This window comes from Aristolochia californica, unplaced genomic scaffold (assembly GCF_029961685.1).
Source record: "Aristolochia californica isolate CCGP_79_NKW_82.1479 unplaced genomic scaffold, dmAriCali1.0.hap1 SCAF_4, whole genome shotgun sequence".
NCBI lineage: Eukaryota > Viridiplantae > Streptophyta > Magnoliopsida > Piperales > Aristolochiaceae > Aristolochia > Aristolochia californica.
In genome coordinates, this window is record NW_027182103.1 from 34,518,981 (window position 1) to 34,663,159 (window position 144,179).

The window sequence follows — 144,179 nt, forward strand, 5'->3', positions numbered from 1 at the left end:
TGAATTTCTTCATTTGAATGTTGAAGATTAAAATATAATTTTAGTTATTAAGATTTATGTTTCAATTGCATAATTCTAAACTTTTTTCAAGCTATCCTTTTACTTTTCTCCATAGCACAACAAGCTGCTTCTATAGATGACAAAATTCAAAATATTGGCGCTAGTACTACATCATGACTTAAAAACTATCAACTGTGAAATCTCCAGTCAGCAAAATATCATGGAAGGAAAGTAGAACTCCATGTTTAGCAAGTATTACGTAAAAGGAAACTCTAGCGAAACCAGGATTCCAAATCATACTAGAACAGGTAGCCTCTTCGATTTATATATAAGTGAGGTAGGACTTGCTCTCTTCTGTCTTGTTGCATTGCCGGATCATACCATCTTCCTTCAGTCTACGTCTTCAATTCTTGTTGTGGGATCTTGCTCTGTTCTTGCATCTTGGGGATCGACCTACTACTCTAATATTGTTTTAATGGAGGTTAGCTTGTCTGAAGACATCTCACTAGAAATTCTTTCACGTCTACCCAAGAAATCATGGCTCAAGTCTGTATTTTAAGGAAATGTCAGAATCTTATCAAGAAAGTTAGCTTCTTTCACTGCCAAATCTATTGACTTCGGTTTTGTCTTTCTCAAATACTACGACTATGGCTTCATATGCGAATGTATGTTCTGCCGCTTGGACGACAAAGGAGCACTCACGCTCCAAGACTCCCTCGTCTTCCCTTCACATCACAACATCAAGAATATGGGTTCATGCAATGGCGTCATCTTCTAGTTCAAGAAAATCCACACCAATCTCAAGCTCAGTGATTATCTCTATAATCCCATTACCAAGCATCTCATGACTCTTCCTCCACTCCCTCCTTTCAGAATGGCCCATGACCCCTTAGATAGTTTTTTTCCTTTTTTGGGTTTAACCCATTATTAGGTAGTTTCGCTTAGATGTAAGGATAGTGAGCAATTACAACTTCCTCCTGTTTTGATGCGAATGAAGGGTTTAAGGATTGTACATTAAATGGGATTTGGTCAAGAAATAAGCCTGAGTTTTCTCCATCAACGAGACTTTGGATAAACTCGACGTTTCTCTGCAAATTCCTGGAATTTTATCTATCATGACTGGTGGTATGCATCTTGCGCTTCCACTTTTCTTTTTATGAATTTTATATTACTTTAAAATTCTTGTTGAATCAGACCAGAACCTTTCGTCTTGATTACAATTCCATTATTTTTTTGTAAAATATTATCTTTGTTTTTATTTTGCCGTAAAAAAATTAAAATTTACATGTAATTTTTTAGGTTAGATGGACGTAGACTTACGATGAGGCATTGTGAACCCCGCGCATCTTCGATCGCCATTGGTGGCACGTGCGACAGTCAATACGTTGTGTGCCTGATGAATCTCAAAAACGCCGGCGCTCCCCGGCTAGACTGCAATGTTTCCGAACACTATCCCTGGCCAGACAGGATGACTGCATTGGTGCGCCAGATTTGGTTGCGCTCAATGCGCTGGAGGTGCCGGGAGGTTTGTGGGAACTAATGCGTTCATTGGAAGAAAATGCCCACAGCCAGCCGTCAGTCGTCATTCGGCTTTGTAGAGGGGAGTTGAACGACGGGACTCACTGTGTGCGCTGATGTTAAACCATTGACGTCTTGTGAGCATTTTGTTCCCAACTCCCTGTTGGTCCCCATTCTCACTTCCAGTCGCCTGGAGACCGGTGATGTGCACAACTGATTCTCGGTAGAGAGACGTTGCTTCGGTGGGTGGCAATTAGTGCCAAACAGTGCATCGTGTAGGAATACTTTAAATAGAATTTCGAAACCATATATGAAATGGTCCCATTCTCACTTCCAGTCGCCTGGAGACCGGTGATGTGCACAACTGATTCTCGGTAGAGAGACGTTGCTTCGGTGGGTGGCAATTAGCGCCAAACAGTGCATCGTGTAGGAATACTTTAAATAGAATTTCGAAACCATATATGAAATTCATAAACCAAAATCATACCTCCTAACATGGTGTCAACTTCCGCCGAACAGAGCTTCTCCCGCGAGTAGAATGTCTTGTCTATCATAGAGGCTCATTGATGGAAACGTTCAAGCATACCTCTGCTAGATCAAACCCCCTTTTATAGGCTCCTCTCCAACAAAGGAGACCACCAAACGATGGGAAACCAAAGGTCATAACCGGTGACCACCATCAGTGAAAAACCGTCCGACAGATGGGTCACATAAGTGACGGATCGTGAACCATCTTACAGTCTCCCACTTGACCCATATGTCTACTTAATATGTATCATTGATACATTTTCATGAATATTTTCCATAGATATAATATCCTTATACTCAAACAAAGAAGATTAAATTACATGAATCATGGCGGTGAGTCCTTTAGAGCTACCTTCCACGTATTACAATGCAACTGTCTCCTTTGAATGAGAACCTTATGTGACATATTTCTTTATGAATGAACTTGCATAAAGCTCATTCGGGATCATCTTATATTGTCGTTCTCTAAACTTAATGTATAAAACCAAATAAGAGAAGACACAAATGAACTTAATGGAGTTTTTCAATGACAAAATTGAGATACAAACAGAAAGGGAATCTCAATTACATAAATTACTTAATAGAATTGAGTCCCATATGTTCAACATGTCCCATATAAACAGCACGCGGTAGACCTTTTGTGAACGGATCAGCGATCATTAATCCGGTACTGATTTGTTCTACAACTATCTTGTTTGCTTTGATATGTCCTCGAATAACGAAAAACTTTATGTCAGTATGTTTAGTACGACTTTGGCTCTTATTGTTCTTGGCCAAAAACACTGCTGCGGAATTGTCGTAATAAATCCTTAATGGCTTAGAAATGGTGTCAACAATTTTAAGCCTTGAAATAAAACTCCTCAACCATATAGCCTAAGATGACGCTTCAAAAAATGCTACAAACTCTACTTCAGTGGTAGAAGTAGAAATCAAAGATTGTTTTGCACTTTTCCAAGAAATGGCCCCTCTAAGTAATAAGAAGACGTATCTCGATGTCGACTTTCTCGAATCAAGGCAGCCAACAAAATCAGAGTCTGAATATCCAATCACTTCCAAATGATTAGATCATTTGTACATAAGCTTGTAGTCTTTTAGTCCCTGAAGGTATCGCATGACTTTCTTTGCTGCTTTCCAATAGTCCAAATCGGGATTACTTTGATATCTGCCCTACATTCCCATTGCATATGCTATGTTAGGTCTTGTGCAAACCTGAGCATACATTAAAGTCCAACCTGCCGAAGCATAGGGAATATTTTTATTTGTTCCTTCTCTAAATTATTTCATGGACCTTGTTCCAAACTTAATTTGGCACCTTTCACAATAGGTGCAACTCCAGATGAGAAATTATTCATACGATATCTCTCTAGAATTTTGTTGATATAGGCTTCTTGAGACTTTCCTAATGGCCCTTGGGATTTGTCTCTATCAATCTTTATGCCTATGACATAAACAGCTTCGCCAATATCCTTCATTTTTTTGTAGCGACTATTTTGTAGTAAATTGATAGCCATCCCCTACAGCTTGAATGCACGCATGCCAATCACGTGCATACAAGCCTTGCCCATGGGGCTCACCCACGCACCTCACCTACATCCACACCCATGCTTGGGGCAAGGGTTGAGTCGGGATTAATTAAATAACCCATTTAATGTAATACATAACTATTTTGATCATAGACAATACTAATTAATTAATGACATTATGTATTTACTAATCAATTAATTACTAATTAAGTAAGAAATAATTAAATACCCGATGATTTGTGCTAATTAATCGGCCAAGTGACCTATTTAATGTAATAACTAATCAATTATTTAATAGAACAAGTAGTAATAACTTACTTATCTTATTAATTAAACACATTTTAGTGAAATAATTAACTAATTAATTGATTCAATTAATTTATTTAGTAGGATTATTGGAGTCGATGCGAAGAACCAGAATGACATACTAATCGATGGTAGCTAATACTAGTTAATTAATTGGTAATTAATGCATTTACTAATTAAATAATTACTTGATTATTTGTGTTAATTAACAAACCAATTGACTTATTTAATGTAATAACTAATCAATTATTTAATCTAATAGGTAGTAATTACTTAATCATCTAATTAAGTGAACATATTCTTATTACATAACTAACTAATTAACTTGGTTTGTAGGATTAATGGAGTCTGTAAGAACCACAATGACATACTATTTGATGATTGCTAATACTAGTTAATTAAAATAATATATTTACTAATTAAATAATTATTGACTAGGTAAGAAAATAATTAAAAACCCATGATTTGTGGTAGTAAATTGGCCAATTGACCTATTTAATGTAATACTTAATCAATTATTTAATTGAATAGGTAGTAATTAATTAATTATTTAATTAATTGAACTCATTTTAAATATAAAATGGAACACATTCCAATGGAGTTGATATGAAGAGCCAGAATAATTTACTATTTGATTGCAATTAATACTAGTTGATTAATTTGTATTTAATACATTTACTGATTGAATAATTACTGATTTGGTAAGAAAATAATCAATTACATGGTGATTTGTGGTAGCCAATTAACATATTTAATTATATAACTAATCAACTATTTAATCAAACATGCAGAACTTACTTAATTAACTAATTAATATAACCTACTCTATTAATATAATTAAATAATTATTTGACTATTAATTGATTCAATTAATATTTTTAGTTTTATTACTTATTTTTTATTTTAATGATTAATTACTTTATCTCCCACTATTATTTTTTTCTACGTTCATTTTTTATTATTATTTAGTTTTCTACTTTTTTTTTATTTTCCCTTTTTTATTTTAAATTTTATTATTTTTGTAGTTTTCCTTTAATCTTTTCTTCTTTAGTTTTTTACATTTGCCCATGTCAACAAAGCTTGGCCAAATGGCGCAACATCAGCATGTCCATTAAGAAAAGAGGAAAGAGAATGGGGAAATGAGGAATTTTAGGTTTTAAAGGATGGGCTGACATGGTGCTATATGGACAAGCTTTACTACGTGGGAAGTTGATCGATCCTATGAGGATTCCAAAGGTCAAAATCAGATAATTTGGGAAATAAGTTTAAAAAGTCATTATTCAGATAAATCAAAATTTTAAATCCAATATTCAAGTATAATTCCTTGAAATATAAAAAATATAATAATAATTTTCCACAAAATCCTTCTTATTACACAAGTTGCTAATTGGGTGTAATTAGATTGGACAACAACAAAATCCTTCTATAATATTTGTGAGAAAATTTTACTTTTGTGCAATGGTACCCCACCTACAAAGTAATATTTAATTAATCTATCTAATAAATACAAAAAAATTTAAAGCTACAACAATTTAAAGTAATATTTAATGAATTTATTCATTTGAATGTTGAAGATTAAAATATAATTTTAGTTATTAAGATTTATGTTTCAATTGCATAATTCTAAACTTTTTTCAAGCGATCCTTTTACTTTTCTCCAAACCACAACAAGGTGTTTCTATAGATGACAAAATTCAAAATATTGGCGCTAGTACTACATCATGACTGAAAAACTATCAATTGTGAAATCTCAAGTCAGCGAAATATCAAGGAAGGAAAGTAGAGCTCCATGTTTAGCAAGTATTACGTAAAAGGAAACTCTAGGGAAACCAGGATTCCAAATCAGACTAGAACAGGTAGCCTCTTCGGTTTATATATTAGTAAGATAGGACTTGCTCTCTTCTGCCTTGTGGCATTGCCGGATCATACCATCTTCCTTCAGTCCACGTCTTCCATTCTTGTTGTGGGATCTTGCTCTGTTCTTGCATCTTGGGGATCGACCTACTACTCTAATATTGTTTTAATGGAGGTTAACTTGCCTGAAGACATCTCACTAGAAATTCTTTCACTTCTACCCAAGAAATCACGGCTCAAGTGTGTATTTTAAGGAAATATCAGAATCTGATCAAGAAAGTTGGCTTCTTTCACTGCCAAATCTATTGACTTCGGTTTTGTCTATCTCAAATAATATGACTATGGCTTCATACGCAAATGTATGTTCTGTCGCTTGGACGACAAAGGAGCACTCACGCTCCAAGACTCCCTTGTCTTCCCTTCACATCACAACATGAAGAATATGGGTTCATGCAATGGCGTCATCTTCTAGTTCAAGAAAATCCACACCAATCTCAAGCTCAGTGACTATCTCTACAATCCCATTACCAAGCATCTCATGACTCTTCCTCTACTCCCTCCTTTCAGAATGGCCCATTACCCCTTTTGTAGTTGTTTCCCTTTTTTGGGTTTAACCCATTATTGGGTAGTTTCGCTTAGATGTAAGGATAGTGAGAAATTACAACTTCTTCCTGTTTTGATGGGAAAGAAGGGATTAAGGATTGTACGTTAAATGGGATTTGGTCTAGAAATAAGCCTGAGTTTTCTCCATCAACGGGACTTTGGATAAATTCGACCTTTCTCTGCAAATTTCTGGAATTTTATCTACTATGATTGGAGATATGCATCTTGTGCTTCGGTTTTACTTTTTATGAATTTTATATAGCTTTAAAATTCTGGTTGAATCAGACCAGAATCTCTCGTCTTGATTACAATTCCATTATTTTTTTTTTAAAATATTATCTATGTTTTTATTTTGCAGTAAAAAAATTTTTTTGGGTCGTTTTTGAGGTTAGAAGGACGTAGACTTACTATGAGGCATTGTGAGCCCGCGCATCTTCGATCGCCATTGGTGGCATGTGCGACTGTCAATACGTTGTGTGCCTGGTGGATCTCAAAAATGTTGGCGCTCCCTAGCTAGATAGTGTCCAAGAGAGGCAGCGATGTTTCCGAACAATGTCCCCAGCCAGACAGGATGACTGCATTGGTGCACCAGAGTAGGTTGCGCTCAGTGCGCTGGAGGTGTCGAGACTTAGTGGGAACCGATGCGCCCATGGGAAGAAAATGCCCACAGCCAGTCGTCAGCCGTAGTTTGGGTTTGCAGAGGGGAGTCGAACGATGAGGCTTGCTGTGTGCGTTGACGTTAAACCATCGACGTGTTGTGAGCATTTTTTTCCCGAGTCCCTGGTTGTCCCATTCTCACTTCCAGTCGCCTTGAGAATGCGATGCGCACAACTGATTCTCGGTCGAGAGACGTTGCTTTGGTGGGTGGCATTGATCACCAGACAGTGCACGTGTAGGAATACTTTAAATAGAATTTTGAAACCATATAGGAAATTCATAAACCAAAATCGTACCTCCTGACATGGTGTCAACTTCCGACGAACAGAGCATCTCTGGCTAACAGAATGTCTCATCTATCATAGAGGCTCATCAATGGCAACATTCAGGCATACCTGCTAGACCAAAACCCCTTTTATAGGCACCTCTCCATCAAAGGAGACCACCAAATGATAGGAAACCGAAAGGTCGTAACCGGCGACCATCATCAGTGGGAAATCGTCTGGCGGATGGGTCACTTAAGTGACAGATCATGAACCGTCTTACAGTCTCCCACTTGACCCATACGTCTACTAAATATGTGTCATTGATACATCTTTATGAATATTTTCCATAGATATAATTTCTTTATACTCAAAAAAAGAAGATTAAATTACATGTATCGTGGTGGTAAGTCCTTTAGAGAAAGTATTACCTTCCACGAATTACAATGCAACTGTCTCCTTTGAATAAGAACCTTATGTGGTACATTTCTTTATGAATGAACTTGCATAATGCTCATTCGGGATCATCTTATATTGTCATTCTTTAAACTTTATTTATACAACCAAATAAGAGAAGACACAAATGAAGTTAATAGAGTTTTTCATTGACAAAATTGCGATACAAACAAAAAGGGAATCTCAATTACATAAATTACTTAATAGAGCTGAGTCCCATATGTTCAACATGTCCCTTATAAACAACAGGTGGTAGACCTTTTGTGAACGGATCATGGATCATTAATCCGGTACTGATATGTTCCACAACCACCTTGTTTGCTTTGACATGTTCTCGAATAGCTAAAAACTTTATGTCAATATGTTTACTACTACTTCCACTCTTATTGTTCTTGGCCAAAAACACTGCTACGGAATTGTAGCAATAAATCCGTAATGGCTTAGAAATGGTGTTAACAATTTTAAGCCCTGAAATAAAACTTCTCAACCATATAGCCTGTAATAACACTTCAAAACATGCTAGAAACTTTGCTTCAATGGTAGAAGTAGCAATCAAAGACTTTTTTGCACTTCTCCAAGAAATGGCCCCACCAGGTAATAAGAAGACGTATCTCGATGTTGACTTTCTCGAATCAAGGAAGCCAGCAAAATTAGAGTTAGAATATTCAATCACTTCTAGATTATCAGATCGTTTGTACATAAGCTTGTAATGTTTTAGTCCCCTGAAGGTATCGCGTGACTTTCTTTACTGCTTTCCAATAGTCCCAATTGGGATTACTTTGATATATACCCAACATTCCCATTGCATATGCTATGTCACTTCGTGTGCAAACCTGAGCATACATTAAACTCCCAACTGTAGAAGCATAGGGCATATTTTTCATTTGTTCCCTCTCTAAATTTTTTCGTGGACCTTGTTCCAAACTTAATTTGTCACCTTTCACAATAGCTGCAACACTAGATGAGCAATTATTCATACGATATCTCTCTAGAATTTTGTTGATATAGGCTTCTTGAGACAATCCTAATGTCCCTTGGGATCTGTCTCAATCAATCTTTATGCCTATGACATAAGCAGCTTCGCCCATAACCTTCATATAAAATTTCAATGAGAAATCGATTGACCTCATGAAGTAATCCTAAATCACTTGAAGCAAGTAAAATATCACCTACATATAGGACTAAGAAAATTATTTTGCTCCCACTGACCTTATTGTATGTACATTGATCCATAATATTCTTCGTAAATCCAAATGAAGAAATAACATCATGAAATTTTAAATACCACTGACGGGAGGCTTGTTTTAGTCCATATATAGATTTCTTAAGTCTACAAACCACGTGATCATTCCCCTCTAAAATGAAACCTTCAGGTTGTTTCATGTAAACCTCTTCTTCTAGGTCTCCATTTAGGAAAGCCGTTTTCACATCCATTTGATGTAACTCCATATCAAAATGAGCTACTAATGCCACAATTATCCGAAATGAATCCTTCTTTGAAACAGGAGAGAAGGTTTCGTGATAATCAATTCCTTCTTGTTGAGTAAATCCTTTGGCTACTAATCTTGCCTTATATATTTCAATATTGCCTAAAGACTTTTTTTTGGTTTTGAAAACCCATTTACGGGCAATGACCTTCCCCCTTTTAGGCAATTCAACAAGATCTCAAACTTGGTTATTAGCCATTGAATCCAACTCTTCCTTCATGGCATCATTCCATAATGTGGATTTCTTTCCACTCAATGGCCTGTGAAAACTTAATAGGATTTTTATGAACAACAACTAATCTATCCGAAGTTGTAGATGAAGGTGGAGTATTTGTATGCTCTTCAAAAACTAAGTTTCGAGGTTGGCTATTCCCACTAATCTCATCATTCTCAAGGAACCTTGCATTCTTAGATTCGACAATTCTTGTCGAACGAGATGGACAATAAAATATGTATTTCTTAGACTTTTTCACATAGCCAATGAAATATCCACTGACTATTCTAAAGTCTGACTTTGTCCCATGTGGATTGTAAAGTCGAACTTCAACTGGACAGTCCCAAACATATACTTGCCTTAAACTAGGCTTCCAACCTTTCCATAACTCGAATGGCGTTTTATGAACCGCCTTGGTTGGAACCCTATTGAGTACATGGACTATAGTTTTGAGAGCTTCACTCCAGAAAGACAATGGGAGACCAGAGTTACTAATCATATTCCTCACCATGTCCATTAATGTTCGATTTCTTCTTTCAGCCACACCATTTTGAGGCGGTGAGCCAAACATTGTGTATTGTGGCACAATACCTTGTTCCTCAAGAAACCTTGCAAAAGGACCAGGCAATTGTCCTCTTATAGTGTACTTTCCATAATATTCACCACCTCTCTCTGATCTCACATTTTTTATTTGTTTACTTAATTGTTTATCTACTTATGCTTTATAGACCTTAAAAGCATCTAGTGCTTCACTTCTATCATAAAGCAGATAGAGATACATATATTGTGTATAGTCATCAATAAAGGTAATGAAATACTGCTCACCATTGAAACATACATCATAAGGACCTAAAATATCAGTGTGTATGATTTCTAAGACATCAGAAGTCCTCCTGGCGCCTTTCATGTACTTGTTGGTTTGCTTTCCTTTAATGCAATCCACACATGTACTAAAATTAGTAAAATCAAAAGCCTCAATCATCAACTAATCTTTTAATTCTATCAATGGAGATATGACCTAATCTCCTATGCCACAACATGTAGGATTTCTCATTTATAACACTTCTCTTAATTACAACATTAAGTCTCCTCCTTCTAGTACCATACCCAATTGTCTTCTGAGTTCGAATGTCCTTAAAAACACAAAGGTTAGGCCAAAAAACCACAATACAATGCAGAGTACAAGTTATTTGAGCAACTGATAATTGATTATGATTGAGGGTTGGAACAACTAATAGTGAATCAAGACTCAAATTTTCAGTGGGAGTGATAGAACCTTCTCCAATAACATGAGATGGAGTACCATTTGCTGTAGATACGATATGTTGTGCAGATGGTTTCATACTTTTAACATGATGAGTGTCAAAGGTCATATGATCAGTAGCACCATAATCAATTTTCCATTCACTATTCTACTAGGAGCGGAAGTATTAAGAACCTTACCAGATGTAGTGATTAAGACTGATGCATCCTCAGTTGTGTGAGAGGTGGAAGGTTCTGGTACTACAACGGAAGCATGATTATTTGATTTGGAGTTCCGTTTGCAAGGCGCTTTGGTAGGATCCCATCATTTTGGATACCCGATAAGTTCATAACATCGTGAATTTGTATGCCCAGTCTCACCACAATGAGTACAAATGCGCTCTGGTTTGGTTGTTCCAACCTCATAGCTACGCTTCTAAAATCCTAATGTTCGATTTTGATCACTGTTAGGACCAGTTGGTCGAGCTACCATTGTAGATGTCTCAACACGATCTACTTCATTATTTAAAGTGGTTCTATGAACAGAATCACGACGTACATAAGCATAGGCTTCTTCAAGATCCAATATCGGGTCTTTTCTGAGAATTTCGCCACGGACTTATTCGAATTCTGCATTCAATCTGTTTAAGAAAATATGAACACGCAATCTTTCAATGAACTTTCTATAAGCGATAACATCATCAGGATCTTTCATTATAATCCTATCACGATGATCAAGTTCTTGAAAAATTTCCACAAGATCACCATAATACGTTGATAAAGGGCGACCAGTCTGTTTGGTGGAGAAAGCTCTCTGATTCAATAAAAATAATTGTGATTCATCTGACCCATCATAGAAAGCTTTTTCCAGAGCATTCCATATTTCGCGTGCGGTACGCAGCCGAATATAGCACTTCATAATATCTGGTGATATAGAGGTTAACAACTACCCCTTGACTTTTTTATTTTCAGTGTACCATTTCGCATAGGAGGCATCCGTTTCTTGTGGAAATGGTGTTTTTCCCCTAATATATTCGAGCTTTTCTCATCCCGCAATTTGCATATCCATGATCTGGGACCATACATCATAGTTGACTTCGGTAAGAGTGACGCTGGTTGTAAAACCAGAGGTTTTGGATTGCACATGAATAATCGGTGTTGATTACTTCAACATGATGAAATAGAAGATCGGTAGATTGGTGATGATCACCCAAAAATATTGGTCCGATCCATTTTCTGTTACCTGGTTTGACTCGGTTTGGGTCTCCAATTGTGGTCCGGTCCTCTTTCTGAATAATTTTTTTTTTTCCGGTCGGGTTTGGTCCGAAAAAAAATGGAGGTGGGTATCTGTTTTCGGTCTCGTCCAAAAAGTGGTCCGGGTCTCTATTTTTGGTCCAGTTCAAAAAAAAATCTTGCGACCGTCCAGAAAAAATGCGGGACCTAAGTTAACGGAAGATGAATTTTTTGCGTAACTTTGTCTTCTTCGTCGACGGTGCAGCTTCTTCGTTGTTGGCGACGTTCGGACTAGCGGTATGCTAGAAGGCCGAACGGTGGCTCGGATTCAGTCTTCGGCGTCGTCCCGACGGTCCACCAGAGTGGGGCGACGACGGAGATAAATCGAGCGGCTCTTCGTCTTTTGCGTCGGTGACGCTAGTACCGATCATTGGAAGGTGGTCTGGTAGCGGTTCGTCGACGGATTTCAGGAGTTCAGGTGGCAGCGGTTTTGTGTTACAGCGACGACCGAAGAGAACCTCAAATAGCGTCTTCTTCATTCACGGAGCATACCTGCTCTGTTTTTTCTTTCTCGGCGACAGAGTTGCAACTCTATTTTTCGGCTACGTGAGAGACGATGAGACATAGCTTTTGCTCTGTTCTTCGGCGACAAGAAGGAGAAGGAGAAGGATTCTCCTGCTCTGATACCAAGTAAAAAATTAATACTTCAATTACAATCTTAATTTCTCATTCACATCATCGGCTTAAATAGCCGTTTTATAGAATATACATGGAAGAATTTGAGTGATTAATGGGATTACCCCAATCACCGGATTTACAGAATATTTACATGATTTCTCCTTAAGGGAAGAAATCTTAGAGTGAATCTTAACACATTACTGTTCGGTTTCTTCTTTCAGCCACTCCATTTTGAGACGGTGAGCCAGACATTGTGTATTGTTGCACAATACCTTGCTCCTCAAGAAACCTTGCAAAAGGACCAGGCAATTGTCCTCTTATAGTGTACCTTCCATAATATTCACCACCTCTATCTGATCTCACGATTTTGATTTGTTTACTTAATTGTTTCTCTACTTCTGCTTTATAGACCTTAAAGCATCTAGTGCTTCACTTCTATCATAAAGCAGATCGAGATACATATATCGTGTATGGTCATCAATAAAGGTAATGAAATACTTCTCACCATTGAAACATGCATCATAAGGACCTGAAATATCAGTGTGTATGATTTCTAAGACATCAAAAGTCCTTCTGGCACCTTTCTTGTACTTGTTGGTTTGCTTTCCTTTAATGCAATCCACACATGTACTAAAATCAGTAAAATCACAAGCCCCAAGGATTCCATCATCAACTAATCTTTTAATTCTATCAATGGAGATATGACCTAATCTCATATGCGACAACATGGAGGATATCTCATTTATAACACTTCTCTTAATTTCAACATTAATATCATGCACAGTAGTAAGACTACAATTAAATGTAGGGTTTAAAAGAAGTTTGAACAATCCTTCTTCCAAAATGCCATTTCCAACAAGAAAATGGTCTTTATACAAATGAAGGGAATTTTCTAGGAAATTAAAACTGAATCTAAAGGGTAAAAGTTTGGAAACTGAGATAAGGTTTCTAGAAAAAGATGGAACATAAAATGCCCTTTCAAGGTCTCAGACAAAACCAGTATTTAGGACAAGTCTGAAAGTTCCAACTACCTCTACATGTGAACCCATCTTGTTTCCTGAATAGATGGAGCATTCACTTAGCGTCGGTTTTCGTTGGTTCAAAAAACCCTGCATGGTGTTGGCAACATGGATTGTAGTACCAGAATCAATCCACCAAGTGTCATAAGAAGCATGAGTCATATCAGATTCAAAACACACTAAGGAACACATTTGGGTTATCAGGATGCTTGCTAATGCCTTATCGGAATTCTCAAACTATTCCTGAATAGCTTGAAGATATTCCGTGGCTTTGGCACATTCAGGAATAGATTCACGAATACTCTTCCCAATATGAGACTTAATAAACATCAAACTTAATCGATTGGATCGCTCCCAAAATTCAAATAATGTTTTCATAATTTGGGTAATAGATTCCGTGGGTTTTGAAAGTTCATCCACTCTAAGTGCTAAGTCAAGATCCAGGCACCCTAATAACAATAGAATTTTCTCCTTCCACTCAATATAATTTTCCCCATTGAGGGGAACAATAGAAGAATCAAAGGTTGGGACATATAAAGTTTTAAGAGCTGCGAAAAGTAGCTCGGAAGCTTACTAAACATGTAATAAAGCCAAAATTTGAATATTTATCTATATAATTAATCCAAACAAATAAACCAGTGTGTCATTATAATCTTTCTTGTGGGCTTAGCTTATAACACATATGCGATTTATGTCTCTTTATAATGGGATCTAGAAATTTATTTGTAAATGAATATTCTAGGCCTAAGGGCAACTTGAAATTTTAATTTTTTTTTCTTTCTCATCCTGATTAATCACTTAAATATAACATATACCCTATGGGTTTAAATTATTATATCTCCATGATTCACATTTTTTATGTCATTATCTTTATGTGACTAAACTTAATGTCACTAGACATTTGCATAATTAAGAATATTGTGGTAATTACTCATTTATTCAAATATATACTTAAATATGACATAAAAAATAATTGACTAAAACGAATATCAATTAATAATCCTTATATTTAGGTCAACATAAAATATGCATAAAAAACTGAAGTATGCATAATACCTAAATAAATTATTTTGCACAATTATTAAAACTGCATAAAACCAGATTACTGCAATTTTAATCTATATTTTATGTGTATCCAACGATAACACATACAACCAGACAGCCTAAGGGTTAAAAGAGTTTTCCCTGTGTCCTATGCGCTGGTTCAAATCCCTACAGCCGCAGGATTTTTATTCTGTCTATCGAGTCGACTCGACCAGTTTGCAAGCGGGATGGCTCAGCGAGTTTGAACTGGTGAACCGAAACTATTCAACCCATCTGTGCCCCGACTCGCTCGTCTGATTCATCCCGAACGACTCGATAAAGTCCGAGTCGAGTCAACTCGTTCGATTCGTTGCATCTAGACCGATCATGCACAACTGGTACGAGTCGACTCAGCCGAGTCAAGTCGTTATTTAAATGAATTTTTTTTACCTATGTTTCAATTATTTTTTTATTTACGTGCGTTGGAGGTCGTCTTCGCGCGTAAAGATGACGCTCAATGTCCACAAAAGCCCTTTGTAGTACGTGGCCTCCCGTTAGACTTTGGCCGCCATTGTCCGATGGCGACACCGGCAGACATACAACATCGAGCAAGACGTTGGTTGGCACCACATCACCGGTGCTCGCAGCGTACGCAGAGAGCTCCTCTCCATGGAAATGACTCCATATCAGAGAGGGGATCTCTGATACCACATGTAGGAATGCTTTAAATAGAATTTCGAAACCATATATGAAATTCATAAACCAAAATCATACTACTTGACATGGTGTCAACTTCCCGCGAACAAAGCTTTTCCGCTATCTTCTCTGGCAAACAGAATGTCTCGTCTATCATTGAGGCTCATTGTTTGGTGGTCTCCATCAAAGGAGACCACCAAATGACGAAAAATTGAAAGGTCATAATCGGTGACCACAATCAGTGGAATTCTGTATGAAGGATGGGTCACTTAGGTGACAGATAATGAACCGTCTAGGTGACGGTTTTTGAACCGTCTTACACATCGAACCGCAGTCGAGAGGACCAGTCACGCAGCACCGAGAGAGAGAGACGCCATAATGGAAGCCTATATACACCGACGTGTTGCTCTCATCGGACGCACATCGGTGACGATGGCACTTGAGGAAGGAGACGGCAACGCGGGGATGGTGAGTAGAGTCCAAAACGGATCAGACGGTTGGACGAGACGCTTGGTTGTGAGCAGCCGAGAGTGGCGCGACCGAACCGAGAGGAGACCGGTGTTGTGTGCGCCGGTGTCCTGTGCTCTCGTTGGAGCGTAGCCAAAGCCAAGAGCATGACATCTTGCTCTCTGGCTGTCCCGCACCACTGTACGTGCAAGAGCAACAAACGCTCTCATGGCCCATCCAACCCAAGTGTTATCATTGGATATACTTATTTCATATATAAATAACAGGAAAAATAGAATATTTTTTTTTCATTTTTTTCATTTTAGTGCATATGGATTAAATAATTGGATATGCATATAAGAATGTTTAATATGCATTAATTTTTATATGTGAAAATTTTAGTCAATTATTTTGATGTCATATTTTGGTTTACATTTGAATAATTAAGTAATAACCACAACATTCTTAATTATGAAAAATGTCTAGTGACATTAAGTTTAGTCACATAAAGTCAATGACATAAAATTTTGTGATTAACCATGGAAAGCTAATAATTTAACCTCACGTGGTAATTTTTATATTTAAGTGATTAATTAGAATTGGATAGGAACATTTAAAACAAATATTTAGTCGCCCATAGGCCTTGAAAATTCCTATAGAGATAAATTTACGAAGCCATCATAAAGTGATATAAATCGTTTGTGTTATAATCTAAGCCTACTCACATGTTGATTAATTTGTTTGAATTTATTTACATGGGTAAATTTTCAAGTTTTGGTTTCATTGCATGTTTTAGTAAACATTGTTGTTTATTTTGCAATTCTTCAAACTTTATCTATTCTGAATTTTTATTCCTCCAATATTATTCCTCTCAATGGTAATAATTATGATGATTGGAAGGAGAAAATCGTCCTTGCATTGGAGTACGGAGTCAAGTGGTGGAGCCTAATTAATGCCTTACGCTAAGTTGGTTGCGGATCGACCTTCGTGGTAAGGTCGACATGGGGGTTGGAAGGGGGGCGGAGCCCCCATCCGATCCACGATATATTGACTATTGTTTCATTAAGGGCAGTTTAGGAATTTCATTCTTGTAATGCGGTTTCCTAGTTTTCTCTTTAAATTGGGGGTTCGCTACTATTAGGGCGATTTCTCTTTGTAAGTTATTTCATCTTCATAGTGGATTATTGCAATGGTAGAAGACAGGACATAGTCTCACCTTGAGGCGAACCTGTATAAACCTTGTTGTGTATTTTCGTGCTTGTTTTTATCCTCCTTCCACATTTCTTATTATTGTACTCATTAGTTTGGAATTAGGACATACAATTCCTAACATTCGGTACCTTGATTTTGCATTTCGGGTGGATGAACCTCCATGGCCCATGGAATCAAGTACCCAAGTTGGAAAAATATCATTTGATCTCTGGGATCGATTAGATCGCTTATCTTTTATTTTTATAAAGTCTCACATTGGGAAAACTATCCATGGATTCATCCTTGATTTTTCCAAAGCAAAAGAATATCTTCAAACTATTCATGATCAGTTTGAGACTTCTGACAAAACGTTAGTGTTGGAAGACAGGGCCCAAGCCTACACGACCAAGGAAGACTCACATATCCAAGTGTACTAAAAGATGGCCCCAAACCCATAAGATCATGAAAAACCCATGCATCTAAGATATATTGAAGACAAGTTCAAGGCCCATAGATCAAGGAGAAGGCCTATAGGTCCACATATATTGATGGCAAGATGGTAAATAAAGGGTCATCTCATAGAGATGACATTGATGTAATTAAGTTAAAGTTTCAGGGTTAAATCCTTAAACCGTAAACCCTAAATTCAGGGGTATTATTATAATATAGTAGTTTTATTAATATATAAATAGAGCTTCAGGGGGCGGGTTATAATCAATTCCATAACCCTTCTTCCTCTTATCTTCACCCAATGACTTTTTTTCCCTTTTTCTCCATGAGCTAAATTCATGGAGACCTGAAAATCAACATGGTATCAGAGCTTTGATATTTAATTTTCTCATATTGTTTTTGTAGTTAGTGAAATTCGTGGTTTATTTTAATGGTATTGTTTTTCTTTCTTTGGTTTATTTGTCTGCTAGAGTATGATGAGATGGAGTTCTATTTTTTTCTCTCATTAATCTGCCGCTGGTATTGTTTGCTTCCCACCTCGATAAACTGCCTTACCCGTGGTATATAATATGTTGTCTCCACTCTTTAGAAAATCCATGGCGTCTTCCCGAGTAGTGTTTCTGGTGCTACTGGCTGTCGTCTTCGCTTAACTTCACCGCCTGTCTCGCTTAACTTCTCCGACAGTGTCTCCGCCGCCCGCCATGGCTACTCTGTTGGAAGCATGCGCCACAATTATTTCCTTTCTGGAGGAAATAATTCCCTTGCGGAATTATTGCCGTTAAGCCGAGGTCTGTTTTACCGAAGGTCACGTCGCCATTACCGGAGATGATGACACCATGAACATTAGAAGAAGCACCAGTCCAGCTTACTGTCCTCTATCAAAGCCTTACCATCACCGCCGCTGCTACTGCTACTGCTACCAATTTTTTTTTGGAGGCCGAAGACGACGACAACTTGTGAAAAAAAACTTCTCTCCCCGAGCCGCTTACTCCATCCTGAATACTATTTCCGGCGAGTTGTCTTCGTCACCAAATGCATAAAAGCGTCGGCATCCGGGAAGAAGATGTATTGCTGCTGCATTTTTTTTCGTCGTTCTCCGTTTGGCCGCGGGGAAAGACGACCCACCGCTGCCGGAAAAGATGGAAGTCGGGTTGGAAACTTTCTTTTCAAGTTTCCGCTCTGCATCGGGGAAGAAGAGGGTTGGAAACTTTCCTTCAGATCTCCCTCCGAGCTCTGTTTTCGCCAAAGAAATCGAGGAAGACGAATATTTCACTGTTCAAATAATAAACACGAATTTATCAGTGATATGGCCCGTTGGCGCAACCTGGACTCGCTGGAGTCATTCCAGCGAGGCCGAGTCAACCCAGCGCCCGAGTTCCCAGCCGACCACTGTTTCAGCACCAGCCAGACCGAGTCAACCCATACCAACTCGAACCGAGTTGACACTTATTTTTTTCCTCGGTATACATGCCCAAGTTTTATAAATATTTTGGTGCAACTCGGTAAATTTTTCTCTGGTTGGAGTTTTATTGTGAAAAATTGTCTAATTATTCCTTGGTCAGCATATTATTTTGTACAAATATGTGTATTAAATTATTTCATGGGTCAATTTTACAAGGATTATTTTGAGACGTGTTGAATGGGCACGAGCCCATTTCAACTGATTCTATCGTGTCTCTTTTGGTTGGGAGTCCATGACAGAGAAACTTCTTCCCCTTCAAAAATATCAACTTTTTGTGGTTGGGAGTCCATGACGGAGGAACTTCATCCCCGTCAAAAATATCAAAATTATTTGTGGTTGGGAGTCCATGATGAAGGAACTTCATCCTAGTCAAAAATATCAAAAATTTTGTGGTTAGAAGTCCATGACTGAGGAACTTCATCCCCGTCAAAAATAATATTTTTTTCTCATTGAAAGTCCTTGATGGAGGAACTTATTATTATATTTATGGTACTTTTCCCTATTAATATCATATATTACTCTACCACTTAAGAGTCGTTATCCAGTGGAGGTGGACACTTCCGAGCAATGTCTTAGCGGCTAGGAGTAATTTACTTTCACAGATATTATACCAGTTGGGCCTCATGAACGAGAGCACCTACGTGAGGCGGAGTGTTGGAAGATGGAGGCATATTATATAAAAAAAAGATTTTATATATCATTTGCAGCAAGCTAGAAGTTCATGCTGTTGTCTCACCCCCAACTTGAGAGGGAGTGTTGGCAGACAAGGCCCAAGCCCACATGACCAAGGAAGACTCACATATCCAAGTGTATTAGAAGATGGGCCCAAGCCCAAAAGATCAAGGAAGACTCATGCATCTATGAGATATTGAAGATGGGCTCAAAGCCCACAAATCAAGGAGAAGGCCCATAGGCCCACAAATCAAGGAGAAGGCCCATAGGCCCACATACATTGATGGAAGGATGGTAAATAAAGGGTCATCTCATAGAGATGACATTGATGTAATTAAGTTAAAGTTCTTGGGTTAAAACCCTAAACCCTAAGTTCAGGGGTATTATTGTAATATAGTAATTTTATTAATCTATAAAAAGAGCTTCAAGGAGAGGGAAATAATCAATTCCATAACCCTTCTTCCTCCTATTTTCTCCCAATGGGTTTCTTTCCCTTTTTCTCCATGAGCTAAATTCATGGAGTCCTAAAAATCAACAATTAACAAGCACCATGATGACGAAAATGTGTTCCATGAAATTTATAGGCACCAAAGGTGTGTGTGAGCACATCATGCACATGTGGGACATTACCGCTAGACTGGAATTGTTGGAGATTGAGATGTCCGAGTCATTTCTAGTTTACTTCATCCTTTACTTGCTCTCGTCTAAATATGGACCGTTCAAGATCTCTTACCACACACATAGGGATTAAATGATCAATTAATGAACTTTTGACCATGTGTGTACAAAAGGACGGCAGGCTGAATCAAGAAGGATTGAACGTGCAAATTTGATGACTCGTGGCTAGAAATCATTTAAGAACGAGAGGAGAAAAGCCCCTCTTAATTAAGTTAATAAGGGAGATATCAAATGTTTCTTTTGTAAGAAGAAAGGACATAAAAGGAAGACTTGTCCCAAATTCAAGCATTGGCTTGAAAAGAATGGTAATCTCATCTCTTTGGTATGTTTTGAATCTAATATGGTTAATATTTCTTAAAACACTTGATGGATTGATTCTAGTACTACAATCCATGTTGCTAACACCATGCATGGCTTCTTAAACCAACGAAAACTAACGAAAAGTTAAAGTTCCAACTATTTAGGAAACAAGATGGGTTCATATGTGGGGGCAGTTGAGACTTATAGACTTGCCCTTAATTCTGGTTTTGTTTTAGACTTAGAAAAGACCTTTTATGTTCCATCCTTTTCAAGAAACCTTATTTGAGTTTCTAGACTTTTATCTTCAGGTTTCAGTTTCAATTTCCTTACTAATTTCCTTCATTTGTATAAAGACCATATTCTTGTTGGAAAAAGTATTTTGGATGATGGTTATTTAAACTTCTTTTAAATTCTACCCTTAATTTTAGTCTTGTAATTGTGCATGGTACAAATGTTGGCATTAAACATGGTGTTATAAATGAGAAAACATAGGAGATTAGGTAATATTTCTATTGTTAGAATTAAGAGATTAGTAAATGAAGGAGTCATTGAGGCTCTTGACTTTAGTGATTTTGGTACTTGTGTGGATTGTATTAAAAGAAAGCCCATCAAAATTCCGAAGTTAAGCATGCTTGGGCGAGAGTAGTACTAGGATGGGTGACCTCCTGGGAGGTCCTCGTGTTGCACCCTTTTTTTCCCGTTGTTCCTCTGCCACCAGCAAATTTCTCCCTAGTAATGTTGCGGATAGGGGCGACAAAACATATTTGCATATATAGTTTGTTTTCTTTTTTAACGGTTCAAAATATTCGGGAAGAAGAGAAGAGGGGGAAATAGTACGATTTTGGTTTATTTTCCTTTATTAATGCAGTTTAGTTCAGTTTCGACACGGACAGTAAATGTTTTATTCTTTAATCGAACGACATAGCACTCCTTTTTAATATTGTATATTTTGATTTTTGATTAAGATTTTAATTTTTAATTTTATTTTTTGGAGGGAATATGGAATAGACCAACAGAACATGGGTGGAGAGGGAATCCAGGGAAGGGATTGGTAGGATGGAGAGGGTAACACAAACGGGTGCGATCAATAAAATTGGGCACTTTGATAAATGTGGTAGAAAGAAAAAATTCTGAGTAAGATAGGCAAGCTAAAAGATTCTGCAATTTTAGTTAATGTAATATAAATCAGTTTACGTATTCTCTTTCTCGATTGAACAAACCCATCAGCTCAGAAAATAGCTTTCAAACAGGAAGAAAATTGAATTTTGAGCATAAATGATGCTAATATTGACAAATTTCAGATCACCTTTGTGCACACTATATTGAAATCTACTGATGAAGGGCAGGGTGGGTGTCATTTTGTTGTTGGAGATGAACTTCAGCCACATTATTCAGTTCATCTCCTGACGTAAGTCAATGGAATACCAGAGTTCAAGTCATCTAGATGACTAAGATGAATCCAAAATCATCTCTACGGTTTAAGTTATGGAATCTGGTTTCCGCCTGTTTTTTCCAATCATGATCAACCAAATGGCAGGGTTCGAACCCTCGTCTATTTTTCCCCCTCTCTCCCACACCCACTCTCTCGGTCTCTTCATTTTTTATTTTTTTCCCTCTCTCCAGCAGCCTCTCCCTTGTCTCCCTGTGGCCCCCGATCTCTCTACTCCCTCTCTCTTCTCATCCATCTCTCTCCAATTTCCGTCTCTTTGCGGCCTCACTATCCCTTATCCATTATAAGTGATGGGGCATCCTTTAGCGGTGAAGGTGTAAACCAAGTACTTTGGGATATTTGTTTCTATTTATTTTCTTGTTTCCAGTGAAAACAACCATAATCATCCTTGCTCTAGATCAATTCCTACATATATTTATTTCCTCTTTTCTATTTAGGCTATTGGGCTTGTCTTTCGTGGGCAGCGAATTTGGTTGGCTGCCATGAAACCTCTGATGTCAAAGGGGATGCGTTATGCTAAGGAGGTTTGGTCTTTCATCTAATGACTTTATCACTTCTTTTGTGTAAGGACTTTAACTCAAAATCTTGGGGTTTTTGGTGATTTTATCTGGTTGGTGCATTCTAGGCTTTTCTTTCTGGTTGTTCTGTTGGAGGTTTATCATCCATAATGCATTGTGATGAGTTTAGAGAACTCTTTCCAAGATCAATAAAAGTCAAGTGTCTTGCTGATGCCAAGATGTTCCTTGATGCTTATGGCTTGCTTTTTTCTGCTCTTTGTTTTTGTATTATTGTCATCATGAGTGGAATCAAGGGGTCATGGATCTTGCTTTGTTCTAAAGGTTTTTATCTCGAACGAATACTAGGCAAGCATGATATTATGCCAAGGCTATTGATTCTGTGCTTGCTTCTTGCTAACTGCAAATACTTCAGGATCATCATAAATGAGCACAATAAATGAGAATTGATATGCATAAACTCTTTCTTGTCATCCTTTTGTACATCGCATAAGGATCCAACTTCTGTAAATTCATCCTTCTTTTTTATTCTCTCTTTTACTCTCACATAAAAACATATAAACTGGAGATTGATGTATGTGGTTCCAACTTTGTTGCAGTGTTTCTTCCCTGAAAATTTTGTGGCTAATATTAAGACCCAACTTTTTCTTCTGAATGCTGCATATGATGTTTGGCAAGTAAACTTTTGTAGATTCTGAATGATCCTTTACTGAATATGTCTGTTTATGTGTTGAATTTTTTCTTATCCATTTTTTTTGTTTTTTTTTTTTTTTGGTACAAGCTAGTTTGTGTCCACTATCAGCTGATCTGCATGGTGAATGGCATACTTGCAAGTTAAATTATGAAAGGTGCACACCAAGAAATATCAGATTCTTCTAGAGTACTTCTCTTTCACTGTTATTCACCTTTTATACTTTAGTGTCATTTATGTCAATAATTGGCCTCGAAATGCCTTTGAAGCTTTGGTGTTATCTTCTTAAACAGATTTTAGGAATAAAATGCTTTCAGCTATTAAAGGGTTCTCAATGTCCATGCAAAATGGGTTGATCATAAATTCATGTTTCGCCCATTGCCAATCAGAGAGGCAGAACACATGGTTTGCCAACAATTCTCATGTCATCAGGGTATTAGGATTGTCTCTCCCCCCCTCTGTCAAACTTAGAGTTGATATGTCAAGTGGCAGCCATAGCCAGACAGTTCAGTTTATGGGTGTGGTTTCAATTTACTCTTTATCTATTTTAATTTTCATTCACCAAGTCTGGGGAAGAAAATAATGGAAGAGTGCTTTGGTTAGAAACTCTGTCACTATTTTGCTCATAGATTCTCATTGAAAAACAAATATCTGAAATTTGTTGACAGTAGAGAATCGTTGTAGCTGTCGGTGATTGGTACTTTGATCAAGCTGAAGTGAAGATGATAGACTATGCATACCCTTGTGACCAGAGTTGTCACAACCTCATCTTTCATTGAAGAAGTCAGCATTGGATCTCTTCACTATTATTGGCACTCGATTCAGGTGCATGTTCAAATCAAGAAGATTTGAAGCAAAAAGGTGTAGAATATGAGACCCAATTAGCATCTGGCTATTACTGCAGTGTCTAGCATGTCAATTCTTGTGCTCTCTATAGGAATCTGCTTCCCTCATGCAAGTAATATTAAAGAGGGAAGTTATTGTTTCTGGTTTTCCAGTGAAAAGGGTAAATAATAAGACATGTATTAATGACCTGATTAGTATGGGAAATAGACTAATAAGAATCTTCTTGAATATATGTATGCAAGCTCTTTTGTTCTTTTGTTGGATTTAGAGTGATTCATGGCCGAATATAAGAATATGGCTATTTGTCACGGCAGAAAAACATAAATGACAGAAAAATTGCTTTATTTTTATCAAATTTTTCTTTTTAATGGTAGATAAATTTCCTTTAAACAGTAATTAGTCCAGTCGCTTACTATTGAAGTATTAAGAAATTTATTTACATATCTGGCAATCAAATCAAATCATGAGAGATAACAAGAGCAAAAAGGGCGATGGAAGGCAGTTCCCTACAGTCATGCACCCACATATAAAAGATCAACATTATTTCATGGAAGCCAAAGTAGTCAACCAATACACTTTCATTAAAAACAAAAACATAGAGACCTATTATTTGATCTTGAAGACAAAGACCACATGTGCATTGTACACTGAAAAATCTGTTCATATTGTAGTTAAAAAAAACCTTTAGTACTGGGAGAAAGGAGTGATGTCCCAAGTCTAATCCTCATGCAACAAGAATTACAATGTCTAATTGATATTTTTTAATAAATGGGAAAACATCCAGAAAAATCAATATATATCAAAATAAAAGATCTACGAGATGTGGCATCCAATTGAATTTCACATATGAAAGAGTTAACAATACATTAGCCAACTGTACATCATGAACCAATTTTAAGTGACGGATCGTGAACTGTCTAGGTGATGGTTTATGAACCGTCATTCACATCGAACCGCAGTCGAGAGGAGCAGTCACATAGCACTAAGAGTGAGAAATGTTGTAATGTAAGCCTGTATACACCGATGTGTTGGGCTCGTCGGACGCACATCGGCGACGATGGCACCTATGGAAGGAGACGGTGGTGCAGGGATGGTGAGTAGAGTCCTGAACGGATGAGATGATTGGACAAGACGCCTGGTCGTGAGCAACAGAGAGCAGCGTGACCGAACAGAGTGGAGACCGGTGTAGTGTGCACTGGCGTTCCATGCTCTCGTTGGAGCGTAGCCAAAGCCAGGAGCATGACATCATGCTCTCTGGCTGTCCCGCAACACTGTACGCGCAAGAGCACCAAACGTGCTCATGGCCCATCTAACCCCAGTGTTATCATTGGATACACTTAATTCATATATAAATAACAGGAAAAATAGAATATTTTAGTTATCATTCTTTTTCATTTTAGTACATATGGATTAAATAATTGGATATGCATATATGAATGTTTAATATGTATTAATTTTTATATGTGAAAATTTTATTTAGGTTTTATGCATACTTAATCTTCTATGCATATTATGATTGACCTAAATATAAGATATTAATAATTGGCATAAATTTTAGTCAATTATTTTGATGTCATATTTTGGTTTACATTCGAATAATTAAGTAATAACCACAACATTCTTAACTATGAAAAATGTCTAGCGACATTAAGTTTAGTCACATAAAGTTAATGACATAAAATTTTGTGATTACCCGTAGAAATTTAATAATTTAACCTCACGTGGTAATTTTTATATTTAAGAGATTAATTAGAATTGGATAGGAAAATTTAAAACAAATTTTTGGTCGCCCACAGGCCTAGAAAATTCCTTTCGAGATAAATTTATGAAGCCATCATAAAGTGATATAAATCGTTTGTGTTATAATCTAAGCCAACTCACATGTTGATTAATTTGTTTGAATTTATTTACATCGGTAAATATTCAGTTTTTGGTTCCATTGCAATTTTAGTAAACATTGTTGTGTATTTTGCAGTTCTTCAAACTTTATCTGTTCCAAATTTTTATTCCTCCAATATTATTTCTCTGAAAGGTAATAATTATGATGAAAGGAAGGAGAAAATCGTCCTTGCATGGAGTGCGATGTCAAGTGGTGGAGACTAATTAATGCCTTACGCTAAGTTGGTTGCGGATCGACCTTCGCGGTAATGTCGACATGGGGGTTGGAAGGGGGGCGGAGACCCCATCTGATCCACGATATATTGACTGTTGTTTCATTAAGGGCATTTTAGGAATTTTATTCTTGTAATGCGGTTTCCCTAGTTTTCTCTTTAAATTGGGGGTTCGCTGCTAAAAGGGTGATTTCTCTTTGTAAGTTATTTCATCTTCATAGTAGATTATTGCAATGGTGGAAGACAGAACATAGTCTCACCTTGAGGCTAACTTGTATAAACCTTATTGTGTATTTCCGTGTTTGTTTTTGTCCTTCTTCCACATTTCTTATTATTGCTCTCGTTAGTTTGGAATTAGGGCGTACAATTCCTAACATGTAGTACCTTGATTTAGCATTTCGAGTGGATGAACCTCCATGGCCCTTGGAATCATGTAGCCAAGTTGAAAAAATATTAGTTGATTTCTGGGAGCAATTAGATCGCTTAAGTTTTATGTTTATCAATTCTCACATTGGGGAAAGTATCCATGGATCCATCCTTGATTTTGCCAAAGCAAAAGAATATCTTAAAACTATTCAAGATTAGTTTGAGACTTCTGACAAAACATTAGAGTTGGAAAACAGGGCCCAAGCCCACACACACAACCAAGGAAAATTCACATATCCAAGTGTACTAGAAGATGGGCCCAAACCCATACCCATAAGATCATGGAAAACCCATGCATCTAAGATATATTGAAGACGGGTTCAAGGCCCACAGATCAAGGAGAAGGCCCATAGGCCCACATACATTGATGACAAGATGGTAAATAAAGGGTCATCTCATAGAGATGGCATTGATGTAATTAAATTAAAGTTCCAGGGTTAAATCCCTAAACCCTAAACCCTAAGTTCAGGGGTATTATTATAATATAGTAGTTTTATTAATATATAAATAGAGCTTAGGGGGAGGGTTATAATCAATTCCATAACCCTTCTTCCTCCTATTTTCTCCCAATGGGTTTTTTTCCCTTTTTCTCCATGAGCTAAATTCATGGAGTCCTAAAAATCAACATGGTATCATAGCTTTGATTTTTAAAACTCGAGTATGGTTTTTTCTAGGTTCAGAAACAGAGTAGTTTTCTTTTGTCATAATGTTTTTTTTAGTTACTGAAATTCGTGGTTTATTTTAATGGTATTGTTTTTCTTTCTTCATTTTATTTGTTTGCAGAGTATGATGAGATGGAGTTCTATTTTTTTCTCTCATTAATCTGACGCTGGTATTGTTTGCTTCCCACCTCGATAAACTGCCTTACCCTTGGTATATAATCTGTTGTCTTCACTCTTGAGAAAATCCATGGCGTCTTCCCGAGTAGTGTTTCTGCTGCTACTGGCTATCGTCTTCGCTTAACTTCACCGTTCGTCTCGCTTAACTTCTCTGGCAGTGTCTGCGCCGCACGCCAAGGTCACTCAATTGGAAGCTTGCGCCAGAATTATTTCCATTCTGTAGGAAATAATTCAGTCGCGGAATTATTGTCGTTAAGCCGAGGTCTGTTTTGCCGAAGGTCACGTCGCCATTACCGGAGACGATGACACCATGAACGGGAGAACTGTTGAAGATACTGTTACAGATATATCGCCTTGATTCAAGGCTTCATTTCTGTATATTCCATTGAGGATAATTAGCCCTGATTATAGGCTAATTCTTTGTATAATTTTCGTTTTAGATTGATTGTAATATTCTGTATATGGCATTGTAAAGCTTATAAATTGATCATCAACTCCACCTTCGAAGTGTGGTGGTTTTTATCAAATCCTTTCATGGAATCAGAGCAAGCGTTCTACCCTGTCTCTGTCGTGTGATTCTAATTTTTTTTTCTCTCCGCTGAGCTTCTCTGCCCCTTTAATTTTTTCTGCGGCGTCCCTGTTCTTCGCCTCTGTCATCGTCGCCGTTGAAGAAAGATGACAACTTCACTTTCTTGGCGGAGCCGGTGGCGGTGCATCCCATCGCTGTTCATCTCCTCTGTTCGTCGTCTGCTCTCTGCTGTTCGACGTGAACCTCCAGCCGAACGCGAACCAATCTACTATCAATCGTTATCCGATCACCGTCTGCCGGTTTCTCCTCCACCGATTTATTTTTTGGCTTTAATGCTTCTCACTTTGGTATTTACCATCGCAATCTGCCGTCGATTACTGTCCGATCGCCGTTTGCCAATTTATGCTTCACCAATTTATTTTCGGTCTTGTTGCTTCTCGCTTTGGTATTTACAGAAGACGTCGCCGCGTCTCCTGGTGAGTCGCTTCGGATCCTTCTTCGCTTCGCTGCTTCACCCAAAATATTATTTTTCTTTTCTTTGTTTGCTGCTTCTTCGGGCTGACGCCCAACATTTATTTTTCCTAACCTATCTCTTTGATCAAAGTCAAAGTCAAAGTCCAAAAAAAAAATAGCTCGGCTTCTCCCATGGCTTTCGAATCTTCTTCTCATCTTCTCCCTTTTAACACTCTCATCCACATGATCACCATCAAGCTTTCTTCCTTTAATTATCTTCTCTGGAAAAGCCAATTTCTTCCTCTCCTTGAGAGTCAAGAATTGATAGCTTACGTTGATCGTACTCTTGTCCCACCACCTCGATTTGCACCAGCCACCTCTACCACACTCAACCCCACATTTCTTGCATGGGAATCAGCCGATCAACGACTTCTCTGTTTACTGCTATCCTCTCTCACAGAGGAAGCCATGGCTGTTGTTGTTGGCCTCTCCACTTCCCATGATGTCTGGGTTGCGTTGGAGAATACCTTCAGCGATCATTCAAAAGCCCGTGAACTAGACTCAAGGATGATTTGCAACTGATGAAACGCGGCACCAAACCGTTGCTGAGTATGCTCGTACTTTTAAAGCCCTCTGTGACCAGCTCCATGCCATTGGTAGACCTGTCGAGGACATTGACAAAGTGCACTGGTTCCTACGTGGCCTCGGCGCTGAGTTTTCCAGTTTTTCTACCACTCAGATGGCTCTCACCACTCTCCCCTGTTTTGAAGATTTAGTTTCTAAAGCAGAAAGTTTTGAGTTGTTCCAGCGGTCCCTTGAGCCTTCTGCCACCACTGCGGCGTTCACAGCCACTAATCGCAGTCGTACCAATACCCATGGAACTTCTTCTGCTTCCTGTGGTAACCACCGAGGTTGTACTCATTCCCACGGCCGCAACTCTTCCAACCGAGGACGCACCCACTTTGGTCAGGGTCATCGTCCACCCTGCTGCCAAATTTGTCGCATGGAGGGCCATTATGCTGATCGTTGCAATCAGCGGTATGCTTAGACTGACTCCTCGGCTCATCTTGCTGAAGCCTTCAACACATCTTGTTCTCTCTCTAGATCTGAGGCTGCTGACTGGTTTTTGAACACTGGGGCTTCCGCCCATATGACCACCGATCCATCTACTCTGGATCAGTCCAAAAATTACATGGGTAAGGACTCTGTGATTGTAGGAAACGGTGCATCTCTACCCATTACCCATATTGGTACCTTTTCTCCTGTTCCAAATATTCACTTATTAGATGTCTTGGTTGTTCCTCATCTCACGAAAAATCTTCTTTCAATTAGTAAATTAACTTCTGAATTTTCCCTCTCTGTTACATTTAATAATGCTTCTTTCACTATCCAGAATCATTAAATAGGAAGAGTGGTGGCATCTGGTAAAAGAGATGGAGGGCTTTATGTGCTGGAGCGCGGCCACTCTGCTTTTCTTTCTGTTCTTCGAAATAAATCTCTGCGTGCTTCATATGATTTATGGCATGCTCGTCTTGGTCATGTGAATCACTCTGTTATTTCATTTTTAAATAAAAAATGACATCTTTCTCTTACGTCTTTATTGCCTTTTCCTAAACTATGTAGTACCTGCCAACTTGCTAAAAATCATCATTTGCCTTATTCTCAAAATGAACGCAGGTCGTCTCATGTGTTAGATCTCATTCATTGTGATTTTGGGGTCCTTCCCCAGTCAAATCAACGTCGGGTTTTCTCTACTATGTCATTTCTATTGATGATTATTCCCGATTCACTTGGTTTTATCCTCTGAAGTTTAAATCTGAGTTCTTTGATATTTTTCTTCAATTTCAAAATTTTTTGGAAATCCAACATTCCACTCGTATCAAGATTTTTCAAAGTGATGGTGGTGCCGAATTTTCTAGTAATTGCTTCAAAGCCCATCTACATTCTTCTGGCATTCATCATCAACTCTCTTGCCCTTATACTTCTACTCAAAATGGTCGCACTGAAAGAAAACATCGTCATCTGACTGAGACTGGTTTAGCACTTCTCTTCCACTCTCATCTTCCTTCTCACTTCTGGGTTGACACTTTCAGCACTGCAGTTTATATCATCAACCGGTTGCCCACTCCGCTTCTTGGAGGTAAGTCACCCTTTAACCTTTTATACGGCTACACTCCGAGTTATGAAAATTTTCATCCTTTCGATTATCGTGTTTATCCTTGCTTGCGTGATTATATGCCTCACAAACTTTCTCCCCGTAGTGTTCCCTGCCTTTTCTTAGGTTATAGTCCCTCTCACAAAGGGTTTTGTTGTCTTGATCCTCTCACCTCTCGGTTATATATCACCTGTCATGCTGAATTTGATGAAACTCACTTTCCTACAATCCCTAGGTCCCAGCCCCAACCACTTTCTTCTCTTCACATATCCAATTTCTTGGAACCTCGTCTTCATCATATTGAGCCACACACCCCTTCCTCTCCTCCACATTTCCCGCACATTCCTCGATCCAGCTCCTCCCTGTGTAATATTTGTTCTGACCCTTTGGATGAGTCTGTGTAGGTTAATAATTCTCTTGCAGGTGCTTCTTCACCATCCTCGGTTTCTAGTCGACCTTCTATTAAGACCACTGCTCATCCGCCTTCTATTGAGACCGCTGCTCATCTGCCTTTTCCCTTGAGCTCCTATGAATACCCGTGCTAAAGTTGGTATTTTCAAGCCTCGTCATTCAGCGCATCTCAGCGTCTTGGGCTCTAATGGACTTCTTTCAACTCTTCTTACTTCTACTGAGCCCAAAGGATTCAAATCTGCTACTAAGAATCCTGCTTGGTTTGCTGCCATGGATGAAGAAGTTCAAGCTTTGCAACAAAATGGTATTTGGATTTTGGTTCCTCGTCCTCTCAACACCAACATAGTGGGCTCTAAATGGGTGTTTCGCACTAAATATGTGTCAGATGATACTATCGAGTGTCTCAAAGCTCGCCTTGTTGCCAAAGGTTATACTCAGGTACCTAGTCTCGATTACACTGACAAATTTAGTCCGGTTGTCAAAGCTACTACTGTCCGTGTTGTGCTTTCTCTTGCTGTTACCAATAAATGGCCTCTTAGGCAACTTGATGTCAAGAATGCCTTCATCAATGGCAACCTTACTGAACATGTTTTTATGGAACAACCTCCTGGGTATATTGATCCTCGTTTTCCCACTCATGTTTGTCTGTTAAAGAAGCTCTCTATGGCCTCAAGCAAGCGCCTCGTGCCTGGTTTCAGTGTTTCAGCTCCTTTCTTCTCACACTTGGGTTTTCTTGCAGCCACGTCGACAGCTCTCTCTTTGTATTTCATCAACACTCTAGCCTTATATATTTGCTTCTTTATGTTGATGACATTATTGTTACTAGCAATAATCCATCTCTGCTTGACAGCTTTACTCATAAGCTTCATTCTGAGTTTGCTACCAAGGATTTGGGCTCCCTCAACTACTTTCTTGGTCTTGACGCTTCGCCCACTGTTGATGGTCTATTTATCAGTCAGTTAAAATATGCTCGGGATATTCTCACTCGCGTTCAGTTGCTCGACAGCAAACCTGTTCACACTCCAATGGTTGTTTCCCAACACTTGTCTGTTGATGGTTCTCCTTTCTCTGATCCTACTCTCTATCGGTCTCTGGTTGGCGCCCTTCAATATTTGACCATTTCGCGCCCAGACTGTTAATTCTATCAGCCAATTTTTGCACGCGCCTACTGAAGATCATTTTCTTGCTATTAAACATATTCCTCGCTATGTTAAGGGCACTCTCCATTTTGGCCTTATTTTTTGTCCATCCACTGTTCCCAGTGCGCTAGTCGCCTATTCGGATGCTGACTGGGCTGGCTGCCCCGATACTCGTCGTTCCACATCAGGCTACTCCATTTATGTTGGTAACAATCTCGTTTCTTGGAGTGCTAAGAAGCAACCCACTGTCTCCCGCTCCAGTTGTGAATCTGAGTATCACGCCCTAGCTATGACCGCTGCTGAACTTCTTTGGCTTACGCATCTTCTGCATGATCTCAAGGTCCCAGTTCCACAGCCGCCCTTGCTCTTATGCAACAACAAAAGTGCTATCTTCTTAAGCTCCAATCCTGTTTCCCACAAACGGGCCAAACATGTTGAATTAGATTACCATTTTCTTCGGAAACTTGTTGTCGCTGGAAAACTTCTCACCCAGTTTGTGCCCTCTCATCTACAGGTTGCTAACATCGTCACCAAAAGTGTTTCTCGCCCTCTTTTTGAATTTTTCTGATCCAAGCTTCACGTTCGTTCCAATCCGACGATTCACTTGCGGGGGGGGGGGGGGGGGGGGGGGGGGGTTTACAGATTTATCGCCTTGATTCAAGGCTCCATTTCTGTATATTCCGTTGAGGATAATTAGCCCTGATTACAGGCTAATTCTTTGTATAATTTCCATTTCAGATTGATTGTAATATTCTGTATATGGCATTGTAAAGCTTATAAATTGATCATCAACTCCACCTTCGAAGTGTGGTGGTTTTTATCAAATCCTTTCAAGAACAAGCACCAGTCCAGCTTACCTTTCTCTGTCGAAGGCTTCCCATCAACGCCGCTGCTGGTGCTGCCGATTTTTTTTGGAGGCCGAAGACGACGACAGCTTACAAAATAAAACTTCTCTCCCCAAGCCGCTTACTCCGTCCAGAATACTGTTTCTGGCGAGTTGTCTTCATCACCAAATCCATCACAGCGTCGGCGTCCGGGAAGAAGATGTACTGCTGCTGCATTTTTTTTTGTCGTTCTCTGTTCGGCCGCGGGGAAAGACGACCCACCGCTACCGGAGAAAATGAAGTCGGGATGGAAACTTTCCTTCCGAGTTTCCACACTGCGCCTGGGAAGAAGAGGGTTGGAAACTTTCCTTCTGAGCTCCCGCCAAACTTTGTTTCCGCCGAAGAAACCGAGGAAGACGAATATTTCACTGTTCAAATATTTATGTTTTCTAAGTTAGGAAACACGAATTTATCAGCGCCATGGCCCGCTGGTAGAACCTGGACTCGCCCAAGTCAATCCAGCGCCCGAGATCCCAGCCGACCACCGTTTCAGCACCAGCCAGACCGAGTCAACCCATAGCATCTCGGACTGAGTCAACTCGGTCTGTGTCAACTAACCTGGGCCACTTATTTTTTGCCTTTGTATACATGCCCAAGTTTTATAAATACTTCGGCACGACCCAATAACTTTTTATATTTCGGCACGACTCAATAACTTTTTCTCTGGTTGGAGTTTTATTGTGAAAAATTGAGAGATTATTCCTTGGTCAGCATATTATTTGGCACAGATATGTGCATTAAATTATTTCATGGGTCAATTTTACAAGGATTATTTTGGGTCGTGTTAAATGGGCATGAGCCTATTTCAACTGCTGCTATTGTATCTCTTTTGATGAGACATTATTTTTAAAGAAGAGGTAGCCTAATACCATTATTTATTTATGTCCCTGTAAAAAATATCAAAATTTTGTGGTTGGCAGTCAATGACGAAGGAACTTCATCCCAGTCAAAAATATCAAAATATTTTGTTTTTGGGAGTCCATGACGGAGAAATTTCATCCCCGTAAAAAATATCAAATTTATTTGTGGTTGGAAGTCTATGGCAGAGGAACTTCATCCTCGTCAAAAATATCAAATTTTTGTGGTTGGGAGTCCTTGACAGAGGAACTTCATTCCTGTAAAAAATATCAAAATTATTTGTGGTTTGGAGTCCATGACGGAGGAACTTCATCTTTGTCAAAAATATCAAAATTTTTGTGGAAGTCCATGACTAAGGAACTTCATCCCCGTCAAAATATCATATGTTTGTCTTTCGAAGTCCTTGACGAAGGAAATTATTATATTTATGGTACTTCCCCCTATTAATTTCATATATTACTCTACCATTTGAGAGTCATTGCCCTATGGAGGGACATGGTGGTGGAGGTAGACACTCAGAGCAATGTCTTAGCAGCTAGGAGTGATTTACTCTCACTGATATTATACCAGATGGGCCTCATGAACGAGAGCGCCAGCGTGAGGGGGAGTGTTGGATGATGGAGGCATATTATACAAAAAAACAATTCTATATATCATTTGCTGCAAGCTAGAAGTTCATGTTGTTCTCTCACCCCCAGCTTGAGGGGGAGTATTGGAAGACAGGGCCCAAACCCACATGACCAAGGAAGACTCACATATCCAAGTGTATTAGAAGATAGGTCCAAGCTCATAAGATCAAGGAAGACTCATGCATCTAAGAGATATTGAAGATAGGCTCAAGGCCCACATATCAAGGAGAAGGCCCATAGGCCCACATACATTGATGGTAGGATGGTAAATAAAAGGTCATCTCATAGAGATGACATTGATGTAATTAAGTTAAAGTTCTTTGGGTTAAAACCCTAAACCCTAAACCCTAATTTCAGGGTATTATTGTAATATAGTAGTTTTATTAATCTATAAATAGAGCTTCAAGGGAAGGGTTATAAACAATTCCATAACCATTCTTCCTCCTATTTTCTCCCAATGGGTTTCTTTCCCTTTTTCTCCATGAGCTAAATTCATGGAATCCTAAAAATCAACAATTAGCAAGTACCTTGATGATGAAAATGTGTTCCATGAAATTTATAGGCACCCAAGTAGTACGTGAGCACATCATGCAGATGTGGGACATTAACGCTATACTAAAATTGTTGGAGATTGAGATGTCGGAGTCATTTCTGGTTTACTTCATCCTTTACTTGCTCTCGTCAGAATACGGACCGTTCAAGATCTCTTACAGCACACGTATGGAAAAATGATCAATTAATGAACTTCTGACCATGTGTATACAAGATGAAGGGAGACTGAATCAAGAGGGGATTGAAAGTTCAAATTTGATGACTCATGGCTAGAAACCATTTAAGAACGAGAAGAGAAAAGCCCCTCTTAATTAAGTTAATAAGGGAGATATCAAATGTTTCTTTTGCAAGAAGAAAGGACATAAAAGGAAGACTTGTCCCAAATTCAAGCATTGGCTTGAAAAGAAAGGTAATCTCATCTCTTTAGTGTGTTTTGAATCTAATATGGTTAATATTTCTTATAACACTTGGTGGATTGATTTTGGTACTACAATCCATGTTGCAAACACCATGCATAGCTTCTTAAACCAACGAAAACCGACGAAAAGTTAATGTTCCAACTATTCAGGAAAAGAGATGGGTTCATATGTGGGGGCAGTTGAGACCTATAGACTTGTCCTTAATTTTTTTTTTTTTAGACTTTGTAAAGACCTTTTATGTTCCATCCTTTTCAAGAAACCTTATTTACGTTTCTTGACTTTTATCTTGTGGTTTTTGTTTCAATTTCCTTACTAATTTCCTTCATTTTTAGAAAGACAATATTCTTGTTGGAAAAAAGTATTTTGGATGATGGTTATTCAAACTTCTTTTAAATTCTACCCTTAATTGTGGTCTTGTAATTGTGCATGGTACGGATGTTGGCATTAAACATGGTGTTATAAATGAGAAACCCTCTATGTTGTGGCATTGAAAATTAGGTAATATTTCCATTGTTAGAATTAAGAGATTAGTAAATGAAGGCGTCATTGAGGCTCTTGACTTTAGTGATTTTTTTACTTGTGTGGATTGTATTAAAAGAAAGCCCATCAAAATTCCGAAGTTAAGCACACATGGGCGAGAGTAGTACTTGGATAGGTGACCTCCTGGGAAGTCCTCGTGTTGCACCCCTTTTTGCCAGCTATTCCTCTGCCACCAGCTAATTTCTCCCTCGTAATGTTGCGGTTAGGGGCGGCCAAACATATTTGCATATATAGTTTGTTTTCTTTTTTAACAGTTCAAAATATTTGGAAAGAAGAGAAGAGGGGAAAAAAGTACGATTTTGTTTTATTTTCCTTTATTAATGCAGTTTGGTTGGGTTTCGACACGGATGGAAAATATTTTATTCTTTAATGGAACGTCATAACGCTCCTTTTTAATATTTTATATCTCGATTTTTCCTTAAGATTTTAATTTTTTATTTTATTTTTTGGAGGGAATGTGGAATAGACCAATAGAACACGGGTGGAGAGGGAATCCAAGGAAAGCATTGGTAGGATGGAGATGTGCGATCAATAAAATTGGGCACTTTGATAAATGTGGTAGAAAGAAAAAATTCTGAGTAAGATAGGCAAGCTAAAACATTCTGCAATTATAGTTAATGTAATAAAAATCAGTTTAGTTATTCTCTTTCTCGATTGAACTAACCCATCAGCTCAGAAAATAGCTTTTAGACAAGAAGACGATTGGATTTTGAGCATAAATGATGCCAATGCTGACAGATTTCAAATCACCTTTATGCACACTCTAGGAAAACAACACACAAAGTGATTGACTTCAATTCTAATAGTTTTTGCAAGATGACTGAGTGAGCTCCTCTAAAGATAAAATATAATAATCAAAATCTACTTATGAGGGGGGGGGGGGGGGGGGGGGGGGGGGGGGGGGTGGGGGGGGTATCAAGTTGTCGTTGGAGATGAACTGCAGCCGCATTATTCAGTTCATCTCCAAACGTCAGTGGAACACCAGAATTCAAGTCATCTAGATGACTAAGATGAATCCAAAAATCATCTCTACGGTTTAAGTTATGGAATCTGGTTTCCGCCCGTTTTTGCCAATCATGATCAACCAAACGCCGAGGGTTCAAACCCTCGTCAATTTTTTCCCCTCTCTCTCCCGTACCCACCCTCTGGGTCTCTTCATTTTTTATTTTTTTCGCCCTCTCTCCCGTACCCTCTTTGTCCTTTCCCTGCGGCCCTCGATCTCTCTACTCGCTCTCTCTTCTCCACCATCTCTCTCCAGTCTCTGTCTCTCTGCAGCCTCGCTATCCCTTATCCATTTTATGTGATGGGACATCCTTTAGCGGTGAAGGTGTAAACCAGGTACTTTAGGATATTTGTTTCTATTTATTTTCTTGTTTCCAGTGAAAACAACCATAATCATTCTTGCTCTAGACCAATTCCTACATATAGTTATTTCCTCTTTTCTATTTAGGTTGTTGGGCTTGTCTTTCGTGGGCAGCGAATTTGGTTGGCTGCCATGGAAGCTCTGATGTCAAAGGGGATGCGCCACTTTAAGGAGGTTTGGTCTTTCATCTAATGATTTTATCACTTCTTTGGTGTAAGGACTTTAACTCAAAATCTTGGTGTTTTGGTGATTTTATCTGGTTGGTTCATTCAGGGCACTTCTTTCTGGTTGTTCTGCTGGAGGTTTATCATCCATAATGCATTGTGATGAGTGCAAAGAACTCTTTCCAAGATCAATAAAAATCAAATGTCTTGTTGATGCCGGGATGTTCATTGATGCGTATGGCTTGCTTTTATCTACTCTTTTTCTTGTATTATTGTCATCATGAGTGGAATCAAGGGGTCATGGATCATGCTTTGTTCTAAAGGTTTTTGTCTCGATCAAATACTAGGCAAGCATGAAATTATGCCAAGGATATTGATTTTGTGCTTGTTTCTTGCTAACCAAATAAGAGAAGACACAAATGAAGTTAATGGAGTTTTTCATTGACAAAATTGCGATACAAACAGAAAGGGAATCTCAATTACATAAATTACTTAATAGAATTGAGTCCCATATGTTCAACATGTCCCTTATAAACAGCAGGTGGTAGACCTTTTGTGAACGGATCAGGGATCATTAATCTGGTACTGATGTATTCCACAACCACCTTATTTGCTTTGACATGTTTTCGAATAGCTAAAAACTTTATGTCAATATGTTTACTACGACTTCCGCTCTTATTTTTCTTGGCCAAAAACACTACTACAAAATTGTAGCAATAAACCCTTAATGGCTTAGAAATGGTGTTAACAATTTTAAAACCTGAAATAAAACTTTTCAACCATATAGCCTGTGATAACGCTTCAAAACATGCTATAAACTCTGCTTCAGTGGTAGAAGTAGCAATCAAATATTGTTTTGCACTTCTCCAAGAAATGGCCCCTCCAGGTAATAAGAAGACGAATCTCGATGTTGACTTTCTCGAATCAAGGCAGCCAGCAAAATTAGAGTCAGAATATCCAATCACTTCCAGATGATCAGATCGTCTGTACATAAGCCTGTAGTCTTTTAGTCCCCTGAAGGTATCGCGTGACTTTCTTTGCAGCTTTCCAATAGTCCAAACCGAGATTACTTTGATATATGCCCAACATTCCCAAAATATATGCTATGTCAGGTCGTGTGAAAACATGAGCATACATTAAACTCCCAATTGTAGAAACATAGGGAATATTTTTCATTTGTTCCCTCTCTAAATTATTTCGTGGACCTTGTTCCAAACTTAACTTGTCACCTTTCACAATAGGTGCAACACCAGATGAGCAATTATTCATACGATATCTCTCTAGAATTTTATTGATATAGGCTTCTTGAAACAATCCTAATGTCCCTTGGGATCTGTCTCTATCAATCTTTATGCCTATGACATAAGCAGCTTTGCCCATATCCTTCATATAAAATTTCAACAAGAGAAATCGATTGACCTCATGAAGTAATCCTAAATCACACTAAGCAAGTAAAATATCACCTACATATAGGAAAGAAAACTATTTTGCTCCCACTGACCTTATGGTATATACATTGATCCATGATATTCTTCGTAAATCCAAATGAAGAAATAACATTATGAAATTTTAAATACCAATGATGGGAGGCTTGTTTTAGTCCATATATAGATTTCTTAAGTCTACAAACCAAGTGATCATTCCCCACTAAAATGAAACCTTCAGGTTGGTTCATGTAAACCTCTTCTTCTAGGTCTCCATTTAGGAAAGTCATTTTCACATCCATTTGATGTAACTCCATATCAAAATGAGCTACTAATGCCATAATTATCCGAAATGAATCCTTCTTTGAAACAGGAGAGAAGGTTCTGTGATAATCAATTCCTTCTTGTTGAGTAAATCCTTTGGCTACTAATCTTTCCTTATATCTTTCAATATTGCCTAAAGAGTTCTTTTTGGTTTTGAAAACCCATTTACAGCCAATGGCCTTCCCCCCTCTAGGCAATTCAACAAGATGTCAGACTTGGTTATTAGCCATTGAATCCAACACTTCCTTCATGGCATTAGTCCATAATGTGGATTTTTTTCCACTCATGGCTTGTAAAAACGTAATAGGATCATCTTCAGCACAAATGTCCATGTCAGATTCTTGAAAGTACACTTCATAATCTGAAAAGATTGCAGGTTTTCTAACTCGTGAAGATCTTCTCAATGGCACTTCAACATTTTCAGGTTGAGAATGTTGAGTAACCTGATGTATAGGAGTATCCTCATGATGAGATGGTTCTTCAACTATTGGTTGTACTTGAATTATCGAATCCTGATGATTTTTATGAACAACAACCAATCTATTCGAAGTTGTAACAGTAGGTGGAGTATTTGTATGCTTCTCAAAAACTAAGTTTCGAGGTTGGCTACTCCCACTAATCTCATCATTCTCAAGGAACCTTGCATTCTTAGATTCGACAATTCTTGTCGAACGAGCTGCAAAAAGTAGCTAACAAGCTTACTAAACATGTAATAAAGCCAAAATTTGTTTATTTACCTATATAAGTAATCCAAACAAATAAATTAGCGTGCCATTATAATCTTTCCCGTGGGCTTAGATTATAACACATATGCGATTTGTGTCTATATATGATGAGATCTAGAAATTTGTTTGTAAAGGAATATTCTAGGCCTGTGGGCAATTAGAATTTTTTTTTAAAATATTTATTTCCCATCCTGATTAATCACATAAATATAACATTTACTCTGTGGGATTAAATTATGATATCTCGGTGATTAATCACAATTTTTTATGTCATTAACTTTATGTGACTAAACTTAATGTCATTTGACATTTGCATAATTAAGAATGTTGTGGCAATTACTCAATTATTCAAAATGTAAACCTAAATATGACATAAAAAATAATTGACTATAATGAATGTCAATTAATAATCCATTTGATTCAACCCAAACGACTCGATAGAGTCCGAGTCGAGTCAACTCGTCTGACTTGTTGCATCTAGACCGATCATGCACAATCGGTACGAGTCGACTCAGCCAAGTCAACTCGTTATTTCATTGAAATTGTTTTACCTATGTTTCAATTTTTTTTATTTACGTGTGCTGGAGGTCGTCTTCACGTGCAGAGATGACTCTTAGCATCCATAGCAGCCCTCTGCTGGACATCGCCTCCTATCAGACTTCAGCCGGCGACGTCGACAGAAGTACAACGCTGATCGAGACGCCGGTTGGCTCCACAACACCGGCGCTCGCAGAGTACACAGAGAGCTCCTCTCCACGGAAATGACTCCATATCAGAGAGGGAGCTCTGATACCACATGTAGGAATGCTTTAAATAGAATTTTGAAATCATATAAGAAATTCATAAACCAAAATCATCCCTTCTAACATTGTGTCAACTTCCAACGAACAGAGCTTCTCCACTATCTTCTCCGACCAACAGAATGTCTCGTCTATCACAGAGGCTCGCCGATGGCAACGTTCATGCATACCTCTACAAGACCATACCCCCTTTTATTGGCTCCTCTCCATCAAAGGAGACCACCAAACGACGGGAACCCAAGAGGTCGTAACCGGTGACCACTGTCAGTGGAAAACAGTATCACGGATGGGTCACTTAAGTGACGGATCGTGAACTGTCTAGGTGATGGTTTGTTAACCGTCTTACACATCGAACCGCAGTCGAGAGGAGCAGTCACAGAGCACTGAGAGAGTGAGACGTTGTAATGTAAACCTATATACATCGACGTGTTGCGTTCATCGGCCGCACATCAGCGACGATGGCACCTGAGGAAGGAGACGGCGGTGCAGGGATGGTGAGTAGAGTCCTGAACGGATGAGACGATTGGACGAGATGCCTGGTAGTGAGCAGTAGAGAGCGGCGTGACTGAACAGAGGGGGAGACCGGTGTAGTGTGCGTTGGTGTTCCGTGCTCTCATTGGAGCGCTGCCAAAGACAGGAGCACGACATCATGCTCTCTAGCTGTCCCGCACCACTGTACGCACAAGAGTACCAAACGTGCTCACGGCCCATCAAACCCTAGTGTTATCATTGGATACACTTAATTCATATATAAATAACAGGAAAAATTGAATATTTTAGTTTTCATTCTTTTTCATTTTGAGTGCATATGGATTAAATAATTGGATATGCATATAAGAATGTTTAATATGTATTAATTTTTATATGTGAAAATTTTATTTAGGTTTTATGCATACTTAATCTTCTATGCATATTATGATTGACCTAAATATAAGAAATTAATAATTGGCATAAATTTTAGTCAATTATTTTGATGTCATATTTTGGTTTACATTTGAATAATTAAGAAATAACCACAACATTCTTAATTATGGAAAATGTCTAGCGATATTAAGTTTAGTCATATAAATTTAATGACATAAAATTTTGTGATTAACCATGGAAAGTTAATAATTTAACCTCACGTGGTAATTTTTATATTTAAGTGATTAATTAGAATTGGATAGGCAAATTAAAACAAATTTTTGGTCGCCCACAGGCCTAGAAAATTCCTTTAGAGATAAATTTATGAAGCCATCATAAAGCGAGATAAATCATTTGTGTTATAATCTAAGCCAACTCACATGTTGATTAATTTGTTTGAATTTATTTACATGGGTAAATATTCAGTTTTTGGTTCCATTGCATGTTTTAATAAACATTGTTGTTTATTTTGCAGTTCTTCAAACTTTATCTGTTCCAAATTTTTATTCCTCCAATATTATTCCTCTGAATGGTACTAATTATGATGATTGGAGCCTAATTAATGCCTTACGCTAAGTTGGTCGACATGGGGGTTGGAAAGGGGGCGGAGACCCCATCTAATCCACAATATATTGATTGTTGTTTCATTAAGGGCAGTTTAGGAATTTCATTCTTGTAATGCGGTTTCCCTAGTTTTCTCTTCATATTGGGGGTTCGCCGCTAAAAGGGCGATTTCACTTTGTAAGTTATTTCTTCTTTGTAGTGGATTATTGCAATGGCAGAAGACAGGACATAGTTTCACGTTGAGGCGAACCTGTATAAACCTTGTGTATTTTCGTGCTTGTTTTTTATCTTCTTCCACATTTCTTATTATTGCTCTCATTAGTGCTGAATTAGGGCTTACAATTCCTAACATGCAGTACCTTGATTTGGCATTTCGAGTGGATGAACGTTCATGGCTCATGGAATCAAGTACCCAAGTTGAAAAAATATCATTTGATCTCTGGGAGTGATTAGATCGCTTAAGTTTTATATTTATCAAGTCTCACATTAGGGAAAGTATCCATGGATCCATCTTTGATTTTGCCAAAGCAAAAGAATATCTTAAAACTATTCAAGATTAGTTTGAGACTTTTGACAAAACATTAGTGTTAGAAGACAGGGCCCAAGCCTACACGACCAAGGAAGAGTCACATATCCAAGTGTACTAGAAGATGGGCCCAAACCCATAAGATCATGGAAAACCCAAGCATCTAAGTTATATTGAAGACGGGTTCAAGGTCCACAGATCAAGGAGAAGGCCCATAGGCCTACATACATTGATGACAAGATGGTAAATAAAGGGTCATCTCATAGAGATGGCATTGATGTAATTAAGTTAAAGTTCCAGGGTTAAATCCCTAAACCCTAAACCCTACGTTCAGGGGTTTTATTATAATATAGTAGTTTTATTAATATATAAATAGAGTTTCAGGGGGAGGGTTATAATCAATTCCATAACCCTTCTTCCTCCGATTTTCTCTCAATGGGTTTTTTTCCCTTTTTCTCCATGAGCTAAATTCATGGAGTCCTGAAAATCAACATAGTATCATAACTTTGATTTTAATGGTATTGTTTAGAGTATTTTTCTTTTCTCATAATGTTATTTTTAGTTAGTGAAATTCGTGGTTTATTTTAATGGTATTGTTTTTCTTTCTTCGGTTTATTTGTCTGCTAGAGTATGATGAGATGGAGTTCTATTTTTTTCTCTCATTAATCAGCCGCTGGTATTGTTTGCTTCCCACCTCGATAAACTGCCTTACCCTTGGTATATAATCTGTTGTCTTCACTCTTGAGCAAGTCCATGGCGGCTTCCCGAGTAGTGTTTCTGCTGCTACTGGATGTCGTCTTCGCTTAACTTCACCGTTCGTCTCGCTTAACTTCTCTGGCAGTGTCTGCGCCGCACGCCAAGGCCACTCAATTGGAAGCTTGCGCCAGAATTATTTCCGTTCTGTAGGAAATAATTCCGTTCTGGAATTATTGTCGTTAAGCCGAGGTCTGTTTTGCCGAAGGTCACGTCGCCGTTACCGGAGACGATGACACCATGAACGGGAGAACAAGCACCAGTCCAGCTTACCGTCCTCTGTCGAAGGCTTCCCATCAACGACGCTGCTGCTGCTGCCGATTTTTTTTGGAAGCCGAAGACGACGACAGCTTGCGAAAAAAACTTCTCTCCTCGAGCCGCTTACTCCGTCCAGAATACTGTTTCCGGCGAGTTGCCTTCGTCACCAAATCCATCACAGCGTCGGCGTCCGGGAAGGAGATGTACTGCTGCTGCGTTTTTTTTTTTTGTCGTTCTCTGTTCTGCCGCAGGGAAAGACGACCCACTGCTGCCGGAGAAGATGAAGTCGGGATGGAAACTTTCCTTTCGAGTTTCTGCACTGCGTCCGGGAAGAAGAGGGTTGGAAATTTTCCTTCTGAAGAAACCGAGGAAGACGAATCTTTCACTGTTCATATATTTCATGTTCCGTAAGTTACGAAACACGAATTTACAGCGCTATGGCCCGCTGGCACAACCTGGACTCGCCCGAGTCAATCCAGCGCCCGAGTTCCCAGTCGACTACTGTTTCAGCACCAGCCAGACCGAGTCAACCCATAGCAACTCCGACTGAGTCAACTCATTCCGTGTCAACTAACCCAGGCCACTTATTTTTTGCCTTGGTATACATGCCAAATTTTATAAATATTTCGGAGCGACTCGGTACCTTTTTCTCTGGTTGGAGTTTTATTGTGAAGAATTGACAGATTATTCTTTGGTTAGCATATTATTTGGTACAGATATGTGCATTAAATTATTTCATGGGTCAATTTTACAAGGATTATTTTGGGTCGTGTTAAATGGGCATGAGTCTATTTCAACTGCTGCTATTGTGTCTCTTTTGATGAGACATTATTTTTAAAGAAGAGGTAGCCTAATACAATTATTTATTTATGTCCCCATAAAAAATAGCAAATTTTTGTGGTTGGGAGTCAATAACGGAGGAACTTCATCCCTGTCAAAAATTTCAAAATTATTTGTGGTTGGGAGTCCATGACGGAGAAACTTCATCCCGTAAAAAATATTAAATTTATTTGTGGTTGGGAGTCTGTGGTGGAGGAACTTCTTCCCCGTCAAAAATATCAAATTTTTGTGGTTGGGAGTCCATGACGGAGGAACTTCATTCCCATAAAAAATATCAAAATTATTTGTGCTTTAGAGTCCTTGAAGGAGGAACTTCATCCCTGTAATAAATATCAAAATTTTTGTGGTTGGAAGTCCTTGACTAATGAACTTCGTCCCCGTAAAAAATATCTTATTTTTGTCGTTTGAAGTCCTTGACGGGGGAACTTATTATTATATTTATGGTACTTCCCTCTATTAATTTCATATATTACTCTACCACTTGAGAGTCGTTGCCCTATAGAGGGACACGGTGGTGGAGGTGGACACTCAGAGCAATGTCCTAGCTGCTAGGAGTGATTTACTCTCACTGATATTATACCAGATGTGCCTCACGAACGAGAGCACCAGCATGAGGGGGAGTGTTGGATGATGGAGGCATATTATACAAAAAACGATTTTATATATCATTTGCAACAAGCTAGAAGTTCATACAGTTCTCTCACCCCCAGCTTGAGGGGGAGTGTTTGAAGACAGGGCTCAAGCCCACATGACCAAGGAAGACTCACATATCCAAGTGTATTAGAAGATGGACCCAAGCCCATAAGATCAAGGAAGACTCGTCCATCTAAGAGATATTGAAGACAGACTCAAGGCCCACAGATCAAGGAGAAGGCCCATAGGTCCACATACATTGATGGATAGGATGGTAAATAAAGGGTCATCTCAGAGAGATGACATTGATGTAATTAAGTTAAAGTTTTTGGGTTAAAACCCTAATTTCAAGGGTATTATTATAATATAGTAGTTTTATTAATCTATAAATAGAGCTTCAAGGGAATGGTTATAATCAATTCCATAACCCTTCTTCCTCCTATTTTCTCCTAATGGGTTTCTTTCCCTTTTTCTCCATGAGCTAAATTCATGGAATCCTAAAAATCAACAATTAGCAAGTACCTTGATGATGAAAATGTGTTCCATGAAATTTATAGGCACCCAAGGAGTACGTGAGCACATCGTGCAGATGTGGGACATTATCGCTATACTAAAATTGTTGGAGATTGAGATGTCGGAGTCATTTCTGGTTTACTTCATCCTTTACTTGCTCTCGTCAGAATACGGACCGTTCAAGATCTCTTACAACACACGTAGGGAAAAATGATCAATTAATGAACTTCTGACCATGTGTGTACAAGATGAAGGGAGGCTGAATCAAGAGGGGATTGAAAGTTCAAATTTGATGACTCGTGGCAAGAAACCATTTAAGAACGAGAAGAGAAAAGCCCCTCTTAATTAAGTTAATAAGGGAGATATCAAATGTTTCTTTTGCAAGAAGAAAGGACATAAAAGGAAGACTTGTCCCAAATTCAAGCATTGGCTTGAAAAGAAAGGTAATCTCATCTCTTTAGTGTGTTTTGAATCTAATATGGTTAATATTTCTTATAACACTTGGTGGATTGATTTTGGTACTACAATCCATGTTTCTAACACCATGCATAGCTTCTTAAACCAACGAAAACCGACGAAAAGTTAATGTTCCAACTATTCAGGAAACAAGATGGGTTCATATGGGGGGGCAGTTGAGACCTATAGACTTGTCCTTAATTCTGGTTTTGTTTCGGACTTTGAAAAGACCTTTTATGTTCCATCCTTTTCAAGAAACCTTATTTATGTTTCTAGACTTTTATTTTGTTGTTTTTGTTTCAATTTCCTTACTAATTTCCTTCATTTGTAGAAAAACAATATTCTTGTTGGAAAAAGTATTTTGGATGATGGTTATTCAAACTTCTTTTAAATTCTACCCTTAATTGTGGTCTTGTAATTGTGCATGGTATAGATGTTGGCATTAAACATGGTGTTATAAATGAGAAACCCTCTATGTTGTGGCATAGAAGATTAGGTAATATTTCCACTATTAGAATTAAGAGATTAGTAAATGAAGGAGTCATTGAGGCTTTTGACTTTAGTGATTTTTTTACTTGTGTGGATTGTATTAAAAGAAAGCCCATCAAAACTCCGAATTTAAGCACGTTTGGGCGAGAGTAGTATTAGGATGGGTGACCTCTTGGGAAGTCCTCGTGTTGCACCCTTTTTTGCCCGTTGTTCCTCTGCCACCATCTAATTTCTCCCTAGTAATGTTGCGGTTAGGGGCGGCAAAACATATTTGCATATATAGTTTGTTTTCTTTTTTAACAGTTCAAAATATTCGGAAAGAAGAGAAGAGGGGAAAAAAGTACGATTTTGTTTTATTTTCCTTTATTAATGCAGTTTGGTTGAGTTTTGACACGGATAGTAAATGTTTTATTCTTTAATCGAACAACATAATGCTCCTTTTTAATATTTTATATCTCGATTTTTTTTTAAGATTTTAATTTTTAATTTTATTTTTTAGAGGGAATGTGGAATAGACAAACAGAACACTGGTGGAAAGGGAATCCGAGGAAGGGATTGGTAGGATGGAGATGTGCGATCAATAAAATTGGGCACTTTGATAAATGTGGTAGAAAGAAAAAATTTTGAGTAAGATAGGCAAGCTAAAACATTCTGCAATTTAAGTTAATGTAATAAAAATCAGTTTAGATATTCTCTTTCTCGATTGAACTAACCCATCAGCTCAGAAAATAGCTTTCAAACATGAAGAAGATTGAATTTTGAGCATAAATGATGCTAATGCTGAAAGATTTCAAATCACCTTTATGCTCACCCTAGGAAAACAACACACAAAGTGATTGACTTCAATTCTAATAGTTTTTGCAAGATGACCAAATGAGCTCCTCTAAAGATAAAATATAATTATCGAAATCTACTTATGAGGGGAGGGGGTGTCAAGTGGTCATTGGAGATGAACTTCAGCCACATTATTCAGTTCATCTCCTGACGTCAATGGAATAACAGAGTTCAAGTCATCTAGATGACTAAGATGAATCCAAAAATCATCTCTCCAGTTTAAGTTATTTAATCTGATTTCTGCCCGTTTTTGCCAATCATGATCAACTAAACGCCGGGGTTCGAACCCTCGTCAATTTTTTCCCCTCTCCCACACCCACTCTCTGGGTCTCTTCATTTTCGTTTTTTTGGCCCTCTATCCCGCACCCTCTCTCTCATCTCCCTGCGGCCCTCGATCTCTCTACTCCCTCTCTCTTCTCCACCATCTCTCTTCAGTCTTCGTCTCTCTGAGGCCTCGCTATTCCTTATCCATTATATGTGATGGGGCATCCTTTAGGGGTGAAGGTGTAAACCAGGTACTTTGGGATATTTGTTTCTATTTATTTTCTTGTTTCAAGTGAAAGCAACCATAATCATTCTTACTCTAGACCAATTCCTACATATATTTATTTCCTTTTTTCTATTTAGGCTGCTAGGCTTGTCTTTCGTGGGCAGCGAATTTGGTTGGCTGCCATGAAAACTCTGGTCAAAGGGGATGCGCTATGTTAAGGAGGTTTGGTCTTTCATCTAATGACTTTATCACTTCTTTTGTGTAAGGACTTTAACTCAAAATCTTGGGGTTTTTGATGATTTTATCTGGTTGGTGCATTCTAGGCTTTTCTTTTTGGTTGTTCTACAGGACGTTTATCATCCATAATGCATTGTGATGAGTTCAAAGAACTCTTTCCAAGATCAATAAAAGTCAAGTGTCTTGTTGATGTTGTTCCTATATGCGTATGGCTTGCTTTTTTCTGCTCTTTTTCAAGTGGTCGTTGGAGATGAACTTTAGCCGCATTATTCAGTTCATCTCCTGACGTCAGTGGAATACTAGAGTTCAGGTCATCTAGATGACTAAGATGACTCCAAAAATCATCTCTACAGTTTAAGTTATGGAATTTGGTTTCCGCCTGTTTTTGCCAATCAATATCTACCAAACGCCGAGGGTTCGAACCCTCGTCGATTTTTTCCCCTCTCTCTCCCGCACCTACTCTCTGGGTCTCTTCATTTTCGATTTTTTCGCCCTCTCTCCCGCACCCTCTCTCTCATCTCCCTGCCATGGAAGCTCTGATGTCAAAGGGGATGCGCTATGTTAAGGAGGTTTGGTCTTTCATCTAATGATTTTATCACTTATTTTGTGTAAGGACTTTAACTCAAAATCTTGGGGTTTTTGGTGATTTTATCTGGTTGGTGCATTCTATGCTCTTCTTTCAGGTTGTTTAGTTGGATGTTTATCATCCATAATGCATTGTGATGAGTTCAAAGAACTCTTTCCAAGATCAATAAAAGTCAAGTGTCTTGTTGATGCTGGGATATTCCTTGATGCGTATGGCTTGCTTTTTTCTGCTCTTTTTCTTGTATTATTGTCATCATGAGTGGAATCAAGGGGTCATGGATTATGCTCTGTTCTAAAGGTTTTTATCTCAATCAAATACTAGGCAAGCCTGAAATTATGCCAAGGCTATTGATTCGGTGCTTGCTTCTTGCTAACTGCAAATACTTCAGGATCATCATAAATGAGCACAATAAATGAGAATTGATATGCATAGACTCTTTCCTCCCATCCTTTTGTACATCGCATAAGGATCCAACTTCTGTAAATTCATCCTTCTTTTTTATTCTCTCTTTTACTCTCACATAAAAACATATAAACTGGAGATTGATGTATGTGGTTCCAACTTTGTTACACTGTTTCTTCCCTGAAAATTTGGTGGCTAATATTAAGACCCCACTTTTTCTTCTAAATGCTGCATATGATATTTGACAGGTAAACTTTTGTAGATTCTGAATGATCCATTACTGAATATGTCTGCTTATGTTTTGAATTATTTCTTATTCATTTTTTTTTGTTTATTTTTTTTCTGGTACAAGCTAGTTTGTATCCACCATCAACTCATTCGCATGGTGAATGGCATGCATGCAAGTTAAATTATGAAAGGTGCACACCAGGACAAATCAGATTCTTCCAGAGTACTTCTCTTTCATTGTTATTCACCTTTGAACTTTAGTGTCATTTATGTCAATAATTGGCATCAAAATGCCTTTGAAGCTTTGGTGTTATCTTCTTAAACAGATTTTAGGAATAAAATGCTTTCAGCTATTAAAGGGTTTTCAATGTCGAAGCAAAACTAGGTTGTTCATAAATTCATGTTTCGCCCATTGCCAATCAAAAAGGCAGGGCACAGGGTTTGCCAACAATTCTCCTGTCAGCAGGAACAAGGTATTAGGATTGTCTCTCCCTCCCTCTGTCAAACTTTGAGCTGATATGTCAGGTGGCAGCCATAGCCAAACTGTTCAGTTTATAGGTGTGGTTTCAATTTACTCTTATCTATTTTAATTTTCATTCACCAAGTCTGGGGAAGAAAAGAATGGAAGAGTGCTTTGGTTCAAAACTCTGTCACTATTTTTCTCTTAGATTCCCATTGAAAAACAAACATCTGAAATTTGTTGACAGCAGAGTATCGTCGCAGCTGTCGGTGATTGGTACTTTGACCGAGCTGAAGTGAAGTTGTCGGTGATTGGTACTTTGATCGAGCTGAAGTGAAGATGATAGACTGTGCATACCCTTGTGACAAGAGTTGTTACAACCTCGTCTTTCATTGAAGAAGTCAGCATTGGATTTCTTCACTATTATTGGCACTCGATTCAAGTGCATGTTCATATCAAGAAGATTTGAAGCAAAAAGGTGTAGAATATGAGACCCAGTTAGCATCTGGCGGCTACTGCAGTGGCTAGCATGTTGTAATTTGCATGTCAATTCTTGTGCCCTCTTTAGGAATCTGCTTCCCCCATGCATTCAATATTAAAGAGGGAAGTTATTCTTTTTGGTTTTCCAGTGAAAAGGGTAAATAATAAGACTTGTATTAATGACCTGATGAGTATTGTAAATAGATTAATAAGAATCTTCTTGAATATATGTATGCAAGCTCTTTTGTTCTTTTGTCGGATTTAGAGTGATTCATGACCGAGTATAAGAATATGGCTATTTGTCCCTTCAGAAAAACATAAATGACAGACAAGCCCAATTTTAGTGCATGAAAATGGCCTATGCTTGAAAAAAGACTCCTTTCAATTTCAAAGGCAGACAAGCCCAATTTTAGTGCATGAAAAAAAGAAAGAGTATTAACTATTTTAATGGTTGCTCACAAAAATATACTACTTCGGTGAATAAAAACACTTAACTCACTCTGACTGTTGGGTGCACTCTTGCTCTATGCAGGTAGTGGAAGTATAGGTAATGTTCTGATGTGATAAAAAATATATAAAATTAAAAAAATACAAGAAGTTTCATTACCTACACCAAAATTCTAGAATTTCTAGCGGACTAACAAAAGCGACAATTGTTTTACACCAAGCATAGGGAACAAAAGAGATAGAATGATAACAAAAAATTAACCAGAATAGTAACTAAGCAATGGAGCACAAAATTGACTAAAAATGTTGACCACAAGAGTTTGACTAAAAAATTGACCCAAAACAAATTACTAGAATTTTAATAACAAATTAAATACAATGGAGATATACCATGGAGAAAGGGGGAATGCACCATGGAATTTAACCAGAAAATTAGTTGGAGTTACTTGTAGTATCATATTCATATGGCCTTCGAGCATAACAATCTTACCTCAAGGACACTCTTAGAATCCCAGCATGTGGCCTAACTTACTCTAATGAAAGAAGGCTAGTTAGCCTCTCAAAAACTTAAAAAGAACAAAAAAAAGAGCTTTGAAAATAACTTAAAAAAGAACCAAAAAAAGGGAAACTTAAAAAGAAATAACTTAAAAAGAACAAAAAAAAAGAGCTTTGAAATAAGGGAAACTTCTTTGCACAAAATGAAGATGGTTTACACTTGTGGTTACAAAGCCTAAAGCCTACATATATGCAAACTAGGGATAAGAATCCTTATCCCTTCCTCTTACATGGATCAATATGATCTTCCCACCTAAGTATGAGGTTTACCCCTTTATTTAAATTCAAACTTGGCATTATCACAAATGCCTAAATAAGCTCTTAAAGTCTAATTCAAGAGCATTTGAATTGAACCAAGTTAAAATTTTAAATTTTAAACGAGACAAAGAAACTGATAGCCATCCTCTACAGCTTGAATGCACGCACACCAATCACCCGCATACAAGCCTTGCCCATGGGGCTCACCCACGCATCTCACCTACATCCACACCCACGCTTGGGACAAGGGTTGAGTCGGGATTAATTAAATAACCCATTTAATGTAATACATAATTATTTTGATCATAGATAATAGCAATTAATTAATGAAGTTATTTATTTTCTAATCAATTAATTACTAATTAAATAAGAAATAATTAAATACCCAATGATTTGTGCTAATTAATCGGCCAAGTGACCTATTTAATGTAATAACTAATCAATTATTTAATAGAACAAGTAGTAATAACATACTTAACTTATTAATTAAACACATTTTAGTCATACAATTAACTAATTAATCGATTCAATTAATTTATTTAGTAGGATTAATGGAGTCGATGCGAATAACCAGAATGATAAACTAATTGATGGTAGCTAATACTAGTTAATTAATTGGTAATTAATGCATTTATTAATTAAATAATTACTTTATTATTTGTGTTAATTAACAAACCAATTTACTTATTTAATGTAATAACTAATCAAATATGTAATCGAATAGGTAGTAATTACTTAATGCTCTAATTAAGTGATCATATTCTTATTACATAACTAACTAATTAACTTGGTTTGTAGGATTAATGGAGTCTGTAAGAACCACAACGACATACTATTTGATGAATTCTAATACTAGTTAATTAAAATAATATATTTACTAATGAAATAATTATTGATTAGGGAAGAAAATAATTAAAAACTCATGATTTGTGGTAGTAAATTGGCCAATTGACCTATTGAACGTAATAATTAATCAATTATTTAATTGAATAGGTAGTAATTACTTAATTATTTAATTAATTGAACTCATTTTAAATATAAAATTGAACACATTCCAATGGAGTTGGTATGAAGAACCAGAATAATTTACTATTTGACTGCAACTAATACTAGTTGATTAATTTGTATATAATACATTTATTGATTGAATAATTACTAATTTGGTAAGAAAATAATCAATTACACGACGATTTGTGGTAGCCAATTGACATAAAATGAAACCTTCAGGTTATTTCATGTAAAACCTCTTCTTCTAGGTCTCCATTGAGGAAAGTCGTTTTCACATCCATTTGATGTAACTCCATATCAAAATGAACTACTAATGCCATAATTATCCAAAATGAATCCTTCTTTGAAACAAGAGAGAAAGTTTCGTAATAATCAATTCCTTCTTGTTGAGTAAATCCTTTGGCTACAAGTCTTGCCCTATATCTATCAATATTGCCTAAAGAGTTTTTTTTGGTTTTGAAAACTCATTTACAGCCAATGGCCTTCCCACGTTTAGGCAATTCAATAAGATCCCAAATTTGGTTTTTAGCCATTGAATCCAACTCTTCCTTCATGGCATCATTCCATAATGTGGATATTTTTCCGCTCATTGCTAGTGAAAACATAATAGGATCATCTTCAGCACAAACGTCCATGTCAGATTCTTGAAAGTACATTTCATAATCTGAAGAGATTGCAGGTTTCCTAACTCATGAAGATCTTCTTAATTGTACTTCAACATTTTCAGGTTGAGAATGTTGAGTAAGTTGATTTTATAAGAGTATCCTCATGATGAGATGGTTCTTCAACTATTGGTTGTACTTGAATAATCGAATCCTGATGATTTTTATGAACAACAACCAATCTATCCGAAGTTGTAGAAGCAGGTGAAGTACTTGTATTTTCCTCAAAAACTACGTTTCGAGGTTGGCTACTCCCACTAATGTCATCATTCTCAAAGAACCTTGCATTCTTAGATTCGAAAATTCTTGTCGAATGAGATGGACAATAAAATATGTATCCCTTAGACTTTTCCACTTAGCCAATGAAATGTCCACTGATTGTTCTAAAGTCTAACTTTGTCTCATGTGGATTGTAAAGTCGAACTTCTACTGGACAGTCCCAAACATGTACATGCCTTAAACTTGGGTTCCAACATTTCCATAACTCGAATGGTGTTTTATGAACCACCTTGGTTGGAACCCTATTAAGTACATAGACTGCAGTTTTGAGAGCTTCACTCCACAAAGTTGATGGGAGACCAGAGTTACTAATCATATTCTTCACCATGTCCATTAATGTTCGGTTTCTTCTTTCAACCACACCATTTTGAGACGGTGAGCCAGGCTATCCTCATCATAAGGCCCTGAAATATCAGTGTGTATGATTTCTAGGAACACAGAAGTCCTCCCGGCACCTTTCTTGTACTTGTTGGTTTGTTTTCCTTTAATGCAATCCACCCATGTACTAAAATAAGTAAAATCAAGAGCCTCAAGGATTCCATCATCAACTAATCTTTTAATTCTATCAATGGAGATATGAACTAAACTCCTATGCCACAACATGGAGGATTTCTTATTTATAACACTTCTCTTAATTCCAACATTAATATCATGCACAGTAGTAAGACTACAATCAAATGTAGGGTTAAAAAGATGTTTGAACAATCCTTCTTCCAAAATGCCATTTCCAACAAGAAAATGGTCCTTACACAAATGAAGGGAATTTCCAACGGAATTAAAACTAAATCCAAAGGGTAAAAATTTGGAAACTAAGATAAGGTTTCTAGAAAAAGATGGAACATAAAATGCCCTTTCAAGGTCTAAGACAAAAAGTATTTAGGACAAGTCTGAAAGTTGCAGCTGCCTCTACATGTGAACCCATCTCTTTTCCTGAATAGATGAAGCATTCACTTGGCGTCGGTTTTCGTTGGTTCAAGAAACCCTGCATGGTGTTGGCAACATGGATTGTAGTACCAGATTCAATCCACCAAGTGTTATAAGAAGCATGAGTCATATCAGATTCAAAACACACTAAGGAACACATTTGGGTTATCAGGATGCTTGCTAATGCCTTATCGGAATTCTCAAACCGTTCTTGAATAGCTTGAAGATATTCCTTGGCTTTGGCACATTCAGGAATAGATTCACGTATACTCTTCCCAATATGAGACTTAATAAACATCAAAGTTAATCAATTGGATCGTTCCCAAGGTTCAAATAATGTTTTCATAATTTGGTATTAGATTCTGTGGGTTTTGGAGGTTCATCCACTCTAAGTGCTAAGTCAATATCCATGCACCCTAGTAACAACATAATTTGCTCCTTCCACTCAATATAATTTTCTCCATTGAGGGGTACAATAGAAGAATCAATGGTTGGGACAAATAAAATTTGAAGAGCTGCAAAAAGTAGCTAAAAAGCTTGTAATAAAGCCAAAATTTGAATATTTACCTATATAAATAATCCAAACAAATAAATCAACGTGTCATTATAATCTTTCCTGTGGGCTTAGATTATAACACATAAGTGATTTATGTCTCCTTATGATGGGATCTAGAAATTTGTTTGTAAAAGAATATTCTAGGCCTAAGAGCAACTAGAATTTTTTTTTAAATATTTCTTTCCCATCCTGATTAATCACATAAATATAACATTTACCCTGTGGGTTTAAATTATTATATCTCCATGATTAATCACAATTTTTTTATGTCATTATCTTTATGTGACTAAACTTAATGTCACTCAACATTTGCATAGTTTAGAATGTCAACTTTCGGCGAAAAGAGCTTTTCTGCTATCTTCTCTGGTGAACAGAATGTCTCGTCTATCACAGAGGCTCTTCAATGGCAACGTTCATGCATACCTCTGCCAGACCATACCCCCTTTTATAGGCTCCTCTCCATCAAAGGACACCACCAAACGACGAGTAACCGAAAGGTCGTAACCAGTGACCACCATCAGTGGAAAACCGTATGACGGATGGGTCACTTAAGTGATGGATTGTGAACCGTCTAGGTGACGGTTTGTGAACCATCTTACACATTGAACCGTAGTCGAGAGAAGCAGTCACAGAGCACCGAGAGAGAGAGACATCGTAATGGAAGCCTATATACACCGACATGTTGCGCTCGTCGGACGCTCATCGACGACGATGGCACCTGAGGAAGGAGACGGCGGCGTGGGGATGGTGAGTAGAGTCCCGAACAGATGAAACGTTTGGACGAGACGCTTGGTTGTGTTCAGCCGAGAGTGGCGCGACCGAACAGAGTTGAGACCGGTATTGTGTGCGCCATCTTTCTGTGCTCTCGTTGGAGCGTAGCAAAAGCCAGGAGCACGACATCATGCTCTCTGGCTATCCCGCACCACTGTACGCGCAAGAGCTCCAAACGTGCTCACAACCCATCCAACCCTAGTTTTATCATTGGATACACTTAATTCATATATAAATAACTGGAAAAATATAATATTTAAGTTTTCATTCCTTTTCATTTTAGTGCATATGGATTAAATAATTGGATATGCACATATGAATGTTTAATATGCATTAATTTTTATAAGTGAAAATTTTATTTAGGTTTTATACATACATAATCTTCTATGCATATTTTGATTGACCTAAATATAAGAAATTAATAATTGACATAAATTTTAGTCAATTATTTTGATGTCATATTTTGGTTTACATTTGAATATTAAGTAATAACCACAACATTCTTAATTATGAAAAATGTCTAGTGACATTAAGTTTAGTCACATAAAGTTAATGACATAAATATTTGTGATTAACCATGGAACGCTAATAATTTAACCTCACGTGGTAATTTTTATATTTAAGTGATTAATTAGAAATTGATAGGAACATTTAAAAAATAAAATTAGTCGCCCATAGGCCTAGAAAATTCTTATAGAGATAAATTTACAATGCCATCATAAAGTGATATAAATCATTTGTGTTATAATCTAAGCCTACTCACAAGTCGATTAATTTGTTTGAATTTATTTACGTGGGTAAATATTCAATTTTTGGTTCCATTGCATGCTTTAGTAAACATTGTTGTTTATTTTGCAGTTCTTCAAACTTTATCTGTTCCAAATTTTTATTCCTCCAATATTATTCCTCTGAATGGTAATAATTATGATGATTGGAAGGAGAAAATCTTCCTTGCATTGGAGTGCAGTGTCAAGTGGTGGAGCCTAGTTAATGCCTTACGCTCAGTTCGTTGCGGATCGACCTTCGCGGTAAGGTCGACATGGGGGTTGGAAGGGGAGCGGAGTCCCCATCTGATCCACGATATGTTGACTGTTGTTTCATTAAGGGCAGTTTAGGAATTTCATTCTTGTAATGTGGTTTCCCTAGTTTTCTCTTTAAATTGGGAGTTCACCACTATTAGGGCGATTTCTCTTTGTAAGTTATTTCATCTTCATAGTGGATTATTGCAATGGCGGAAGACAGGACGTTGTCTCACCTTGAGGCAAACTCGTATAAACCTTGTTGTGTATTTTCGTGCTTTTTTTTTTGTCCTTGTTCTACATTTCTTATTATTGCTCTCATTAGTTTGGAATTAGGGCGTAGAATTTCTAACATGCGGTACCTTGATTTGGCATTTTGAGTGGATGAACCTCCATGGCCCATGGAATCAAGTACCCAAGTTGAAAAAATATCATTTGATCGCTGGGAGCGATTAGATCGCTTAAGTTTTATGTTTATCAAGTGTCACATTGGGAAAAGTATCTCCATGGATTCATCCTTGATTTTCCCAAAGCAAAAGAATATCTTCAAACTATTCAGGATCAATTTGAGACTTCTGACAAAACATTAGTGTTGGTAGACAGGGACCAAGCCCACACGACCAAAGAAGACTCACATATCCAAGTACTAGAAGATGGGCCCAAACCCATAAGATCATGGAAAACCCATGCATCTAAGATATATTGAAGACGGGTTTAAGGCCCACAGATAAACGAGAAGGCCCAGAGGCACACATATATTGATGGCAGGATGGTAAATAAAGAGTCATCTCTAATTAAGTTAAAGTTCCAGAGTTAAATCCCTAAACCCTAAACCCTAAGTTCAGCACTATTATTATAATAGAGTTGTTTTATTAATATATAAATAGAGCTTCTGGGGGTAGGTTATAATCAATTCCATAACCCTTCTTCCTCCTATCACCTCCCATTGAGTTTTTTTTTCCATTTTTCTCCATGAGCTAAATTCATGGAGTCCTGAAAATCAACATGGTATCGAAGCTTTGATTTTTAACTTTTTCATATTGTTTTTTTAGTTAGTGAAATTCGTAGTTTATTTTAATGGTATTTTTTTTTTCTTTGGAGTTCTATTTTTTTCTCTCATTAATCTGCCGCTGGTATTATTTGCTTCCCACCTCGATAAACTGCCTTACCCTTGGTATATAATATGTTGTCTTCACTCTTGAGCAAATCCATGGCGTCTTCCCGAGTAGTGTTTCTGCTGCTACTGGCTGTCGTCTTCGCTTAACTTCACCGCTCGTCTCGGTTAACTTCTCCGACAGTGTCACTGCCGCCCGCCACGGCCACTCTATTGGAAGCATGCGCCATAATTATTTTCGTTCTGGAGGAAATAATTCAGTTGCGGAATTATTGCCGTTAAGCCAAGGTCTGTTTTTCCGAAGGTCACGTCGTCGTTACCGGATACGATGACACCATGAATGTGAGAAGAAGCATCAGTCCAGCTTATCGTCCTCTGTCGAAGCCTTCCCGTCACCGCCGCTGTTATTGCTGTCGAATTTTCTTTGGAGGCTGAAGACGACGACAACTTGCAAAAAAAAAACTTCTCTACACAAGCCGCTTACTCCGTCCAGAATACTGTTTCCAGCGAGTTGTCTTCGTCACCGAATCCATCATAGTGTTGGTGTTCGGGAAGAAGATGTACTGCTGCTGCATTTTTTTTTGGTCGTTCTATGTTCGGCCGTGGGGAAAGATGACCCACCGCTGCCGGAGAAGATGAATTCTGGTTGGAAACTTTCTTTCCCAGTTTCCACTCTATGTCAAGGAAGAAGAGGGGTGGAAACTTTCCTTCTGAGCTCCCTCCGAGCTCTGTTTCCTCCAAAGAAACTGAGGAGGAAGACGAATATTTCATTGTTCAAATATTTCACGCTTCCTAAGTTAAGAAACATGAATTTATCAGCGCTATGGCCCGTTAGCGCAACCTGGACTCGTCTGAGTCAATCCAGCAAGGCCGAGTCAAGCCAGCGACCGAGTTCCCAACCGACCACTGTTTCAACACCAGCCAGACCAAGTCAACCCATACCAACTTGGACTGAGTCAACTCAGTTCGGGTCAACTAACCTGGGCCACTTATTTTTTGCCTCGGTATACATTCCCAAGTTTTATAAATATTTTCGCGCGACGGTGAATTTTTCTCTGGTTGGAGTTTTATTGTGAAGAATTTATAGATTATTCCTTAGTCAACATATTATTTGGTACAAATATGTGCATTAAATTATTTCATGGGTCAATTTTACAAGGATTATTTTGGGTGGTGTTAAATGGGCTCGAGCCCATTTCAGCTGCTGCTATTGTGTTTCTTTTGATGACACATTATTTTTGAAGAAGAGGTAGCCTAATACCATTATTTATTTATGTCCCCGTCAAAAATATCAAATTTTTGTGGCTAGGAGTCAATGACGGAGGAACTTTATCCCTGTCAAAAATATCAATATTACTTGTGGTTGGGAGTCCATGACGGAGAAACTTCATCCCCGTAAAAAGTATCAAATTTATTTGTGGTTGGAAGTCCGTGACGGAGGAACTTCATCCTCGTAAAAAATATCAATTTTTTGTGTTTGGGAGTCCATGACGGAAGAACTTCATCCCTGTCAAAAATATCAAAATTATTTGAGGTTGGGAGTCCATGACGGAGGAACTTCATGCCTGTCAAAAATATCAAAATTTTTGTGGTTGGAAGTCCATGACTGAGGAACTTCATCCCCGTAAAAAATATCAAGTTTTTGTCGTTGGAAGTCATTGACGGAGGAACTTATTATTGTATTTATGGTACTTACCCCTATTAATATCATATATTACTTTACCACTTTTGCGTCATTATCCTGTGGAGGGACACGGTGGTGGAGGTGGACACTTCAGAGCAATGTCTTAGCGGCTAGGAGTCATTTACTCCCATTGATATTATACCAACTGGGCCTCATGAACGAGAGCAGCAGCGTGAGGGGGAGTGATGGAAGATTGAAGCATATTTTACAAAAAAAAAATTATATATCATTTCCAGCAAGCTAGGAGTTCATGTTGTTCTCTCACCCCCTGCTTGAGGGGGACTGTTGGAAGACAAGGCCCAAACCCACATGACCAAGGAAGACTTACATATCCAAGTGTATTAGAAGATGGGTCCAAGCCCATAAGATCAAGGAAGACTCATACATCTAAGAGATATTGAAGACGGGCTCAAGACCCACAGATCAAGGAGAAGGCCCATAGGCCCACATACATTGATGGTAGGATTGTAAATAAAGGGTCATCTCATAGAGATGGCATTGATGTAATTAAGTTAAAGTTCTTGGGTTAAAACCCTAAACCCTAAACCCTAAGTTCAAGGGTATTATTGTAATATATTAGTTTTATTAATCTATAAATAGAGCTTCAAGGGGAGGGTTATAATCGATTCCATAACCCTTCTTCCTCCTTTTTTCTCCCAATGGGTTTCTTTCCCTTTTCTCCATGAGTTAAATTCATGGAATCCTAAAAATCAACAATTAGCAAGCACCTTGATGACGAAAATGTGTTCCATGAAATTTATAGGTACCGAAGGTGTGCGTGAGCACATCGTGCAGATGTGGGACATTACCGCTAGACTGAAATTGTTGGAGATTGAGATGTCCGAGTCATTTCTGGTTTACTTCATCCTTTACTTGCTCTCGTCTGAATACGGACCGTTCAAGATCTCTTACAACACACATAGGGAGAAATGATCAATTAATGAACTTCTGACCATGTGTGTACAAAAGGAAGGGAGGCTGAATCAAGAGGGGATTGAAAGTACAAATTTGACGACTCGTGGCAAGAAACCATTTAAGAACGAGAAGAGAAAAGCCCCTCGTAATTAAGTTAATAAGGGAGATATCAAATGTTACTTTTGTAAGAAGAAAGAACATAAAAGGAAGACTTGTCCCAAATTCAAACATTGGGTTGAAAGAAAGGTAATCTCATCTCTTTAGTATGTTTTGAATCTAATATGGTTAATATTTCTTATAACACTTGGTAGATTGATTCTAGTACTACAATCCATGTTGCTAACACCATGCATGGCATCTTAAACCAACGAAAACCAACGAAAAGTTAAAGTTCCAACTATTAAGGAAACAAGATAGGTTCATATGTGGGGGCAGTTGAGACTTATAGACTTGTCCTTAATTCTGGTTTTGTTTTAGACTTTGGAAAGACTTTTTATGTTCCATCCTTTTCAAGAAACCTTATTTGAGTTTCTAGATTTTTATCTTGTTGTTTCAGTTTCAATTTGCTTACTAATTTCCTTCATTTGTATAAAGACAATATTCTTGTTGGAAAAAGTATTTTGGATGATGGTTATTTAAACTTCTTCTAAATTCTACCCTTAATGGTACAAATGTTGGCATTAAACATGGTGTTATAATTGAGAAACCCTTTATGTTGTGGCATAGGAGATTAGGTAATATTTCCATTGTTAGAATTAAGAGATTAGTAAATGAAGGAGTCATTGAGGCTCTTGACTTTAGTGATTTTGGTACATGTGTGGATTGTTTTAAAAGAAAACCCATCAAAACTCCGAAGTTAAGCACGCTTTGGCGAGAGTTGTACTTGGATGGGTGACCTCTTGGGAAGTCCTCGTGTTGCACCCCTTTTTGCCCATTGTTCCTCTGCCACCAGCTAATTTCTCTCTAGTAATGTTGCGGTTAGGGGCAACAAAACATATTTGCATGTATAGTTTGTTTTCTTTTTAAACGGTTCAAAATATTTGGGAAGAAGAGAAGAGTAGGAAAAAGTACGATTTATTTTATTTTATTTTATTAATGCAGTTATGTTCAGTTTCGACACGGACGATAAATGTTTTATTCTTTAATCGAACGACATAGCACTCCTTTTTAATATTTTATATCTCGATTTTTGCTTAAGGTTTTATTTATTTTTTATTTTTTGGAGGGAATGTGGAATAGACCTACAGAACACGGGTGGAGAGGGGATCCAGGGAAGGGATTGGTAGGATGGAGAGGGTAACACAAACGGGTGCGATCAATAAAATTGGGCACTTTGATAAATGTTGTAGAAAGAAAAAATTCTGAGTAAGATAGGCAAGCTAAAAAATTCTGCAATTTCAGTTAATGTAATAAAAATCACTTTACCTATTCTCTTTCTCGATTGAACTCACCCATCAGCTCAAAAAATTGCTTTCAGACATGAAGAAGATTGAATTTTGAGCATAAATGATGCTAATTCTGACAGTTTTCAGATCACCTTTATGCTTACTCTAGGAAAACTACACACAAAGTGATTGACTTAAATTCTAATAGTTTTTTGCAAGATGACCAAATGAGCTCCTCTAAAGATAAAATAGAATTATCGAAATCTACTTATGAAGGGGGGGGAGCGTTTGCGTGTCGTTGGAGTTGAACTTCAACAACATTATTCAGTTCATCCCCTGACATTAGTCAATGGAATACCAGAGTTCAAGTCATCTAGATGACTAAGATGAATCCAAAAATCATCTTTACGGTTTAAGTTATGGAATCTGGTTTCTGGCCATTTTTGCCAATCATGATCAACCAAACGCCGGGGTTCGAACCCTCATCAATTTTTTCCCCCTCTCTCCTGCACCCACTCTCACGACCTCTTCATTTTCGATGTTTTCGCCTTCACTCCCGCATCCTCTACCTCATCTTCCTGCGGCCCCCGATCTCTCTACTCCCTCTCTCTTCTCTTCCATCTCTCTCCAGTCTCCGTCTCTTTGTGGCCATGCAATCCCTTATCTATTATATGTGATGGGGCATCCTTTAGCGGTGAAGGTGTAAACCAAGTACTTTGGGATATTTGTTTCTATTTATTTTCTTGTTTCTAGTGAAAACTACCATAATCATCCTTGCTCTAGACCAATTCCTATATATATTTATTTCATCTTTTCTATTTAGGCTGTTGGGCTTGTCTTTCGTGAGCAGCGAATTTGGTTGGCTGCCATGGAAGCTCTGATGTCAAAGGGGATGCGCTATGCTAAGGAGGTTTGGTCTTTCATCTAATGATTTTATCGCTTCTTTTGTGTAAGGACTTTAACTCAAAATCTTGGGTTTTTGGTGATTTTATCTGGTTGGTGCATTCTAGGCTCTTTTTTCTGGTTGTTATGCTGGAGGTTTATCATCCATAATGCATTCTGATGAGTTGAAAGAACTCTTTCCAAGATCAATAAAAGTCAAGTGTCTTGTTGATGCCAAGAAGTTCCTTGATGCGTATGGTTTGCTTTTTTCTGCATTTTTTCTTGTATTATTGTCATCATGAGTGAAATCAAGGGGTGGGATCATGCTTTGTTCTAAAGTTTTTTATCTCAATCAAATACTAGGCAAAAATGAAATTATGCCAAGGCTATTGATTATGTGCCTGCTTCTTGGTAACTGCAAATACTTTAGGATCATCATAAATGAGCACAATAAATGAGAATTGATATGCATAGACTCTTTCTTGCCATCCTTTTGTACATTGCATAAGTATCCAACTTCTATAAATTCATCCTTCTTTTTTATTCTTTCTTTTACTCTCAAATAAAACCATATAAACTGGAGATTGATGTATGTGGTTCCAACTTTGTTGCAGTGTTTCTTCCCTGAAAATTTTGTGGCTAATATTAAGACCCCAATTTTTCTTCTGAATGCTGCATATGATGTTTGGCAGGTAAAATTTTGTAGATTCTGAATGATCATTTACTGAATATGTCTACTTATGTTTTGAATTGTTTCTTATTCATTTTTTTTTGTTTTTTTTTTTCTGGTACAAGCTAGTTTGCGTCCACCATCAGCTGATCTGCATGGTGAATGGCATGCTTGCAAGTTAAATTATGAAAGGTGCACACCAGGACAAATCAAATTCTTCCAGAGTACTTCTCTTTCACTGTTATTCACCTTTGTACTATAGTGTCATTTTTGTCAATAATTGGCCTCGAAATGCCTTTGAAGCTTTGGTGTTATCTTCTTAAACAGATTTTAGGAATAAAATGCTTGTAGCTATTAAAGGGTTCTCAATGTTGAAGCAAAATTGGGTTGTTCATAAATTCATGTTTCGCCCATTGCCAATCAGAGAGGCAGGACACATGGTTTGCCAACAATTCACCTGTCATCAGGAACAAGGTATTAGGATTGTCTCCCCCTCCCTCTGTCAAACTTAGAGCTGATATGTCAAGTGGCAGCCACAGCCAGACTGTTCAGTTTATGGGTGTGGTTTCAATTTACTCTTATCTATTTTAATTTTCATTCACCAGTCTGGGGAAGAAAAGAATGGAATAGTGTTTTGGTTCAAAACTCTGTCACTATTTTGCTCATAGATTCTCATAGAAACACAAACGTCTGAAATTTGTTGACAACAGAGAATCGTTGTAGCTGTCGGTGATTGGTACTTTGACCGAGCTGAAGTGAAGATGATAGAGTGTGCATACCCTTGTGACCAAAGTTGTCACAACCTCGTCTTTCAGTGAAGAAGTCAACATTGGATCTCTTCACTATTATTTGCACTCGATTCAGGTGCATATTCATATTAAGAAGATTTGAAGCAAAAAGGTGTAGAATATGAGACCCAATTAGCAGCTGGCTATTACTACAATGTCTAGCATGTTGTAATTTGCATGTCAATTCTTGTGCCCTCTATAGGTATCTGCTTCCCCCATGCAAGTATTATTAAAGAGGGAAGTTATTGTTTCTAGTTTTCCAGTGAAAAGGGTAAATAATAAGACATGTATTAATGACCTGATTAGCATGGGAAATAGATTAATAAGAATCTTCTTGAATATATGTATGCAAGCTCTTTTGTCCTTTTGTCGGATTTAGAGTGATTCATGACCGAGTATAAGAATATGGCTATTTGTCACTGCAGTAAAACATAAATGACAGAAAAATTGTATTATTGTTATCAAATTTTTCTTTCTAATGGTAGATAAATTCCCTTTAATCGGTAATTAGTCCAGTCGCTTACTATTGAAGTACTAAGAAATTTATTTACATATCTGGCAATCAAATCAGATCATGAGAGATAACAAGAGCAAAGAGGTGGGCCATGGAAGGCAGTTCCCTACAGTCATGCACCCACATATAAAAGATCAACATTATTTCATGGAAGCCAAGTAGTCAACCAGTACACTTTCATTAAAAACAGAAACATAGAGACCTATTATTTGATCTTGAAGACGAAGACCACATGTGCAACAAGAACTACAATGTCTAATTGATATTTTTTAATAAATGGGAAAACATCCAGAAAAATCAATATATATATAAATAAAAGATCTACGAGATGTGGCATCCAATTGAATTTCACATATGAAAGAGTTAACAATACATTAGCCAACTGTACATCATGAACCAATAAGCTATACTTACAGAACTTAGAATTCTTCTATAAAACCTTTACTTAACAAAATTTCTGTAAAACCTGTCCTATGAGTGCAAATTTTGGGGATAACCCCTGCTCTTATCCACCTTTGGAAAGGGACAAATTAATCGCATGTGGATAGGAGCCACTGAGAAAATTCTTCGGAAGGAAGACCAAGCCCCGTCTGAGACTGCTGAAACGGATTCATGTAAGAATGCTTCGTTGAGGCTCCATCTCACTGACGAGCCACAGATTATGCGAGTGATCAACTGTGGGTTGCGTCTCAATTTTTCTGTCTGATGCTCCTTCGCACACCAGTCCCATTCCCTTGGGAAATTCCAATCTCTGTTTCGCTTCTTCCCTTTTGCCAGAAATCTTGTAAGACAAATTCCGCAGAGATTCTTTCCACGAGTTTGGCGCTTAAAGTGGTTGGATGCTTACGTATTTCTTCATTGCTTCGATTACGGTACCTTGTGAGGATGCGAAGAAGTTCAGCCTTATTTGGAGGCCAGGAATGAGGAGAGAATTCTTTCTCGCTTTCGGGAGGAGAACACAAGAAGAAGACGTCAATCCCGCAAAGCAGAGACAATTGATGGCCCTTCTTCTTCACCCCTTCGACTCGCTTCTTGAAAACCTTGCAGCGAGTCCTTTCGTCGCCGATGAACTTCATCTCGAGTTTAGATCTGACCATGGCAACTGTGCGAAATCGAAAAGAAATTTGAGGAAACTGTGATAAGAGCGAGGAAGAAGCAGGAGTGAGTGCCAGTAAAATGTTGGCTTTTCTATACCTTTCCACTTTCCGGTTTCCACCCTCTCGCAAGACGCAACGCAACTCACGGAAGAGGACACGCAGTTTGCCAACGGTGAGGTGACCTGCTATTCGGGTCGACCGCCCAAGTGACTAACCTTTTTCCCGCCAAAAATATTTTCAAAATGTTATTATATGTGCCCGTTTAGGTGTCCTTCGCCCCCTCAATAGTGAGAAACAATGGCAATTGTTCAATGAAAATTTTCACAACAATGAACTTTTATACAAACTACAATGGTAATTTTTCCAAATATTCTCATTTTAGCCTTAGTAAGTGACCTCCTTTCTCCACTCAATGTAGGGGTTAGTGATGAACTTCACCTACATCCACACCCACGCTTGGGACAAGGGTTGAGTCGGGATTAATTAAATAACCCATTTAATGTAATGCATAACTATTTTTATCATAGATAATAGCAATTAATTAATGACGTTATGTATTTTCTAATCAATTAATTACTAATTAAGTAAGAAATAATTAAATACCCGATGATTTGTGCTAATTAATCGGCCAAGTGACCTATTTAATGTAATAACTAATCAATTATTTAATAGAACGAGTAGTAATAACTTACTTATCTTATTAATTAAACACATTTTAGTGATATAATTAACTAATTAATTGATTCAATTAATTTATTTAGTAGGATTATTGGAGTCGATGCGAAGAACCAGAATGACATACTAATCGATGGTAGCTAATACTAGTTAATTAATTGGTAATTAATGCATTTATTAATTAAATAATTACTTGATTATTTGTGTTAATTAACAAAACAATTGACTTATTTAATGTAATAACTAATCAATTATTTAATTGAATAGGTAGTAATTACTTAATCATCTAATTAAGTGAACATATTCTTATTACATAACTAACTAATTAACTTGGTTTGTAGGATTAATGGAGTCTGTAAGAACCACAATGACATACTATTTGATGATTGCTAATACTAGTTAATTAAAATAATATATTTAATAATTAAATAATTATTGATTAGGTAAGAAAATAATTAAAAACCCATGATTTGTGGTAGTAAATTGGCCAATTGACCTATTTAATGTAATAATTAAGCAATTATTTAATTGAATAGGTAGTAATTACTTAATTATTTAATTAATTGAACTCATTTTAAATATAAAATTGAACACATTCCAATGGAGTTGGTATGAAGAGCCAGAATAATTTACTATTTGACTGCAACTAATACTAGTTGATTAATTTGTATTTAATACATTTACTGATTGAATAATTACTGATATGGTAAGAAAATAATCAATTACATGATGATTTGTGGTAGCCAATTGACATATTTAATTATATAACTAATCAACTATTTAATCAAACATGCATGACTTACTTAATTAACTAATTAATATATTTATATAATTAAATAATTATTTGACTATAAATTGATTCAATTAATTTTTTATTTTATTTTTTATTTTTTATTTTAATGACTAATTAATTTTTCTCCCATTATTATTTTTCTCTAAGTTCATTTTTTTATTATTATCTTTTTTTTCCTTATTTTCCCTTTTGTATTTTAAATTTTATTATTTGTGTAGTTTTCCTTTAAGCTTTTCTTCTTTAGTTTTTTTACTAACGTGGGAAGTTGACTGATCCTATGAGGATTCCAAAGGTTGAAATCAGATAATTTGGGAAGTAATTTTAAAAATTCATTATTCAGATAAATAAAAATTTTAAATCCAATATTCGGGTACAATTCCTTGAAATATAATAAATATAATAATAATTTTCCACAAAATCCTTCTTATTACACGAGTTGCTAATTGGGTGTAATTAGATTGGACAACAACAAAATCCTTCAATAATTTTTGTGAGAAAATTTTGCTTTTGTGCAATGGTACCCCACCTATAAAGTAATATTTAATTAATCTATCTAATAATTACATAAAAAAATTAAAGCAACAACAATTCAAAGTAATATTTAATGAATTTCTTCATTTGAATGTTGAGGATTAAAATATAACTTTAGTTATTAAGATTTATGTTTCAATTGCATAATTCTAAACTTTTTTCAAGCGATCCTTTTACTTTTCTCCATAGCACAACATGCTGCTTCTATAGATGACAAAATTCAAAATATTGGCGCTAGTACTACATCATTACTTAAAAACTATCAACTGTGAAATCTCCAGTCAGCGAAATATCATGGAAGGAAAGTAGAGCTCCATGTTTAGCAAGTATTACGTAAAAGGAAACTCTAGCGAAACCAGGATTCCAAATCATACTAGAAGAGGTAGCCTCTTCGGTTTATATATATAAGTGAGGTAGGACTTGCTCTCTTCTATCTTGTTGCATTGCCGGATCATACCATCTTCCTTCAGTCTACGTCTTCAATTCTTGTTGTGGGATCTTGCTCTATTCTTGCATCTTGGGGATCGACCTACTACTCTAATATTGTTTTAATGGAGGATAGCTTGCCTGAAGACATCTCACTAGAAATTCTTTCACGTCTACCCAAGAAATCACGGCTCAAGTGTGTATTTTAAGGAAATGTCAGAATCTTATCAAGAAAGTTAGCTTCTTTCACTGCCAAATCTATTGACTTCGGTTTTGTCTATCTCAAATACTACGATTATGGCTTCATACGTGAATGTATGTTCTACCGCTTGGACGACTAAGGAGCACTCTGTTATGGACTCAATAATACTGAGTCATCTACTTTACTTTTATTATTTATGTTGCTTTTAATTTCGAATTTTATTGATTTGTAATAAGGCTTAAAGGTAGGGGTAGAATTGGGTTTTTTAATCCTAACCTATGTTGATGTTAATTACCCTATTTAAGGGGTAAGAATGGAGAAATAAAACCTAAGTTCGGATTTAATTTAAACTAGAGTACATTAGGTTAATCTAGGTTCTCCTCAAGCTCCCTCTTCTGGGATTTTGGGCGTGAACCTTTCCTTCGGCGTTAGAGCTTGTGTGAGTGGGTTGGGGTGGTTGAGAAGGGAAGATAATCTGAAATCTCTACCTGACGGGGTGGAGAGAGACCTGGTGTTTCATAGAACTAAGGAGGAAGAAGGGATGCGTGAACCCTTTCTTCAGCCATGGCGAGGGCGGAGGAATTGCTGCTTCATCGTAACGGTAAGAGGCTTGCTTCATTCACAGAACCGAGGACAGAAGATGAAGGAAGAGAATCGAACCATGTCTGGGAAGAAGAACTCTTCTTCCTTCACGGCGAAACATGGTCTTTCACGGCAAAAACAGGGGATACGATTTAGCTAAGTTAAAAAAGGTAAATTGAGATTGATTTTCCTAAGTTCATAAGGTTGGAGTTTTATTATTAAATTACCTGCGTGAATAGTGGTTTACCTGTGCGTGAATAGTGTCTGAACTCATTTGTGAGAGAAAAAGAATTCTGTTTCCAACTTAGAGTGGTTGGAGACGAAATTCTTGGTTCTTTACGGTGAGTAAACCCGTGTGCGTGCTGGATTCATCAGTGTTTCGCCGAGTTACTAGATCCATGGCGAGGGACCATAACAACTTGGTATCCAAGCAGGGTAACCCGGCAGAGAGAAGCACCAATGAATACTTTGAATTGCTTGAAAGAAAATTTGATACCGTCCTAGAGAGGTTCTCAAAAATTGATATCGATATGGAGACCTTGAAGGGAAGGATGAACAACATGGAGAATGGTCTAACTACTGGCAAGAAATTTGCTGCATTGAAGGAAAAGTTTACTCTCAGTTTGGAAACCTTGAAAGGAAGGATGGATAACATGGAGATTGGTCTGAGCACTGGCAAAAACCCAATTCCGGGAGACCATTCGCAGATCAGAGGGGGAGATGAGTTTACTAGACACACGAGTTTCTCGGGTCAGCAAGGACCCTTCATTCTGGGGGGACACTTCAACCAGGGGGGAGGCACTGTACCCCTCATTCCAGATCAGAGAGGAGGGGACCATTCGTATAATAGAGGGGGAGATGAATTTTCGAGGAGCACGAGTTTCTCGAGACAGCAAGGACCCCTCATTTTGGGGGGACACTTCTACCAGGGGGGAGGCACTATTCTGAGGTATACTAAAATGGAATTCCCTACTTATAATGGGTCAGAAGACCCTTTGATATGGTTGTATCGATGCAAAAAAAATTTTAGCCATCAGCGAGTCCCAACCTATGACCGAGTCAACGTAGCTGTTTTCCACTTACTAGGGGAAGCACAACTTTGGTACCAACTAGTTGAGGTTGATAGCGAGGTGGTAGACTGGGATGAATTTAAGCGACTGTGTTCTCTCCGTTTTGGTCCTCCGGCTTACAGTAACCCTTTGGGAGATTTGGTTTTACTATGCCAAACTGGGGCCTTGGAGCAATATCAAAAATTGTTCCAGGAAAAATTAGCACGAGCCAGCAGTATGGTACAAGTGGATCAACAAGTGACACTATTTACAGCAGGACTGACGGAGGCCTTAAAGCTTGAGGTAGAGCTCTATGGACCTGTTGACTTATCCAGCGCTATGAATATAGCTCTTGATTTAGAATTGCGACAGCAGGCACAGCACAGACGACCTCCAGGGTTAGGGGAGCGCATTCCTCCGAGAAACAACCCGGATATTACTTTGACAAGGGATCCGAGATCTAGTCATCCTACAACTCCTTATATAAAAAAATTGACAAGTGCTGAGATGGCGGAACGGCGGGCTAAGAATCTATGTTACAATTGTGATGAACCATATCAGGTTGGGCATCAGTGCAAAAGATTGTTTTTGATTGATAAGATTGAAGATGAGGATATCGAGGTGACAAAGGATATGATTGAGGAAGAACCACCGGACATCTCCCTGCATGCCATTACTAGGCAGCAATCGGCCACAACTACGCAAAATGGGAGCGGCTCGACAACTTTCACCAGGTCTACCCAGCTTCTGAACTTGAGGTCAAACTCGGTCTCCAAGGGGGGGCAGATGTTATGGACTCAATAATACTGAGTCATCTACTTTACTTTTATTATTTATGTTGCTTTTAATTTTGAATTTTATTGATTTGTAATAAGGCTTAAAGGTAGGGGTAGAATTGGGTTTTTTAACCCTAACCTATGTTGATGTTAATTACCCTATTTAAGGGGTAAGAATGGAGAAATAAAACCTAAGTTCGAATTTAGCTTAAACTAGAGTACATTAGGTTAATCTAGGTTCTCCTCGAGCTCCCTCTTCTGGGATTTTTGGCGTGAACCTTTCCTTTGGCGTTAGAGCTTGTGTGAGTGGGTTGGGGAGGTTGAGAAGGGAAGAGAATCGGAAGTCTCTACCTGACGGGGTGGAGAGAGACCTGGTGTTTCACAGAACTAAGGAGGAAGAAGGGTTGCGTGAACCCCTTCTTCAGCCAAGGCGAGGGCGGAGGAATTGCTGCTTCATCGTGACGGTAAGAGGCTTGCTTCATTCACGGAACCGAGGACGGAAGACGAAGGAAGAGAATTGAACCCTGTTCGGGAAGAAGAACTCTTCTTCCTTCACCGCAAAACAGGGTCCCTTCACGGCGAAACAGGGTCTTTCATGGCAAAAATAGGGGATACGATTTACCTAAGTTAAAAAAGGTAAATTGAGATTGATTTTCCTAAGTTCATAAGGTTGGAGTTTTATTATTAAATTACCTGCGTGAATAGTGGTTTACCCGTGCGTGAATAGCGTCTAAACTCATTTGTGAGAGAAAAAGAATTTTGTTTCCAACTTAGAGTGGTTGGAGACGAAATTCTTGGTTCTTTACGGAGAGTAAACCCGTGTACGTGCTGGATTCATCAGTGTTTTGCCGAGTTACTAGATCCATGGCGAGGGACCATAACACACTCACACTCCAAGACTCCCTCGTCTTCCCTTCACATCACAACATCAAGAATATGGGTTCATGCAATGGCGTCATCTTCTATTTCAAGAAAATCCACACCAATCTGAAGCTCAGTGATTATCTCTATAATCCCATTACCAAGCATCTCATGACTCTTCCTCCACTCCCTCCTTTCAGAATGGCCCATGACCTCTTAGATAGTTTTTTTCCTTTTTTGGGTTTAACCCATTATTAGGTAGTTTCGCTTAGATGTAAGGATAGTGAGCAATTACAACTTCCTCATGTTTTGATGCGAATGAAGGGTTTAAGGATTGTACATTAAATGGGATTTGGTCAAGAAATAAGCCTGAGTTTTCTCCATCAACGAGACTTTGGATAAACTCGACGTTTCTCTGCAAATTCCTAGAATTTTATCTACTATGACTGGTGGTATGCATCTTGCGCTTCCACTTTTCTTTTTATGAATTTTATATTACTTTAAAATTCTTGTTGAATCAGACCAGAACCTTTCGTCTTGATTACAATTCCAATATTTTTTTTGTAAAATATTATCTTTGTTTTTATTTTGCCGTAAAAAAATTAAAATTTACATGTAATTTTTTAGGTTAGATGGACGTAGACTTACGATGAGGCATTGTGAACCCCGCGTATCTTCGATCGCCATTGGTGGTACGTGCGACTGTCAATACGTTGTGTGCCTGACGAATCTCAAAAACGCCGGCGCTCCCCGGCTAGACTGCGATGTTTCCGAACACTATCCCCGGCTAGACAGGATGACTGCACCGGTTCGCCAGATTTGGTTGCGCTCAATGCGCTGGAGGTGCCGGGAGGTTAGTGGGAACTAATGCGTTCGTGGGAAGAAAATGCCCACAGCCAGCCATCAGTCGTCGTTCGGGTTTACAGAGGGGAGTTGAACGACGGGACTCACTATGTGCGCTGATGTTAAACCATTGACGCCTTGTGAGCATTTTGTTCCCAACTCCCTGTTGGTCCCATTCTCACTTCCAATCGCCTGGAGACCGGTGATGTGCACAACTAATTCTCGGTAGAGAGACGTTGCTTCGGTGGGTGGCAATTAGCACCAAACAGTGCATCATGTAGGAATACTTTAAATAGAATTTCGAAACCATATATGAAATTCATAAACCAAAATCGTACCTCCTAACATAGTGTCAACTTCCAGCGAACAGATCTTCTCCCGCGAGTAGAATGTCTCTTCTATCATAGAGGCTCATTGATGGAAACGTTCAAGCATACCTCTACTAGATCAAACCCCCTTTTATAGGCTCCTCTCCATCAAAGGAGACCACCAAACGATGGGAAACCAAAGGTCATAACCGGTGACCACCATCAGTGGAAAACTGTCCGAAAGATGGGTCAATTAAGTGACGGATCGTGAACCATCTTACAGTCTCCCACTTGACCCATATGTCTACTTAATATGTATCACTGATACATTTTCACGAATATCTTCCATAGATATAATATCCTTATACTCAAACAAAGAAGATTCAATTACATGAATCGTGGCGGTAAGTCCTTTAGAGCAAGTATTACCTTCCATGTATTTCAGTGCAACTCTCCTTTGAATGAGAACCTTATGTGACACATTTCTTTATTAATGAACTTGCATAAAGCTCATTCGGGGTCATCTTATATTGTCATTCTCTAAACTTAATGTATGAAACCAAATAAGAGAAGACACAAATGAACTTAATGGAGTTTTTCATTGACAAAATTGAGATACAAACAGAAAGGGAATCTCAATTACATAAATTACTTAATAGAATTGAGTCCCATATGTTCAACATGTCCCATATAAACAGCAGGCAGTAGACCTTTTGTGAACGGATCAGCGATCATTAATCCAGTACTGATGTGTTCCACAACTATCTTGTTTGCATTGATTTGTTTTTGAATAACAAAAAATTTTATGTCAGTATGTTTACTACGACTTCCGCTCTTATTGTTCTTGGCCAAAAACACTGCTGCGGAATTGTCGTAATAATCCTTAATGGCTTAGAAATGGTGTCAACAATTTTAATCCCTGAAATAAAACTCCTCAACCATATAGCCTATGATGACGCTTCAAAAAATGCTACAAACTCTGCTTCAGTGGTAGAAGTAGAAATCAAAGATTGTTATGCACTTTTCCAAGATATGGCCCCTCTAAGTAATAAGAAGACGTATCTCGATGTCGACTTTCTCGAATCAAGGCAGCCAACAAAATTAGAGTCTGAATATCCAATCACTTCCAAATGATTAGATCATTTGTACATAAGCTTGTAGTCTTTTAGTCCCTGAAGGTATCACATGACTTTCTTTGCTGCTTTCCAATAGTCCAAATCGGGATTACTTTGATATCTGCCCTACATTCCCATTGCATATGCTATGTCAGGTCTTGTGCAAACCTGAGCATACATTAAACTCCAACCTGCCGGAGCATAGGGAATATTTTTATTTGTTCCCTCTCTAAATTATTTCATGGACCTTGTTCCAAACTTAATTTGTCACCTTTCACAATAGGTGCAACTCCATATGAGAAATTATTCATACGATATCTCTCTAGAATTTTGTTGATATAGGCTTCTTGAGACTTTCCTAATGTCCCTTGGGATTTGTCTCTATCAATCTTTATGCCTATGACATAAACAGCTTTGCCAATATCCTTCATATAAAATTTCAACGAGAAAAATCGTTTGACCTCATGAAGTAATCCTAAATCACTTGAAGCAAGTAAAATATCATCTACATATAGGACTAAGAAAATTATTTTGCTCTCACAAACCTTATGGTATATACATTGATCCATGATACTCTCTGTCAACTGAAATGCAGAAATAACATCATGAAATTTTAAATTCCACTGACGGGAGGCTTGTTTTAGTCCATATATAGATTTCTTAAGTCTACAAAGCAAGTGATCATTCCCCTCTAAAATTAAACCTTCAGGTTATTTCATGTAAACCTCTTCTTCTAGGTAGGGGTGGCTTCGAACCAAGCCGGTTCGCGAGCCGCTCGAGTTCGGCTCGGTTCCAGCTTGGTTCGATTAGTTTTATATCCAGCTCAAGCCGAGCTCAAGCTCAGAAATAGGTTCGTTTAGATTAACGAGCCGAACCCGAGCAGACCCAAGTTCAGCTCATCGGCTCGTGAACCGGCTCATTTTAACTAGTGGCAATTCGGGAATCTGGGGAGTTCTAAAAAACATTTCGGGACAGAGAGTCCCGTTTCTTCCCTTCCGTCCTACCCGTCTAGAACCCATACTTCTCTGCAATTTCCTACCATTTCCATGCCGTTTCAACATGATTTTCTCGCAAAAATCACTGTCCGTCGGCGGGTATTCGTGGGAAACGAGGGATTTTTGTCTTCAAATCCCTTGTTCTCCCACTCCCTCTCCGATTTCTCAATCCCTGTCAAAGACTTCGATTTTTTCGTCTTCCTCTTCTATCTTTTTCCTCTTCGATTTCTTCATCTGAAGTTCTTCCTCGCCGACGAACGAAAGCCATGGTCCGACTTTTATTTAATTTTTTTTTTTGCGTCTCCGACCTAACCCTACAAAATCTCTAAATCTCGCTTCGTTTCAGTAGTGATCCTTCATTCTTTGAAAGCTTTTGGAGATATCCCCGAACGGTGAACACTCTATTTCTGTAAGTGTTGATTTTTTTTTTTCATTTTTATCTTTTGTATGTTTTCTTCCTCTGCGATTTCGGAGTTGATTTTTGTTTTTCATTTTTATCTTCTGCAAGTTTTCTTCCTCTGCAATTTCGGTGTTGATTTTTTTTTTCATTTTTATCTTCTGTAAGTCTAGTTAGCCTTTGGTTGACAGGACTCTGGGGTTCGTTGTATATGTTCCAGATAAAGTTAAATACATCATTTTAATCATTTTTTAACCTTTTTTCCTCAATCAATAAGTTTATCTCATATCATTTTCTATCATGTGTTTTTTTTTAAGCTCGAAGAGAATTTAGCAGACCATGTAGTTGATTATTATCTTATTACTCACAGGCCTAAACTTTGACCTTCCAATTTCCATCTATATTGCTATCAACGGTATTGGTTTTAAATGCATAAAACTTCTGTTCTCTCTTAAGAATCTGTTTAAGCTGAAAAGGATCATTCATCCTTTGCTCGGCATTGCATTCTGTACAGTTGTCATTCATATGTTGTCCTACATTTGGTATCCTATACGATTTTCCTGTGGACAAATTCTCAAAGCCCTTCTTCTAGTCACAATATGTGGATTATCAACATTTTCAATGTACAATGCACATCTACTTTAGCTAGTTCACTACTTATATTGATCTTTGTTCATATAGATTGTGTCCATATTAATTATATTTTATCTGGTAGTGGATTTTTTTTATCCAAAATGCAATGATTAGTCTTTACCTTATGTCTGCAGCTTCTATTGTGACTTGGTTTTGTTTTTTTTTTTTTTCAATAACTTGAGAGAATTAAAATTACGATAACATGCTCTTTGAATCAATTGTGTAGACAAAAATCATGTCCTAACTGCAAAATTGTAAAAAAAAAAACCTATCTAGTGTGATCAGAGCTTGTTCTTTCTTCATGTATTTTTTCTTATTCCTATGGAACTCTTCCTCTTCCTAAATATAATATTGTGGTCCATAAAACAACCATAATAATTAAATTGTTGTTCACCAAAACAAAACTTTTTTTATGCATATGGAACTCAACCCAATTATGTTATGTTAGACTAGTAACAAGTCTAGTAAGCATGTATTCATCATACATATTAGATCAGAACATTTCGGAATACAATACATAATTTTTATTTTTAGACCCAATATATCGTTGAATTGATACGTTAGATACAGATGGATGTAAATTATCTCTCTTTCTTGCAATCTATTTTTATCCTTCCTCTTCAATTTCTTCATCCAAAGTTCTTCCTCGCTGACGAGACGAAAGCAACAGTCCGACGGGAGGTAAGATTTTTATTTAATGTTCTGGTTTTTTTTCGTCGCCGACCGAACCCTACAAAATTTCTAACTCTCATTTCATTTCAGTAGTGCTCATTCATTCTTGGAAAGGCTTTTGGAGATACCCCTGAACGGCGAACACACTTTTTGTTTATGTAAGGTTTGAATTTTTTTTTTAATCAATTTCTTGGTATTGAGGTTGAATTTCATCATAATATTAGAAGAGAATGTTGGTATGCTTATTTTCTTCTCTTTGAAGTTTTTAAATTTATATATAAAAAATGATCGGTATATTGGACTGGAAACTATTGGGTGCAAGGGTACAGGCTCAAAGAGACCCCGCTGCATTGAAAGACAAGGGTCGTTCCTGATTGTCACAACGTCACGTACCTTCCTCTAAGAATAGACAAGTATCTTAAATTATGTGTAGGATCTTTGTTGTTTGGATAACTTTCTTTTCTCTATGTTTTTAATTTGTAATTTTATTTTTTTGTAGAAGTAAGAATGTCAACACCTCCTCAATTGACATCAATAATTAACACTAGTTCTAGTGTGACTATAAATAGTGACTCAACTCCACCAGAGTCACTACCCTCTATCATAGACGTGGACCCAAATGAAATTACCATAAATGAGTATGAAGATGACTCTACCCATACTTCAAAAAGACAAAAAAAGTCTCATGTGTGGTTGGAATTCAAAGAAGTATCACTTAATGGTACAAAAAAGGCTCAGTGTGTTCATTATAAAATCAATTTGAGTGTTATTAGTAGTGGAGTGACCACACATATGAGTCGACATTTGAAACGTAGCACTAGTAGAAAAGTGGCAATGAGAAAACAAAAAACCTTAAACTTTCAACCAGTGGGAGCGGGGTCTAATGTTGATCAGAATCCATTTGGACTTCCTTTTATGGATTTTGGAGGAAAATATGATCAAGCTAAAATGAGAGTACTCATTGCTCATTGGATTCTTATGCGTGAGCATCCATTCATGATAGTAGAAGAGGAGGGATTTAATTTTGTAATGAAGATGGCAAATATGAATTATGAGAAAATAACCCGTAAGACCATTAAGGAGTGTATGGAGGTGTATGAGGCAGAAAAAAAGAAATTGAAAATTTTGTTAAAAGAGATTAACAAGATTAGTCTTACCATGGATCTTTGGAAGTCCCAAAATCAAAAGATTGTATACAGGATTATTACTGGGCATTTTATTGACAGTAATTGGAAGCTACAAAAACGAGTCTTGAGTTTTGTGCATGTTCCTCCTCCTCATCATGGCGTTGATATAGCAGATGCTATTTACAAGTGTTTGAAAGAGTGGGAGATCAAAAATAAATTTTTTAGTATTTCAGTTGATAATGCTACATATAATGATGTTTGTATCAGAGTTTTGAAACAAGATTTTTCAAGGAAAAAAAATTTGGTGTATGGTGGAAAGTTGTTTCATGTGCTTTGTTGTACTCATATTTTGAACTTATTAGTCCAAGATGGTCTTATTCAGATTAAGGATATCATTGATAATGTACTTGAAAGTATCAAATTCATAAATCTGTCTGAGGCTAGACTTCGTACTTTTTCTGAAATTGTACAACAATTAGAACTTGGTGAAAAGAGGTTGGTTATTGATTGTCCAACTTGTTGAAACTCCACTTATGACATGTTGTCTTCTGCATTAAAATTCAAAGATGCATTTTCTAGATTTAAAGTTAGAGAACCAACTTATGATTGTTTGCCAAGTTTTGATGAATGGGAAAAGGTTGACATGGTGAGTGAGATCCTAGAAGTTTTTAATGCAGTTATTAATATAATTTCTGGGAGTGACTACACTACTTCTAATTTGTACCTTAGTGAGGTGTATAGGGTAAAAGAAGTTCTGGATTTTCATTCTACAAATGAAAATGTTTTCATTAGGACAATGGTTAGTAGAATGAAAGAGAAATTTGAGAAGTACTGCGGTGAATGCAATTTATTGATGGTTGTTGCTTCAGTTTTGGATCCAAGGGTCAAATTAAAGTTGATCGAAAAGTGTTTTCCAGTGATATATTCTGAGGAAGCTACAATGAATATAAATTTAGTTCGACGCACCTTATATGAGATCTATGATGAATATGGATCCTTTTATAATGTGGATACTAGAAATGAAGAGATTGTTTCAAGTACTAGCTCTATGGGTGTTTCGACAAGTTGTAGGCCTTCATCAAGTTCAGGTTGGTCAAAGTTAATGAGTTATATGAAACAAAAGGATATAGTTAATTCACCAAGGTCAGAATTAGAAATTTATCTTGAAGAAGGTGTATATAGTTGTGAGGAAACTTCACAATATGATTTTGATGTTTTAGAATGGTGAAAAGTGAATCATATGAAATTTCGGGTATTATCTAAGATGGCAGCAGACATCCTTGTAATTCACATATCCACAGTAGCTTCAGAGTCTACATTTAGTACTGGTGGTAGAGTAATAGACTCATATCGTTCTTCCTTGGCACCAAATACAGTTCAAGCTTTGATTTGTGGCAGTGATTGGGTTCGGGTTATTCACGGTGTAAAAAAAAATCAAAAGGTGAATTTCTTTGCTTAATTATTTATTATGATATTTTTTAGTTTATTTTTTAGTTTTATTTATTAAATTTTTTTTATGATTACAGCCTGAGAAGAAGAGTGTAGAGATAATGCTACCAGCTACATGATTTTTCATGTTTCTCTCATCATGGTAATTTTAATATTTTTAACGACATTAAGTAACTAGTAGTGGAAGAGTATTTTTTTTATCTGACAATAACTAATTTTATTTTTTTGTTTTTGTCATAGGAGGAGATTTTGCTCATTCGGGGACTCATATTATTTTCTGGCATTAAGAGAAACAACTATAGTTTGTAATTTTATAATGGATTTATAGTTTTTATTTGGGTGATTGTAAATTGATAGTGATATTTCATTTAATTTTGTTGTGTTTGATTAATGTATGGAGCTTATTTATAATGTTATGCAGTGTATGAAGTGTTTAGACTATTTTATGGAGTGTATAAACAATTTCATGGAGTGTTTATGGAATGTATAGATAATTTGATGGAGTGCTTATGGAGTGTTTATGCAGGTTTTATGCAGGTATTATGTATATTGATTATGCCCAATTTTAAGTAGAGGTCATGCCGAATTTTATACAGGTAGATTATGCTCAATTTTAAGAAAACATTATGCCCAATCTTATACATGTATTATATATATATATAGGTTATGCTTAATATTATGTAGAGGTCATGTCCAATTTTATGTAAAATATATGTATAATTTTATATACAATTTATTTGATATATATTTTTAAAAAAATTTTAAATGTATATTGAGGCTCGAGTTCGGCCCGAAGCTCGGCTCAAGGTCGATTAAAATTTTTGGGCTCGAGCTCGATAACAATTTTAGGCTCGAGACGAGGCTCGGCTCGGCTCGGCTCGTACATAGGCAGGTTCGGGCTCGGCTCTGCTCGATGCCACCCCTACTTCTAGGTCTCCATTGAGGAAAACCGTTTTCACCTCCATTTGATATAACTCCATATCAAAATGAGCTACTAATGCCATAATTATCCGAAATGAATCCTTCTTTGAAACAAGAGAGAAAGTTCTGTAATAATCAATTCCTTCTTGTTGAGTAAATCTTTTGGCTACTAGTCTTGCCTTATATCTATCAATATTGCCTAAAGAGTTTTTTTTGTTTTGAAAACCCATTTATAGCCAATGGCCTTCCCACGTTTAGGCAATTCAATAAGATCCCAGACATGGTTTTTAGCCATTGAATCCAACTCTTCCTTCATGGCATCATTCCATAATGTGGATATTTGTCCGCTCATTGCCAGTGAAAACGTAATAGGATCATCTTCAGCACAAATGTCCATATCAGATTCATCAAAGTACATTTCATAATCTAAAGAGATTGCAGGTTTCCTAACTCATGAAGATCTTCTTAATGGTACTTCAACATTTTTAGGTTGAGAATGTTGAGTAACTTGATCTATAAGTGTATCCTCTAGCTGAGATGGTTCTTCAACTATTGGTTGTACTTGAATAATCGAATCTTGATGATTTTTGTGAACAACAACCAATCTATCCAAAGTTGTAGAAGTAGGTGGAGTACTTGTATTCTCCTCAAAAACTAAGTTTCGAGATTGGCTACTCCCACTAATCTCATCATTCTCAAAGAACATTGCATTCTTAGATTCGAAAATTCTTGTCGAATGAGATAGACAATAAAATATGTATCCCTTAGACTTTTCCGATTAGGCAATGAAATGTCCACTCACCGTTCTAAAGTCTAACTTTGTCACATGTGGATTGTAAAGTCAAACTTTAACTGGACAGTCCCAAACATGTACATACCTTAAACTTGGGTTCCAACCTTTCCATAACTCGAATGGCGTTTTATGAACCGCCTTGGTTGGAACCCTATTGAGTACATAGACTGTAGTTTTGAGAGCTTCACTCCACAAAGATGATGGGAGACCAGAGTTACAAATCATATTCCTCAGCATGTCCAATAATATTCGGTTTCTTCTTTTAGCAACACCATTTTGAGACGGTGAGCCAGGCAATCCTCATCATAAGGACCTAAAATATCAGTGTGTATTATTTCTATGACATCAGAAGTCCTTCTGGCACCTTTCTTGTACTTGTTGGTTTGCTTTCCTTTAATGCAATCCACACATGTACTAAAATAAGTAATATCAAGAGCCTCAAGGATTCCATCATCAACTAATCTTTTAATTCTATCAATGGAGATATGACCTAAACTCCTATGCCACAACATTGAGGATTTCTTATTTCTAACACTTCTCTTAATTCCAACATTAATATCATGCACAGTAGTAAGACTGTAATCAAATGTAGGGTTAAAAAGAAGTTTGAACAATCCTTCTTCCAAAATGCCATTTCCAACAAGAAAATGGTCTTTGTACAAATGAAGGGAATTTCCAACGAAATTAAAACTGAATGCAAAGGGTAAAAATTTGGAAACTAAGATTAGGTTTCTAGAAAAAGATGGAACATAAAATGCCCTTTCAAGGTCTAAGACAAAACCAGTATTTAAGACAAGTCTGAAAGTTGCAACTGCCTCAACATGTGAACCCATCTTGTTTCCTGAATAGATGGAGCATTTACTTGGCGTCGGTTTTCGTTGGCTCAAGAAACCCTGCATGGTGTTGGCAACAAGGATTGTAGTACCAGAATCAATCCACAAGTGTTATAAGAAGCATGAGTCACATCAGATTCAAAACACACTAAGGAACACATTTGGGTTATCATGATGCTTGCTAATGCCTTAACAGAATTCTCAAACCGTTCTTGAATAGCTTGAAGATATTCCTTGGCTTTGGCACATTCAGGAATAGATTCACAAATACTCTTCCCATTATGAGACTTAATAAACATCAAACTTAAGCAATTGGATCGCTCCTAAAGTTCAAATAATGTTTTCATAATTTGGGTACTAGATTTCGTGGGTTTTGGAGGTTCAACCACTCTAAGTGCTAAGTCAAGATCCATGCACCGTAATAACAATGGAATTTTCTCCTTCCACTCAATATAATTTTCTCTATTGAGGGGAACAATAGAAGAATCAAAGGTTGGGACAGATAAAATTTGAAGAGCTGCAAAAAGTAGCTAAAAAGCTTACTAAACATGTAATAAAGCCAAAATTTAAATATTTACCTATATAAATAATCCAAACAAATAAATCAGCGTGTCATTATAATCTTTCCTGTGGGCTTAGATTATAACACATATGAAATTTATGTCTCTTTATGATGGGATTTAGAAATTTGTTTGTAAAGGAATATTCTATGCCTGAGGGCAACTAGAATTTTTTTTTAAAATATTTCTTTCCCATCCTGATTAATCACAAAAATATAACATTTACCCTGTGGTTTTAAATTATTATATCTCCATGATTATTCACAATTGTTTTATGTCATTATCTTTTATGTGACTAAACTTATTGTCACTCAACATTTGCATAGCTTAGAATGTTGTGGCAATTACTCAATTATTCAAATGTATACCTAAATATGACATAAAAAATAATTGACTAAAATGAATGTCAATTAATAATCCTTATTTTTTGGTCAAACTAAAATATGCATAAAAAAATTGAAGTATGCATAAAACCTAAATAAATTGTTTTGCACAATTATTAAAATTGCATAAAAATAGATTATTGCAATTTTAATCTATATTTATGTGTAACCAACGATAACACATACAGCAAAATAGCCTAATGGTTAAAATATTTTTCCCTGTGTCCTGCACATGGGTTCAAATTCCTGCAGGCGCAGGATTTTTATTCTGTCTACCGAGTCGACTTGGCCAGTTCGCTGGCGGGTTGGCTTAGCGAGTTTGAACAGGCGAACTGAAATGATTCAACCCATCCATGCCACGAATCGCTCATTTGATTCAACCCATCCGTCCACGAATCGCTCGTTTGATTCAACCCAAACGACTCGTTAAAGTCCGAGTCGAGTCAACTCATCCAACTCATTGCATCTAGACCAATCATGCGCAACCGGTACGAGTCGAGTCAACTCGTTATTTAAATGAAATTGGTTTACCGATGTTTCAATTTTATTTTTATTTACGTGCGTTGGAGGTCGTCTTCATGCGTAGAGATGACGCTCAACATCCATGGCAGCTCTCTGCCAGACTTTGCCGCCCGTTAGACTTCGGGTGCCGTCGTCCGATGGCGACGTCGGTAGACGTACTGTGCTGAACGAGACGCCGATTGGCTCCACATCATTGGCGCTCGCAGCATATGCAAAGAGCTTCTCTCCAAGGAAATGACTCCATATCAGAGAGGGGAGGTCCAATACCACATGTAGGAATGATTTAAATAGAATTTTGAAACCATATATGAAATTCATAAACCAAAATCATACCTCTTGACATGGTGTCAACTTCCAGCGAACAGAGCTTTTCTGCTATCTTCTCCTGCGAACAGAATGTCTCGTCTATCACAGAGGCTCTTCAATGGCAACGTTCATGCCTACCTCTGCCAGACCATACCCCCTTTTATAGGCTCCTCTCCATCAAAGGAGACCACCAAACAACGGGAAACCGAAAGGTCATAACCGGTTACCACCATCAGTGGAAAACCGTATGATGGATGGGTCACTTTAGTGACGGATCGTGAACCGTCTAGGTGACGGCTTGTGAACCATCTTACACATTGAATCGTAGTCCAGAGGAGCAGTCATAGAGCACTGAGAGAGAGAGACATCGTAATGGAAGCTTGTATACACCGACATGTTGCGCTCGTCGGACGCTCATCGACGACGATGGCACCTGAGGAAGGAGACGGCGGCGCGGGGATGGTGAGTAGAGTCCCGAATGGATGAGATGCTTGGACAAGATGCTTGGTTGTGTTCAGCTGAGAGCGTCGCGACCGGACAGAGCTGAGACAGGTGTTGTGTGCGCTGGCGTTCTGTGCTCTCGTTGGAGCGCAGCAAAAGCCAGGAGCACAACATCATGCTCTCTAGCTGTCCCGCACCACTGTACGCGCAAGAGCACCAAACGTGCTCATGGCCCATCCAACCCCAGTTTTATCATTGGATACACTTAATTCATATATAAATAATAGGAAAAATATAATATTTTAGTTTTCATTCCTTTTCATTTTAGTGCATATGGATTAAATAATTGGATATGCATATATGAATGTTTAATATGCATTAATTTTTAAATGTGAAAATTTTATTTAGGTTTTATACATACATAATCTTCTATGCATATTTTGATTGACCTAAATATAAGAAATTAATAATTGGCATAAATTTTAATCAATTATTTTGATGTCATATTTTGGTTTACATTTGATTAATTAAGTAATAACCACAACATTCTTAATTATGAAAAATGTATAGTGACATTAAGTTTAGTCACATTAAGTTAATGACATAAAATTTTGTGATTAACCACGGCAAGCTAATAATTTAACCTCACGTGGTAATTTTTATATTTAAGTGATTAATTAGAATTGGATAGGAACATTTAAAACAATTTTTTAGTCGCCCACAGGTCTAGAAATTTTCTATAAAGATAAATTTAAAATGCCATCATAAAGTGATATAAATCGTTTGTGTTATAATCTAAGCCTACTCACATGTTGATTAGTTCGTTTGAATTTATTTACATGAGTAAATATTCAATTTTTGGTTCCATTGCATGTTTTAGTAACATTGTTGTTTATTTTGCAGTTCTTCAAACTTTATCTATTCCAAATTTTTTTCTCCAATATTATTCCTCTGAATGGTAATAATTATGATGATTGGAAGGAGAAAATATTCCTTGCATTGGAGTGCGGTGTCAAATGGTGGAGCCTAGTTAATGCCTTACACTCAGTTGGTTGCAGATCGACCTTCGCGGTAAGGTCGACATAGGGGTTGGAAGGAGAGCGGAGCCCCCATCTGATCCACGATATATTGACTGTTATTTCATTAAGGAAAGTTTAGGAATTTCATTTTTTTAATGTGGTTTCCCTAGTTTTCTCTTCAAATTGGGGGTTTGCCACTATTAGGGCGATTTCTCTTTGTATGTTATTTCATCTTCATAGTGGATTATTGCAATGGCGGAAGACAGGACATAGTCTCACCATGAGGCGAACCTGTATAAACCTTGTTGTGTATTTTCGTGTTTGTTTTTGTCCTTCTTACACAATTCTTATTATTGTTCTCATTATTTTGAAATTAGGGTGTACAATTTCTAACATGCAGTACCTTGTTTTGGCATTTTGAGTGGATGAGCCTCCATGGCCCATGGAATCAAGTACCCAAGTTGAAAAAATATCATTTGATCTCTGGGAGCGATTAGATTGCTTAAGTTTTATGTTTATCAAGTGTCTCATTGGGAAAAGTATCCATGGATTCATCCTTGATTTTGCAGAATCAAAAGAACATCTTCAAACTATTTAGGATCAGTTTGAGACTTGTGACAAAACATTAGTGTTGGAAGACAGGGACCAAGCCCACACGACCAAAGAAGACTCACATATTCAAGCACTAGAAGATGGGCCAAACCCATAAGATCATGGAAAACCCATGCATCTAAGATATATTGAAGAGGGGTTCAAGGCCCACAGATCAAGGAGAAGGCCCATAGGCACACAAACATTGATGGCAGGATGGTAAATAAAGAGTCATCTCATAGAGATGGCATTGATGTAATTAAGTTAAAATTCCAGAGTTAAATCCCTAAACCCCAAACCCTAAGTTCAGCCCTATTATTATAATATAGTTGTTTTATTAATATATAAATAGAGATTCAGGGGGTGGGTTATAATCAATTCCATAACCCTTCTTCCTCCTATCTTCTCCCAATGAGTTTTTTTTTCCATTTTCTCCAATGGCTAAATTCATGGAGTCCTGAAAATCAACATGGTATCAGAGCTTTGATTTTAAATTTTTTTATATTTTTTTTTAGTTAGTGAAATTCGTGGTTTATTTTAATGGTATTGTTTTTCTTTCTTTGGTTTATTTGTCTACTAGAGTACGATGAGATGGAGTTCTATTTTTTTCTCTCATTAATCTGCCATTGGTATTGTTTGCTTCCCACCTCGATAAACTGCCTTAACCTTGGTATATAATATGTTGTCTTCACTCTTGAGCAAATCCATGGCGTCTTCCCGAGTAGTGTTTCTGCTGCCACTGGTTGTCGTCTTCGCTTAACTTCACCGCTCCTCTCGCTTAACTTCTCCGACAGTGTCTCTGCCGCCCTCCACGGCCACTCTATTGGAAGCATGCGCCATAATTATTTTCGTTTTGGAGGAAATAATTCCCTTGTGGAATTATTGCCGTTAAGCCGAGGTCTGTTTTGCCGAAGGTCACGTCGTCGTTACCGGAGATTATGACACCATGAACATGAGAAGAAGCACCAGTCCAGCTTATCGTCCTCTGTCGAAGCCTTCCCGTCACCGCCGCTGCTACTGCTGTCGATTTTTTTTGGAGGCCGAAGACGACAACAACTTGCAAAAAATAACTTCTCTCAACAAGCTGCTTACTCCATCCGGAATACTGTTTCCGGCGAGTTGTCTTCGTCACCAAACCCATCACAACGTCGGCGTTCGGGAAGAAGATGTACTGCTACTGCATTTTTTTTCGTCGTTCTATGTTCGGCCATGGGGAAAGACGACCCACCACGGATGGAGAAGATAAAGTCTGGTTGGAAACTTTCTTTCCTACTTTCTGCTCTACGTGGGGGAGGAAGAGGGGTGGAAACTTTCCTTCTGAGCTCCCTCCGAGCTCTTTTTCCTCCAAAGAAACCGAGGAGGAAGACGAATATTTCATTGTTAAAATGTTTCATGCTTCCTAAGTTAGGAAACACGAATTTATCAGTGCTATGGCCCGTTGGCGTAACCTGGACTCGCCTGAGTCAATCCAGCAAGGCCGAGTCAAGCCAGCGCCCGAGTTCCCACCCGACCACTGTTTCAGCACCAGCCAGACCGAGTTAACCCATACCAACTCGGACTGAGTCAACTCGATCTGGGTCAACCAACTTGGGCCACTTATTTTTTGCCTCTGTATACATGCCCAAGTTTTATAAATATTTTCGTGCAACTCGGTAAATTTTTCTCGGGTTGGAGTTTTATTGTGAAGAATTGAAAGATTATTCCTTAGTCAACATATTATTTGGTACAGATATGTGCATTAAATTATTTGATGGGTCAATTTTACAAGGATTATTTTGGGTGGTGTAAATTGGGCTCGAGCCCATTTCAGCTGCTGCTATTGTGTCTCTTTTGATGAGACATTTAACTTCGAAGAAGAGGTAGCCTAATACCCTAATTTATTTATGTCCTCGTCAAAAATAACAAATTTTTGTGGTTGGGAGTCAATGATGGAGGAACTTCATCCCTGTCAAAAATATCAAAATTACTTGTGGTTGGGAGTCCATAACAGAGAAACTTCATCCTCGTAAAAAGTATCAAATTTATTTGTGGTTGGGAGTCCATGACAGAGGAACTTCATCCCCGTCAAAAATATCAAATTTTTGTGGTTGGGAGTCCATGACGGAAGAACTTCATGCCTGTATAAAATATCAAAATTATTTGTGGTTGGAATCCATGACGAAGGAACTTCATCCCTGTAAAAAATATCAAAATTTTTGTGGTTGGAAATCTATGACGGAGGAACTTCATCCCCGTCAAAAATATCAATTTTTTGTCATTGGAAGTAGTTGACGGAGGAACTTATTATTATATTTATGGTACTTCCCCTTATTAATATCATATATTACTCTACCATTTTTGAGTCATTATCCTGTGGAGGGACACAGTGGTGGAGGTGGACACTTCAGAGCTATGTCTTAGCGGCTAGGAGTGATTTACTCCCACTGATATTATACCAACTGGGCCTCATGAATGAGAGCAGTAACGTGAGGGGGAGTGATGGAAGATGGAGGCATATTTTACAAAAAAATATTTTATATATCATTTCCCGCAAGCTAGAAGTTCATGTTGTTCTCTCAGCCCCTACATAAGGGGGATTGTTGGAAGATAGGGCCCAAGCCCACATGACCAAGGAAGACTTACATATCCAAGTGTATTAGAAGATGGGCTCAAGCCCATAAGATCAAGGAAGACTCATGCATCTAAGAGATATTGAAGACGGGCTCAAGGCCCACAGATCAAGGAGAAGGCCCATAGGCCCACATACATTGGTGGTAGGATGGTAAATAAAGGGTCATCTCATAGAGATGGCATTGATGTAATTAAGTTAAAGTTCTTGGGTTAAAACCCAAAACCCTAAACCCAAAGTTCAAGGGTATTATTGTAATATTAGTCTTATTAATCTATAAATAGAGCTTCAAGGGGGGGGTTATAATCAATTCCATAACCCTTCTTCCTCCTATTTTCTCCCAATGGGTTTCTTTCCCTTTTTCTCTATGATTTAAATTCATGGAATCCTAAAAATCAACGATTAGCAAGCATCTTTATGACGAAAATGTGTTCCATGAAATTTATAGGCACCAAAGGTGTGCGTGAGCACATCGTGTAGATGTGAGACATTACCGCTAGACTGAAATTGCTGGAGATTGAGATGTCCAAGTCATTTGTGGTTTACTTCATCCTTTACTTGCTCTCGTTTGAATACGGACCGTTCAAGATCTCTTACAACACAGATAGAGAGAAATGATCAATTAATGAACTTCTGACCATGTGTGTACAAAAGGAAGGGAGGCTGAATCAAGAGGGGATTGAAAGTGAAAATTTGACGACTCGTGGCAAGAAACCATTTAAGAACGAGAAGAGAAAATCCCCTCTTAATTAAGTTAATAAGGGAGATATCAAATGTTTCTTTTGTAAGAAGAAAGGACATAAAAGGAAGACTTGTCCCAAATTCAAACATTGGCTTGAAAAGAAAGTTAATCTCATCTCTTTAGTATGTTTTGAATCTAATATGGTTAATATTTCTTATAACACTTGGTAGATTGATTGTAGTACTACAATCCATGTTGCTAACACCATGCATGACTTCTTAAACCAATGAAAACCGACGAAAAGTTAAAGTTCCAACTATTCAAGAAACAAGATAGGTTCATATGTGGGGGCAGTTGAGACTTATAGACTTGTCCTTAATTCTGGTTTTGTTTTAGGCTTTGAAAAGACCTTTTATGTTCCATCCTTTTCAAGAAACCTTATTTGAGTTTCTAGACTTTTATCTTGTTGTTTCAGTTTCAATTTCCTTACTAATTTCATTCATTTGTATAAAGACAATATTCTTGTTGGAAAAAGTATTTTGGATGATGGTTATTTAAACTTCTTTTAAATTCTACCCTTAATTGTAGTCTTTTAATTTTGCATGGTACAAATGTTGGCATTAAACATGGTGTTATAATTGAGAAACCTTTTATGTTGTGGCATAGGAGATTATGTAATATTTCCATTGTTAGAATTAAGAGATTAGGAAATGAAGGAGTCATTGAGGCTCTTGACTTTAGTGATTTTGGTACTTGTGTGGATTGTATTAAAAGAAAGCCCATCAAAACTCCAAAGTTAAGCACGCTTGGGCGAGAGTTGTACTAGGATGGGTGACCTCTTGGGAAGTCCTCATGTTGCACCCCTTTTTGCCTGTTGTTCCTCTGCCACCAGCTAATTTCTCCCTAGTAATGTTGCGGTTAGGGGCGGCAAAACATATTTGCATGTATAGTTTGTTTTTTTTTTTAACGGTTCAAAATATTCGGGAAGAAGAGAAGAGGGGGAAACAGTATGATTTTGTTTTATTTTCCTTTATTAATGCCGTTATGTTCAGTTTCGACACGAACCATAAATGTTTTATTCTTTAATCAAACGACATAGCGCTCCTTTTTAATATTTTATATCTAGATTTTTGCTTAAGATTTTAATTTTTTATTTTATTTTTTGGAGGGAATGTGGAATAGACCTACAGAACACGGGTGGAGAGGGAATCTTGGGAAGGGATTGGTAGGATGGAGACGGTAACACAAACGGGTGTGATCAATAAAATTGGGCACTTTGATAAATGTGGGAGAAAGAAAAAATTCTGAGTAAGATAGGCAAACTAAAACATTCTGCAATTTCAGTTAATGTAATAAAAATCAGTTTACCTATTCTCTTTCTCAATTGAACTCACCCATCAGCTCAGAAAATAGCTTTCAGACATGGAGAAGTTGGAATTTTGAGCATAAATGATGCTAATGCTGACATATTTCAGATCACTTTTATGCTCACTCTAGGAAATCAACACACATAATGATTGACTTCAATTCTAATAGTTTTTTGCAAGATGACCAAATGAGCTCCTCTAAAGATAAAATATAATTATCAAAATCTACTTATGATGGGGGGGAGGGGGGGTCTACTTGTCGTTGGAGTTGAACTTCAGCCGCATTATTCAATTCATCTCCTGACGTTAGTCAGTGGAATACCAGAGTTCAAGTCATCTAGATGACTAAGATGAATCCAAAAATCATCTCTACGGTTTAAGTTATGGAATCTGGTTTCTGCCAGTTTTTTCCAATCATGATCAACCAAACGCCGGGGTTCAAACCCTCGTCGATTTTTTCCCCCTCTCTCCCACACCCACTCTCTCAGTCTCTTCTATTTCGAACTTTTCGCCCTCTCTCCCGCACCCTCTATCTCATCTCCCAGCGGCCCCCGATCTCTCTACTCCCTCTCTCTTCTCTTCCATCTCTCTCCATTCTCCGTCTCTCTGCGGCCTCGCAATCCCTTATCCATTATATGTGATGGGGCATCCTTTAGCGGTGAAGGTGTAAACCAAGTACTTTGGGATATTTGTTTCTATTTATTTTCTTGTTTCCAATGAAAACAACCATAATCATCCTTGCTCTAGACCAATTCCTACAAATATTTATTTCCTCTTTTCTATTTAGGCTGCTAGGCTTGTCTTTCGTGGGCAACGAATTTGGTTGGCTGCCATAGAAGCTCTGATGTCAAAGGGGATGCTCTACGCTAAGGAGGTTTGGTCTTTCATCTAATGATTTTATCACTTCTTTTGTGTAAGGACTTTAACACAAAATCTTGGGGTTTTTGGTGATTTTATCTGGTTGGTGCATTCTAGGCTCTTCTTTTTGGTTGTTCTGCTGGAGGTTTATCATCCACAATGCATTGTGATGAGTTCAAAGAACTCTTTCCAAGATCAATAAAAGTCAAGTGTCTTGCTAATGTCGGGATGTTCCTTGATGCGTATGGCTTGCTTTTTCTGCTCTTTTTCTTGTATTATTGTCATCATGAGTGAAATCAAGGGGTCATGGATCATGCTTTGTTTTAAAGGTTTTTATCTCAATCAAATACTAGGCAAGCATGAAATTATGCCAAGGCTATTGATTTTGTGCTTGCTTCTTGCTAATTGCAAATACTGCATGATCATCATAAATGAGCACAATAAATGAGAATTGATATGCATAGACTCTTTCTTGTCACCCTTTTGTACATCGCATAAGGATCCAACTTCTGTAAATTCATCCTTCTTTTTTATTCTCTCTTTTACTCTCAAATAAAAACATATAAACTGGAGATATATGTATGTGGTTCTAACTTTCTTGCAGTGTTTCTTCCCTGAAAAATTTTGTGGCTAATATTAAGACCCCACTTTTTCTTCTGAATACTGCATATGATGTTTGGCAGGTAAACTTTTGTAGATTCTGAATGATCCTTTACTGAATATGTCTGCTTATGTTTTAAATTATTTCTTATTCATTTTATTTTTTTGTGTTTATTTCTAGAACAAGCTAGTTTGTGTCCACCATCAATTGATCCGTATGGTGAATGGCATGCTTGCAAGTTAAATTATGAAAGGTGCACACCAAGAAAAATCAGATTCTTCCAGAGTACTTCTCTTTCACTATTATTCACCTTTGTACTATAGTGTCATTTATGTCAATAATTGGCCTCGAAATGCCTTTGAAGCTTTGGTGTTATCTTCTTAAACAGATTTTAGGAATAAAATGCTTTCAGCTATTAAAGGGTTCTCAATGTCGAAGCAAAATTGGGTTGTTCATAAATTCATGTTTCGCCCATTGCCAATCAGAGAGGCAGGACACATGGTTTGCCAACAATTCACCTGTCATCAGGAACAAGGTATTAGGATTGTCTCCCCCCCCCTCTGTCAAACTTAGAGCTGATATGTCAAGTGGCAGCCACAACCAGACTGTTCAGTTTATGGGTGTGGTTTCAATTTACTCTTATCTATTTTAATTTTCATTCACCAGTCTGGGGAAGAAAAGACTGGAAGAGTGTTTTGGTTCAAAACTCTGTCACTATTTTGCTCATAGATTCTCATTGAAAAACAAACATCTGAAATTTGTTGACAGCAGAGAATCGTTGTAGCTGTCGGTGATTGGTACTTTGACCGAGCTGAAGTGAAGATGATAGACTGTGCATACCTTTGAGACCAAAGTTGTCACAACCTCGTCTTTCAGTGAAGAAGTCAACATTGGATCTCTTCACTATTATTTGCACTCAATTCAGGTGCATATTCATATCAAGAAGATTTGAAGCAAAAAGGTGTAGAATATGAGACCCAATGAGCAGCTGGCTGTTACTGCAATGTCTAGCATGTTGTAATTTGCATGTCAATTCTTGTGCCCTCTATAGGTATCTGCTTCCCCCATGCAAGTATTATTAAAGAGGGAAGTTATTGTTTCTAGTTTTCCAGTGAAAAGGGTAAATAATAAGACATGTATTAATGACCTGATTAGCATGGGAAATAGATTAATAAGAATCTTCTTGAATATATGTATGCAAGCTCTTTTGTCCTTTTGTCGGATTTAGAGTGATTCATGACCGAGTATAAGAATATGGCTATTTGTCACTGCAGTAAAACATAAATGACAGAAAAATTGTATTATTGTTATCAAATTTTTCTTTCTAATGGTAGATAAATTCCCTTTAATCGGTAATTAGTCCAGTCGCTTACTATTGAAGTACTAAGAAATTTATTTACATATCTGGCAATCAAATCAGATCATGAGAGATAACAAGAGCAAAGAGGTGGGCCATGGAAGGCAGTTCCCTACAGTCATGCACCCACATATAAAAGATCAACATTATTTCATGGAAGCCTAAGTAGTCAACCAGTACACTTTCATTAAAAACAGAAACATAGAGACCTATTATTTGATCTTGAAGACGAAGACCACATGTGCAACAAGAACTACAATGTCTAATTGATATTTTTTAATAAATGGGAAAACATCCAGAAAAATCAATATATATATAAATAAAAGATCTACGAGATGTGGCATCCAATTGAATTTCACATATGAAAGAGTTAACAATACATTAGCCAACTGTACATCATGAACCAATAAGCTATACTTACAGAACTTAGAATTCTTCTATAAAACCTTTACTTAACAAAATTTCTGTAAAACCTGTCCTATGAGTGCAAATTTTGGGGATAACCCCTGCTCTTATCCACCTTTGGAAAGGGACAAATTAATCGCATGTGGATAGGAGCCACTGAGAAAATTCTTCGGAAGGAAGACCAAGCCCCGTCTGAGACTGCTGAAACGGATTCATGTAAGAATGCTTCGTTGAGGCTCCATCTCACTGACGAGCCACAGATTATGCGAGTGATCAACTGTGGGTTGCGTCTCAATTTTTCTGTCTGATGCTCCTTCGCACACCAGTCCCATTCCCTTGGGAAATTCCAATCTCTGTTTCGCTTCTTCCCTTTTGCCAGAAATCTTGTAAGACAAATTCCGCAGAGATTCTTTCCACGAGTTGGCGCTTAAAGTGGTTGGATGCTTACGTATTTCTTCATTGCTTCGATTACGGTACCTTGTGAGGATGCGAAGAAGTTCAGCCTTATTTGGAGGCCAGGAATGAGGAGAGAATTCTTTCTCGCTTTCGGGAGGAGAACACAAGAAGAAGACGTCAATCCCGCAAAGCAGAGACAATTGATGGCCCTTCTTCTTCACCCCTTCGACTCGCTTCTTGAAAACCTTGCAGCGAGTCCTTTCGTCGCCGATGAACTTCATCTCGAGTTTAGATCTGACCATGGCAACTGTGCGAAATCGAAAAGAAATTTGAGGAAACTGTGATAAGAGCGAGGAAGAAGCAGGAGTGAGTGCCAGTAAAATGTTGGCTTTTCTATACCTTTCCACTTTCCGGTTTCCACCCTCTCGCAAGACGCAACGCAACTCACGGAAGAGGACACGCAGTTTGCCAACGGTGAGGTTACCTGCTATTCGGGTCGACCGCCCAAGTGACTAACCTTTTTCCCGCCAAAAATATTTTCAAAATGTTATTATATGTGCCCGTTTAGGTGTCCTTCGCCCCCTCAATAGTGAGAAACAATGGCAATTGTTCAATGAAAATTTTCACAACAATGAACTTTTATACAAACTACAATGGTAATTTTTCCAAATATTCTCATTTTAGCCTTAGTAAGTGACCTCCTTTCTCATTTCGATGTTGATTTTATTTTTCATTTTTATCTTTTGTACGTTTTTTTCCTCTGTGATTTCAGTGTTGATTTTTTTTTTCATTTTTATCTTCTGTAAGTCTAGTTAGCCTTTGGTTGACAGGACTCTGGGGTTCCAGATGAAGTTAAATACATCATTTTAATCATTTTTTTTTACCTTTTTTCCTCAATCAATAAGTTAATCTTGTATCATTTTCTATCATGTGGTTTTTTTTAAGCACGAAGAGAATTTAGCAGACCATGTAGTTGATTATTATCTTATTACTCATAGGCCTAAACATTGACCTTCCAATTTCCATCTATATTACTATCAACGGTATTGGTTTTAAATGCATGAAACTTTGGTTCTCTCTTAAGAATCTGTTTAAGCTGAAAAGGATCATTCATCCTTTGCTCGGCATTGCATTTTGTGCAGTTGTCATTCATATGTTGTCCTACATTTGGTATCCTATACGATTTTCCTGTGGACAAATTCTCAAAGCCCTTCTTCTAGTCACACTATATGGATTATCAACATTTTCAATGTACAATGCACATCTACTTTTGCTAGTTCACTACTTATATTGATCTCTGTTCATATAGATTGTGTCCATATTAATTATATTTTATCTGGTAGTGGACTTTTTTTATCCAAAATGCAATGATTAGTCTTTACCTTTTGTCTGCAGCTTCTATTGTGACTTGGTTTTGTTTTTTTTTTTTTCAATAACTTGAGAGAATTAAAATCACGATAACATGCTCTTTGAATCAATTGTGTAGACAAAAATCATGTCCTAACTGCAAAATTGTAAAAAAAAAAACCTATCTGGTGTGATCAGAGCTTGTTCTTTCTTCATGTGTCTTTTTTTTATTCCTATGGAACTCTTCCTCTTCCTAAATATAATATTGTGGTCCATAAAACAACCATAATAATTAAATTGTTGTTCACCAAAACAAAACTTTTTTTTATGCATATGGAACTCAACCCAATTATGTTATGTTAGACTAGTAACAAGTCTAGTAAGCATGTATTCATCATATATATTAGATCAGAACATTTCGGAATACAATACATAATTTTTATTTTTAGACCCAATATTTCGTTGAATTGATATGTTAGATACAGATGGATGTAAATTATCTCCCTTTCTTGCAATCGATTTTTATCCTTCCTCTTCAATTTCTTCATCCAAAGTTCTTCCTCGCTGACGAGACGAAAGCGACAGTCCGACGGGAGGTAAGATTTTTATTTAATGTTCTGTTTCTTTTTCGTCACCGACCTAACCCTACAAAATTTCTAACTCTCGTTTCGTTTCAGCAGTGCTCCTTCATTCTTGGAAAGGCTTTTGGAGATACCCCTGAACGGCGAACACACTTTCTGTTTCTGTAAGGTTTGATTTTTTTTTCATTTTTATCATTAATTTCTTTGTATTGAGGTTGAATTTCATCAGAATATTAAAAGAGAATGTTGGTATGCTTATTTCCTTCTCTTAGAAGTTTTTAAATTTATATATAAAAAATGATCGGTATATTGGATTGGAAACTATTGGGTGCAAGGCTACAGGCTCAAAGAGACCCCGCTGCATTGAAAGACAAGGGTCGTTCCCGATTGTCACAACGTCACGTACCTTCCTCTAAGAATAGACAAGTATCTTAAATTATGTGTAGGATCTTTGTTGTTTGGATAACTATCTTTTCTCTATGTTTTTAATTTGTAATTTTATTTTTTTGTAGAAGTAAGAATGTCAACACCTCCTCAATTGACATCAATAATTAACACTAGTTCTAGTGTGACTATAAATAGTGACTCAACACCACCAGAGTCACTACCCTCTGTCATAGAAGTGGACCCAAATGAAATTACCATAAATGAGTATGAAGATGACTCTACCCATACTTCAAAAAGACAAAAAAAGTCTCATGTGTGGTTGGAATTCAAAGAAGTATCACTTAATGGTACAAAAAAGGCTCAGTGTGTTCATTGTAAAATCAATTTGAGTGTTATTAGTAGTGGAGTGACCACACATATGAGTTGACATTTGAAACGTTGCACTAGTAGAAAAATGGCAATGAGAAAACAAAAAACCTTAAACTTTCAACCAGTGGGAGCGGGGTCTAATGTTGATCAGAATCCATTTGGACTTCCTTTTATGGATTTTGGAGGAAAATATGATCAAGCTAAAATGAGAGTACTCATTGCTCCTTGGATTCTTATGCGTGAGCATCCATTCATGATAGTAGAAGAGGGATTTAATTTTTTAATGAAGTTGGCAAATATGATTTATGAGAAAATATACCGTAAGACCATTAAGAAGGAGTGTATGGAGGTGTATGAGGCAGAAAAAACGAAGTTGAAAATTTTGTTAAAAGAGATTAACAAGATTAGTCTTACCACGGATCTTTGAAAGTCCCAAAATCAAAAGATTGAATACACGATTATTACTGGGCATTTTATTGACAGTAATTGGAAGCTACAAAAATGAGTCTTGAGTTTTGTGCATGTTCCTCCTCCTCATCATGGCGTTGATATAGCAGATGCTATTTACAAGTGTTTGAAAGAGTGGGGGATCAAAAATAAAGTTTTTAGTATTTTAGTTGATAATGTTGCATATAATGATGTTTGTATCAAAGTTTTGAAACAAGATTTTTCAAGGAAAAAAAATTTGGTGTGTGGTGGAAAGTTGTTTCATGTGCGTTGTTGTACTCATATTTTGAACTTATTAGTCCAAGATGGTCTTTTTCATATTAAGTATATCATTGATAATGTGCGTGAAAGTGTCAAATTCATAAATCTATCTGAGGCTAGACTTCGCACTTTTTCTGAAATTATACAACAATTAGAACTTGGTGAAAAGAGGTTGGTTATTGATTGTCCAACTCGTTGGAACTCCACTTATGACATGTTGTCTTCTGCATTAAAATTCAAAGATGCATTTTCTAGATTTAAAGTTAGAGAACCAACTTATGATTGTTTGCCAAGTTTTGATGAATGGGAAAAGGTTGACATGGTGAGTGAGATCCTAGAAGTTTTTAATGCAGTTACTAATATAATTTTTGGGAGTGACTACAATACTTCTAATTTGTACCTTAGTGAGGTATATATGGGAAAAAAAGTTCTGGATTTTTATTCTACAAATGAAAATGTTTTCATTAGGACAATGGTTAGTAGAATGAAAGAGAAATTTGAGAAGTACTGGGGTGAATGCAATTTATTGATGGTTGTTGCTTCAGTTTTGGATCCAAGGGTCAAATTAAAGTTGATCGAAATGTGTTTTCCAGTGATATATTCTAAGGAGGAAGCTACAATGAATATAAATTTAGTTCGACGCACCTTATATGAGATCTACGATGAATATGGATCCTTTTATAATGTGGATATTAGAAATGAAGAGATTGTTTCAAGTACTAGCTCTATGGGTGTTTTGACAATTCGTAGGCCTTCATCAAGTTCAGGTTGGTCAAAATTAATGAGTTATATGAAACAAAAGGATATAGTTAATTCACCAAGGTCAGAATTAGAAATTTATCTTGAAGAAGGTGTATATAGTTGTGAGAAAACTTCACAATATGATTTTGATGTTTTAGAATGGTGGAAAGTGAATCATATGAAATTTTGGGTATTATCTAAGATGGCAGCAGACATCCTTGTAATTCCCATATCCACATTATCTTTAAAGTCTACATTTAGTGGTGGCGGTAGAGTAATAAACTCATATCGTTCTTCCTTGGCACCAAATACAGTTCAAGCTTTGATTTGTGGCAGTGATTGGGTTCGGGTTCTTCACGGTGTAAAGAAAAATCAGAAGGTGAATTTATTTGCTTAATTATTTATTATGATATTTTTTAGTTTTTTTTATTAAATTTGTTTTTATGATTACAGCTTGAGAAGAAGAGTGTAGAGATAATGCTACCAACTACATGATTTTTCATGTTTCTCTCATCATGGTAATTTTAATATTTTTAACGACATTAAGTAAATAGTAGTGGAAGAGTATTTTTTTTAATCTGACAATAACTAATTTTATTTTTTTGTTTTTGTCATAGGTGGAGATTTTGATCATGCAAGGACTCATATTATTTTCTAGCATTAAGAGAAACAACTATAGTTTGTAATTTTATAATGGATATATAGTTTTTATTTGGGTGATTGTAAATTGATAGTGATATTTTATTTAATTTTGTTAAATAATACCTGGATTCATAAAATATGCAGTGTATGAAGTGTTTAGACTATTTTATGGAGTGTATAAACAATTTCATGGAGTGTTTATGGAATGTATAGATAATTTGATGGAGTGCTTATGGAGTGTTTATGCAGGTATTATGTATATTGATTATGCCCAATTTTAAGTAGAGGTCATGCCGAATTTTAAACAGGTATTATGTACATAGATTACGCTCAATTTTAAGAAAACATTATGCCCAATCTTATACATGTATTATACATATAGGTTATACATAATTTTAAGTAGAGGTCATGCCCAATTTTATGTAAAATATATGTATAATTTCACATAAAATTTATTTGATATATATTTTTAAAAAAAATTTAAATGTATATTGAGGCTCGAGTTTGGCCCGAAGCTCGGCTCGAGGTCAATTAAAATTTTTGGGCTCGAGTTCGATAACAATTTTAGGCTCGAGACGAGGCTCGACTCGAAGCTCGGCTCGAAGCTCGGCTCGATGCCACCCCTACTTCTAGGTCTCCAGTGAGGAAAACCGTTTTCACCTCCATTTGATATAACTCCATATCAAAATGAGCTACTAATGCCATAATTATCCGAAATGAATCCTTCTTTGAAACAAGAGAGAAAGTTTCGTAATAATCAATTCCTTCTTGTTGAGTAAATCCTTTGGCTACTAGTCTTGCCTTATATCTATCAATATTGCCTAAAGAGTTTTTTTTGTTTTGAAAACCCATTTACAGCCAATGGCCTTCCCACGTTTAGGCAATTCAATAAGATCCCAGACATGGTTTTTAGCCATTGAATCCAACTCTTCCTTCATGGCATCATTCCATAATGTGGATATTTGTTCGCTCATTACCAGTGAAAACGTAATAGGATCATCTTCAGCACAAATGTCCATGTCAGATTCATGAAAGTACATTTCATAATCTAAAGAGATTGAAGGTTTCCTAACTCATGAAGATCTTCTTAATGGTACTTCAACATTTTTAGGTTGAGAATGTTGAGTAGCCTGATCTATAAGAGTATCCTCTTGATGAGATGGTTCTTCAACTATTGGTTGTACTTGAATAATCGAATCTTGATGATTTTTGTGAACAACAACCAATCTATCCAAAGTTGTAGAAGTAGGTGGAGTACTTGTATTCTACTCAAAAATTAAGTTTCGAGATTGGCTACTCCCACTAATCTCATCATTCTCAAAGAACATTGGATTCTTAGATTCGAAAATTCTTGTTGAATGAGATGGACAATAAAATATGTATCCCTTAGACTTTTTCGCTTAGCCAATGAAATGTCCACTGACCATTCTAAAGTCTAACTTTGTCACATGTGGATTGTAAACTCGAACTTCAACTGGACAGTCCCAAACACGTACATGCCTTAAACTTAGGTTCCAACCTTTCCATAACTCGAATGGCGTTTTATGAACCCCCTTGGTTGGAACCCTATCGAGTACATAGACTGCAGTTTTGAGAGCTTCACTCCACAAAGATGATGGGAGACCAGAGTTACAAATCATATTCCTCAGCATGACCATTAATGTTCGGTTTCTTCTTTCAGCCACACCATTTTGAGATGGTGAGCCAGGCAATCCACATCATAAGGACCGGAAATATCTGTGTGTATGATTTCTATGACATCAGAAGTCCTCTTGGAACCTTTCTTGTACTTGTTGGTTTTCTTTCCTTTAATGCAATCCACACATGTACTAAAATAAGTAATATCAAGAGCCTCAAGGATTCCATCATCAACTAATCTTTTAATTCTATCAATGGAGATATGACCTAAACTCCTATGCCACAACATTGAGGATTTCTTATTTCTAACACTTCTCTTAATTCTAACATTAAAATCATGCACAGTAGTAAGACTACAATCAAATGTAGGGTTAAAAAGAAGTTTGAACAATCCTTCTTCCAAAATGCCATTTCCAACAAGAAAATGGTCCTTGTACAAATGAAGGGAATTTCCAACGAAATTAAAACTGAATGCAAAGGGTAAAAATTTGGAAACTAAGATAAGGTTTCTAGAAAAAGATGGAACATAAAATGCCCTTTCAAGGTCTAAGACAAAACCAATATTTAAGACAAGTCTGAAAGTTGCAACTGCCTCTACATGCGAACCCATCTTGTTTCCTAAATAGATGGAGTATTCACTTGGCGTCGGTTTTCGTTGGCTCAAGAAACCCTGCATGGTGTTGGCAACATGGATTGTAGTACCAGAATCAATCCACCAAGTGTTATAAGAAACGTGAGTCATATCAGATTCAAAACACACTAAGGAACACATTTGGGTTATCATGATGCTTGCTAATGCCTTACCGGAATTCTCAAACCGTTCTTGAATAGCTTGAAGATATTCCTTGGCTTTGGCACATTCAGGAATAGATTAACGAATACTCTTCCCAATATGAGACTTAATAAACATCAAACTTAATCAATTGGATTGCTCCTAAAGTTCAAATAATGTTTTCATAATTTGGGTACTAGATTCCGTGGGTTTTGGAGGTTCATCCACTCTAAGTGCTAAGTCAAGATCCATGCACCCTAATAACTACGGAATTTTCTCCTTCCACTCAATATAATTTTTTCCATTGAGGGGAACATTAGAAGAATCAAAGGTTGGGACAGATAAAATTTGAAGAGCTGCAAAAAGTAGCTAAAAAGCTTACTAAACATGTAATAAAGCCAAAATTTGAATATTTACCTATATAAATAATCCAAACCAATAAATCGGCGTGTCATCATAATCTTTCCTGTGGGCTTAGATTATAACACATATGCAATTTATGTCTCTTTATGATGGGATCTAAAAATTTGTTTGTAAAGGAATATTCTAGGCCTGAGGGCAACTTGAATTTTTTTTTTAAATATTTCTTTCCCATCCTGATTAATCACATAAATATAACATTTACCCTGTGGGTTTAAATTATTATATCTCCATGATTAATCACAATTGTTTTAAGTCATTATCTTTATGTAACTAAACTTATAGTAACTCAACATTTGCATAGTTTAGAATGTTGTGGCAATTACTCAATTATTCAAATATATACCTAAATATGACATAAAAAATAATTGACTAAAACGAATGTCAATTAATAATCCTTATATTTTGGTCAAACTAAAATATGCATAAAAAAACTGAAGTATGCATAAAACCTAAATAAATTGTTTTGCACAATTATTAAAATTGCATAAAAATAGATTACTGCAATTTTAATCTATATTTATGTGTAACCAACGATAACACATACAGCAAAATAGCCTAAAGGTTAAAAGAGTTTTCCTTGTGTCCTGCGCATGGGTTCGAATCCATGCAGGCGCAGGATTTTTATTCTGTCTACCGAGTCAACTCGGCCAATTCGCTGGTGGGTTGGCTTAGCGAGTTTGAACAGGCGAACTGAAATGATTCAACCCATCCGTGCCACGAATCGCTCGTTTGATTCAACCCAAATGACTCGTTAAAGTCCGAGTTTAGTCAACTCGTCCGACTCGTTACATCTAGACCGATCATGCGCAACCGGTACAAGTCGAGTCAACTCGTTATTTAAATGAAATTGGTTTACTGATGTTTCAATTTTATTTTTATTTATGTGCGTTGGAGGTCGTCTTCCTGCACAGAGATGATGCTCAACATCCATGGCAGCCCTCTGCCAGACTTTGCCGCCTGTTACACTTCGGGTACCGTCGTCCGACGACGACGCCGGTAGACGTACTGTGCTGAACGAGACGCCGATTGGCTCCACATCATTGGCGCTCGCAGCGTACGCAGAGAGCTTCTCTCCAAGGAAATGACTCCATATCAGAGAGGGGAGCTCTGATACCACATGTAGGAATGCTTTAAATAGAATTTTGAAACCATATATGAAATTCATAAACCAAAATCATACCTCTTGACATGGTGTCAACTTCCAGCGAACAGAGCTTTTCCACTATCTTCTCCGGCGAACAGAATGTCTCGTCTATCACAGAGGCTCTTCAATGGCAATGTTCATGCCTACCTCTGCCAGACCACACCCCCTTTTATAGGCTCCTCAAAAACTAAGTTTCGAGGTTGGTTACTCCCACTAATCTCATCATTCTCAAGGAACCTTGCATTCTTAGATTCGACAATTCTTGTTGAACGAGCTGCAAAAAGTAGCTAACAAGCTTACTAAACATGTAATAAAGCAAAAATTTGAATATTTACCTATATAAATAATCCAAAAAAATAAATTAGCGTGTCATTATAATCTCTCCTGTGGGCTTAGATTATAACACATATGCGATTTATGTCTCTTTATGATGAGATCTAGAAATGTTTTTGTAAAAAAATATTCTAGGCCTGTGGGCAATTAGAATTTTTTTTTAAAATATTTATTTCCTACCCTGATTAATCACATAAATATAACATTTACTCTGTGGGGTTAAATTATGATATCTCGGTGATTAATCATAATTTTTTATGCTATTTACTTTATGTGACTAAACTTAATGTCACTTGACATTTGCATAATTGAGAATGTTGTGGCAATTACTCAATTATTCAAAATGTATACCTAAATATGACATAAAAAATAATTGACTAAAATGAATGTCAATTAATAATCCGTTTGATTCAACCCAAACGACTCGATAAAGTCCGAGTCGAGTCAACTCGTCTGACTCGTTGCATCTAGACCGATCATGCGCAATCGGTACGAGTTGACTCAGCCAAGTCAACTCGTTATTTAAATGAAATTGTTTTACCTATGTTTCAATTTTTTTTTATTTACATGCGCTAGAGGCCGTCTTCACGCGCAGAGATGACTCTTAGCGTCCACGGCAGCCTTCTGCCGGACGTCGCCTCCCATCAGACTTCGGCCGCCGTCATTCGACGGCGACGCCTGCAGAAGTACAACGCCGAGCGAGACGCCGGTTGGCTCCACAACACCGGCACTTGCAGAGTACGCAAAAAGCTCCTCTCCACGGAAATGACTCCATATCAGAGAGGGACTCTGATACCACATGTAGGAATGCTTTAAATAGAATTTTGAAACCATATATGAAATTCATAAACCAAAATCATCCCTTCTGACATGGTGTCAACTTCCAACAAACAGAGCTTCTCCGCTATCTTCTCCGGCCAACAGAGTGTCTCGTCTATTACAGAGGCTCATCGATGGCAACGTTCATGCATACCTCTGCAAGACCATACCCCTTTTTATAGGTTCCTCTCCATCAAAGGAGACCACCAAACGACGGGAAACTGAAAGGTCGTAACCGGCGACCACCATCAGTAGAAAATCGTTCGACGGATGGGTCACTTAAGTGATGGATCGTGAAGCGTCTTACAGTCTCCCACCTTACCCATACATCTAGTTAATATGTATCATTGATACATCTTCATGAATATTTTCCATAGATATAATATCCTTATACTCAAACAAAGAAGATTAAATTACATGAATCGTGGCCGTAAGTCCTTTAGAGCAAATATTACCTTCCATGTATTACAATGCAACTGTCTCCTTTGAATAAGAACCTTATGTAGCACATTTATTTATGAATGAACTTGCATAATGCTCATTTGAGATCATCTTATATTGTCATTCTCTAAACTTTATGTATACAACTTAATGGAGTTTTTCATTGACAAAATTACGATACAAACAGAAAGGGAATCTCAATTACATAAATTACTTAATAGAACTGAATCTCATATGTTCAACATGTCCCTTATAAACAACAGGTGGTAGACTTTTTGTGAACGGATCAACGATCATTAATCCGGTACTGTTGTGTTCTACAACCACCTTATTTGCTTTGACATGTTCTCGAATAGCTAAAAACTTTATGTCAATATGTTTACTACGACTTCCGCTCTTATTGTTCTTGGCCAAAAACAATGCTGCGGAATTGTCGCAATAAATCCTTAATGGCTTATAAATGGTATCAATAATTTTAAGCCCTGAAAACAAACTCCTCAACCATACAGTCTATGATGACGCTTCAAAACATGCTACAAACTCTACTTCAGTGGTAGAAGTAGCAATCAAAGATTATTTTGCACTTGTCCAAGAAATGGCCCCTCTAGGTAATAAGAAGACGTATCTCGATGTCGACTTTCTCGAATCAAGACAGCCAGCAAAATCAGAGTCAGAATATCCAATCACTTCCAGATGATCAGATCGTCTGTACATAAGCTTGTAGTCTCTTAGTCCCCTGAAGGTATCACATGACTTTCTTTGCAGCTTTCCAATAATCAAAATCGGGGTTACTTTCATATCTGCCTAACATTCCCATTGCATATGCTATGTCAGGTCTTATGCAAACCTGAGCATACATTAAAATCCCAACTGTGGAAGCATAGGGAATATTTTTCATTTGTTCCCTCTCTAAATTATTTCGTGGACCTTGTTCCAAACTTAATTTGTCACCTTTCACAATAGGTGCAACACCAGATGAGCAATTATTCATACGATATCTCTCTAGAATTTTGTTGATATAGGCTTCTTGAGACAATCCTAATGTCCCTTGGAATCTGTCTCTATCAATCTTTATGCATATGACATAAGCACCTTCACCCATATCCTTCATATAAAATTTCAACGAGAGAAATCAATTGACCTCATGAAGTAATCCTAAATCACTTGAAGCAAGTAAAATATGACCTACATATAGGACTAAGAAAATTATTTTGCTCCCACTGACCTTATGGTATATACATATCCATGATATTCTTCGGAAACCCAAATGAAGAAATAACATCATGAAATTTTAAATACCATTGACGGGAGGCTTGTTTTAGTCCATATATAGTTTTCTTAAGTCTACAAACCAAGTGATCATTCCCCTCTAAAATGAAACCTTCAGGTTGTTTCATGTAAACATCTTCTTCTAGGTCTCCATTTAGGAAAAAAGTTTTCACATCTATTTGATGTAACTCCATATCAAAATGAGCTACTAATGCCACAATTATCAGAAATGAATCATTCTTTGAAACAAGAGAGAAGGTTTCGTGATAATCAATTCCTTCTTGTTGAGTAAATCCTTTGGCTACTAGTCTTGCCTTATATCTTTCAATATTGCCTAAAGAGTTGTTTTTTTGGTTTTGAAAACCCATTTACAGCCAATGGCCTTTCCCCCTTTAGCTAATTGAAAAAGATCCTAAACTTGGTTTTTAGCCATTGAATCGAACTCTTCCTTCATGGCATCATTCCATAATGTGGATTTTTGTCCACTCATGGCCTGTAAAAATGTAATAGAATCATCTTCAACACAAATGTCCATGTCAGATTCTTGAAAGTACACTTCATAATCGGAAGAGATTATAGGTTTCCTAACTCCTAAAGATCTTCTTAATGGTACTTCAACATTTTCAGGTTGAGAATGTTGAGTAACCTGATCTATAAGAGTATCCTCATGATGAGATGGTTCTTCAACTATTAGTTGTACTTGAATAATCGAATCCTGATGATTTTTATGAACAAAAACCAATCTATCTGAAGTTGTAGAAGCAGGTGGCGTACATGTATGCTCCTAAAAAACTAAGTTTAGAGGTTGGCTACTCCCACTAATTTCATCATTCTCAAGGAACCTTGCATGCTTAGATTCGACAATTCTTGTTGAATGAGATGGACAATAAAATATGTATCCCTTAGACTTTTCCGCATAGCCAATGAAATGTCCACTGAATGTTCTAAAGTTTAACTTTGTCTCATGTGGATTGTAAAGTTGAACTCCACTTGTACAGTCCCAAACATGTAAATGCCTTAAACTAGGTTTCCAACCTTTCCAAAACTCGAATGGCGTTTTATGAACCGCCTTGGTTGGAACCCTATTGAGTACATAGACTGCATTTTTGAGAGCTTCACTCCACAAAGACAATGGGAGACTAGAGTTACTAATCATATTCCTCACCATGTCCATTAATGTTCGGTTTCTTCTTTTAGCCACACCTTTTTGAGACGGTGAGCCAGGCATTGTGTATTGTGGCACAATACCTTGTTCCTCAAGAAACCTTCCAAAAGGACTAGGCAATTGTCCTCTTATAGTGTACCTTCCATAATATTCACCACCTCTATCTGATCTCATGATTTTGATTTGTTTACTTAATTGTTTCTCTACGTCTGCTTTATTGATCTTAAAAGCATCTAGTGTTTCACTTCTATCATAAAGCAAATAGAGATACATATATCGTGTATGGTCATCAATAAAGGTAATGAAATACTTCTCACCATTGAAACATGCATCATAAGGACCTGAAATATTAGTGTGTATGATTTCTAAGACATCAGAAGTCCTCCTAACACCTTTCTTGTACTGTTTGGTTTGCTTTCCTTTAATGCAATCCACACATGTACTAAAATCAATAAAATCAAGAGCCTCAACCATCATCAACTAATCTTTTAATTCTATCCATGAAGATATGACCTAATCTCCTATGCCACAACATGGGGGATTTTTCATTTATAACACTTCTCTTAATTCCCATATTAATATCATGCACAGTAGTAAGATTGCAATCAAATGTAGGGTTTAAAAGATGTTTGAACAATCCTTCTTCTAAAATGCCATTTCCAACAAGAAAATGGTCTTTATACAAATGAACGGAATTTCCATGGAAACTAAAACTGAATCCAAAGGGTAAAAGTTTGGAAACTAAGATAAGGTTTCTAGAAAAAGATGGAACATAAAATGTCATTTCAAGATCTAAGACAAAACCAGTATTTAGGACAAGTCTGAAAGTTCCAACTGCCTCTACATGTGAACCCATCTTGTTTCCTGAATAGATGGAGCGTTCACTTGGCGTCGATTTTTGTTGGTTCAAGAAACTCGACATGGTGTTTGAAACATGGATTGTAGTACCAGAATCAATCCACCAAGTGTTATAAGAAGCATGAGTCATATCAAATTCAAAACATAGTAAGGAACACATTTGGGTTATCAGGGTGCTTGTTAATCCCTTGTCGGAATTCTCAAACTGTTCCTGAATAGCTTGAAGATATTCCTTGGCTTTGGCACATTCAGGAATAGATTCACGAATACTCTTCCCAATATGAGACTTAATAAACATCAAACTTAATCGATTGGATCGCTCCCAAAGTTCAAATGATGTTTTCTCAATTTGGGTACTAGATTCCGTGGGTTTTGGAGACTCATCCATTCTAATTCCCAAGTCAAGATCCATGCACCCTAATAACAAGAGAATTTTTTGCTTCCACTCAATATAATTTTCTCCATTGAGGGGAATAATAGAGGAATCAAAGGTTGGGACAGATAAAGTTTGAAGAGCTGCAAAAAGTAGATGACAAGCTTACTAAACATCTAATAAAGCCAAAATTTGAATATTTACCAATTTAAATAATCCAAAAAAATAAATCAGCGTGTCATTATAATTTTTCCTGTGGGGTTATATTATAACACAGATGCGATTTATGTCTCTTTATGATGAGATCTAGAAATTTATTTGTAAAGGAATATTCTAGGCTTGTGAGCAACTAGAATTTTTTTTAAAAACATTTCTTTCCCATCCTGATTAATCACATAAATATAACATATAACCTATGGGGTTAAATTATTATATCTCCATGATTAATCATATTTTTTTATGTCATTAACTTTATGTGACTAAACTTAATGTCACTAGACATTTGCATAATTAAGAATGATGTGGCAATTACTCAATTATTCAAATGTATACCTAAATATGACATAAAAAATAATTGACTAAAATTAATGTCAATTAATAATCGTTATATTTAGGTCAACATAAAATATGCATAAAAAAACTGAAGTACGCATAATACCTAAATAATTTTTATTGCACAATTATTAAAATTGCATAAAAAGATATTACTGCAATTTTAATCTATATTTTATGTGTATCCAACAATAACATATACATCCAGACAACCTAATGGTTAAAAGAGTTTTCCCTGTGTCCTACGCGCAGGTTCGAATCCCTGTAGGTGCAGGATTTTTATTCTGTTTACCGAGTTGACTCGGCCAGTTCGCGGGCGGTCAGCTTAGCGAGTTTGAATAGGCGAACCGAAACAATTCAACCCATCTGTGCCACGACTCACTCATCTAATTCAACCCAAACGACTCGATAAAGTCCAAGTCAAGTCAACTCGTCTGATTCATTGCATCTAGACCAATCATACGCAATCGATACGAGTCGACTCAGTCGAGTCAACTCGTTATTTAAATGAAATTTTTACCTATGTTTAAAAAAAATTATTTATGCACATTGGAGGTTGTCTTCAACCTCCAGCCACGCCCAGAGATGACACTCAGCGTCCACGACAGCCCTCTGCAAGACATCGCTTCCCATCAGACTTTGGTCGTCGTCGTCTGATGGCAACGTTGGTAGACGTACAACGTCGAGCAAGACACCGGTTGGCTTCACAGCACCTGTGCTAACAGCGTACGCAGAGAGTTCCTCTTCACGAAAATGACTACATATCAGGGAGGGGAGCTCTGATACCACATGTAGGAATAATTTAAAGAGAATTTCGAAAACATATATGAAATTCATAAACCAAAATCATACCACCTGAATGGTGTCAACTTTCGGTGAACAGAGCTTCTCCCCTATCTTCTTCGGCGAACAAAATATCTCGTCTATCACAGAGGCTCATCGATGGCAACGTTCACGCATACCTCTGCTAGACCATACCCCCTTTTATAGGCTCCTCTCCATCAAAGGAGACCACCAAATGACGGGAAACCAAAAGCTCGTAACCGGCGACCACCATCAGTGGGAAATTTTCAGACGGATGGGTCACTTAAGTGACGGATCGTGAATCGTCAAGGTGATGGTATGTGAACCATCTTACACATCGAACTACAATCGAGAGGAGCAGTCAATGAGCACCGAGAGAGAGATGTCGTAATGGAAGCTTGTATACATCGACGTGTTGCGCTCATCGGACGCACACCGGCGATGATGGCACCAGAGGAAGGAGACAGTAGCGCGGGGAGGTGAGTAGAGTCCCGAATGGACGAGATGGTTGGATGAAATGCCTGGCTGTGAGCAGCCGTGAGCTGCGCGACCGAACAGAACAGAGACCGGTGTTGTGTGCGCCAGCGTTCTGTGCTCTCATTGGAGTGCAGCCAAGGCCAGGAGCACGACATCATGCTCTCTGGCTATCCCGCACCTATGTACGCGCAAGAGCACCAAATGTGCTCACGGCCCATCCAACCCCAGTATTATCATTGGATACATTTAATTCATATATAAAAAATAGGAAAAATAGAATATTTTAGTTTTCATTTTTTTTCATTTTAGTGCATAAGGATTAAATAATTGGATATGCATATATGAATGTTTAATATGCATTAATTTTATGTAAAAATTTTATTTAGGTTTTATGCATACTTAATCTTCTATGCATAGTATGATTGACCTAAATATAAGAAATTAATAATTGGCATAAATTTTAGTCAATTATTTTGATGTCATATTTTGGTTTACATATGAATAATTAAGTAATAACCACAACATTCTTAATTATGAAAAATGTCTAGTGACATTAAGTTTAGTCACAAAAAGTTAATGATATAAAAAATTGTGATTAACCATGGAAAGTTAATAATTTAACTTCACGTGGTAATTGTTATATTTAAGTGATTAATTAGAATTGGATAGGAACATTTAAAACAATTTTTTAGTCGCCCATAGGCCTAGAAAATTCCTTTAGAGATAAATTTACGATGCCATCATAAAGTGATATAAATTATTTATGTGTTATAATCTAAGCCTACTCACATGTTGATTAATTTGTTTGAATATATTTACATGGGTAAAAATTCAATTTTTGGTTCCATTCCATGTTTTAGTAAGCATTGTTGTTTATTTTGTAGTTCTTCAAACTTTATCTGTTTTGAATTTTTATTCCTCCAATATTTTTCCTCTGAATGGTAATAATTATGATGATTGGAAGGAGAAGATCGTCCTTGCATTGGGTGCGGTGTCAAGTGGCGGAACCTAATTAATGCCTTACACTAAGTTGGTTGAAGATTGACTTTCGCGGTAAGGTCCTCATGGGGGTTGGAAGGTGGGCGGAGCCCCCATCCGATCCATGATATATTGATTATTGTTTCATTAAGGGCATTTTAGAAATTTCATTCTTGTAATGCGGTTTCCCTAGCTTTCTCTCTAAATTGGGGGGCGTCGCTATTAGGACGATTTCTCTTTGTATGCTTTTTCATCTTCATAGTGGATTATTGCAATGGCGGAAGACAGGATGTAGTCTCACCTTGAGGCGAACCTGTATAAACCTTGTTGTGTATTTTCGTGCTTGTTTTTGTCTTTCTTCCACATTTCTTATTATTGCTCTCATTAGTTTGGAATTAGGGCTTACAATTCCTAACATGCGGTACCTTGATTTGGCATTTCGACTGGATGAACATCCATGGCACTTGGAATCAAGTACCCAAGTTGAAAAAATATGAGCTTACAATTCCTAACATGCGGTACCTTGATTTGGCATTTCGACTGGATGAACATCCATGGCACTTGGAATCAAGTACCCAAGTTGAAAAAATATCATTTGATCTCTGGGAGTGATTAGATCGCTTAAGTTTTATGTTTAGAAAGTCTCACATTGGAAAAAGTATCCATGGATTCATCCTTGATTTTGCCAAAGCAAAATAATATCTTGAAACTATTCAGGATCAGTTTGAGACTACTGACAAATCATTAGTGTTAGAAGACAGGGTCCAAGCCCACACGACCTAGGAAGACTCACATATCCAAGTATACTATAAGATGGGCCCAAGCCCATAAGATCATGGAAGACCCATGCATCTAAGAGATATTGAAGACAGGCTCAAGGCCCATAGATCAAGGAGAAGGCCCATAGGCCCACATACATTGATGGTAGGATGGTAAATAAAGGGTCATCTCTTAGAGATGGCATTGATGTAATTAAGTTAAAGTTCCAGGGTTAAAACCCTAAACCCTAAACCTTAAGTTCAAGGGTATTATTGTAATATAATAGTTTTATTAATATATAAATAGAGCTTCAGCGGGAGGGCTATAATCAATTACATAACCCTTCTTCCTCCTATTTTCTTCCAATGGGTTTCTTTCCTTTTTTCTCTATGAGCTAAATTCATGGAGTCCTGGAAATTAACATGGAGCCAAAGCTTTGATTTTCAAGACTTGGAGTATGGTTTTTTCAAGATTCAAAATAAAATTATTTTTCTTCCATATTTTTGTTTTTAGTTAGTGAATTTGTGTTTTATTTAAATGGTATGAGATCGAGTTCTATTTTTTTCTCTCATTAATTTGCCGCCGGTATTGTTTGCTTACCACCTTGATAAACTGCCTTACCCTGTGTATATAATATATTGTCTTCACTCCTGAGCAAATCCATGGCGTCTTCCAGACTAGTGTTTCTGCTGCTACTGGTTTTCCTCTTGGTTTAATTTCACTGCTCGTCTATCTTAACTTCTCCCACAGTGTCTGCGCTGCCCGCCACGGCCATTCTATTGGAAGCTTGCGCCAGAATTATTTCCGTTCTATTGCCGTTAAGCCAAGGTCTATTTTGCCGAAGGTCACGTCGCCGTTACTGGAGACGATGATACCATGAACGTGAGAAGGAGCACCAGTCCAGCTGACTGTCCTCTGTCGAAGCCTTCCCGTCACCGCCGCTGCTGCTGCCCATTTTTTTGGAAGCTGAAGATGACGACAACTTGCAAAAAAAACCTTCTCTCCCCAAGCCGCTTACTCCGTTCAGAATACTGTTTTGGGCGAGTTGTCTTCATCACCAAATCCATCACAGCGTCGGCGTCCGAGAAGAAGATGTACTGCTGCTGCATTTTTTTTTGTCGTTCTCTGTTCGGCCGCGGGGAAAGGCGACCTGCCGCTGCCGGAGAAGATGGAGTCGGGTTGGAAACTTTCCTTCCGAGTTTCCGCTTTGCGTTGGGGAAGAAGAGGGTTGGAAACTTTCCTTCTGAGCTCACTCCGAGCTCTGTTTCTGCCTAAGAAGCCGGGGTGGAAGACGATTATTTCACTGTTGAAATATTTCATAGTTCCTAAGTTTGGAAACATGAATTAATCAGCGCTATGGCCCGCTGGCGCAACCTGGACTCGCCCGAGTCAATCCTGCGAGGCAGAGTCAAGCCAGTGCCCGAGTTCCCAGCTGACCACTGTTTCAACACCAGCCAGACCGAGTCAACCCATACCAACTCGGACTGAGTCAACTCGGTCCGGGTCAACATTACTCGGGCAACTTATTTTTTGCCTCAGTATACGTGCCCCAAGTTTCATAAATATTTTGGCGTGACTCAATAAATTTTTCTGTGGTTGGAGTATTATTGTGAAGAATTGACAAATTATTCTTTGGTCAGCATATTATTTGGTATAGATATGTGCATTAGATTATTTCATAGGTCAATTTTACAAGGATTATTTTGGGTCGTGTTAAATTAGCCTGACCCCATTTCAGCTGCTGCTATTGTGTCTCTTTTGATGAAACATTATTATTGAAGAAGAGGTAACCTAATACCATTATTTATTGATGTCCACGTCAAAAATATCAAATTTTTGTGGTTGGGAGTCTATGACGGAGGAACTTCATCCCTGTCAAAAATATCAAAATTATTTGTGGTTGGGAGTCCATGACGGAGGAACTTCATCCCCATAAAAAATATCAAATTTATTTGTGTCAATGATGGAGGAACTTCATCCCCGTAAAAAATATCAAATTTTTGTGGTTGGGAGTCCATGAAGGAGGAACTTCATCCCCGTAAAAAATATCAAAATTATTTGTGGTTCGGAGTCTATGACGGAGGAACTTCATCCCCGTCAAAAATATCAAAATTTTTGTGGTTTGAAGTCCATGACGGAGGACCTTCATCCCCGTAAAAAATATCAATTTTTTGTCATTGGAAGTCAATGACGGAGGAACTTATTATTATATTTATGTTACTTCCCCCTATTAATATCATATATTACTTTACCACTTGAGAGTCGTTGTCCTGTGGAGGGACACGGTGGTAGAGGTGGACACTTCACAGCAATGTCTTAGCGGTTAGGAGTGATTTACTCTCACTGAAATTATATCAGCTGAGCCTCATGAACGAGAGCACCAGTGTGAGGGGGAGTGTTGGAAGATGAAGGCATATTATACAAAAAAATATTTTAAACATGATTTGCAGCAAGCGAGAAGTTCATGTTGTTCTCTCATCCCCAGCTTGAGGGGGAGTGTTGGAAGATAGGGCCCAAGCCCACACGACCAAGGAAGACTCACATACCCAAGTGGATTAGAAGATGGGCCCAAGCCCATAAGATTTAGGAAGACCCATGTATCTAAGAGATATTGAAGACGGGCTCAAGGCCCACAGATCAAGGAGAAGGCCCATAGGCCCATATACATTGATGGTAGGATGGTAAATAAATGGTAATATCATAGAGATGGTCTTGATGTAATTAATTTAAACTCTAAACCCTAACCCTAAGTTCAGGGGTATTATTGTAATATAGTATTTTTATTAATCTATAAATAGAGCTATATGGGGAGGGTTATAATCAATTCCATAACCCTTCTTCCTCCTATATTCTCCCAATGGGTTTCTTTCCCTTTTTCTCCATTAGCTAAATTCATTGAGTCCTAAAAATCAACAATTAGCAAGCACCCTGATGATGAAAATGTGTTCCACGAAATTTATAGGCACCAAAGGTGTGCGTGAACACGTCATGCAGATGTGGGACATTACTACTAGACTGAAATTGTTGGAGATTGAGATGTCCGAGTCATTTCTGGTTTACTTAATCCTTTACTTGCTCTAGTCTGAATTTAGACCATTCAAGATCTCTTACAACACACATAGGGAGAAATGATCAATTAATGAACTTCAGACCATGTGTGTACAAGAGGAAGGGTGGATGAATCAAGAGTGGATTGAAAGTACACATTTGAAGACTCATGGAAAGAAACCATTTAAGAATGGGAAGAGAAAAGCCCCTCTTAATTAAGTTAATAAGGGAGATATCAAATATTTCTTTTGCAAGAAGAAAGGACATCCAAGGAAGACTTGTACAAAATTCAAGCACTGACTTGAAAAGAAAGGTAATCTCATCTCTTTAGTATGTTTTTCATCTAATATGGTTAATATTTCTTATAACACTTGGTGGATTGATTCTGGTACTACAATCCATGTTGCTAACACCAAGCGTGGCTTCTTGAACCCATGAAAACCGATGAAAAGTTAATGTTTCAACTATTCAGGAAACAAAATGGGTTCATATGTGGGGCAGTTGAGACCAATAGACTTGTCCTTAATTTTGGTTTTGTTTTAGACCTTGAAAAAACCTTTTTTGTTCCATCCTTTTCAAGAAACCTTATTTAAGTTTCTAGACTTTTACCTTGTGGTTTCAGTTTCAATTTCCTTAGTAATTTCCTTCTTTTGTATAAAGACAATATTCTTGTTGGAAAAGGTATTTTGGATGATGGTTATTTAAACTTCTTTTAAATTCTACCCTTAATTGTAATCTTGTAATTGTGCATGGTACAAATGTTGGCATTAAACATGGTGTTATAAATGAGAAATCCTCTATGTTGTAGCATAGGAGATTAGGTCATATTTCCATTGATAGAATTAAGAGATTAGTAAATGAAGGAGTCCTTGAGGCTCTTGACTTTAGTGATTTTGGTACTTGTGGATTGTATTAAAAGAAAGCCCATCAAAATCACAAATTTAAGCACGCTTGGGCGAGAGTAGTACTAGGATGGGTGACCTCCTGGGAAGTCCTTGTGTTGCACCCTTTTTACCCGTTGTTCCTTTGCCACCAGCTAATTTCTCCCGAGTAATGTTGCGGTTAGGGGCGGCAAAACATATTTGCATATATAATTTGTTTTTCTTTTTTAACGGTTCAAAATATTCAGGAAGAAGAGAAGATGGAAAAAAAAGTACAATTTTGTTTTATTTTCTTTTATTAATGCAGTTCGGTTCAGCTTCGACACGGACTGTAAATGTTTTATTCTTTAATCTAACGACATAGCAAACCTTTTTAATTTTTTATATCTCGATTTTTGCTTAAGATTTTAATTTTTTATTGTATTTTTTGGAGGGAATGTGGAATAGACCAACATAAGACGGGTGGAGAACGAATCCGGGGAAGGGATTGGCAGGATGGAGAGGGTAACACAAACGGGTAAGATCAATAAAATTTGGCACTTTGATGAATGTGGTAGAAAGAAAAAATTCTAAGTAAGATAGGCAAGCTAAAACATTCTGCAATTTCAGTAATGTAATAAAAATCAGTTTAGCTATTCTCTTTCTCGATTGAACTAACCCATCAACTCAGAAAATAGCTTTCAGACATGAAGAAGATTGAATTTTAAGCATAAATGATGCTAATGTTGACAGATTTCAGATCACCTTTATGCCCACTCTAGGAAAACAACACACAAAGTGATTGGCCAAATGAGCTCCCTAAAAGATAAAATATAATTATCGAAATCTACTTATGGAGGATGGAGGGGGGGGGGGGGGGGGGGGTGGGGGAGGGAGGGGTTAGTCGTCTTGACGTAGGAGATAACTTCAGCCGCATTACTTAGTTCATCTCTTCACGTCGTCAATCGAACACCTGAATCATAAATCATCTCCACAGTTTAAGTTATGGAACTGGTTTCTGCACTTTTTTTGCCAATCATGATGAGCCAAACGCTGGGGGTTCGAACCCTCGTCGATTTCCCCCCCTCTCTCCCGCACCCACTCTCTCGATCTCTTCATTTTCGAATTTTTTCAACCTCTCTCATCTCCCTGCGGCCCCTGATCTCTCTTCTCCTCTCTTCTCCACCATCTCTCTCCAGTCTCCGTCTCTCTGCGGCCTCCCTATCCCTTATCCATTATATGTGATGGGGCATCCTTTAGTGGTGAAGGTGTAAACCAAGTACTTTGGGATATTTGTTTCTATTTATTTTCTTGTTTCCAGTGAAAACAACCATAATCATCCTTGCTCTAGACCAATTCCTACATATATTTATTTCTTCTTTTCTATTTAGGTAGCGGGGCTTGTGTTTCATGGGCAGCGAATTTGGTTGGCTGCCATGGAAGCTTTGATATCAAAGGGGAGGTGCTATGCTCAAAAGATAAAATATAATTATCGAAATCTACTTATGGAGGATATGGGGGGGGGGGGGGGGGGGGGGGGGGTGGTGTTGTTAGTCGTCTTGACGTAGGAGATAACTTCAGCCGCATTACTCAGTTCATCTCTTGACGTCGTTAGTGGAACACCTGAATCCCAAAATCATCTCCACGGTTTAACTTATGGAATCTGGTTTCTGGACTTTTTTGCCAATCATGATGAACCAAACACCGGGGGTTCGAACCCTCGTCAATTTTTCCCCCTCTTTCCCGCACCCACTCTCTCGGTCTCTTCATTTTCGAATTTTTTCGACCTCTCTTTCACACCTCTCTCATCTCCCTGCGGCCTCTGATCTCTCTACTCCTCTCCTCTCCACCATCTCTCTCCAGTCTCCGTCTCTCTGCAGCCTCCCTATCCCTTATCCATTATATGTGATGGGGCATCCTTTAGCGGTGAAGGTGTAAACCAGGTACTTTGGGATATTTGTTTCTATTTATTTTCTTGTTTCCAGTGAAAAAAACCATAATCATCCTTGCTCTAGACCTATTCCTACATATATTTATTTCCTCTTTTCTATTTAGGCAGTGGGGCTTGTATTTCGTGGGCAGCAAATTTGGTTGGCTGCCATGGAAGCTTTGATATCAAAGGGGAGGTGCTATGCTCAAAAGATAAAATATAATTATTGAAATCTACTTATGGAGGGGGGGGGGGGGGGGGGGGGGGGGGGGGGGGAGGGGGGGGGTTAGTCGTCTTGACGTTGGAGATAACTTCAGCCGCATTACTCAGTTCATCTCTTGACGTCGTCAGTGGAACACCTGAATCCAAAAATCATCTCCACAGTTTAAGTTATGGAATCTGGTTTCTGGACTTCTTTGCCAATCATGATGAACCAAACACCGGGGGTTCGAACCCTCGTCGATTTTTCCCCCTCTCTCCCACACCCACTCTCTCGGTCTCTTCATTTTCAAAATTTTTTGACCTCTCTCCCACACCTCTCTCATCTCCCTGTGGCCCCTGATCTCTCTACTCCTTCTCTCCTCTCCACCATCTCTCTTCAGTCTCCGTCTCTCTGCGGCCTCCCTGTCCCTTATCCATTATATGTGATGGGGCATCCTTTAGCAGTGAAGGTGTAAACCAGGTACTTTGGGATATTTGTTTTTGTTTATTTTCTTGTTTCCAATGAAAACAACCATAATCATCCTTGCTCTAGACCAATTCCTGCATATATTTATTTCCTCTTTTCTATTTAGGCAGCGGGGCTTGTATTTCGTGGGCAGCGAATTTGGTTGGCTGCCTTGGAAGCTCTGATATCAAAGGGGAGGCTCTATGCTAAGGAGGTTTGGTCTTTCATCTAATGATTTTATCACTTCTTTTGTGTAAGGACTTTAACTCAAAATCTTGGGGTTTTTGGTGATTTTATCTAGTTGGTGCATTCTATGCTCTTCTTTCTGGTTGTTCTGCTAGAGGTTTATCATCCATAATGCATTGTGATGAGTTGAAAGAACTCTTTCCAAGATCAATAAAAATCAAGTGTCTTGCTGATGCCAGGAGGTTCCTTGATGCGTATGGCTTGCTTTTTTCTGCTCTTTTTCTTGTATTATTGTTATCATGAGTGGAATCAAGGGGTCAAGGATCATGCTTTGTTCTAAAGGTTTTTATCTTGATCAAATACTAGGCAAGCATGAAATTATGCCAAGGCTATCGATTCGGTGCTTGCTTCTACGGAACCCCTAGCTCAAAATTCATGTCTCCATCTGCAGACCACTATAATTTCGGTCTGTTTTGGCAGCAGCAAGCTCTCTATAGTTCGTCAGAGATGACTCCCGAAGGGCATATATGGCTCTCTGGCGAAGTGCTGTCTCAGCTGCAGATATATTGGTTTTTATTGGCTCAAACACCTTCACTACCAATTTTATGAACATAAAGTTCACCAGCCCATCCACTAAGTAATTGTCAGTAAACAAAATTTGCTCAATCTAACTGTCCTTCCTTCGATTCCATACCCTGAGTAATATCTCTACCATCCCTAGAATCCCCAAGCTACCACTCATAGGTGTACAAGCAGGAACAATCATAAGAAAATCCTCATCTGAAATTTATGTCACGAAAGCCTGAACCCCTTCCAAATCACCAGTGGAAGCCAATATCTCAACAAACAACACAGAAAAATCACCTTTCTGTTTCACAGCCCAACTAAATACACACAACGGCATCGTAGAGTTTTTCATAAAAAATCGCGGGACTTGTAGACGGGCAAGACAAAATTCGAAGAAAGTTGGCTAAGAAACTTAACACAAGAGTTATTCAAGTTGGTTTGCAGCTCGGCCGCCTAGAGCGAGAGCGAGAGGCTGCAGCACGATGGTTGCACTTTCATATTGGAACTCATTGTTCCTGAATTCGCAACACCAATCATTCCGACACCGAACTTCAGTTTCTCATTAATTTCATCTTCCGCCACCGCAACCATTTCCAATTCAAAATTAAAGTGTCTGGATTTTTGGTCTTTCCTGTTCACATATATGTACACTCCCCGTCGATTTAACGATAGCTCTTCCCAGCACCATTGCCGCTGATAATACTGACCTTAGGAAGCGTTTGCCGCCGGTGAACAACCGCAACAATGTTGATGAAGGAAGTATCTTGCCGGAATTGGTCGTGGAGCTTCTCGGCTCGGGAATTGCCAGTCTGCCCGACTTCAGTTTTCACAACGCTGGGTTTCGGCTCGGGATTGCCACGCTTGGAGGTTTTAGGTCGACCCTCTGCTGGACGACCATTCCCAACGGCGAATGAGGAGTCTCTAAAATTTCTGAGATAGGTCGGCGCTAGATGTCCACGCTCGGAGGAGTTGGGTCGATCGAAAACATGCAAACCCAAATCGGGCTTGTCCGAAGTGATTCGAGGTCGAACGACTTCGGAACGGGCGAAATTATTCGCCAAGGTTGAGGATGCACCGTCTTCTTCCGAAACGGTGACTCTCCTATCTGAATCCCTATCCCGACGAGTTTCGATTTCGGCCCCCCTCGCAAATCTTTCGCTGGAAGCCTTAAGCATCTCATCCCATGCTGAAGTTAATTCTGTGCTTAATGCTGCTAATTGATCATGGATTACGGCACGTGTTTCATCTAGGATCGAAGAATGGCTCATTGTTCCTACTCTGATACCAAAATGTTATGGTCCCAGATCTCACAATGCAATTCGTAGGGAAGGACATAGGAGGATAAGCGAATCAAGCTTGAAGGAGAACTTGAAACCCTAGGTTCATTGAGGAGAACACCTATCCTTGGGTTTGTTTTCGGAGAACGCTGATCCTAGGGTTCGTTAGAGGAGAACGCCGATCTTATATTTTTGGTGGAATTAGACTTGTCCATTTCATTCCAGGTCATCCTTTAAATAGGACTCATGACCCCAAGGTTCTAGAGAGAATTATAATTTTGCCCCTCCATGGTATTTAATATGAAAATAAATTAAATGACTACATAACTAACTCAATCAAAGTAATTGACTCAGCCATGGTGTCTCGGCCTGACTCAGCTCACTATTGGGTCCATAACAGATTGCTAAAGATGTTCTGGTCTGAGGCTATTAGCACTGCTTCCTATTCCATCAATAGAGATCCCTCAAAACCATTGGATTGCAAAATACCAGAAGACGTTTGGAGCGGCAAAAAGGTAAACCTTTCTTTCTTGAAAGTGTTTGGTTGTGTTTCTTATATTCACATTGATTCTACAACTAGAAGTAAGCTTGATGCCAAATCTAAATTATGTTTATGTATTGGCTATGGTGGTACAAAGTTTGGTTATTGCTTTTAGGATGACCAAAGTCGTTAGGTTATCAGGATCAAGGAAGTGATCTTCAATGAAGGTGTCTTGTATAAAGACAGGTTGAGAACAAAGTATGAGAGCACAAGTGATGAAGCCAAGAAGCCTGGAGTGATTCAGTTGAGAGATCTTCCAACTATTGATGTGAAGAATATTGCTCAGAAAGACCAGGAGAACATACCCCCAGAAGTAAATTAGAACATTCCTGTAACTGAACTCAAAAGATCTACCAGAACTAGTAGACCACCATAGAGGTACTCCCCTGCACTTAAATATAAGGTGAACCAGAAAGTTATGAGGAAGTAGTCCAAGTTGATGAATCAACCAAGTGGGAGTTTGCCATGTGGGCCACAAAAGGAAAGAAGGCTTTGCAGAATAAATGGGTGTACCAAATAAAAGACTAACATGAAGGTAGCAAGCGGTGCAAGGAAAGACTAGTGATAAAGGGCTCTCAATAAAAAGAACGCATTGACTACACTGAAATTTTCTCTCCAGTAGTGAAATTGACTACTATTAGAATGGTGCTTGGACTAGTGGCAAACGAAGACTTGTGCTTAGAGCAGTTGGATGTAAAGACAACCTTCCTTCATAATGATTTGGAGGAAGAAATTTACATGATACAGCCACAGAGTTTCAAAGCACAAGGAAAGGATAAAATGGTGTGCAAACTTCAAAAGAGCCTGTATGGTCTTAAACAAGCTCCAACACAATGTATAAGAAGTTTGACACCTTTATGAGTGGTAATGGTTTCTTAAGGTGTCAGGCAGGTCATTGTTGTTATGTGAAGAAGCTTGATGACTCCTACATCATTCTACTGCTATATGTCGATGACATGTTGATAGCAGATGCTTGTAAACAAGAAATAAATAATTTTAAAAGGGAGTTGTTGAAGAAGTTTGAAATGATGGATTTGGTTGTTCAAAACAAATCCTTGGATAAGGATTACTAGAGATATTGATGTCTTGAAACTATCACAAGAAGAATATGTGAAAAGGTGCTGAAAAGATTCAACATGAATGATGAAAACCCAGTGAGTACTCCTTTGGCTAGTCACATTAGGCTATCTAAGGAGTAGTCACCTTCTATAGAGTAGGAGCGAGCCAACATGGCCAATGTGCCCTATGATTCTACTATTAGCAGTCTCATGTATACCATAGTGTGTACTAGACCAGAAATAGCTCATGCAGTGGAAGTTGTGAGCAGATATATGAGTAATATGGGTAGACAACATTGGGAAGTAGTGAAGTCGATTTTCAGGTATTTGAGAGGCACTGCAGACTCAACCTTATGTTTCAAAAATTCAAACTTGGGATTACAGGGTTATGTAGATGCTGACATGGCTGGAGACATTGATCACAGGAAGAGTACCACTGGATATGTATACACATTGGGTGGTACAACAGTTAGTTGGATCTCTAAGTTGCAGAACATAGTTGCTCTTTCCACCATTGAGGCAGAATACGTCACCGTCACTGAAGCCACCAAAGAGATGGTACAATTGTAGTCTTTTTGGGAAGAATGTGTTGTATTATGGCAGTCAGAGTGCTATTCATTTAGCAAAGAATCCTATTTATCATACCAGAACAAAACACATATAGGTGCGTTATCACTTCGTCAGATTGGTTCTAGAGGATGGAGTCTTAGCACTTGAGAAGTGTTGAATTTAGGATCCCTTTTTCCAATATTCCAAGAAAGAGAAAGAAGAAAGAGAAAGAAGAAAAGGGAAGAAGAGCTCTCAAGTAGAGAGAAGAGAAAGAAAAGAGAAAAAAGAGGTGTGCGCCAAGCAAAGAGAGAGAGAGAGAGAGAGAGAAATTAACTCAAGAAGGAGACGTGTAACTTGATTAATTCCGAATTACAACACCTCTATTTATAGTAGAGGAAGAGATACAATCCTTATACAATTAGCCTTTCAATCTCCTAATTACATTCCAACTCCAACTCCCTAAGATAAGTCAATCAACACAATCTACTATAAGACTAACATGAGTTGAACTAGAACTCTTTCTTTAATCACGTGAATATAAGGGAGGAAGCCAGCTCGTGGCCTTATCCTTGTGGGTCCCACATGATCTTCCAACTCATATTGATAAGGTTGCCAGCTCGTAGTATCTTTGTGGGCCCCACTTGATCTTCAAGTCTTCTAACTCATTTAAGCTTGTGCTTCTTAACTCCTTAACTCGTGCTAGCTTGGGTGAAGACTCTTCTTGGTGTCCCACATCCTCATGGTGGGTCCCACATTGTAACACTCCCCCTCAAGCTGGGGGTGAGAAAACAACATACATGCCTAGCTTGCTGCATATGGTAGACATAATCTTGTGAGTGACTGACTTGGTGAGAATATCTACAACTTGACTTTGTGATGATATTTACCTTAGAGATAAAAAGCTTGCTTGGAACTTTTCTCGTATAAAATGGCAGCCACTTCAATATACTTTATTATTTCATGGAAGACTGGATTCGATGTAATGTGTATTGCTGCTTGATTATCACAATAAAGATCTATCAGAGCTTCTTTGTAGAATCCCAATTCATTGAGAAGAGATCTTATCCATAGGAGTTCACTAACAGTGTGTGCCATGGCTCTGTATTCTACTTCTGCACTAGACCATGCTACTATATTTTGCTTCTTGCTTTTCCATGTAACCAAATTCCCTCCAACCATTGTACAAAATCCTGAAGTAGATTTTTTGTCATCCGGGGATCTGGCCCAGTCTGCATCTGAGAATATTTGAATATAGAAGTGACCATGGTTTTTATAGAGAGACCCTCTTCCTGGAGCTCCTTTCAGATATCGTAGTATCCTTTCAAGTGCTTGCCAATGACTAAGTTGTGGCTAGTGCATATATTGACTTATCACACTTACTGCATATGATATATTTGGCCTTGTTACACACAGGTAAATAAGTCTTCCCACTACATCTTCTCTAGTGCCTCCACATAATATTGTATTTGAGTCCATAGGAGTGTCTGCTGGTTTGCATTCCATCATTCCTGTCTCCTCTAGTAGATCAAGGACATACTTCCTTTGGGATAACACAATTCCATGTCTGGATTGTAATACTTCAATACCCAAAAAATATTTGAGTAGTCCAAGATCCTTCGTCTTGAATTCAGCACATATTTTTTCCTATGTTTTCTTGATGCCCTAGGAATCACTACCAGTTAAAATGATATCATCAACATATACAATCAGAATTACCTTACCTCTCATTATGTTTTCAATAAATACTAAGTGATCTCCAGAGCATCTGTAAAAGCCGGTCCATATGAAGGCTTGACTAAATTTCTCAAACTATGCTCGAGGGGACTGCTTTAGACCATACAAATATTTTTTTAGGCTGCGTACTGACTCCCTCTCAAGCACATACCCAGGTGGTTGTTCTATATAAATTTCTTCTTTAATATCCTCATTCAAAAAGGCATTTTTCACATTAAGTTGATATATCGGCCATGATGAATAGGCCGCCAGAGATAATAATATATGTACCAAGTTCATTTTTGCCACTGGAGAGAAGGTTTCTTCATAATTAATTCCATAACACTGAGTATTACCTTTGGCAACCAGTCAAGCCTTCTGTCATGCAATTGACCCATCCAAATTATTTTGATAGTATAAACCCACTTGAAACCAACGGGTTTTTTATTTGTTGGAAGAGGAACCAGTGACCATGTCTAATTGTCATTAAATGCCTTCATTTCTTCATCCATTGCTGCCTTCCACCCTGGATGTTATAGAGCCTTCTGATAGGTCTGTGGAACATATATGGAGGAAATAAAAGAAAGAAACTAACAACATAAAGGTGAGAGGCGATGATGAGACACAAAATTTGAAATGGGATGAGAAGTAGAAGGTCTAGTGCATGATCTAGGATCTTTCCTTATAGCAATAGGATGAGTATCATATTGAGGGCCAAAAATAACTGGTGATGAAGTACTTACCTCTGTTGGATCTGTTAACTTGGTAGGTGTGGTGTTGGCCACTTGCTTTGGAGGTTGAATAATCTCTATATCACGGGGCACAACCGGTTGAGAGGAACCTGGTATTGAGGATAGACCAGGAGGAGCACTATCAAAATAAAATGAGGAGTCTTCAAAAAATGTTACATCCCTGGACACAAATAAATGTTGAAGAGCGAGACTATAACAAATATAACCCTTTTGTGTTCGAGAGTATCCCAAGAAGATACACTTGATAGATTTAGGATCAAGTTTGTTGTGTCTATGAAATGAATTATGAACAAAACATTGACATCCGAAGACTTTCAAAGGTAGTGAAAACGGATCATCATTTGGTAATAATCTAGAGTAAGGAGATTTATTACCAAGAATGGAAGATGGTAGATGATTTATAAGAAAGCAAGTTATAAGGACTGCATGAGGCCAATAAAAGTATGAAACTTTCATGGCATATAATAAACCTCGAGCTTCCTCAAGATTATGAAAATTTTTCCTTTGGCTACACCATTTTGTTGAGGAGTGTAGACGCATGATGTTTGATGGATAATGCCATTTTCTTGACGAAAAGAGTTAAGGTCTTTGGAAACATATTCTTTGGCATTATCAAACCGGAGAATTTTATTTTCTGACCAAATTGTAGGAGTACCATTGCCTGTGTTGAATTTATGGAAAAGTGAAATACTTCATTGACATCAATAACTTGTTGTAATCAGAGTACATAAACCTCTATTTATAATAGAGGAAGGTAGTAGAGTCCAATTACAATAAAACTACCCTTGTCCCAATTACTCCCAAACTCTAATACTTAAAGATAAGTCCTAACATGATTAAATAATTCAATATAGATAAAAGACAAACATAACTCAAACAAAAACTCTTCTTTGACGTGGCCATAAGATAAGATACTTTTGTGAGTCCTTTTTGATCTTCCAATTGATGTGATAAGGATGTCAGCTCATGGTAATCATTGTGGGTCCTACTTCTTATGGGCTTGGGCCCATCTTGTGGGCCTTCCTTGGTCGTGTGGGTCATCTTATAATAATCTTAGATATGTGGATCTGGGTCGTGTGGGTTTGAGCTTATCTTCCAACACTCCCCCTCAAGTTGGGGGTGATAGAACAACATGAACTCCCAACTTGTTGCAAATGATGTATAAAATTTTTTTTTTGTATAAAATGGCACATCTTCCAATATGCCTTCATCTTCCAACATTCCCCCTCACACTGTTGCGACCTTCCATGAGGCCCTGCTCACATAATATAAGTGAGAGTAAAAATTACTCCTAGCCGGTAAGTCATTGCTTCATACTCCAGTCCTAATGCTAGATGTAGGGCACACTCCATCTTCTATCGGTAGTGTGTCTATCGGCATTGCTCTCAAGTGTCCACCACCGTGTCCCTCCACAGGACAACGACTCTCAAGTGGTAGGGGTCATAAAAACCATTACAAGGGAAGGGGGGAGATAACATAGATGTAATAATAAGTTCCTCCGTCATGGTTTCCCAACCGTGATATTTTTTGACAAGTCCTATCATTGTTTCCCAACTATGATATTTTTTGACAGGGTATCCTCCATCATGGTTTCCCAACCGAGATTTTTTTTTACTGGGCCCATCATGGTTTCCCAACCATGATATTTTTTGACGTGGTAAAATAAATTATGATATGAGGCCACTTCTTCTTCAATAATAATGTCCCCAAAGAGACATAATAGCAGCATATGTATATAACACGGCCATCTTCCAACATATATAACACAAACCAAATAATAAATTTTGTAAAAGAACCCATGAAATAATTCGATATATAAATTTCTTCTTAGATGCACAAGCTTCATCTTTTGTGCTCCCCCTTTCTTGAATGTTTTGGTCACATAAACTTATTCACAACATATGAAATAAAATACCTCTTTCTTGTACTTCTTGTACTTCTCCCTCTCAAGCTAGGAGGTAATGCAGTGATTCCTGCTTGAACCAAATATCATAGATGTAGCAATAGGCCCAAATAACTGAGATGTATAAATAAGCCCTCAAACCAGGGAGAAGTGAGATATTTTCCTGATATATCAACTCAAAAAGTGACACAAAACAATCGACTTAAATTCGGATTTTCAATGTAACAAAAGACCAGCATGACCTTTGATTCTTCCAATGTGAATATTTATTTAAATATAGATCAGATTAACATGAAATTTTATCATTATGAAAGTATACATAAATAACTTTCATCCATGTATAACTTCTCTTCATAAAATATAATTATCAATAGATAAATAATCTGATAGATTGCGGTCTCTTTCATCTGGCCGAACTAAGTACTGTTTCTCCTTTTTTTCCAGAAGGATCATCGACTCTTCCAAGAATAATATCTCCTTATAAAAAACTCATACCAAGAATTGGTTGAATAGGTAAGAAAATAGACTTATGTATATTTCTTTTGATATATAATTCTCCATATAAAGTCTCTTTCTTGATAGCATAAAATACCTCGAAAGCTGAGGCTTTCTGCTGCCGCTCGAACCTCTTTTTCAATCTGACCTTTGCTGCTTCAAATATCGATTTCTCTTTGTAGATAACTCAGATAAAAAATTGGTTGAATAGGTAAAAGAATAGACTTATAGATATTTATTTTGATATATATATATATATATCCATATAAATTATAGTTCTTGATGGCAAAAAAACCCTAAAAATATGAAGATTGCTGTTGCTGATTGAACATTTTTGCAATCTGACCTTCACTCATTCAAATATTGACATCTCTCTAGACTTAGAGTTAGGGTTTAGAGAAAAAGATCACATTACCTCCGTGAGTTGACCAAGTCAACTCATAGAACCTGCTCTGATACCATGTTGAATTTATGGAAAAGTGAAATACTTCATCGACATCAATAACTTGTTGTAATCAGAGTACATGAACCTCTATTTATAATAGAGGAAGGTAGTAGAGTCCAATTACAATAAAACTACCCTTGTCTCAATTACACCCAAACTCTAACACTTAAAGATAAGTCCTAACATAATTAAATAACTCAATATAGATAAAAGAAAAACATAACTCAAGCTAAAACTTTTCTTTGACGTGACCATAAGATAAATACTTTTGTAACTCCTTCTTGATCTTCCAACTGATGTGATAAGGATGCCAGCTCATGGTAATCATTATGGGTCCTACTTCTTATGGGATTGGGCCCATCTTGTGGGCTTTCCTTGGTAGTGTGGTCCATCTTATAATAATCTTAGATATGTAGGCCTTGGTCGTGTAGGCTTGAGCTTATCTTCCAACAACATGAAATGACTTGAAAATAAATGGTATCTCATGACGCTCCTTGATTATAAACAACCATGTTGTACAAGCGAAATCATCAATAAATGTAATAAAATATTTTACTTGAGAAATGTTAGAGATACTCAAGGGCCCCCAAACATCAGTATGAATTAAAGAAAATGGAGTAACACTTTTGACTTCTGGACGAGGAGAGTATGTACTCCTTTGATGTTTACTCAATTGTCAAACCTCACAATGAAATTCTGACCTTACTTTAAGAGAAAGAAACATATAATGAAGAGACTGTGCAGATGGAAGTCCCAACCGATTGTGCCATAACCGTGTCTCATTTTCAGAAGTCGAAACCATATTCATTTTTGGCACATCCAAGTAGTAAAGCCCCCCTTGTTCATGGCATCCACCAATACTTTGTTATAAGATCTTGAAATACACATGAAGTGGGTAAGAAACTAACAGAGCAATTAAAATATTTTGTCATTTGACTAACAAATAATAGATTCAAAGGAAACGTAGGAACAAAAAGAATATCAATGACCAGAAGTGATGGTGTGACAAAAGTGAATCCTTTCCCTTGGACTTTGGTTTGAGAACCATCAGCTATGGTAACAAACTTGAGCGGAGATAGAGAATGTAATAAATTTTTGTTACCCGTAAGATGCTCGAAAGCGCTTGAGTCAATTATCCAGGATGAAGATGAGGCAGGCAGCATACCTGAAGCAGTAGTGGCAGTAGTAGTTGCAAAGGAACTAGGAGAAGAACCCAACATTGTCTTCATTTTCTAAAATAGCTCATACTCTTCATTAGTAAAAAAATTTTGTGCTACTGATTTTGTGGATTGTTCTTCTTTTGTATCACTTACAAAGGCTTGATTAGCCTTTGTCAATGCTAGTTGTCCATTGGCTTTATAGCATATTTCTTTATAATGACCATGTTGTCCATAGTAATTGCATGTCTTGTAATCCTTGTAATCGCATTGATCTATTGTGGCCAAATTTCTTACAATGAGTACATTCTTTCCCATCTACTATGCCAGCACCAGTCCTTCCACCTCTTCCTTTGCCTCCTATATAACCTCTGCATCGGCCTCGACCACAGTCAAATGATGATCCTCTATGATCGGAATACATAGCGGATGATACTTCAGTAGTGGAGGAAGAAGTGTCTGGAATACGAAGTAGTGTTGCACATACATCATCAAACTTGGGGACAACAGAAGCACTCAGAAGTTGACTCTTGGCAATCTCAAAAATGGGGTTTAATATTTGCAAGGAAAATAACAATTATTAAGGCTTCCTTCTACTTGTCTTGGATAGAAATATATGTGGTTGAAGGCTGAGCTAAATTCCACTCTTGAAGAAAGCCTCTAAAGAGGGCCAAGCACTCATGGATATTTTCTTCTTGTTTAGTATTCAACATCCTTTGGAAAATGTCATATTGTCTATGTAGAGTATCCAGGCAAGAGTACAGTTTAACACATATCTCCCAAATTTATTTTTCAATGTCAAGATGAATGACATTATTGGAGATATGTTCTTCCATGCTGTTGATTAACCAACTAATCACCAAGGTATCTTTTTTCAACCATTTGTTATAAAAATTATCATCTTCATCAATAGGTGGTCCTCGGGTGGTGAGGTGACCAAGTAGGTCTTTTTTTATAAGGAACCTCTGAACCGATGTGGACAAAATCATAAAATTTGATACCCCACGTAAGGTTATGGTGGTAATTCTCAGTATATCACTTTTGATATTCATATTCTCTTTAGCCATGATGGGCCCTTCTTAAAAAGTATTCTAACAATAACACCATGTAGTATTCTTCAAACAACTCGATGTATGGGGAACTTTAGCATTAATGCTAAATTATTATTCTATTTTTTTCTCTAATACCACTCATAAGAGACTCAATAACAATACCATGCAAGTTCCATACTTTTATTGGCCGCATGCACTTCTTACAACATGTTTTCTTGTAAACTGGTTACCCTCTTCCGTTCTTGGTAAAAAATCTCCCTACTCTCTATTATTACCTGATGATGATCCTTTTTCACTGCCCTTGAGTGTCTTCGAGTGTCAATGTTTTGTCCATATTTCCTCCATAAAACTTAGTAAACTTGATCCCAAATCTGTGAAGTGTATCTTCTTAGGATACTTTCGCACACAAAAGGGTTATGTTTGTTATAATCCCTCTCTTCAGCGTTTACTTGTGTCTAGGGATTGCAAAGTTTTTGAGACTCTCCATGTTATGCTGATGATCCTTCAGGTTTACCTTCAGTATCAGGTTCTCATCGACCGGTTATGCCCTGTGTTGTAGAAATTACGCACCCCCCAGAAACACTGGCTGAAACCACACCTACTGAGTTGTCGGATCCTACCGAGGTAAGTCCATCTTCTCTGATTATTTTTGGCCCAAAATATGATAATCTTCATATTTCTATTAGGAAAGAGTTCATATCATGCACCATGCCTTCTACTTCTCATCCCATAACAAACTTTGTGTCTCATCATCGTCTATCCCCTGTTTGTTATCAATTTCTATCAGCTATTTCTTTCGTACTTATACCACAGTCCTATTAGGAGGCTCTCAAACATCCTGGGTGGAAGGCGGATATGGATGAAGAAATGCAGACCCTTTATGAAAATCAGACATGGGCTCTAGTCCCACTTCCTTTGGATAAGAAACCCGTCGGTTGCTAGTGGGTATTTACGGTAAAACACAATCCGGATGGGTCCGTGGTTTGGTTGAATGCTGACCTTGTTGCTAAAGGCTATACACAATGTTATGGCATTGATTATAAAAAAAACAACTTCTCTCCAGTGGCTAAATTAAACTTGGTACATTTATTATTATCTCTGACAGCTAATTCTTCTTGGCAAGTCTATCATGTGATGTAAAAAATGTTGTTCTGAATGGGGATATAAAGGAGGACAATTATATACAACAAACACCTAGGTATGTGGTTGAGGGGGAGTCCGTATGTCAACTACAAAAATCTATTTATGGTCTAAAACAGTAGTCTCGTGCATGGTTTGAAAATTTTAGCGAAGCACTCATACGGGTCGAATTTCACCAGATACTCTGAAGATCACTCTGTCTTTATTAAAGACACACCGAAGGGCAAGGTAATTATATTAGTATATGTTGATGACATGATTATATCTAGCAGTGATTTTGATGGCATCCAAAAGACAGAAGAAAGGATATGTACTGAATTCAAGACAAAGGATATTGGACTGCTCAAATATTTTTTGGGAATTGAAGTGCTACAATCCAGACATGGAATTATATTATCTCAAAGGAAGTATGTCCTTGACTTACTGGAGGAGACCGGAATGCTGGGATGTAGACCAAAAAAAACTCGTATGGACTCGAATACAAAATTATGTGAAAGTATTGGAGAAGAAGTAGATGTCAGAAAATATCAAAGATTGGTGGGAAGACTTATTTATCTGTGTAACGAGGTCAGATATTTCATATATAGTTAGTGTGGTAAGTCAATATATGCACAAACCACAACTCAATCATTTGCAAGCACAAGAATGGATATTATGATATCTGAAAGGAGCACCAGGAAGAGGGCTCCTCTATAAAAATCATGGACACTTCAACCGGGCTAGATCTCCGGATGATAGAAAATCTACTTCGGGATATTGTACGATGTTTGGAGGAAACTTGTTTACATGGAGGAGTAAGAAACAAAATGTAGTTGCAAGGTCTAGTGTAGAAGCAGAGTATAGAGCCATGGCACACACATTTAGTGAACTCCTATGGATCAGATCTCTCCCAATTGAACAGGATTTTTTCAAAGAAGCTCCTATGAATCTATGTTGCGATAATCAGGCTGCAATTCACATCACATCAAATCTTGTTTTCCATGAGAGAACAAAGCATATAGAAATAGACTGCCCCTTCATATGAGAAAAATTCACTACCGGCATATTATCTCTCTAGCATGTATCTTCACAGAACCAGGTTGCAGACATTATCACCAAACCAGTCACTCACAAAATTTTGTCCAACATTTGCAACAAGTTGGGCATCTACGACGTTTTATCACCCCCAACTTGAGGAGGAGTGCAACAGTGTGGGACCCACCATGGCCCCACAAGCTGGTGGGACCCTTATGAGCTCGAGAGAGGTCAACATGAGTGCTCATACAAAGTGGCTCTTGCTAAGAGATAAGGAAGATGTGCTGGAATTAAATAGAAGATTTGAAGATCAAGTGGGACCTACAAAGATACCATGAGCTGGTATCTCTATTTACCTGAGTTGGAAGATCATGTGGGACCCACAATATAAGACCAAGAGTTAGCTCTCTACCTTGATTCACGTCCTTAAAGAAGGTGTTTGAAGTTGAGTTAAATTAGTCTATCAAATAGATAATGTAATGTTATCATAATAGGCTTATCTTAAAGAGTTCTGGTTGGAATGTAATTAGGAGTCCTAAGGTTCGTTGTACATTGACTCTATCACCTCCTCAAGTATAAATAGGGATGATTGTAACTCAGAAATATCAAGGAAGTTTCTTATTTTGTTTCTTCTCTCTCGTGTGAAGTGCTCTCTCTCTACTCTCCTTTATTTTCCTTCTCTTCTCTCTAAACTCGAGAGCTCTTCTCTTTTTTCTTTTTCTTTTTTTCTCTCTCCCCTTTCTTGAGGTGTTATTCATGGGGTCCTAAATTCAACACAAAGAAGGTCCGATGGATCTATATTGTGACAATCAAGCAGCAATACACATTACATCAAATCCAATCTTCCAGGATAGAACAAAGCATATTGAAGTGGACTGCCATTTTATACGAGAAAAGTTGCAAGCAGGTTTTTTATCTCTATGGCCTATATCATCACAAAGTCATGTTGAAGATATTCTCTCCAAGCCAGTCACTCACAAGATTATATCTACCATCTACAACATGCTGGGCATCTACGATATTTTCTCACCCCCAGCTTGAGAGGGAGTGTTACAATGTGGAACCCACCATGGTGCACGAGATGGTGGGACCCACTATGAGGATGTGGGATGCCAAGAAGAGTCCTCACCCAAGCTAGCACGAGTTAAGAAGATAAGAAGCACAAGCTAAAATGAGTTAGAAGAGTTGAAGATCAAGTGGGACCCACAAAGATACCACGAGCTGGTAATCTTATCAATATGAGTTGGAAGATCATGTGAGACCCACAAGGATAAGGCCACGAGCTAGCCTCCTCCCTTATGTCCACGATATTGAAGAAGAGTTCTAGTTCAACTTTATTAGACCTCTAGCAGATTGTGTTATCTTTTCATGATATGCTTAGAGAGTTAGAGTTGGAATGCAATTATGAGATTGAAAGGTTAATTGTATAAGAACTCTATCTGTTGTGGACTCGATAGTAGGACGAGTCATCCAGAGGCAACGCGGATGAGTTGGTGACTCAGTGGAGCAGTGAAGGACATTAGGCATTACATGTTTCCTTTATTTCTTTATTTCATGAATTATAATTAGGAAGGCCACTGAAGGCATTATTGTAATAACCAAGATATCGAGCCTTGGCTTTAAAAGGCTATCGAAATGAATGAGCAGGCAATCAAAAATTATCAAGGATCAGTGTTCTCCATTGTGGAACCTAGGGTCTGTGTTCCCCTTGACGAGCCCAAGGTGCATCTTTGACGAGCCTGGTTATTCTCCACTCCATTCGATTTCTCAATTCCCCTTCTCCCCATTTTGTTTTATCCATCCATTCATCAACATAGGTCGACCAAGCAGAGCTAGGCGACCTAGTTCTGATTCGGAATTGCAAGAAGAACTCTCCTTTCGTCAAATCACTCGGTCCATGGTCAGAGACCACAACAACTTGGTATCAAAGCAGGTCAGGCTGGGAGAGTCCTCCAACAACGCTGAATTGTTAGCCAGCATTAGGGAAATGATGCACGCCGAACTGATAGCAGGGCAGGAAGAAAGTGAAGGGCTTCTGGCTACGATGGTGGATAACAGAATTTCTCAAGTCTCTAACCAGGTAAATGCGCAAGTTCAAAGTTTATCTAATAGGTTAGATGAATGCTTGGGGGTAAGAAACCCAACCCCTAGAGATGGAGGGAGAAGCCATGCGACCACGCAAGGGGACCAATTTGCTGGATGAATAGAGCTCCCATCAAGTGGTATGAGTGCTGGTCCAGGTAGTGGAACCATCCCAAGATATACAAAATTGGACTTCCCGATTTTTAAGAGGTCTGAGGGCCTTTTGATTTGGCTCTATAGGTGTGAACAAATTTTTTCACATCAAAAGACTGCTGAAATAGACAAGGTGGGGTTGGCCGCCTTCCACATGCTCGATGAAGCGCAGCTATGGGGCCACCAGTTAGAATTGGAGAATCCGCACCTAGAATGGGAGGAGTTTAAAGTGTTGTGTACAATCTGGTTTGGACCTCCTACTCAAAGCAACCCATTGGGGGACCTAGTGCTGCTACGCCAAATGGGTAGTGTGGAGCACTATCAAAAATTATTTCAAAAAAAGTTGGCAAGAGCCAGCAAGATTGTTAAGGTGGATCAATAGGCCAGTCTGTTTACAACAGGATTGATCGAGTCCCTCCGCTTAGAAGTGGAACTACTTGGCCCTCCTAATTTAGCAAAGACAATGAATTTGGCCAGAACATTAGAAGACAAACAAAAACTTCAATTCTGAAGGCCTAATTGGTAGGGAGGGAAACCAACTCTGGACGCCACCTCTACCAGTAACCAATGGCTCATTAATGCACCTGCAACTGTGCCTTTAAACCCCAAGCCCAGTCCGTCTCAACTAGAATTCATAAAAAAATTGAACAGGGCAGAGATGGAATAAAGAAGGTCCAAAGGCATATGTTATAATTGTGATGAAAAGTACACATTTGGACATCAATGTTAGAAGTGGTTTTGGTTAGAAGTGGATGATGATGAGGAGGAATCTCTAGAGAGCGAAGAACGAGTAGACGAAGAACCTGCAATTTCTCTCCACGCCATCACTGGCCTCCAATCCACCAAAATCATGCAACTTTGTGCTCTAGTCAACGGAAAACCTCTTTTAAGTCTGGTTGACTCAGGGAGTACCCATAATTTTATAAGCTTCAATGCGGCCCAACAGTTACAACTTTAGGTGCAACCTCGCCTAGTGGCTTCAGTATCAATGGCTAATGGAGAAAAACTTCAAATTTATGGGGTCAGCAAGGCCGTTATGTTTTCCATTGAGGTCATCAATTTGATGCAGAATTTCTTATCATTCCTCTAGCTAGATTCAATATGGTTCTCGGAATTAAATGGCTGCAAAAGTTGGGACCAATTTTGTGGGATTTCTTCACTTTGACCATGAGCTTTGAGTTGGCAGGCCACTGGTTAAAATTACATGGGTGCAAGGCTAAAGCTCAGCCACAATTACATGAACTCCAGTAACAGCATCATCAGCCTACTACCTTAGAAAATTTGTTAGATGACTATACCGATATTTTTTAGGAACCTATAGGCCTTCTGCCTTTGAGACAATGTGACCACATAATTTGTTTGAAGGTTGGCTCCGAGGTGGTGGTTGAGGCCCTATCGCTATCCCCCACTTGCAAAAGGATGAAATCGAAAAGCTATGCAAAATGATGCTCGAACAAGGCCTCATCCGAAGGAGTATGTCCCCTTTCTCTTCTCCAGTCTTATTGGTCAAGAAACAGGACAATACTTGGAGATTTTGCATGGATTATCGAGAATTAAATGCCAATACTATCAAGGACAAGTTTCCTATCCTGGTAGTTGATGAGTTATTAGATGAACTACATGGGGTTCAGTTTTTCACCAAGTTGGACTTGCGTTCGGGGTATCATCAAGTCCATATGTATCCTTCGGATATTCAGAAAACAACATTCTGTAGTCATCACGGACACTTTGAATTTATCGTCATGCCATTTGGTCTCTCCAATGCACCTTCCACATTTCAGGCGTTAATGAATGAGGTAATTAATGACTATCTCTGAAAGTTTGTTCTTGTATTCTTTGATGATATATTAATTTTCAGTAAGTCATGGCCTTAATATTTAGAACATTTACACATGGTTTTCCAAATTATTCGCACCCATCGCCTTACTTAAAAATGACAAAGTGTACATTCAGGAGCCAACAGGTAACTTATTTGGGGCATGTTATTACAGCATCAGGGGTTACAGTGGACCTGGGAAAAATTGCAGCTATTACACAGTGGCCTGCACCGTGCAACATTTTAGCTTTAAGGGGTTTTTTAGGCTTAGCCGGATATTATAGAAAGTGCATTCCAAATTATGTGGCACTTGCAGCACCTTTATCCAATCTTCTACGTCGCAATGCCTTCCATTGGAGTGAAGAGACGAGTACAACCTTCCAAACTCTTAAGACAGCCTTAGCCACTGCGCCTGTCTTACAGTTACCTAATTTTGAGGAGGTCTTTGTTGTAGAATGTGATGCCTCCGAAGGAGGTATAGGGGCGGTGCTGCAACAAGCAAACCATCCAATTGCCTATTTCAGCTAACAACTCCTACTACACCAGCACAAATTACCAACATATGAGCGTGAACTTATTGGTCTACTGAAGGCAGTATGCAACTGGCGACCTTATTTATGGGGTCGATATTTATCATCCACATGGACCACTACAATTTGAAATATTTGCTAGATCAACATATTTCCACTTTCCCTCAACAGCAGTGGATAAGTAAATTACTGGGGTTTGATTTCACGGTGGAATTTAAGGCAGGTAGATTGAATAATGTAGTTGATGCTCTCTCAGCTGATCTGAAGCTTCAGCGCAATTGAGTGCCATCAGTCACCCCTCACCTACACTATTGGAATCCATCAAGGCCAAACACAACACCATACTGGAATTGCATGAATTATTTCAGAACATTACAGCCGGAAAAATGACCTCATATTGGACCATTCATGACAACATCATTCTCTATAAGTGACACATTTATTTGCCTCAATCATCTCCTCTGATTACCACCGTGTTGTTAGCTTATCATTAAAACTATCATGAAGGAATTCAGAAAACATTAATTCGGATCAGAAGGGATTTTTATTAAGAAGGTATGAAATCTTCTATTACTTCATATGTAGCTGCTTGTATAGTGTGTCTGCGCAACAAGGCAGAGCATTTAAGCCCCACATGGGTGCTGCAACCGCTCCAACTTCCCACTTAGGTGTGGTCAGACATATCTATAGATTTTATTGAAGGTCTTCCGAAGTCTTCCGGGAAATCTACTCTTCTTGTGGTCGTGGACAGATTCTCAAAGTATGGCCACTTCATTCCTTTTTAAAACCCTTACACAACAACATCAGTAGCAAAGATATTTTTTACACACATTGCTCGTCTCCATGGCATTCCGGAGTCAATTGTAAGTGATAGGGATGTCATCTTCACTAGTCAATTCTGGTGTGATCTTTTCCACCTATGTGGCACCAAATTAAATTATTCTTCAGTATATCATCATCAATCAAATGGCTAGACAGAAGTGTTGAACTGCACCATTGAAATGTATTTACGGTGTTTGGTGGGAGACCGTCCAAAATAATGGGTAGAATGTATTCCTTGGGCAAAGTATTCCTACAATACCTCCTTCCACACTGCCTTACAGGAGACACTGCTCAGGATTGTCTATGGTAGGGATCCCCCTTGTCTCCTTTCTTATGTTCAAGGGTCCACCCGAGTGGATGCAGTTGACAAAGCTCTCATCGATCGGGATCAATTGTTGGCAGTTACTCGCCTACGCCTATGGTAAGCCCTAGCATGGATGAAAGAGTATTATGATCAAGGCCACCGGGACATTCAGTACAACCAAGGTGATTTTTTTTGGCTACGGCTCCAGCATTACCGACAATCTTCTATGGTAGGCAATCGACACAAACTCTAGCCCAAATATTTTGGGCCATTCCTCATTACTCAGCGGGTGGGTGAAGTCACATATAAACTCTAGCTTCCTCCAGACGCCAAGATCCACGATGTGTTCCATGTCTCTTTCCTCAGGCAATTCAAAGGCAGCGTCCCTCTTCACACTTCGTCATTACCACCCATGGAAGAAGGGCAGCTTTCTCTCATGCCAACAAAAATTTTAAACGCTCATCAGAATCAGCAGCGCAGAGAAGTGTTAGTTCAATGGTCACACTCCGACACCACCAATGTAACTTGGGAGGACATCAACATATTTCAGCAGGTCTACCCCACATTCGAGATTGCGAGCAATCTCGTTTTCTAGGGGAGTGATGGTATGGACTCGATAGCCAGACGAGTCATCCAGAGGCGACGCAGATGAGTTGGTGACTCAGTGGGGAAGCGAAGGACATTAGGCATTACATGGTTCATTTATTTCTTTATTTCATGAATTATAATTAGGAAGGCCACTAAGGGCATTATTGTAATAACCAAGATATCGAGCCTAGTCTTTAAGAGGCTATTGAAAGGAATGAGAAGGCAAGCAAAAAAATATCAAGGATCAGTGTTCTCCTTTGTGGAACCTAGGGTCGGCATTCCCCTCGAGGAACCCAAGGTGCAAGGCTCCCTTTGACGAGCCTGGTTATTCTCCACTCCATTCGATTTCTCAATTCCCCTTCTCCCCATTCTGATTTACCCATCCATTCGTCAACATAGGTCGACCAAGCAGAGCTAGGCAACCTGGTTCTGATTTGGAATTGCAAGCAGAACTCTCCTTTCGTCGAATCACTCGGTCCATGGTCAGAGACCTTAATACTATCACTTCCTCTACTATAAATACAGGTGTTTTAATTCGGAATTAATCAAGTTACACAATTCATTCTTGAGTAAATCTCTCACTCTTTGCTTGGCATACATCTCTCTTTTCATCTTTTCTTCTCTCTACCCGATTGTCCTTCTTCCCTTTTCTTCTTTTTCTTTCTCCCTTATCTTGCTCGGAATATTGGAAAAAGGATCCTAAATTCAACTTCTAGGTAAAAATTATTACCATAAATGCTCAAACACATTACGTTATGCAATTATAAGGTCTTGTTTTGGCCCTTTTTAAGGGTACGTTGGAAATTGTTTTATAGTAAGAATATGTCTCCAAGGACCAATAGTCCCTCATGTTTCTTGGAATCACTTTTCTAGGTGAAAATATTTACCTTGAAAATTTTGTGGTAAGGTATTTTTTTGTTAAAACAAAGTACTTTCTAGAACTATAAAGCCTTTCTAGTGCAATTTCTAAACAAATGTTGGAAAAATATTTCTTGTAAAAATATATCTCCAGGGACCATTACTACCCGATGTTTCCAGAAAAATTATTACCTAGAAAATTTTGTGGTAAGGTAAGTTTTAGTTAAACAAAATACTTTCTACCACCATAAGGCCTAGTTAGTGCCTTTTTTATGGAATCATTGGTAAAGTATTTCTTGTAAAAAAATGTCTTGAGGACCATTAGTGCCTCATATTTCCTAGAAACAATTGTCTAGGTAAAAATTCATACCAAGAAGATTTTGTGGTAAGCATATTTTAGCTCAAAGAAATTACTTTCTATAAGTAGAAGGCCTTGTTATTGTCTTTTTTCAGGAAATGTTGGAAAACTATTTCTAGTCAAAATATGTGCCTAGGGAACATTAGTACCCCATGTTTCCTTGAAACACTTTTCTTTCTAAAAATTCTTACTAGGTAATTTTTGTGGTAAGGCAATTTTTTCTTCAACAAATTACTTTAAACAACTAAAAAGCCTCGTTAGATAATTTTTACAGGAAACATTGCAAAAGAATTTCTAGTAAAAATACATCTCCAAGGACAATTAGTGTCTCATGTTTCCTTGAAACACTTTTTTAGCTGAAAATTCTTACAAGGAAAATTTTATACGAAGCCATTTTTTTCTGAAATTAGTTACTTTCTAAAACTATAACGCCTTGTTTGAGGATTTTTTTATGTAATGTTTCAAAAGTATTTCTAGTAAAAATACCTCTCATGGACCATAAGAGTCTCAAGTTTCCTAGAAACACTTTTATAGCTGGAAATTCTTACGAGGAAATTTTTTTGGTTAGGGAATTTTTGCTAAAACTAGTGAATTTCCTCAATTATTAGGCTTTGATAGTGCATTTTCTCAGGAAACATTGGAGAAGTATTTCCAATAAAAATTCATGTCCAGGGACCATTAGTGTTCCAATTTTCCTTGAAACACTTTCCAAGGTGAAAATTCTTACCAAGAAAATTTTGTTCCAATGCATTTTTTTCTGAAACAAGTTACTTTCTACAACTATAAGACCTTGTTATTGCCTTTTTAGGAACCATTGGAAAAATAATTGTATTAAAAATACGTCTACAAGAACCATTAGTGCCTCACGTTTTCTAGAAATACTTTTCTAGCTTAAAATTCCTACCACGAAAATTTTGTGGTAAGGAAATTATTGCGGAAACAAATTACTTTCTAAAACTATAAGGCCTTGTTAGTGCATTTTTTTAGGGAACGATGCAAAATTATTTCTAGTAAAGTATATGTCTCTATGGACCATTAGTGCCGCATGTATCCATGAAAAAAGTTTCTTGCTGAAAATGTTTACCATGAAAATTTTGTGCTAAGTCAATTTTTGCTCTAACAAATTATTTTCAACACCTATCAGAGCCATGTTAGTGACTTCTTTCAGGTAACGTTGGAAAATTATTTCTTGTAAAAATATGTCTCCTGAGGGACCTTTAGTTACTTGGAAACACTTTTTAGTTGAAAATTCTTACCCGGAAAACTTTGTGGTAAGACAATTTTTTTAAGAAACAAATTTCTTTCTACAACTATAAGGCCTTATTAAAGACATTTTTCAAGAAACATTGGAAATTTATTTTTTGAATAAAATGTGTCCAGGGACCATTAGTGTCTCATTTTTCCAAGAAACGACTTTCTAGTTGGAACAAATAACCATGAAAATTTGGTGGAATGACAAACTTTTTTTGAAAAAAATTACTTTCTATTACTTTAATGCCTTGTTAGTGCTTTGATCAAGAAATTTTGGAAAAATACTTCTAGAAAAACGTCTCAAGGGGCCTTTAGTGCCACATGTTTCCTGGAAATACTTTTCATGCTAAAAATTCTTACCAGGAAAATTTTGTGGTAAGTCAATTTTTGCTGAAACAAAATTAGTTTGTACAACTATAAGACCTTATTAGTGCATTTTTTAGGAAACGTTGGAAAATTATTTCTCGTAAAAATACATCTCCATGGACCATTAGTGCCACATGTTTCTTGGAAACACTTTTCTACGCGAAAATTCTCACCAGGAAAATTTTATGGTAAGACAATTTTTGTTGGAACAAATAACTTTTTGGAACTATAAGGTCTACTTAGTGCATATTTTAGGAAATCTCACAAAAGTATTTTTAGTAAAAATACGTCCCCAAGGACAATTTATGCCTCATGTTTCTTGAAAACGTTTTTCGTCCTGAAAATTCTTACAAGGAAAAATTTATGGTAAAATGGTTTTTCCTGAAACAAGTTCTTTCTAAAACTCTAAGAACTCGTTAATGCATTTTTTTTGGAAATTCTGCAATAGTTTTTCAAGTAAAAATATGACTCTAGAGCCCATTACCACCTCATGTTTCTTGGAAACACTTTTCTTGTTGAAAATTATTATTGCAAAATTTTTATGGGAAGGTAATTTTTTGCTAAATGATATTGCTTTCTAGCTTAAATTTCTTACGAGGAAAATGTTTTGGTAAAGGAATTTTTGTTGATACAAATTACTTTCTAGAACTATAAGGCCTTGTTAGTGCCTTTTTTAAGGAAACATTGGAAAGCTATTTATATTAAAAATATGTCTCCAGGGTCCATTAGTGCCTCATGTTTCCTTGAAAGACTTTTCCAGCTGTAAATTCTTACTAGGAAAATTTTATGGTAAGGCAATTTTTTTCTAAAACAAGTTACTTACTACAACTGTAAGGCCTTGTTAGTGCCTTTTAACGGTTATAGTTAGCAAATTAGTTATGGTACAAATACTCCTTCAGGGACCAATAGTTCCTCATGTTTCCTGAAGTCGTATTTTTACCAACTTTTGTAACTAATTTCTACAACCAATTTTTTCTAAACCAAATTACTTTCTACAACTAAAAGTCCTTGTTATTGTTTTTTTTAGGAAATGTTTGAAAATATTTCTAATCAATACACATCTTCAACGACCATTAGTGCCTCATATTTTCAAGAAACATTGTTCTTGGTGAAAATTTTGTTAAGTTGTGGAGCCTAATCAATGCCCTACACTGAGTTTGGGAATTTTACTCTTGTATCGCATTTGCCCTAATCTTCTCTTTATAATCGAGGGGCGCTGCTATTAGGGTTTGAACACCACTGAGAAGGAGCAAGAGTTGTAACCTGAGAGAGGTTAGAGAAAACACTTGTTAGTGTGTGTTATTTCTCTTGTAAACTATTTCATCTTTATAATGGATTACTGCAACAGTAGAAGACTAGACGTAGTCTCACCTTGAGACAAACCTATATAAATCTTGTTGTTTTTTTTTTGTGCTTAGCTTTCTTTTCTTCCATGATTATTATTATTGCTCTCATTAGCTTGGAATTAGGGCGTCTAATTCCTAACAAATTCTTATGAGGAAAATTTTGTGGTAAGGGAATTTTTGCTGAAACATATTACATTATACAACTACAAGGCCTTGGTAGTGCTTTTTTCTTTTTTTAGGAAATGTTGGAAAATTATTTCTACTAAAAATATGTATTTCAAGGAAACACTTTTCTAGCAAAAAATTCTTACCAGGAAATTTTTGAGATCAAACAATTTTTGTCGAAACAAATTACTTTTTAACACTATAAAAATCTTGTAAGTGCATTTTTTTAGTAAATTTCGTAAATTTATTTCTAGTAAAAATACATCTCCAAAGGCCATTAGTGCCACATGTTTCCTGGAAACAATTTTCTAGATGAAAATTCTTATCAGGAAAATTTAGTGGTAAGTCAATTTTTTTCCTAAACAAATTACCTTATTCAAATATAAGGCCTTGTTAGTCCATTTTATCCAGAAATGTTGGAAAAGTATTTCTAGTAAAAATACATCTCCAGGGACTATTAGAGCCTTATGTTTCCTTGAAACACTTTTCTAGCTGAAACTTCTTACCAGGAAAATTTTATGGTCAGGATATTTTTGCTGAAAGAAATTACTTTCTAAAACTATAAGCCAATGTTAGTGCATTTTTTTAGGAAACGTTGCAAATGTATTTCTAGTCAAATACCTTTCCAGGGAATGTTACTACCTCATGATTCCTTGAAACTTTTTTCTGGCTGAAAAATTTTACCAGAAAAAATTTGTGGTGGGGAAATTCTTGCTTAAACGAATTACTTTCAACACCTATAAGGCCATGTTAGTGTTGTTTTCTAGGAAACATTGGGAATGTATTTCTTGTAAAAATACGTCTCCTGGGACCACTATTGCCTCATGTTACTTGGAAACACTTTTCTAGCTAAAATTTCTTACCCGGATAATTTTGTGGTATGGCAATTTTTGGTGGACATATTACTCTCTACAACAATAACGCCTTGTTATTGCCATTTTTAGCAAACAATTGAAAAGTATTTTATGAAAAAAATCATCTCTTGGGACCCATTAGTGCCTCATGTTTCTTGGAAACACTTTTCTAACTGAAAATTTATACCAAGAAAATTCTGTGGTAAGATTATTTTTGTTAAAACAAAGTCCTTTCTAGGACTACATGGCCTTCTTAGTGCTTTTTTTCATTAAATGTTGGAAAGTATTTCTAGTTAAAATATATCCCATGGGATTGTTAGGGCCTCATGTTTCCTAGAAACACTTTTATAGCTTAAAATTCTTACTAGGAAAATTTTGTGGTAAGAAAATTTTTGGTGAAGCAAATTACTTTCTACAGATATAAGGCCTTGTTAGTGCCTTTTTTTTCAAGAAATGTTGGAGAGGTATTTCTCCCAAAAATAGTCTCCAGAACCATTAGTGTCTCATGTTTCCTGGAAATCACTTTTCTAGTGGAAAATTCATAGGAGGAAAATTTTGTGGAAAGACAATTTTTGCTGAAACAAATTACTTTCTACGACTATAAGACCTTTTCAGTACCTTTTTTTAGGAAACATTGGAAAATTATTTCTAGTAAAAATACATGTCCTCGAATCAGTAGTGCGTTATTGTTATAATGTGGGATCCACCATGGTGCTCGAGCTGGTGGGACCCCCCATGAGGACGTGGG

The 144,179-nt window shown here is 37.6% G+C and overlaps 1 protein-coding gene and 4 pseudogenes across 1 annotated transcript; 4 read left to right on the forward strand and 1 right to left on the reverse strand.

The window, feature by feature from the left end:
* Positions 1-15,678: 15,678 nt before the first annotated feature.
* On the forward strand, positions 15,679-23,935 carry LOC137963263 (pectin acetylesterase 12-like; annotated as a pseudogene).
* Positions 23,936-41,205: 17,270 nt separating this feature from the next.
* Positions 41,206-50,315, forward strand: LOC137963265 (pectin acetylesterase 10-like; annotated as a pseudogene).
* Positions 50,316-55,745: 5,430 nt separating this feature from the next.
* Positions 55,746-64,346, forward strand: LOC137963266 (pectin acetylesterase 12-like; annotated as a pseudogene).
* A 1,173-nt stretch (positions 64,347-65,519) lies between these two features.
* Positions 65,520-65,927, reverse strand: LOC137963267 (agamous-like MADS-box protein AGL80). The gene has a single exon (XM_068810419.1). The coding sequence runs from the start codon at positions 65,925-65,927 to the stop codon at positions 65,520-65,522; it is 408 nt and encodes a 135-aa protein (XP_068666520.1).
* Positions 65,928-70,422: 4,495 nt separating this feature from the next.
* LOC137963268 (pectin acetylesterase 12-like) lies at positions 70,423-92,725 on the forward strand (annotated as a pseudogene).
* Positions 92,726-144,179: the final 51,454 nt, after the last annotated feature.

Coding starts and splice junctions, on each gene's coding strand:
- LOC137963267 (XM_068810419.1), bottom strand. CDS start 65,927: ATGGTCAGATCTAAACTCGAGATGAAGTTCATCGGCGACGAAAGGACT.